The sequence below is a fragment of the Antennarius striatus genome, chromosome 2, assembly GCF_040054535.1.
Source record: "Antennarius striatus isolate MH-2024 chromosome 2, ASM4005453v1, whole genome shotgun sequence".
Classification (NCBI taxonomy): Eukaryota; Metazoa; Chordata; class Actinopteri; order Lophiiformes; family Antennariidae; genus Antennarius; species Antennarius striatus.
Genome location: NC_090777.1, coordinates 14,386,503 through 14,530,681, shown reverse-complemented (window position 1 = coordinate 14,530,681; position 144,179 = coordinate 14,386,503). Strand labels below are relative to the sequence as shown.

The 144,179-nt window shown below is 40.3% G+C and overlaps 1 protein-coding gene across 1 annotated transcript; it reads left to right on the top strand.

Moving 5' to 3' along the window:
• The first annotated feature begins 53,853 nt into the window (after positions 1–53,853).
• bsna (bassoon presynaptic cytomatrix protein a) lies at positions 53,854–142,198 on the top strand. Its single transcript, XM_068342533.1, has 18 exons — positions 53,854–54,516; positions 78,227–79,115; positions 79,521–79,861; positions 109,770–110,222; positions 114,039–119,384; positions 120,116–120,157; positions 120,708–120,872; positions 123,235–123,491; positions 123,638–124,553; positions 126,638–129,140; positions 130,024–130,521; positions 131,360–131,679; positions 133,732–133,825; positions 135,404–135,535; positions 136,005–136,059; positions 136,498–136,634; positions 140,930–141,069; positions 142,098–142,198. Exons 1-15 carry the CDS (start codon positions 53,854–53,856, stop codon positions 136,043–136,045), a joined length of 12,660 nt encoding a protein of 4,219 aa, XP_068198634.1. The 3' UTR covers positions 136,046–136,059; positions 136,498–136,634; positions 140,930–141,069; positions 142,098–142,198.
• Positions 142,199–144,179: the final 1,981 nt, after the last annotated feature.

Genomic DNA, 144,179 nt, shown 5'->3' with positions numbered 1-144,179 from the left:
AAAATAAATCAATACTAGCCCCATTTGTTTGGGTTTGGTTTTTTTTTTAACAAATGAGTGAGTGTGTGTGTGAGTGGTCGTTCGTTTCTATCTGGCTCCGCGGTACACTGGCGTCGTGCCCGGAGTGTCCCCCGCCTCACGCCCTGAGACTGCCAGGATAGGCACTGGCTACCCCGCGACATGCATTAGCGGATTAAGCGGGTTGGAAGATGAATGAATGAATGAATGAAAAATTAGGCCCTGGTGATACATTCTGGCCTTGCTTGGCCCCGCGAGTTCATCAGGCGCTTTCAGTGTGTGAATATTACTAGATTTCCCTTGTGTTCACTTGATTTTAGACGTGATTTTGTACCTTTTGACCCTGCTTTTGGCTTATGCCTGAGGATCCTGTTGTTTGTGTTTTTAGACTGCCGTTTTGTGCGCTGAACTTTCCTCTGTAATAAATACCTTGTGTTTTAGGAGTCCTTCTTATGAGTCCTCCTTTATTGGCTGCCATATGTCAGCAGTGTAGAAGCTAGCTCAAGACTCAAGGACACCTAAAATGAAAAAGGGCTGTATCATTAGCATTCTATGTTTCTTTTCTGCTTGAAATCAGATTAGATTCCTTGTTTTCTCAGGTGTCTCTGGGAACAAGAAAGTATTATTGTCCATGTTTATCACTACTATTATCAATGAGTGAGAAATCTGTCTTTAAGTTAAGTTCAAGCAAATAATATGTTTATGGCCTGAAACTGTATGAAAATAATTTGGGTAAACATCAAATAAATGGTATAAATAGTAGTAGTAACCATACAGTATACATTACAATGATCCAGTTAAAATTTACTTGATTCTACATTAATCAGTTATTCTTTTAAAATATTTTGTATGGTTATTAGTGGAGATATATGACTTTTCTCTTTCTTTTACTAAACGGTTAGCTATCTTTTATAATGCTACATTTGTTTCAAAAGGTTTATGGGACCACAATTTTCACTTTACGTCTACATGTAAAAAAATTCAGATCATCATTTGGATGTGTAGAGAACCCCTACCCCTCGTTATCCCCTAAAACTGGACATAAAACCCTACAGTGAAGCATAGCAAATGGATGATCGTAGGATTGTATTGATATAACAAAAACATAAAATTGAGGGTGGTGATGTAGTATTTGATGGTAGTCAGTGACGCTGTTAAATAGTGTGTACAGGCAGGATGGAACGGGTGGAGAAAAGTGTCAGGTGTGATGTGTGATAGAAGAGTTTCAGCTAAAATGAAAAGAAAGGTGCACAAAACTGTGGTGAGACCAGCGATGTTGTTTGGTCTAGAGCAGTGGTTCTTAACCGTGTTGGAGGTTTCGAACCCTGCCGGTTTCATATGCTCACTCACCGAACCCTTCTTTAGTAAAAAAACAAACAAAAAAACATTTAATTTCAGACATAAGTACAGTATGTTTTACTGGTGTATTTAATAAATTGTGCATTAGTGTCACCTTTTTCAAAGAACAAAACCAGGACAGTGCATGAACTCACATGAAATTACCTACTTGCAAATCAGTGTGACTTCTGCTGTTATTGAGAGACCTGTTCAGATATGCGTGGCTTCAGCTTGGCAAGTGCTACTCTTATGTCATTTTCACAGCAAAGTCTGTTTCTTTTGTTTTCCATGCAGTTTAAGGAAGTGTTCCTTTATTTTTTCCAGAGCGAATTGCTCAACTTGACATTGCAAATCATGCAAGAATGAGTACGTCAGAGGGACAGCACATGTTGGACGTTTTGGAGATAAAGTCAGAGAGGCCAGACTGAGATGGTTTGGATATGTTCAGAGTACAGATAGTGAATATATTGGTAGAAGGATGCTGAGTTTTGAACTGCCAGGCAGGAGACCTAGAGGAAGACCAAAGAGGAGGTTTATGGATGTAGTGAAAGAGGACCAAAGGTAGTTGGTGTGAGAGAAGAGGATGCAAGACAGGGTTAGATGGAGGCCACTGATTCGCTGTTGCGACCCCTGAAGGGAAAAGCCGAAAAGAGAAAATGACGCTGTTAAATACAATGAAATGTGGAACTTTCCTATGTCAGAATGTCATTTCCACCAGTGAAACTTAAATCACCTCCAGTCAGAACCACTGATTAAATGTTAAAATGAGTTGAAAACCATACTTCAAGTAGAATAAATAAAACCCATCTAATCAAATCTGTCACTCACAGCTTCATTTTAAGACATTGCACAGTCAGAAAAATATAAAAAGGCTCTTCCTGTCACTGACTTAAATTGCTTAGTGTCCAATTGTGGAGGAACAAGCCTATCTTGAGTGTGATTTCATTTAGTTTCAAATAGATCATTATCCTTTTTTTTGTTTTTTTCAAGTCTGCTTACATGTTGCATCTCAATGAATGAACTGGATGTGTGTAAAATCCCCGAGGGGTATATTTTGTGTTTTCTCATGTTTGCTTTGGTCCAGTAATTGGAAAACACCAACAATTATTTTCGTAAACAGAGCAAAAGAGTGTGAATATTTTACCAAATTTCATGCAGCTTTTGGTTTCCATTAATTTCAATATACAGTAGCGAAGGTAACATTGTTCTTATAGGGAATATTGTATTGCTACCTCTTAAGAGGTGAAGTTGTACAGTCTAGACCTCTGGGCATGGGCAGTGAAAATGCTGATTGAAGTCTTGCCTATCAGTCATTTAATTAACCAATCACTGGTGACCAATAGGCTTTCCATTGTCTTTGCTTGCTGCTTGGATTAAAGTGCAGTGCTGGCACATTGCTCATTTTAATCTCTTTAAGTATTCACCCCCACAGTATCGGCAATGAGTCAGTCTATCGGGGGGATTGATTCTGGTCTTGCAGGTTTCCTGAACAGCCTTCTAAAGCTGGAATTCGTGCACTGGATGAGAAACCTACTGCTGGATTCCACAATTCATCAACCATGTCATAATACCAGACTGAGAACACACAGCTTAGACTTCTGCCTTTTCAAGCTGGTATACTGTAGAAATGACAACATATTGGTATTTACTTCATAGCCTCCAAAGCCAATTTTTTTATTTTCTTTTATTTAGAGTGGTCAGCCAAGACTCAATTGGCTTTCAACTTCAAAATTTATTTTAACTGTTTTTGAACATTCACAGGGAAGCAATGAATTCTCGCCTTTCATCTTTCTCATTCCTTTGTTAAATCTTCAATAGATTTCTATCTACATTCCTCAGTTATTTTTCCCTTCATGGAGATTTACGTTTTTCAATGGCACTTGAGGCTGTCAATTTTATGCAATGCAATTAACCTTGTAATATTTTTATAATTTTGGGACACGTCTCTCCAATCCTTTCTCTCTCTTTCTTTCTCTCTCTCTCTGTTCTCTCTCTCTCTCTCTCTCCTGTGTGTGTGCGTGTGTGTGTGTGTGTGTGTGTGTGTGTGTGTGTGTGTGTGTGTGTGTGTGTGTGTGTGTGTGTGTGTGTGTGTGTGTGTGTGTGTCACCCTTGTGGGGTGAGAGGGACCTCCATAGCCAGTCTTTGTGATGATGTGACTGAGGGGGTTCAGGCCTATGCAGAACAGCAGTGGTGATAGTGCACTGATCATGGCAGCACAAGAACAGGCCCTAAGTACAAGAGCAATAGATAGATAGATAGATAGATAGATAGATAGATAGATAGATAGATAGATAGATAGATAGATAGATAGATAGATAGATAGATACTTTATTAATCCCGGAGGAAATAGAGGCCAATATCTACCACAGTAGATCTGACCCAAGGTGCAGGCTATGTAAAAAAGCCCCAAAGTCAGTCCAGCATGTGGTAGCAGGGTGGAAGATGCTCGCCAGCTCAGCATACATGGAAAGGCACAACCAAGTAGCTGTGATAGTGTACAGGAACATATGTACCCAGTATGGACTAGAGGTACCCAAATCCCAATGGGACATACCACCGAAGGTGGTTGAGAACGACAAGGCTAACATCCTGTGGGACTTCAGCTTCCAGACCGACAAACAGCTGCTGGCTAACAAACTGGACATAGTGGTGATGGACAAAGAGCAGAAGAGAGCAGTGGTGATAGATGTGGCGATTCCAGCTGACGCCAACATCAGGAAGAAGGAACACAAAAAGATTGAGAAGTACCAAAGGTTGAAAGAACAGCTGGAACAGATGTGGAAGGTCAAGGTTAATGTGGTCCCCGTGGTAATAGGAGCACTTGAGGCAGTGACCCCCGAACTGGAAGAGTGGCTCCAGCAGATTCCTGGAACAACATCTGAAGCCTCAGTCCAGAAGAGCGCAGTCCTAGGAACAGCTAAGATACTGCGCAGAACCCTCAGACTCCCAGGCCTCTGGTAGAGGACCCGAGCTTGAGGATGACACACAAATACCACCCCACAAGGGTGAGAGGGACATATTTTTTTATACAGGCAAACCTCGGTTTCCGACCACAATTTTTTCCGGAAGGCTGTTCAAATAGCGATTTGTTGAAATTCCAAATACAATTTTCCCATTTCAAATTATGTAAATGGTCTTAATCCGTTCCAAGACGCTAGAAAATTACCTTCTTTCAACATGTTATGTCATTTATATATCAAATTGTATAGTAATGAAACATATCAAAGAAATGTAAAAGAAAGAAGCAAACATGAGAAAGAAATCTGGTTAGCCCAATATGCAAGTTTTTGTCATCTTTGTGACAGAAGTTTATGGTAACGGAACTCGTGCCATAGGCAATGGAATGCAAATTAAGTGAAAAATTATTGAGTACAGTAAACTAAAAGAAAAAGCACATTACCGTCACGTTTTTTCTAGACTTTTCGCACGCCTGGCGGCGAGAAAAAGGTGATTGTTTTGCGTTCAACTTCCAAATGTTGTTCGACTTCTAAGACAAAAAAGTTCAACATTTTTTGGTCAAATTCAGATTTTTTCGATGTCTACAGTGTTCCCAAAACAACGTTTGCTTGTTTGTATTACACACACATACCAGCACTATGGAAAGTGATTATTTTCTTTTTCCTCATGTCCAAATAAACATGTACAGTGAGGGGAGGGTGGTTGGGGTTGGGACAATGATTGTGCTTCTGTAACATTGAGGTACAGCCAGTGATTATGCTTGGTGACATCATTGGTTTTTATCTAGAAACAACAATTTCTCCACTGTGGCAGATTTGATTTCCTGAATCTCGACACTACCGTTACCTCGCTCCAGAATATATCTAACGCTATCTAAATTCCTAACTGTCTCCACACTATCTAACCACAACTCTCCACCATATAACCAAATTCTGAATGGAGTGTGATCGCTTTATGTCGGTGTTGGAGCGCGTGTCGCTTGCCGAATTAGTCACGTGGTATTGGCCACGTAGCGGGGCATTCCCGTGATGGGAGTGTCGATATGGAAGACACGTCCGAAGCCTCGCTGGCAGCGAGACTTCAGACATCATCATTTACAGCTCCTACCATCGATGAAGCAAGCCTTGATACGTGCTTCGCAGGAACGCCCCTCTCCTGTTCGGCACATGCTTCGGAGCTTCGATTCCCAGCGTCACATAACTAGTTGCAAGTAGAGAAATAAAAGAAAAAGTTTTGCCTGCAATTTTTTTGGTTGGCTCTTTTCTGTACACCTGGTACTCATCAAACGAACTCAATTACACAGCACTCCATCTTCAAGAAGCTAAATGTGCTGCCTCACAACCAAAGAAAAATAGTAAAAATATGGTACAGAACCCTCAACCATTGCAGGTGAATTCAGCCGCAACGATGTATCAGGAAGTTATTCCCTATATGCCGCAGCCTTTTTGGCCTCCTATTGAGCAAAATTATAATTTCCCGCAGTTTATGGTTCGTGGGGTGCAGGTTGGAGTCGTGGTGGTCATCGGAGTGGATTTACTGCCTCCAGGGGCTATAGTTGTTGGCTGTTTGGGAAGGAAGTTCATTTTGCTCGTGATTGTCCTAATCAACAAGGACTATGGAGAAGTATGCCACAGAGAGGAGGATATCATGGTCGTGGGAATTTTCTACCCCAAATGCCCTATCAGCCTCCAAACCAACATTTTGCTCCTGTGCCTCAGAATCCAAGGCTGGCTTGTCTGTACCTTCAATGATGGAACCCAAGGGAAGACACATCACCAGGGTTGGTGGATCCCTGTGTGACAATTACTGTGGATACATCTGACATGTCTTTTATGGTGGATACTGGTGCTCGCTATTCTTCTATTTCACGGTTGCCACCCAATGTCCAGTTATCCACAGAGACTGTTTCACTCACTGGCTTATCTGGGACTCCTGAATTCCACCATCTGACATAGCATATACGTATCCAGATTGCAAGTTTTTCTACATCGATTCATCAACGCTCCAAACTGTACTTTGAATCTTCTCGGAAGAGATTTGCTGAATCGAGCTGCTGCAATATCAAGTGTTCTTTTGATGGACTATTGTTGACCTTTCCTAATGGTCTTGCATATTTTTGCTCTGCTACTCAGGATGACTGTTTTCAGACACCACTTTTGGAAAAAGACTCTGATGATGTTTTGGTTCCTAGAGCTCCCACTGCTGACATCTACTGGGCTAGAATTGACACTAACTCTTCTGCATGGTTGGTGCTGTGGTCGCTGGTTGGTGTGTGGCTGTGTCCCTGCGTCCCTATTTGACACCTGTTGACCCATATCACTGCACTTTGTTTTATGATCGAGACCTTGATCTATGTTATCAGGAAGAATTTGGTTTAATTTGGTGCAGAGAATGGCTTCTTGATACTCCTTATTTGTTGATAGGACCACAAGGAGTGGTACTGTCTGTATCACTGACCCCGGAGCAGGCTGAATGGTATCACATGAAAAGCCCTCCAGATCCCACAATGTCATTATGTGCACCACACATTTCTCTATTCATAGCCAGAGGACATCAAGCTAAGGATTTAGGACCCATGACCAAGTCTGCTTTGTCTGCCACGGATTGGATACTAACCATGCTAGGGCAATTGGAATTTTCTACCTCTACCAATACATATAGGTTACTGTCGGTTTGTGACAACATTCCATCCACACTCGATCATCAGCTGCTGTCTAGATTTCATGGGAGGGAGACCACTGATTTTGAATTGGCACAGTCAAGGTTTGATTCGCTCCCACATACTTTGTGGGCCTAGGGTCCGATGAATGTAGGTCTATGTGATTCTACTCCTCCAGTGACTTTCTCTCTCACGCCTAGTGTTGTTTATAAACAACAATATCCCATATCAGTTGAAGGTCGCGAAGGCATCAGAGAAATAATTGATGGTTTGTTAAAAGCAGGCGTTCTTCATACCATCACATCTTCTCAGTGGAACACCCCTATCTTGCCCGTAAGAAAGAAGGAAAAGGGTGTCTATAGGATGGTTCATGATTTACGTGCTATTAATTCAAAGGTCTCAGACCAATTACTGCCAGTTCCCAACCCTCATGCTGCATTGGCTATGATTCACCCCGAACATAAATATTTTTCTTGCATCGATCTGGCGATCTTTTGCCTCCTCCTAAATCTGGATTTACAAGAAGCCTTTGCATTTTCTTTTGAAGGACAAAAGTACACCTATACTACAGTAGATAACCCCAAGGTTTCGTTCTTTCTCCAGGCATTTTTAACGCTATTATGAAAGGTCTTTTGTTCACCTTACACCTCCCTCTATGAGAGTTGGTTGTTCAGTATGTACAGTAGATGATATTTTATTGGCAGCTCCAACTGAAGAGCTTTGTGTGCATTGTCTTTAGCTCTCATGACAGTTAGAATGATGAGATTGACAATCCCGTCCGGGATTCACGCCTTTCGAACCGGAAACTGGAAGATGTTTTCCTGGGCCCTCAGCACCATTACTGCCTCCATTGGATGAGGGTAAGAATCCACACACCTTGCACTATGAAATTGTTAAGTTCTGTGGTTCCAGGTTCTCCAGACTGAGTGTGGTGCTAATTCCGAGTCCAGCTTCATCGACTTGACTCCCAAGGTGTGGCTGAAGGTGCAAAAGAAGTGGACTGAGCCTTGCTGGACTGGTCCATACAAGTGTGCACCTCACAGGAATACCTCAGCAGAGGGTTCCGCGCCCCAGGTGATCAGCTGGCACCCATGTCACTGAAGCAGCTGACTATGACCATAGTCGCTAACCAGAGCAGGAAACAACAACAGTGACTGGTGAAGTCAAACGCATCACTGCAATGAGACCAATATCTAGACATCTGATCTTTTATGTGTTGACCATTTTCATGGTCAAAAGGGGGACATGAAGGAATATTAGTTTCATTGTCCAGGTCTTTACAAGGGAATAGCATTTAAACCCTTTGATCATTTTCTCACCTTTAGGTTTGTTCTCAAGGGTTGTTGCTCAGGTTTATTGCTCAGGTTTATTACACAGGGTACTGGAAGTAAACATTATCAAGACCTTTTAACCTTTAGCGTTAGAAGAACTTTTGGTGAACCCCTTCCACAGGATTTACCCCCCCCCCTACACACACACACACTGTCCTTTTGTTGAACTGTAAGTGAGGTCCTCTCACAGGATACAATCAACACCTGCTAAATAACCTCAGTTTCCTAGCCTTTGAAAATGTAGTTTATGGACCTTGAAGTTATTATGCATTCACCATTCGTTTCTAAGACTGTCCCTTTGAATTTACTAGTAATTACATCCCTGTAAAGGAGTCATGTGACGTCATGCCTGTCTTTAATAGTATATAAACCCCTGTCTTGAAATAAGAACTTGTCCTTATCATACCACATGTACGGATATTTGTTGTATTGGACAACGACCCAGAGCTCTGTTAAGTACCATGAACTTCAACCATCGTCTCAAGAGTCATCTGTCTGCCCTGATCATCAAACGAACGTGCTGCGAAACAAGTAGGTAGAAATCTGCTTCATACTCCGTCCATCCATCCATCCATTTTCTTCCGCGTTATCCACCGCAGCGGGTCACACGGAGCTGGAGCCCATCCCAGCTGACAAAGGATATGAGGCGGGGGACACTCTGGGCATGATGCCAGTGTGCCACGGAGCCACACACAAAGACTGACAACCATGCACACACACACTCACTCATATGGGCAATTTGGGACCAGACAATTAACCTGAAGCACATGTTTTTGGAGGTGGGAGGAAGCCGGAGAACCCGGAGAGTACCCACGCAGACACGGGGAGAACATACAGCGCTACCCATTGCGTCACCGTGCCACCCCTTATTGCTACTCATTTTGTTTTTTAAATGTTTTAAATGTATCAAGAGCACACCACCACATATACTGAAATAGACCTCTCTGCCATTGTTAAAAACTGTAATTATTTCACCCAAGAACATTATGAAAACAGTGTAAACTCAGCAGATAACCTGTCAATAATACATTTTAATAGTCAAAGCATGTGCACGAATTTTGAGCCAATCAAAGACTACTTGCAACATTTCACTCGTCCATTTAGCTTCATTGCAATAACTGAAACATGGTTCAATGATGATAAAGGTATTGATTTTTGTCTTGATGACTATGAATTAAGATGTATAAACAGAGTATGTAAAACAGGAGGGGGGGTTGCCTTATACATTCATAAATCTGTTAAATTCAAAGTTTTAACTAATATGACAACAGCTGTGAAGGGATTATTTGGATGCTTAACAATAGAAATTCTAAATGACACAAAGACAAATATCATCATGAGTTGTGTATACTGGGCACCTGGTTCAAATATAGAAACGTTCACAGACTGGATTGGTAGACTGTTTTCAACTGTCAATTAAAAAACCATATTTATCTGAGGTGGTTTTGACATTGATTTGTTAAATCCAACCAAGCACAAAACTGTCCATGACTTCACTGACACAATGTACAGCTTGTCTCTGTATCCAACTATAACAAAACCGAGCAGAATATAGTGCCAAAATCATTGATAACATCTTTACTAATATTATGGGAAATCAAATCACTAGTGGCCTATTTTTATGTGACATATCTGATCACTTACCTGTTTTTACTTTGTATGATGGTAATTTCAAGAAAACTAAAGACAATATGGCAAAAATCTCTAAACGAATATTAACTGATGAAACGATCCAAGCCCTGAACAATAGTTTAGCGCTCCAGGATTGGACTTCAGTGTGCAGTGACCCTAATGCGGACAGTGCTTATTGTACTTTTTTAGACATCTTCACTACCATGTATAATAATCACCGTCCTGTGAAAGAATATGATATGAAGGAAAAGCATCACAAAAGCCCTTGGATCACCAACTGAATAATGAATGCCTGTAAAAAGAAAAACAATCTCTACAAATCTTTTATCAAAGTAAAAACAAAAGAAGTGGAACAAATATATAAGAAGTACAAAAATAAATTAACCGATATCATAAAAACAAGCAAACGATTATACTATCAAAAAAAGCTGTATGAAAATAAAAACAATATTAATCCATTTTAACCCACCGTCCTCATTTCAGGACAGCATAAAAAACTATGAAAATAATGACAAGGATTGGTCATAGAACAACATTATGAAGTGAGGGTAATAACAACATATTGATTCATCAATATATGATGCAAAATTCTCATTTATATAATATAAAGCACAAGAAAGACTCCATGGGAATTTGACAAAAATCCACTTCTGGAGATCGATGAAGATGATTACCAATATGTTCTTTAATTTTGATCTGCGTATACTGCTATTCAGTCACTAGTGTCCAGAAGGGTTTATTTATAGGCTTTCTTTCTTATGTTTGAAATAGGCTTGTAATTATAGGCTATAGAACAGCTTTAACTTTGCTTTCCTCAAATGAGGACACTGGGCATTACATAAGCGATACGCATCGGAAGAAGTGCTGCCTCAATTGGAAGAAACAAGCTCAAACCATAACGAGTTTCATACTTCTAATATGAAATAATGTTTATATATCGTTCTAAACAAGTTTTGCACTGCAAGGCAGGAAAAAGCTTGAACGTAACATGTTTGAAACTTTTTAAGTGACTAACATACGTGAGAGCTGTACGTGCTGCCCTGCATTCATTGACTGGAGTTTTTTTTTATTTACAGAAGAGATTGCAAGGTAAGATCAAAGTGTACCACAGTTAGGAATTACTGTATGAATATCCAAGTCACTCCATGAATTACTGAAGATATGTGTTTACATGTTTTATTACCATAGTTGGTATATCCATTTTTTGTCATTTAGTTTACTCTGACAGAAATATATTTTAAATTATGAATAAATATAATAAATAATATTATACATAAAATAAGGCCAATGATTACTATGCTTCAATTTTGAGTGTTTGAGGAGAATTTGTCACTTGACGAAATGATTGTGTGCTATTATGGACATAACACTGTCAAGCAATTCATGCGGGGCAAACCAATTCGATTTGGGTATAAATTTTGGGCATTGTGTGTGGTGTCAGGATACTGCTACAATTTTGATCTGCATTGGCAAAGGGTCTGCTGATGAAGAAAACAGCGATTTGTTGCTCGGTTCTAAGGTGGTGCTGAATATGCTCTTGGTTGTAGATAACCCATTCTCTTATAATGTATTGTAGGAGCCAAAATGAATGTTTGTTTGCATTAACTCATATATGTTCTGTTTGAGCCATACCCAGATTCACCCCCATCTAGTGGCTGGACTGGAGCATAAAGGTCCAGTCATCCTACCTGGAGGGCGTGGCCGGAGCAGGAAGGCACAGTCTTTGACACTCAATGCATAACCTCCACGTTTTAGATTAGACTGCTCCTCCTTTGTAAAATCTAACTTTATCAGTGCAATCCTTATTTGAATTTAACATTTGATCTTCTGGGCTTTTGTATTAATTTTAGTTTGTAAAAAATCTTGTTTCATTTTTTGCTACAAACCTTTCTGGAACTTGGATCATTTTGGAATGCTAGAGAGTCAGACATTTTTGCTCAGCCACCAATGGTTATCAATAGGCCCAAGAAATAACCATTACATGTACACTTAGATAATTTCTTCACTGACTATGTGTTGCTGGTGCATTTGAGGTCTTTGGGATTCAATGCCACGGGAACGATTAGGGAAAACAGGATCAGCAAGTGCCCATTGAAGGAATCAAATACAATGAAAAAAGAACCAAGAGGAACAAGTGATTACAGGTTTGATCACAATGAAGAAATTCCCATTGTGAAATGGGTGGACAACAAATGTGTTACAATTGGTACAAATCATGACACAGTACAAATAATAAAGTACAGTGTTGACGGCGAGAATCTAAGTCAATAGGAAATGTCCCTCAACCAAAGAACATATTGTAAAAATTGTAATGTAGCCTTAGGTGTTGAATGTTTTATTCCATATCATTCTAAGGAATGAGCTGCTTCTGAACATGTTAAAATATGTGGTTTTTGTTCATTTGTCAGTTTTTATTAAGTAGAAACCGTTTATATTTGTCTTTTGAAAATGGAAATATTCTTTTATTTGGCCGAAATGTATACATATCAACCCAGTGTCCTCATTTGAGGTCACCCTGTATTTCTTTTCTTACTTGATATAAATTAGTTTTTGAAGTTCCAACATGTTTGTATTCCCATTTTATCCAAATGTTCTGAAAATCATTACAAAAATCTAAAAATTATTAACTTGGGTTAAAATGGGTTAAAGGAACTTGGAATGCTTTGAATAGCCTAATCAAACACAAATCCTCAAAGTTGACATACCCTGATTACTTAATTGATGAAAATGGTGAAGATTATAATATGAATAATGTAGTAAATAAGTTCAATTTTTTTTTGTGAATGTTGGCCCTAAATTGGCTGCTGATATTCTAGATGGTGGAATTGCAAAGTCAACTACTGGAAATAATTCCTTTTCATTCTTCCTCTCAGCTATAAATGAGCAGGAAGTGACAAACATTGCGCGGAAATGTAAAAGTAAGTCCTCCACCGACTGTCATGACATTAGCAGGTCATTGGTTAAAAAAGTTATACTAAATACAGTATTGTCAAACCTTTAACTTATATCTGTAACTTGTCATTCCAGACTGGCTGTTTTCCAAGCAAAATGAAAATTGCAAAAGTAATTCCACTCTTCAAAAATGAAAACAAACATGCTAATTATAGACCAATCTCACTTTTGCCTCAGTTTTCTAAAATTTTAGAGAAACATTTCAACTCTCAACTTGAAAAGTTTCTTGAGAAACATCATACAATTAACAAAGGTCAGTATGGTTTTCAAACCAAAAGAACTACATCAATGGTACTAACTGAAGCTATTGAAAAAAATTACTAATGCACCGGAGCGTAAAAAGTATGCAGTTGGTCTCTTTATTGATATGAAAAAAGCAGTTGATGCTATTAATCAAGCAATATTGCTAAATAAAATGGAAAGATATGGATTTAGGGGGTTGGCTGGGGACTGGTTAAAAAGTTATTTAACAGGGTGGGTACAGTTTGTAAAAATAGGTCAACATTCATCAGACGTACTTGCCATTGCTTGTGGTGTCCCCCAGGCGTCAGTGTTGGGGCCAAAACTGTTTAATCTGTACATAAATGATATATTTAACACAACCAAAGTACTGAAACTCATACTACTTGCTGATGACACAAATATATTTTACAGTAGTGATGATTATTTTCATCTTGTAAATACAGTAAACATGGAACTAAACACAATAAAAGAAGGGACGGACACAAATAAGTTATCTTTGAACATAAATAAAACCAAGATAATGATGTTGGAAATCACAACATCATGTCTGAACAGATAATAAGTATTGATGGCACCCAAATTGAAATTGTATGTGAAAATATATTTTTAGGAGTTATAATTGATAGTAAATTGTCATGGAAACCCCACGTCAGACACATAAAAACAAAAATCTCCAAAACCCTCTCAATTGTAAATAAAGCAAAACTATACCTTGATGGAAATGCACTCCGTACTTTATACTGCACCTTGGTCCTCCCATACCTTACATATTGTGTTGAAGTTTGGGGAAATACTTACCAGGACACAATTATTCCTCTGATCATATTACAGAAAAGAGCAGTGCGGATCATTCACAAGGTTGATTTTCTTGAACATACTTATAGCCTGGATACGCAGTCAAAGTTGCTAAAATTTTATGATTTTGTACAATATAATATATCAATAGTTTTATATAAAACATTCAACAAATTATTACCACCAAACTTCCAACGATTCTTTATAACTCCAGTCAGGGCTCATAACTTTGAGAGGTTTGGGATATTTTTCATTGCCGAAAGCTCAAACCACTCATAAACTTTTTTGTGTGTCTGTGTGCGGAGTGAAACTCTGGAAAAACTGGACTTACAACACAAGAAATGCCAAAGTACTCATCAATTCAAACTTATATAAACATTGTGTCTGGTCAAAATATAGAGATGAGGGTCTTTAACTCAAACTGCTGCTTTTCTGTTTCCTAGTGTTAACGTGTGCTCAATGTTTCGCTTACCATCGCATTTTGTTAATTACTGTTGGTATTTTGACTATTACCATTGTTGGTATATCGTGCCTTCCTTACACTGTTGTATAAATTGCTATTACAATGTATTAATTGTTGTTGCCTATTGTGATGCCATCATGATGCAATTATTGTATAATTGTCCTTGAATGAAGTAGCAGTGAAGTTCAATTTGTTAATCTCTGAATGAGGAACTGGGGTGGGATTAAATAAATTTTCTTCTTCCCACTCCTTTTCAGGCAGAATGTATTATTGAGTTATGTGCTTTGCTTATTTATTTGCTTATTTAATTATTTTGTTTATTTTTATTTTTTGTTTTGTCCTTGCCTTGCCTAAAATAAATGAATATAAAAAATATAAATAAAATAAAATGTTAAAGGCTCTTAACATTTTTTAATGATGGACAATGAACCGTTATGTCCTGAACTAAACATGAGAATAAAAAACAAAACAAAACAAAAACAAATGGAGAATGGAAATTAGCCACAATTGCTGCCAAAAGCTAAAAGAGGCTTCGAAAAGATTCGTTTTTACTGTGATCAGTCTTACGTAGCTGCAGCACTACTTTGTGACTTTCTGCCTGGAGACAGAATGCGATTTGTAAAGAAAAAAAAAGAAAAACAGAATGTGGGGAGTGGGAATAAGCAATCAAGAGGGCATGCATGTAACTTTTTTGGCTTTTCTGTTTGAATATTATCTGCACAACCTGCCTGTTATTTTATAGTTATGTAAGTATTGGCATGGTTGTCCCTTGTCAAAGCCAAATGATGTATTGGGTCTACTGGGGATAATTGGCGCTCAGGTATAAGTAGAAACCAATGGTGGCCGGGTTACGTTTCTGCTGGGGAACATTTACAGTTTTTCATTTATAGCTGAACTCTGATTGTTTTTGTATTTTATGTTAATTATTGGTTGAGATAAATGAGAAATATACCCCCTCCCAACAAATCGCACCCTGCTTGGAGACGTTCTAATATAAACAGTGTTGAAGTTAGCTGGCACATGTATTCATCTCTGAACATTCTTACTTCAGAGAGAGAGACACTTGGCATTAGAATGGAGAGAATGGCTCAGGGTGGGGACACACTTCTTGGAGGCCGTTATCTAACTGACTTTGTTGTTTTTTGTTGCATAAAATGGATTTAACGCCACCAGTTTCATGTTACTTCTCTCAAACATTTCCTTTCTCTTATTATTTTTCTGCTGTTGAATGATGTTGTTGCTAGTGCCCTTGAAGCAGTCAAATAAACCATGACCAACAGTATTTGTGAAATTTATTCTAGGTCAGTCATACCTTATTTACAGCTGGCATTTCCCTCACTATCAGCAAGCAAAAATGAAGAAACATCAGCTACAAATTGAAATTGCTTCATCATCAAAAGAATGGTGCTGACTGTTGACATTTACCTTTCTATCAATTTCTTCTTATTTTTTTACTGTTCACCCCAGCTGATTTAAGTATAGGGCAGCACTGAGGCGCAGTGGGTTGTGGTCTTGTCTTACAGGTGTTCACTGAGTTCAAATCCCATCGGGTGGAGTTTGCATATTCCCCCTGTGTCTGCATAGGTTCTCTATGTTCTCCGGCTTCTTTGCACCATCAAAAAACATGCGAGGTAGGATACAATGTACGTAGATTACCTGGTGACTCCCATTGCCCAGAGGCAGACAAATGTCTTTCATGTGGCCCTGTGATAAACTGGCAACTTGTCCTGGTTGTACCCTGCATCCTGCCCAATGTCAGCTGGGATAGGTTTTATTTGAAATTCATTTCAGTTCATGTGAAGTTGTAGACTGAGTAAATGTTGAATGTATTAATGCATATTAAAACATTGCATATTTGTTCCCTGCTCAAAAGTTTCCTGCGATGTGGATAAAAGAAAGATGAAATGCTGCAGATGATGCACCAACAGGAAAGCAAAAAGAAACTTAATGGAAACAAAACAGAGTAACCAAGCATAAGTGGTATGTTGAACGGGTCATTCATGTGTGGTGGAACACCTCAATGACTTAAACCTGGGCTTAGCCTCTAAAACCCCAAGGATAAAATTCATTCAGTAGAGGCAGAGATGTAAAAACCAGAGAGAGGATGATCACCTCCAGAAACCTGAATAAATATATCAAAACACATTCTTAGGTTTTTGTTCACGTTTTTAATTACCTTCATACTCCTTCGTACTATGTGGATCCCCTTGGAGTACAAATTTCTTTTATAAAGTAAATTTTCAATGAGATATGATTCTCAATGGAAAGCGAGTATGCAGCAGCTGCGCAATAAACACACAGAGTAGTATTTCTGGCCACGTGATGCACCGATGCAGTCCAGTCCAAGGCCCGTGCGCGTCAGAGTCTTTATTCAAATCAGAACCTGTCACGTGATGCGCGCACCCGTATCGCGCCCTCCCTTCATTCTCTCCGTATTTCGGCTTTAATCATTGGTTGCAGTTAATGCAGGCTGAGGTTGTATAACCGCGCTCATCAAGTATTTGTAAATTGAACTTCATTAAATATCGGATTTTTTTTTTTATCAAATGGACTCTATAACTGGTTAAAAAAGACCATTACATACAGTATTGACTATTCATTTCCATATTTTAATAAATAAACTTTGGCAAACTGCAAGACAAGCGTACATATTTTGACGCCACTTAAAAAAATGAAACTTCAGAATCATCAGTGATATTTATTTTCTCCGCTTGTTTTCTACCTAACTGGTATGTGAGTGCCACCCTTTTACCTGGAGTTTTATGATGTTGACTGCCAAAATTAGGTGAGTCCAAATCTTGCTTCTCAATTCAACCCACGTGATTTTAGTTCTTTTTTTTTTTTCTAATTTAGCATTTTCTCACGCTTTTATTTTTCCCTCATCATCATCGTGCCCGCGCTGCGCACTCCCGCCACTACGTCAGGAGGCAGCCCACTGGTGCTGAAGCTGAAGAGGATGATGATGGCGGTGATGGAGGAGCAACGTTGAGTTTGTGCTCCCACTTTCGTCCCCCCTTCTTCCATTCAAAATTTTTGATTTTCAAAAAAAAAACATATATAACAACAACACCACCGATTTGAGCTAAGAGCGTACATTTCTCCACCTCCCGTCTCCTGAGCCGAGACCGAGATGGGGAACGAAGCGAGCATGGAGGGCGGCGGACAGCCCGGTGAGCTGGGATCCACCGGGATGATGGGGTCGGTGATGTCCGGAGGACCCTCAACAGGACCGGTCACAGGACAGCACATGAAGCCGGTTAACGGAACCGCTGCCGGAGGAGGGATGGGGGTCGGAGGCCCCGGGATGGGAGTGACGAGGTAGGAGCTGCGGCGTAAAACCAGGCAGTGGGTTCATCCGGTGTGAGCTTTAACATGAAAACGGCAAATAACTAGAATGCGTGTCGTTTGTTGAGTCCACACGGGTGAGCTTCTCAGATCGTCGCGACGTGCCTCCATGTGTGGAGCACATGATCCGATGGAGGCTGGCCGTGTGTCAGTAAGAGCCGAAACATCCCGGTGACAATCTAAACGCAAAACCCCGTGAGCTGTCCACGGTGCTGATGCACAACACTGCAGTGATAAACTGAACTTCCCCTCCTGGACGGCCAACATGTGACCTACATGTTAACGTGGTGTACGGGAGCCATGCCACCGTGCTCCGTGTCACGGCTGCTGCTGTGGTTCTTTTCAGAGTCATGTGCTGTAGTAGTATTTCCTCCCTCCTGCAGCTCGGGCTGTGATCTGGCGTGTTTTCCACGGGAAGTGATTCGTACAACGGGCCTCCTCGATCGCGCTGTCGTTTCTTCTCGATTCACATCTGAATGTAGTTGTGTTACAAGGGATCTTACAAACGTGTCCGTTTTCGGTGTGTCATGTGATGGAGTCCAAGCTTAGATATGCACTGGTTTATTTCCGCATGGGCTGTGTGTGTGTGTGTGTGTGTGTGTGTGTGTGTGTGTGTGTGTGTGTGTGTGTGTGTGTGTGTGTGTGTGTGTGTGTGAGTGTGAGTGTGTGCGCGCGCGCTCCCGCGCAAACCTGTGTGTGCTTAGGTAAAGGTACATGCCTGGCTGTGCAGACCAAAATACAATACCAATATTTCACGATGGCCTCACCTGCCATCATGAAAGAAAAACATGAAAAATGGAAGAGATTTAACACAAACCGGAAATTTAAATTTCCATTTAACGTCAACAATTTTACATTATTTTTACTCAAAATCGCTGAATTTTCATTTATCGCTGAAATACCAAGAAGAGATCTGCAGTGAGGCACCAGCCAGCCGAGCCTCACCATGGATTGCACAATGATTCAGAGCTGTGCTGGCATGCTATACAGTGAGACCGTAATGCTATCTCTCTATATTTTGCTATTAAAATGTTCAAACACGTTTACTATATGAACTAAATTTCCATAATTTAGCTAATGTATATAATGTAAAGAATTTTTTTTGTCAACAACCTTATGTGTGTAACGTCCTTCTTGAGCGATCCTGAAACGGCTGGGAAAAGGCACAAAGTGAGGCATGCAATTCTCCTGGCTCATGATAGGGGGCGCTGATAACCCCAGCGATTCAGCCGAGGATTCCTCTTCCTCGGCCACAGAAGAAAGGACAGCAAACTGCAATCTACAGTCAGCAAGTCAAATGCAGCCATTCATTTGTTTTCCGCTTGCCTTGCCTCACTTTAAAAATGGAAGATTACATATCTCAACTCAAATTTTTTCCGATGCTTTTGTTCAGAAGGAGCTGCGCATGGACTTGATTTATAAGTAAATTTACCGTATAAACAAACAGATAGGTAACAACATCACGGGGTTTTTTTTAAATCAAATGTGCTTATTTGTGTGTTACAGTTTGTATATGTAAATAATTCTGCTCTAAGACTTTAACAATAACCCACTCACTGTTGCTTATTAAATGGTGAATAAGCTAAACTGTAAATCAGTGAAATCAGTGCCTCACCAGCTATGAACCTCATCATACTGAACCTCACTGATAAACACCATATTGCCAGGGGTGTCAAACCCATTTTCACCTCGGACCACATCAGCATAACAGCTGTCCTCAAAGGGCCAGATGGAAATAATAAATGTTACTAAATGTAACTCAGTGTAATTTAACATAAATGTAACTATCCCTTAATAGTAAATAACTGAATTTATTAGTTATTCAAGTTACAAACAGTACAGTTACACAGAAAAAAATATGTTTGCTTGTTGCTCAGTTATAACATAAATTATTTTAATCCATCACATTATGACACTCACATAACTCCATCTATCAAGGATCAAACTATGTAACTGAATGAAAACAAATAACATCAAACACAAGTTAGGACATTAACTTTGTCAAAGCTAAAATGGGCTTCATTACTGCATTGTGGGAAATGTAGTTTTTGGTCAAAGCACACTTTTGACCAATATAAAAGCAGGCTAAAACCATCAGTTTGGTAGGCAGAGCATACAAACCTCCACCATAGCGGCTGAGTCCTCATAAAACCATTGCAGCTAAAAAAAATTCCATTGATAGCTTTGCCATCATGATATGACTCCTCGACCTTAAAAACTTGTCCCTAGGTTTAAGTATCCCATTTATGTAATAATTTGATAGTTACAAAATCCTCCTCCCACATAGCTTCATGCTAATCAGTCACGTGGTTTATGTATGAGTGACAAAATTGATCTCAAAAATCATCAAGCAATGTTAACAAAATAATGTGTGACACTGTCGCCAGTGTATATTCAAATACAGCCCATCATTGGTCTGTCCTACATGCACAACCCATCTTCCAAGTTTCATCAAAATCTGACGGGCAGGTTTGGTGTCATCCTGCAAAGCAACAGAAAGACAAATTAAATTTATGACTTAACCTTCTTGGTTGATAATAATTTGTACTCATTAATTAAATATATTTACAGCTTATGTTCATTGTAAACCATTTTTAAAGGGTCACCTTAATGTGGACAACAGATTGAAACCAAAATGCTAATCCTCTGCAAGATGTAGCCAAAAGGTGAAGAAATCATGTGTTGTCAAAACCTGAACTGCACTCTCAGCTGGACCGTGATGCCACTCATCATTTTTTTTACTCAAAGATGTAATCAAAATGTATTTATGTATGAAAAAGTTTGCACTAATTAAAATATGCACAGCTCTGTGTCACTGTAGTAACTGCCAAGGCTTTTCAAGGACGATTCAGTGAAATGTTGTAGTCTGCCAAGCAGATGCCACACACAAAGTACACTCAATACACTGTAATGTACAGTGAGATGATTCCAATAACATGACCCAAATACAACTGCTTTACATCCTAAGATCCCAAGATTTTATCATGACCTAACATGAACGCAGTGAACTTCCTACCGTACTAGGTTTGTCCCAAACAGAGCCACACCTGCACCTGCACAGCGATGGATTAGGCAGATGTTTCATGAGAATGACTATAGAGTAGTATTAAGTAGGGCTACAGTCGGCATACACATTCCACAATTAGTGTGTGGTGGTTATATTTAGAACATATCCCAGGTTTGATTCATGCCTCTGCAGAAGAGAAGATTGGAGGAACACAGACCCATCCTGCATTATGTAACACAGGCACTCAAAGAGCAAGTGACAGCTTCAGTTTGTGTCTGATGAATGATAGAACATGGTCTGATAGTTTTTGGCTCAGTTTCACGATTCATGGTCTGTAATTGTCTTTTGAGTCTTTCATTTAAATGTAGAATTTTTCTACACTCTGGCTTTTAGACCCCAGTTCCAATAGTTTAAATTCATTTTGAATGAAAGATATTTTGTTTGCAGAATGCACCACCTCATATTAAGTATTCATAATGGTGTAATACAAGGCCATGTGAACAGATTCAATCACGTGCAGAGTGTGTTTGCTCACCCCCCACCCTTCTGTAACACACACACTCCCTCACTCTCCTGCGCTGCTCCGCCTGACTGCCTGCTCCGATCACTCTCTCTGCAGCTTTCTCACCCCGTCTCCAAGACACACTCATTGCTTTGCTGCTTTTTTCCCCCCGTCTCTCTCCCCCATTCCTCACTGTGTCTCTTTTCATCCCTTGCACACTTGCATTCTTAATATAGGAAAGAGGATGTTGTTTTCTGTCATCTCCTTTTGTCCTGCCTCTTTTTCTTCCTATCCCTCTCATTCTTTTCTTTTTGCCTCCCTCTTACTGCCTGCACATTCTCATGCTTACATAGAACTCCCCCTGTCTCTTATTTAGTCCTTTAATTTAACAGCCAATATATTGTGCTATGTACAGTAATAATGAAAGCAATATGACACAAGTAAACATTTCCTTTTCTTTCCAAGATAATGATATCATGATAAAATTATCCTCATTGACAAAAAGAAAAAAAAATATTGGCTACAAGCAAGATCATCGATCTTTGTCTCCCAGTGCTCGCTGGTTGCTTTACCTTGTGAATTGTGTTTTCTTTGAGACTATTTTGAGTTGTGGACAGATATAAAATCTTTACTCATTTAAAACAGTTGCTATTGAAGCTGTATGACAGACACGTAAGTTACATAGCTAATACTTAGATTCAATTTGCTATTACTTTTCATTTGTTGACAATATTGGAAACATGTTAATGATAATGTGTGCAAGTCAAAAAAAGCCCCGAATTGACAAAATACATTTCTTAACACAATATTTTTTTATCATAAGCAGAATTACATTGTGTGCCTTTCATGTAGATAAATGTTTGTTTGTCTTACACAAAAAATCAACCTGGTTAGATTAAAGCAGAGGTCATGGTTTGGGTTCAGGTTGCCACTATGCTCAGGTTTGAGGAACCTTAACTATCTACAGGAAACAATGGTTAGTCATTCATTCACCCTGGTGCCATCCAATCTTCTTGTCATAACTAAATAACTAAAGAGGTTTAATCATTTTGTTGTGTTATTTTAGGACATTTCTGAAACAACTAATGATGACACTCTTACTGAGAGGATATGCTTCACAAATATACTGAGATGTAGATTTTGCTCTTTTGAAGAACCCCCCCCTCTTTATTTCTGTCTCTCAATCCCTGCCCTCTTCTCGACCAATAATAATCAGTCTATAAATGGTTCTGCCTTTACAGTGAAGTACAGCCTCAGTGCTTTATAGGTTATGGTAATACAAATAAGGAGAAAGAGAGATAGAGAGAGTGAGAGAGCAAGAGAATGGAAGGACAGTAGATGAGAAAAAAGGAGAAGGAGAGACGAAGGAGGTAAACAGAAGGGAGAATGGGGCCTGCTGGAAGTAGATCAAGTGTAGCTGGATATACAACGTGATAAAACCTAACGGCATACAGGAAGGGGGAAGGGAAGTGAAAGGATTGTTATACATCAAAATGAGTATAAAACTGTTACCTCCAGGCAGGGATCATGCTGGAACAACTAGCAATACAAACAAAACACATAAGGAAAAAAGTTCAGTCGGATTTTAAACCTGTTTAAATAGAACTACTCTATAATGTATAATGAAAAAACATAGACGGCATCAGATTTAATTTGAAGGGAGCATGAATTTTGAATTTATAGCTCTATATAAACTAAATGAGGTTAGCTGTGGCTCACTTGTACTCTCAGTCTAGCCACACATTACTGCTACATCACATTTAATTTAGTAATGCATTGTTACTTTTGCAGACCTTATCTATGCAGGGAGTAGTGAATCATGCAAGGTTCACAAAGCCAGGCCATGTTCAGACAAGCTTCAGAGAGGTTTGTGTATTTCACAAAGACACAATTGTTTCTCAGATTTAAAAAGAATCAAATAGTGCAGTAGAGAGTGGAAGTTTGAAAAGCTACAATGTGTATAGAGAGTGAGAGAGGAGGGAGCAGTGTGGTTAAACAGGAAACATGAAAAATTCACTTTTTGACAGGCTTGCATGTCAGATGATGTTGATGATGAAGTTTGACTCTTTGCTTCTGATACCTGGATGTTTCAGGCTTCGTCATTGTGCTTTGATGAAAGTCATATTTTTACATCCCGCTTCAAAGTGGTGATGTATTGTAGTTTTCAGTGTTCGTGTATCCGTCTGTTAGTCCACCAAATATCTTCGCAACCGTTGCAGATGGAATGATGAAAAGAAAAGTACATTACTCAGGTGGCAAAGGGGATGAAAATGAGATGATGACCTTGACCTTGAGAAAACTGGGTCATGCTAAAATTGAAACCTTTGTGCAGTCAGTAACCGGATAGGCTAGAAAGACGAGGGAGAAGGCCAGTGTAAGACCATAGATTAAAGCTAGTGCTTTGATCAATGAATGTAGGTCAGAGCACTAGCATTGATCTTTGACCTATGCAAGTAGGTCAGGGTAAAATTTTGAATTCAGGGGTGTCGCGGGATGTTGCCATCTGTGACTGCCTTGTTACATCCCGCTTCAAAGTGGTGATGTATTGTAATTATCAGCGTTTGTGTTTTGATATGTTAGTTAGTTAGTCCAACAAATATCCTCGCAACCATTGCAGATAGACAGATGAAACAAAAAGCACCTTACTCGAGCGGCAAATGGGACAAAAGTTAGATGATGACCTTGACCTTAAGAAAACTAGGTCAAGGTTCTTGTTACACAATGATTTGATTCATTATAAGAATATCGTGGAGTTTTCATTTTCTAACATTGTTTAATGTATTAATAAAAATTATTTTTAATTACCTCATTTGATAAACTCGTCATTGTTCATTATAAATAAGACTGCCTCTTATACCCTTCAAATATTGAATTCAATTAAACTGAACTCCATTTTATCCACAGCCTGGGCAAGTGAATTGAGGCTATGAGATGCAAAATGACATGAAAGACATGAAACGGCAGTTATAATATTAGCACAGTACAATAACAAAATGCAAATTAGGCCTGAATATATTTTGGTACGAGTCTTTGAGCCTTTCTGACAGCTTTAAAACATGTTTGAACTCTCCCTCTTCTGGGAATATCTGCAGAAAGCAGTGAATTCCATACATTCTGTTCTTGAAATAACTTCTTGTTGAACCGATGTCCTGTCAGGTGAACTCTTGGGACATTTTTTTATCTTTTAACGTGGAGATTCTGTAGGTAGTTCTTTCAAAAAGTTCATTCCTCTCAACTTCTTACGTTTTGTTGGTTATTTGAATCACAGTTCTGAAAATGATTTGTAGAAGAAAACTACTTGGACAACTACTTTGAATTTGGTTATTTGCTAAATTATTTATTTTTTAAATTATTATTATTATTGGCAGTCACCTGTGTGCAACAGCACACTCCTTCACTATTCACTCAATCATGCTGTGAATAGATGACCAATGTATGCAGGACTCTACTGTATGTCCATTCTCAGCCTACAAACGTGTGACCTGTCAAAATTTGTGATGTAAATACAATGATGAGACTTATTTTATGAGAGGCTGTTCATTTTTCATATGGTGATCAAAATGTACAGACTGGGAAAAAACCCCAGCAGACAACAGAAACATCTCATATTCAGTATGAGAATAATAAAAGAAATAACAGCTCCGCTCTCATGTTCTAATGTCTCATCACTGTGAATTCTCTTTATCTTGGGGAATTTATACCCTTACAGTTACATCACTGCTTGGGGAGTACGCTGACTCTCTGACTATTGCCGGAAAACCAGTGAGCAGATTCTTCATCACCATTTTTACTCAGCTGAAGGGTCACAGAACTCATCCTCATAATGACCTCTGAAACTTGATGAGAACTTATCAGAAGAGAGATTGCGAACAACTAAGGGGAACTGTGTTTCTCTGTGTGGGCGTGCTGATGTTTGAACATGAAATGTGAGATATTCACAAACTGTATGACTGTGAATTACAACGTAGTGGGTGGGAGACAGGCTCTTTATATATCAGCTTGTCGTGTTATCAGCCGTGTTTGCTGGAGCCGCCAAATACTATATGTGTTTGGGTGGCTGCATCAAGAGATAAGATGGCAATGAGCACAATATCACAGCTCAAGACAGTATTAGTTTTCAGCAAATAGATGCTGGTTCCAGAATGGATGAGTGAAACACAAATAGATTAAAAAGAAAAAATAAGGTTATCAGAGCAGGATGAGACAAAATCTGTAAAATCAAATGACAGACAGAAAGGAAAATAGATAATCTGCCAGATTCTTTAAAATAATGTTGAAACAGACAGAAACAAAACTGCACTTACAAGGTAAATGTGTAAAACTCAATCCTTCCTGACAATGGACATGACAGCTGAGACTTAAGTGGATGTGTGAATCACAGATCACATCTGAAATTCACTCAGTGATCCATGCAAGTTCCACATGTGTCTGCTGATTGGGCAAGAAATCAACTAATCACAGCTTTGTAGGTTAAAAGTATCACTAGCTCTGACTATTGCTTTGATTTTAATTCACTATTTTGTCTTCTTTTTAAAAAATGCTGGCTACCCCTAGCGTTGGCTAGCTATCACGGACTCTCAAACCAATGCCAACGAGATGAATGCATGATATATTGGTAGTTAAGATTAAAAGAAATGTTTTTACAGTGACTGCTTTCTTTTATTTTATACCTGAAAGTTTTTGGATGGCGTACAATCTATTTGATCATGCGTAGTGTTAATGAATTAGAGTAAAATACTGTCCATTATACTGTTAGTTATTAACACTGCATATTCAGGAAAGGAAAATTTTACTGCATTTCAGTCAAGAATTAGTTGTAAGATTACTGCCAGAAAAAATTAAGGAGGCTTTAATTTCACTCATTGTTGGGAAAGATGATTTGAGCTGTAAGATTTTTTAATTCAATGTAGATATAGTCAGAGAGCAATAAAAGTTGTTTTGTTATTTTAAAGGAGAGATCTCTCCTTTATAAAGCGGTTCGGAAGATGAATGAATGAATATTTCATTTAAATGGAGAAAATTGAGAGACCACCTTTTTGTACTGTATTTTGTAAAATGTTTATTTCCTGACAAAATGACCATAGTTAGAGTAGCATACATTTATTAAATATCAAAAGAAAACAGTCTTTGGCACCACCATAAGACAGAGGGGCAGCTGAAGCAGAGGCATTATCCACTCAAATGAAACAACTCCAACCATGACTTAAAATACCGTTATTTTTTGGGTATACTAAACAAAATTTCTTCTACCAAATAAAATACCAAGTCCATCATTGTTACTTACCTCAGTCGCATTAGGATTGTGTCTATATTAAACGGCCCAGTGTTTCATGTAGATAGCTTCATTGTCATGTGATCTGACAGTGAATTTAGAGATCCTCTCACACTGCCAAGAAAGCCATTGTGGGTGAAGCTCTGATGTTCACAAATTGATTTGCTCTGAGAAGAGCTGCGTCCCAGAGCTCTGTGAACATCTGCAGGGTCAACAATCCCAACAATCCAACTGCACAGCCTCTCTGTCTCTGCCAGAAACCAGTACGCCAGCAGCTGATTAATAAGCCAGCTCTCTCCAGAGGCCGAGGCAAACACTGACGTACAGGGTCTGACTTGACATGCACCTGGACACAGGTGGTCACTGGCTTGTACGTACCAGTTGAGCATTAGTGGCTTGGACTGAAGAGGCTTCATGCATATCAACTCGTCACTAAACTTTTGTTTTAACATCAGTTATTGTTCAGAGTCACATCAGTCCAATAGCACAGCAACACATTTACATAGCTTAACATTTTGCTGCTTCCTTTTTATGTATGATTTTCTTTATTGTTCTGCATCATTCATTATGCTGTTATCCCCCCCCCCCATCAGCCTTATCTGTCTCAACAGATTCATTAGCCACCCACACCATGTGTCTGGACTCCCCTGGGTTTATCTTGCTGCAGCTATGAGCAGATGACATTCAATCACCACCAGCAGATCTAGTGACTGTCTAATTATCGCGTCATCTAATGCGATAAACAATTGTATTTACTTCATTCAGGCACCTCTCCTGACTGAAATGTTTTTGTTGATAGGAAAAGGAAAAAATTAATGGTTTCATCGGGCTCACACAAACAAGCTTAAACAGCAGAGCTAATTATCATTTATTTTATGCTGTTCTATTCTTGTTCTATTATGCTGTTCTATTCTTGCTTTATATAGTTATTTTTCTCACTGTAACAAACAGTTTGCCACTACTTAATGATGTTGAAGTGTATATTTCTGTACCGCGATGGCATCTGTGGGCAAGTAGCACTTGCTGCTTGTGTAATTGAGTTGAGGATACATTTTGTCTGACTTTCATTTGTTTGGTAGAGAATATTATGCTGCACTTTGCCATTTTCTGCCACTCTATAGTAAAGGTAACACCTTGCTTTCTCATTATGTTGTCACCACCTGACAGTAAATGTTACCTGTACTAATGCTGCAGCAGGATATGGTTTGTCTGCATGTCTGGTTTCTGTGTGTTTCTGAAAAACTAAGATGTACAGACATAGCACCTGCAGGATATTGCAATGGAATGCTCTTTGTGTGCTGCATGTGAGTATGTATTTTGTGTATCAACTTAATGGCGAGGCCAGACGGTGGCGCAGTGGATAGTGCTGTTGCCTCACAGCAAGAAAGTCTTCGCCTCAATTTCCTATGTGGAATTGCATGTTCTCTCTATGTCTATATGGGTTCTCTGCAGTTTCTCCGGCTCAAATCTATAAACATATAAATTAGATGAACTGTACACTGCAAGTTGTCTATAGGTGTAGTGTATGTGTGTGTGTGTGTGTGTGTTTGTATGTACATAGTTGTTTTGGCCTTGTTATTAACTGTTGTCTTGTCCGGGGTGTAGCCCGCCTCTTATAAGATGTCAGCTGGGATAGGATCTAGAGTAAAACCACTCAGATAAGTAGTTGAAGACAAGATGATTTTTGATGGTGTCATCTTTAAGAAGAGGAATTGATGAATGAACTCTAAATTAATCCACTTGACTTTAAGAAAGTTTCTTGAAGACGTTTTGCCTCTCATCCAAGAGGCTTCTTCAGTTCTGGTGGTGGCTGGTCAGGGTTAATAAGCTGGGACAAGACCAGGCACCATCAGAACTGAAGAAACCTCTTAGTTGAGAGGCAAAACGCCTTCAAGAAACTTTCTTAAAGTCCAGTGGATTGATTTAAACAGCTTTAGATAGAGAACAAAGGACAACAGAAAAAAAAGAAAGAATACAAGCTATTGGGAGACACCTGCATCACTCTGACATCATTTTGAAGTCCTAGTCAGCAAAAACAAATTTATGTTGGTATAACAAAACTATATGTAGGTAAAATCAAATATACTGTACTTCAAAACATACATGTGGAACAAGCATGTTAGTGATAGTTGGTTGGAGACTGTCTCAAATTGAAACCTAATTGGAAAATTGAAACAGATGAAGTGTATTTGATTTTACCTACTAAATGTAGTTAAAAGCAAATATACTTCAAAATATACATGTGGAACAGGCAGTGATAGTTGGTGGTAGACTGTCTCAAATTAAAACCTAATTGGAGAATAAAAATAGATGAAGGCTGGTTTGGGGTTCATAGTTTTCAAAAAGTAAAATAACTTTTAGGGAGTAGTCTGTCAGTATATTGTAAAACCCAAGTCACAGCGCCACAATAATAAATGCTCGTAAGAAAAGGAGAGGAAAAAGACATTATTTAGACAGTAAAACTTAATGAAGTGACAAATGTATCTGTCTTGGTGCAACACCTCCGTCTTTCTGGCGGCCCTGTTGAGCAGTTTGCCCACTTATCTCTAATTCTGTTTGACAGTCCTGTGTGACAGCAGATTTAAGGCAAGAGAGAGAGAGAGAAAGAGGGAGAGAGAGACAGAGAGAGAGATGGTTGGAGAGGAGGACACAGACAGACGGGGGTTAATGTAGCAGGACATATTGTGGCTCAGCAGTTCTGTTGGTTTGTGACTGCCAAGGACAGGCTGCGCATCCTTGCCGTCACATAGAAACCTCATAACTCTAGTCTCATCTTAAATGATTTTATTCTATATTGACAAGTTTCAAAGTCTTCTGTGTCGCCTCTGGATTTATTGACCTTGTAACCCTTTAGCCCAATTAAAATCCAAGATCCTGTTTCACACATGGATGATGAATTAAACCTATGACGGTCCATTTCTCACCACTTCCTTTAATTAACTAGCTAGATTTCAACAGAAATTAGCTCAGTGCTAATTTATACTTTGCCAGATGAAAGCTTCTTGGCTAGTAATACGATTAAATCAAACCAGCAGTAAATACTTCACGACTACAGCTCAAAGCCCGATGGCACCATTTTCAACCTGGCACCAGTTCCTTCCATCTGTTTTCCTACTTATTCCACTTGCCTGTCAGAACTCTGCAGCCATTCGAGCAGCAACACCTAGAAAAATACTTCATTAGAATCACCGGCAAAGAAAATTATAGAAAAACTGTGCCATGGCTGAAAATGGCCTCTATTAATACGTAATGATATCCAGCCAACCAGTTAAGCTGCAAATGGAGTATAATCAAATGGGGGATGGGGGGCAAATCACCTCATAATACACTTTGCTTTGTAAGATAATTGATGTCTAAATTTCTGAATATTCTCCAATTGCAACTCATCAAGATGCAAAAAATGTAAATGTAAATATGAATAGGTAAAACCAGAAAATCTACCAATGTCCATCCATCCATCCATTCATTTTCCAACGCTCATCCGTAGTCGGGTCGCGGGGGCAGCAGCTTCAACATAGAGTCTCCTCCCAGCTGGACGTGTCAGAAACACCTCCCTAGGGAGGCGTCCCGGAGGCATCCGCACCAGATGCCCACCTCAACTGACTCCTTTCCACACGAAGGAGCAGCGACTCTACTGAACGGTAGATGAGAGAGCTTTGCCTCTCGTTTAACTCCCTCTTTGTGACAACAGTGCGGTAAAGCGACTGCAATACCGCCCCCTCTAGGATCTCTGTGAGAGTAAAAAGCTGGTCCGTTGTTCCACAGCCAGGACGGAACCCACATTGTTCCTCCTCAATCTGAGGCTCGACAATCGGCCGGACCCTCCTTTCCAGCACCTTGGAGTAAACTTTCCCAGGGAGGCTGAGGAGTGTGATGCCCCTGTAGTTGGCACACACCCTCTGGTCCCCCTTTTTAAAAAGAGGAACCACCACCCCAGTCTGCCACTCTTTCGGCACTGTCCCAGACTTCCACGCAATGTTAAAGAGGCGTGTCATCCACGACAGCCCCTCAACACCCAGAGCCTTCAGCATTTCCAGGCGAATCTCATCAACACCCGAGGCTTTGCCACCATGAAGGTGGCACGGTGACCTCGCCTCGAGAGATTGACTCTGATCCCCCATCATCCTCCAGCTCTGCCTCTGCAACAGAGGACAGGTCAGTTGGGGTAGTTGGATTCAGGAGTTCCTCAAAGAGTTCCTTCCACCGACCGACAACCTCCTCAGTTGAAGTCAACAGTGACCCATCTTTGCTGTATACAGCTTGGATGGTCCCCCGTTTCCCCCTCCTGAGGTGTTGGACAGTCCTCCAGAACAAGTTTGGTGCCGTGCGATAGTCCTTCTCCATGGCCTCTCCGAACTCCTCCCACACCCTCTGTTTTGCCTCCATCACAGCCGAGGCTGCAGTCCTTTTGGCCTGTCGGTACCTGCAACTGCTTCAGGAGTCTCCAGGGACAACATGCCTCTGAAGGCCTCCTTCTTCAGTTGGACGGCTTCCCTGACCACCGGGGTCCACCACGGTGTTCGAGAGTTACCGCCCCTTGACGCACCCAAGACCTTGAGACCACAGCTCTTAGCTGCAGCTTCAGCAATGGAAGCTTTGAACATCGACCATTCAGGTTCAATGCCCCCAGCCTCCACAGGGATGCACGAGAAGCTCCTTCGGAGGTGTGAATTGAAGGCCACATGGACAGAGTCCTCCTCCAGACGTTTCCAGTTCACCCGCACTACTCGTTTGGGCTTACCAGGTCTATCCAAAGGTTTCCTCCGCCAACGAACCCAACTCACCACCAGGTGGTGATCAGTTGACAGCTCTGCCCCTCTCTTCACCCGAGTGTCCAAAACACACGGTCGAAAGTCAGATGATACGATCACAAGATAAATCATTGACCTCTGACCCAGGATGCTCTGGTACCAGGTACACTTATGAGCATCCTTGTGTTCAAACATGGTGTTAGTTATGAACAAACCGTGACTAGCACAGAAGTCCAACAACATAACACCGCTCGGGTTCAGATCAGGGAGGCCATTCCTCCCAATCACGCCCCTCCAAGTGTCTCCATCATTGTCAACTTGTGCATTAAAGTCCCCCAGGAGAACAATGGAGTCCCCTGCAGGGATCCCTTCAAGGACCCCATTTAGGGACCCCAAGAAGGCCGAATACTCTGAACTGATATTTGGTGCATATGCACAAATAACAGTCAGAGCCACCCCCCCCCCCCACAGCCTTAAGCCGTAGGCAAGCGACCCTCTCATCCACCGGGGTAAACTCCAACACAGCGGCGCTCAGCCAGGGGCTTGTGAGTATCCCCACACCCGCCCTGGAGTCCAACTCCGGAGTAAAACAAGGTCCAACCCCTATCCAGGAGTTTGGATCCAGAACCGAGGCTATGCGTGGATGTAAGCCCAACCAGATCCAACTGGTAACGCTCTACCTCCAACACAAGCTCCGTCTCCTTCCCCGCCAGTGAGGTGACATTCCACGTCCCCAAAGCCAACTTCTGCCGCCCTGGTCTGGTTCGTCGTGACCCCCTGTTCTCACTGCCATCCATATGGCAGCGCACCCGACCCCATCGGTCTGCACTGCAGGTGGTGAGTCCACAGGGGTGGGAAGAATCCACGTTGCCTTTTCGGGCTGAGCCTGGCTGGGGCCTGTGGCTGACCCGGCCAGCAGGTGCTCGCTGGCAGGCCCTCCGTCCAGGCCTGGCTCCAGACGTGGGCCCCAGGGTTCCTCCGGGCAGGGTCACATTTTTCCCTTTCCGATTTGTCATGGGATTTTCTGAACCATTCTTTGTCTGGCACTTCACCTGAGACCTGTTTGCCTTGGGTGACCCTACGAGGAGTACAAGACTCCCGACAACATAGCTCCCAGGATCCTTAGGGCACACAAACCTCTCCACCACGATAAGGTGATGGTACCAATGTGCCAACATCAAAAACAAGTCAGATCAAGCAGTATTTTGCTTAGCTGGTGGTGTTTAGCTCGGCTGTAGGGAGAAAGGAAACTTGTCTTATACTTCCCAGCTGACTTGACCTTTTTCTAATCTCAACTAAATGTTTACATTTTCTTTAAAAAACATAAAATAATAATAATAATTTTTGGGGGTGTGGCTGTAAGCATGAGAGACACGTCTGCAGGTGTTCCTAAGGAATGTGACTATTTTAACGTATTTTTCGCACCATTTACTACTTTACGTTTTGAACCACAAATTATTAACAACAGTCGAACGGCGTCCGCATCTGACGTAGTGTGGTGACATCTCGAAATCAAGGCAAATCGAGGAATGCCCGACACAACCAGAGCGATTCCGAGCAGGGCTCACTTCTCACCTGAACCCGGGCTGGATCCTGAGCCTGATGCTAATGAGAGACTGCTAACCTGAATGGAGACGATAATGGAGGATATGTGCTCAGATATTGTGAGTAGATTTGAGCAGATAATATCAGTTAAGAGGTAGCGCTCAGCTGCTCTTGGCCCGCTTGAAACTAAAGTAACATCACACGACAAGACTATACTGGACCTGGAACGCGCTGCTAGTGATTGTGGTGACAAGCTAATTAACCTGGAGGCAGCGGTGGCTAAGCTAACTACTCTGGCTGAGTCGCGTCCAAGAAGTGTGAGGACGTGGAGGGACGGTATAGGATGAATAATGTGCGTCTGGTCGGGGTCCCGGAGGGGATAGAGGGAACCCGACCGACTGACTCTGGCAAACTTACTGCGGGACTTGCTTTCCCCAGACAACAAACCCGTGCTGGACCATGTTCACTGGAGCCCACGTTGCAGACCCGGAGGAGGGGAATCCCCCCGCGAGCTCTCGTCATTCGGGCCAATACGTTCCAACAACACAACGAAATCCTGGGTAAAGCTGGAGCAGCTGCCCCTCTCTACTACAAAGGCAAACGTATGTCGGTTTTTCCTGATTATACCCCTTCAGTGGCAACAAAACAAGCTGCCTTTATTAAAGTTAAGAACGATCTACATTCTTTTACAGGTGTCAAATTCGGGCTTTTCTATCCAGCTACACTGCGGATCACTCTTCCTGGAGGGCAGGTCCATAGGTTTGAAGATCCTTCAGCTGCTATGAACTTTGTTGGAAAAAACATTAAAAAGGCTGTGGCTCTGAACTCTGCTTGAAGATACCAGCCCAAGACAAACACTAAAATGGAACATGTGATACTACCAGCACTTTTATTTAGAAAGATAGATGATAGATTATTTTTTCCTTTTTGATAGTTATTAATTATTATTATTTCATAGTTTTTGATTTTGGTAATACTATGGTGCAGTTAGATTTGTACTTGTCACATTCCATATATATATATATATATATATATATATATATATATATATGTCCCATTGGGATTTGGGTACTTCTAGTCCATACCAGGTACAGATGTTCCTGTACACTATCACAGCTACTTGGTTGTGCCTTTCCATGTATGCTGAGCTGGCGAGCATCTTACACCCTGCTACCACATGCTGGACTGACTCTGGGGCTTCTTTACATAGCCTGCACCTTGGGTCAGATCTACTGTGGTAGATATTGGCCTCTATTGCCCTTGTACTTAGGGCCTGTTCTTGTGCTGCCATGATCAGTGCCTCTGTGCTGTCTGTCAGTCCAGCTTTATTCAGCCATTGGTAGGTCTTCTTGATATCAGCCACTTCCTCTATCTGACGGTGGTACATGCCGTGTAGGGGCTTGTCCCTCCATGTTGTCTCCTCCTCCTCGTCCTCTTCCTCCTCAGGTTTCTGCTGTCTCAGGCATTCACTGAGCAGTTCATCTGTTGGGGCCATCTTCCTGATGTACTCTTGGATTTTTGATGTCTCATCCTGGACAGTGGCCCTGATGCTCACTAGTCCTCGGCCTCCCTCTTTCCGCTTAGTGTACAGCCTCAGGATGCTGGACTTGGGGTGAAACCCTCCATGCATGGTGAGGAGCTTTCTAGTCTTGATATCTGTGGCTTCTATCTCCTCCTTTGGCCAGCTTATGATCCCAGCGGGGTATCTGATGACCGGCAGTGCATACATGTTGATGGCTCGGACCTTGTTCTTGCCATTCAGCTGACTTCTTAGGACTTGCCTTACTCTCTGGAGGTATTTGGCTGTGGATGACTTCCTTGCGGCCTCCTCATGGTTGCCATTAGCCTGTGGGATTCCAAGGTATTTGTAGCTGTCCTTGATGTCTTCTATCCTGCCCCCTGGTAGGTTGACCCCTTCAGTTCTGATCATCTTGCCTCTTCTTGATACCATCCGGCCACATTTGTCTAATCCGAATGACATCCCTATGTCGTCGCTGTAGATCCTGGTGGTGTGGATCAGTGAGTCAATTTCTCGCTCATTCCTGGCATACAGCTTGATGTCATCCATGTAGAGGAGATGGCTGATTGTTGTCCCGCTTCGGAATCGGTATCCGTAGCCACTCTTTGTGATGATGTGACTGAGGGGGTTCAGGCCTATGCAGAACAGCAGTGGTGATAGTGCATCCCCTTGGTATATGCCGCACTTGATGTTAACTTGGGCAATTGGCTTGGAGTTAGTCTCCAGGGTTGTCTTCCACTTCCCCATTGAGTTCTTGATGAAGGCTCTTAGTGTCCTGTTGATCTTATACAGTTCCAGACATTCCAGTATCCACGTGTGTGGCATTGAGTCGTAGGCTTTCTGGTAGTCAATCCAGGCGGTGCACAAGTTGGTCTGTCTATTCTTACAGTCTCTGTGTACTGCTCTGTCCATCAGTAGCTGGTGCTTGGCTCCCCTGGTGTTACTACCAACTCCTTTCTGTGTCCCGCTCATATATTGATCCATGTGCCTACTCATCTTAGCTGCCATGATGCCTGAAAGGAGCTTCCATGTTGTACTGAGACAGGTTATTGGCCGGTAGTTGGATGGGGTAGATTCCTTCTGTGGGTCTTTCATGATCAGGACTGTCCTGCCTTCAGTCAACCATTCTGGGTGCGTCCCATCCCTTAGCAGCTGGTTCATATGTGCTGCTAGACGCTCGTGGAGTGCTGTCAGCTTCTTTAGCCAGTATGTATGGATCATATCGGGGCCCGGTGCTGACCAACTCTTCATCTTTGACACTCTTTCTTGGATGTCTGCCATTGAGATGGTTACTGGTTCTTGTTCTGGGAGGCAGCTGTGGTCAGTCCTTAGGTCCACTAGCCACTGGGCATCGGTGTTGTGTGATGCTACTCTTTCCCATATGCCCTTCCAGTATTTCTCCACCTCATCTCCTTGGTGTATCGCTTCAGTCGGGTAGCCAGAGCTGTTAGTCTCTGTTTGGCAGTTTCGAGTGCTTCAGGTATGGAGAGCTTGCTGTATTTCCTGGGTGCCCCTTTATTCACCATGTTCCCCTTCTGTAGCTCGGCTAGCTGGCTGACTTCTCTCCGTGTCGCCTTTATCTTGGCCTCTAACCGTCTCTTCCATGGAGGGTATTGTTTGTTATGCCCTGTGTTGATCTTGTATCCCAGCATCTCGAGGATTACTGTTGCTGTACTGTGGATCAGCTTGTTGGTCTCAGTTATGTTCCCTGTGGGGATGGTTCTTATTGCAGCATTCACATCTTCTAGCAGATCTTCTGAAGGTACTTGACAACTTAGCTTCGGTATTTGTCGGAGGCTCCAGGTTTCCATTTGGGTCACGATCTTCCTTCGCAGGTCAGCAGCTCTTGTATTGAGGCTGTCTATGTCTCTTGGGGCTTGGTACCCAATCACGGATTGTGGGGGGGGTGATATCCCCCCGCTGACCTGGCGGCCTGGCTCCCCCTTGCCGTAGCATTGTTGTTGTATTTCATCGATCTCTAGTTGTGACAGCAGTTTTCGGTTACGGATGTTGGAACACTGGGCTAACAGCTGTTTCTTTGTTAGCCTTGATTGTGGGTTTCGAAGCATCCATTGGTCCCACAACCGCCCCATATATCCCCTCTCTGGGATTACTTGTGTAGTAGCATTCCAACAACTCCGTATTCTCCGCCCTTGTCCATGTGTGTCTTGTTCCAGTAGCCCATTTGTCATCAGATTGCCCTGGTTCCCTAGCATCTGACGCGGACCTTGTTAACCCGGGCGACGTCCGAGCCGGTATGACTCTGTCATTATTGTGTTCACTCATGTTTGAGGTAGGCTCGTATAGCATTAAGGGTCTTGCCTAAGGACCCTCACTGGATAGTGCCCGCCATGTCTGGGGTTCGAAGCCACGCCCACGCCCTCCTGCATTCCAGACCACGCCCTCCTGCATTCCAGACCACGCCCCTTTCTGCATTTCACGTTGACTGGATAGTGTTTGTCCCGACCGGGATTCGAACCCACAACCTCCTGCATTCAAGTCAGTTGACTTAACCACTGTACTATCCAGCTGCTACTGCGCAGAACCCTCAGACTCCCAGGCCTCTGGTAGAGGACCTGAGCTTGAGGATGACACACAGATACCACCCCACAAGGGTGAGAGGGACTTTTTTTTTTTTTATATATATATATAATCACTAAACTACACATGTTTTGCGTACTTCTTTATTTTGCTGACAGTTTTATTAACAGGCTTTCTGCAAAATGCCCCCCACTTCAAACTCATGCCACCTGATATTTCACCATCCAGTAGATGTCATACTAGAGCAAAGGAAGCCTAATGAAGCTCAGAACCACCGGAATTCAGATTTGTTCGACGTCTACAGTGTTCTCAAGCCAAGGTTTGCTTGTTTGTATTACACAAACCAGTACTATGGAAAGTGATTATTTTCTCTTTTCCTCATGTCCAAATAAACATATAGTGAGGGGAGGGTGGTTGGGTTGGGACAATGATTGTGCTTCTGTAACATTGAGGTATAGCCAATGATTATGCTTGGTGACATCATTGTTTTTTTATTTAGAAACAACATTTTCTCCACTGTGGCAGGTTCCATTTCCTGATTCTCTCCTAAACTGACTCTCTCCACACTATCATTACCTCGCTCCAGAATATATCTAACGCTATTTAAATTCCTAACTGTCTCCACACTAGATAACCACAACTCTCCACCATACAACCACATTCTGAATGGAGTGTGATCGCTTTATATCGGTGTTGGAGCGCGTGTCGCTTGTCGAATCAGTCACGTGGTATCGGCTGCGTAGCAGGGCGTTCCCGTGATGGGAGCGTTGATACGGAAGGCACGCCCGAAGCCTAGCTGCCGGTGATGCTTCGGACATCATCATTTACAGCTCCTCCCATCAATGAAGCAATCCTCGATTCCCTTATGTAGATATCTGAGCATTCCTCACTGCATTTGACAGCATATACCAGATTGCTCTTCTGAGCAGAGGAAAAGTGTGGGGACAGAGACGACAGATGAAACAAAAAACTGTACAGCCAGAGTTGCAGCTGCAACAAAAAGAAAAACAAAATGTACATTAAAACATTAATTTATTATCACTACATGATCAATAAGCAAAAGTAGCATTATTCATATTTTTTTATTCTCACAACTCCCTGCTGTATTTCAGTCTGTTTCCAGAGCCACAGTCACATTCAGCCTTCAGTGCTCACAGACATACATCAGAGTTTTAAAATATCACATTTGGGCATTATGAGTCCAATTTATTTGAACACAGATGAACGCGACTTCTCATTTGCTGGTCTGATGTCTCAACAATTTGATGCCTTGGAAATCCAAGATAAAAAAGTAGAGTATAGGGACATAATCTTTCCTTTGTTTTACACTAAAGTACAAAACTAAAATGTTAAATGTGATCGACAGAAATATAACATAGCTGGATCATAGATATAACGTGATCTTAAAATACAGTATTTTCCACACTATAAGGTGCATCTAAAATCCTTTAATCTTTTCAAAAACCGACAATGCACCTTATAATCCAGTGTGCCTTGTATCTGAAAAAGGTTTAAAATAAGCCATTCATTGAAGGTGCACCTTATAGTCCAGTGCGCCTTATAGTGCAGAAAATATTGTATACGTTCATTAGAAATACACAACATATTTTATCATATTTGATTCAAGGGGTGTTTCAGGTAAGAAAAAAAGGAATTTGCTTTAAGATCAAGTCTGAATGGATGTCCCGCTTATCACATTGTCATAATTCTGCGTTAGAGAATATTTTCAAGGTGGATTGAGTCCTTGAAAGCTACCTTTTTTGTATTTGCTAATGATAAGTAGCTTTAAGACCCACCCTTCTAATAACTTTAGCTGGAATTTGGAAATCATACTAATTTTAAAAAAATGGTTATTGATTTCAAACAGCTCATCATGACAACTATATGCATCTGTCAGTGTTAATTTTACAAATTAAATCACAAAAGTGGAGTAATTTTACTCACAATCATCTTTGGCATGCTGCTGTGAAGCTTTAAGGGATGTTTGTGAAAGCTTTGTTTCAACGTGGCTAAAGTTAGGGTACCTAGGGTATCTAATTCTGGTCTTAATGTCAATAAGGCTTGTTTAGATTTTATGCGGTGCTTCTGCCTTTGTGTGCATTGTTAATATATGAATTTGTCATTTCAATCAAACCTTTACTGATCTCCCATGTCAGCGAAAATTTATTCCTCTTTGCTCAATTTACCCTAACACAATGCTGCCTTTGTCTTTGTTGATGTCCTTGTGGGCCTGTGTACTTAATGAGAGTCATTATGAAATGATACTTTTTAAGGGTAAAAAAGCCGTTCTCTAAACAAAGACCTTAGAGGGAGAGAGAGCGTAAAATAGATTGGCCAAACTAAAGTGAAGACAGCGACTGTAAAAGGAGTTAAAAAGGGAGGGGAGAGATAAAGAAATTAGAGCTATTGTTCTGTACACCTTTCCATCTGCAACACTGCAAATATGTGTCTCTCTCTTGTTTTCTAATCAATAAAAATTTGTCAGACTTAGCTGAAGTTCATTTGGTTATCTACAAGTCAGTATTACGTCCTTTGTGTCTTTCCAGAAGACATGACGAACAGATTGAGACAAACAGATTTGCTCATAATCTTCATCACACAGTCATATGTGTGTAATGTATTTCTGAGGATAGCTGAAAACATATACAGATATTTGTAGAAATTTTAGCAGATGCTATCTTCTGATTAATAATTTGCTTTCTGTATTTTTTTTTCAACAGAACTTATGTATTTGTTGGGAATAGTTTTATTTCACACGTGCTGCTGTAGAAAGTCTGACAATGCACAGTTTTTTTGAAGATTCGGATTGAACTCATGGGGTAAAAGAAAAATGTAAACTGCAAAACCGGCTATTTGATAAAACTGTGATAGACAACAAAGGTAATATATCAGTGTCCATGTTCTACAATTAACTATTTGTTTTTTTTCTGTATGTTACAAGGATTACTCATAAAGTTATGAACAGATTTTGATTTAATAAAAAATGTAGGTTATGGCCCTAGAAACAGTGCTACAGTGCACAGTGCTGTGGGTAATTACAGGCCCACACCACACTGTTCACGATTCACTTTCTGCTCAAGGTGTGAATCAGGGAGGTGATTGAAAAAGAGCAACACCAGAGGTTCTCATAACAGGAAAACCAACATGGCTAATATGGAACTGAGCTTGATTGCAGATATATTTAGTCAATTCAGTGATTATATAACACCCAGTTCACGGGTAAGTACAAGCTCCTGAACATCAAGGACTTGAGGAGGCAATGAAGTAGAATTGCTCTTAGTGCTGCACTTTCAACAGATGCTGATCAAAATCAACTTTTGTCTTACAGATATTTCCTGTCTTTAAGTGTTGCCTTGTAATTTCTTGTTTTCACATGTTAAAAAATGTTCCAGCTCTGTTATATTTTCTGCAAATCTGATTTGTGAAGGTGTGGGTTGGGTCCAACAGTCCTTTATAGCTTGAAAGTTCATTGATTTATTCAAATTCTTGGAGACGAGATAATTGTAATCCTCTCTGAAATATGGGTTATGGTTCACTAGGTCTTCTCCTACCTGGCTATGAGGTAAGTGGTGGGGTACACTTTGGACACCCTGGCCAGTTCATCACAAGACCTGATGGATAAACAAACACCCACTAACGTTGATATTCATACATATGGACAGTTTAGACCAGTTCACCCAAGTTACAGTACATGTTTTTGAAGGTGGGAAGAAGAGCTCGAAGACGAACTGCGAAGACATGGGGAGAGCATGCAAATTCTGCACAGAATGATCCCAGGCAGAATTGAACCATGGCCCTTCTTGCTGTGAGGAAACAGCAGTAGCCACTGCACCCCTATGCTGCCCAAGCTTGAGAATTATGAAAGGGAATTCGGGATCTTGCTAACCACACATTTAGAACCCTAACCTAATGCCACCCCCCCCACACACACACACACCACCCTCCACAAATAAAACGAGTGTATTCTGTTTGATGCGCACTGTTTTCATGCATAAAACAGCGATAAATGGCTGCTGATGAGGGTTCGGATGGAGCTCAGAGAGCTGGTATACCATGAGGAGAAACACCTTGAAATGGATTTTCATTTGTGTTTGCGCAGAAACAAATATTGATGAATGTGGATGTTTGAGAGGGAGAGCAGAGGAGGGTGAGGAATATTCTTCTGAGTACACAGCACCAACAAGGGTAAATCCCCTCTGAGACCTTCACTTCCAAAAAAAGAAAGGCCCTAATTTTATTATTTTTTATCCCCTTTTTTATCAGAAAATTAATTAACACTCACAAAGCAATAATACAGCCTGTTCTGGAAACCATCAGTGTTTTTTGGCAAGCCAATCAGCCAGAAAGCTGACCAACCACAGACTGAATGGTTTGCTAGCATATAACTGTGCATCTAGTTTTCAATAGTGTAATCAGCTGGTGCTTTAGTTTATCAGCTTGCATCAAATTCTCTTTGTCATTTGACAGTTAATTAGCTTTTCAGTCAACATTTCATCGTGGAAATATTGCTTGAATCCAGATTGTTTTATTATCACTTGAGGCCGGTAGTTAAATCCATGCATTCATGTCTTCCAGCTGTGATTATTGTAATGTACGTCTCTCTAGTCTGCCAGAACATTCTACTAAGAAGTCTGCAGCTTGTCCAGAATGCTGCTGCCAGAATCCTGACAAAACCAGAAAATATGAACATATACCAAATCTGGCCTGGCCTCTGTATTGGCTGGCAGTACAAGCAAAAGCTGATTTTAAGATTCTTCTTTTAAGTTATAAAGCCTTGCATGGACTTGCACCAAGTAACTTGAGATACTTAAACCATACTTACCAGCTTGTCCCCTCTGTTTTATTGATGCTGCTATTCTGGTCACTCTTTCAATTAATAAAAGATCTCTTTACTTCCAAGTGTCTATTTACGGTGCACCATACTTCTGGAATACAGTCTTACAACTTGTTAAAGAAACAAGTTCTGTTGAGATGCTTATCAATGAATGCACAACTTGACATTTTAAAACATTCTATTTGGAATGGAATATGAGTGTGTGTAATAGAACCCAAAAAAGTATCACTTATGCTTAGGAGAAAAAAAAAGCCAGAGTTAACTTGAGTGGAGGTCCTGTCACCTTTATCTGCTAAAGATAAAGGTGACTGAGTTTGTGCTGCCCCAAGATGTTTGGGGCACCAGGCATCTTGGAGCAGCACAAACTCAGTCAGTTAAGGCTTGGGCTTGAGACCGGAGGGTTGATGGTTCAAGACCCGGTGGGGTAAAACATTTAGAGCATGAACTGACAGTGAGAGGTGCCAATTCACCTCTTGAGCACTGCCGAGGTGCCCCTGAGCAAGACACAATCCCGTTACAAGTTGTTCATGTTCAATCGTCTGAGTTCATGGACACATTGAGGGCCTGGTTACATTCCTTAAACTGACATAATCAGACCATACTTTCTTTGAAGAGGCATTCTTAGTAATTCAGGTTAGTGAGTCATGGATTAAAAGCCAAGAATTCTGTCAGACACAGAGACACAGACAGAAAGACAGGCAACTTCCATGTTTCTTAGACGTGCAATTTTCTAAATCATTTTGTAGCCTTCTCATGGGAACTTGATTTGACTGGGAGAGTTGATGAGGCATTACATATCTCAATAAGTACCTGCTGTGTGAAAGAGAGATAATTTTTGTGTGAGAACAAAGGGGAGATAGAAAGAAAGAGGGAGCATGTTTGTATACATTTATATACGGTATAGGCTTTCTCCACATCACTGCAAGCTCCAGGCGAAAGCAGCTGTGCATTCACATGCTTCAAAATGACAACACATTTCATATGTGACTGTTCGAAACACTGAGTCTGTTATCACACAGAGAGATGAACGAGAGAGAGAGAGAGAGAGAGAGAGAGAGAGAGAGAGAGAGAGGGAGAGTGAGAGAGAGAGAGAGAGAGAGAGAGAGAGAGAGAGAGAGGGTATTTGCACATCTGCCAGAGATGCATTTAGTACAAAGAGGAACATATGTGTACACACACACACACACACACACACACACACACACACATACACACACACACACACACACACACACACACACACACACACACACACACACACACACACACACACACACACACACACACACACACACACAAACAAACTTTTATGATTTACAGTACTTGCACACTGCATGCACAAAAATGTACATATAATGTATTTATTTCAAATTTTATCCCAAACACCTCCAGGGTGTACCCCGTCCTTCATTCTCCAACATAACTCGTGACTCGCAAGGCGGAAAGGCAGGTAAAGATGAGACCATTATGGTCAGCAATTCTTCAGGAAAATGGATTGACAGATAAAATTTACTGTATCAATTGTTTTATGTATATGTGTAATTATATGCTTGCTTACATTCAAACACAGTCAAACATATGACTTAAATCATTTACAGGAAACATCAAGAGTAAATAGATGGAAAACTTTCAAGCTCCTGACAGGGAATAATGTTGCTGCAAATGTCCATGTGTGTTTGTGTACACCTGCCTGAGCATAGATAGGTGCCATTACAGTTACTGCTCTGATCGTTGGTCTCCACGCTGCCTGGCAATAAATCAAACAAAAAGTATCAAGCACCTGGTGTGATGGACCCACACTGCATCACTCTGAATGTGCTTTAAATTTGAATTGTCACTGTGATTGCGCTAAAGAAATTTTTCCGCCTTGCCAACTTACTGTTATATTTTACTTAAAGTTATGAATAGAGAGTAGATGGCCACATTATGAAGAGGGGCATGTGACTTTCACATGTGGGAACAGAATTCATTCTTTTGCCTTTGGCAGTTGCTCGTTTGAAATCAGGATTGATGTTTGTGGCCTTCGTGGAACCACAATCATTAAAATGTCATTTGTATCAAAGCCTCTTACACATACTTACGCCATCAACTAACTGCCGTCAGGACACAAGCTCTTGCAGTACGTGTGTGGATGTGTGTGTTGTGTTCCACATGTGTACTTGTGTGTGTGTAAATGTCTATACCATACACGGAGGTATTAAGATTCATGCCTGTAAGTCTGTGCGCATGTGTGCACAATTGCTACAGCTCACACATTATATAACAAAGCTTTACATCCACCAAGTGCCTGAATACTTTAATAATGCCCTGCCCAATACTCCAGCAGATCGATATTTATTCCATTTTACCCCATGACAGCTACTGCAAATGATGAATCATCTGCAATGTCTGTCATATATGTTGAATTAATTAAATAAAGTAATTAGAATTTTTGATCATAAACATATCCCAGAGGAAAATTGTATTGCTCAAAGCTTGCTCTTCTACAGTATAGCTCAGGAGACAAATTTGAGAGTCTCACCTCGGTCTCATTTTAGTTTCCATACCTAAAATGTTTTTTCATTTTTTTCTCCTAAAAGTCAGTAGGAGAAATAGGTAAGACTATGACAAACTATGAGAATTAAAAATAGACCTTGTTGAGATATCTTCTGAAACTTAAAAGTTTCAGAAACTAAACTGAGATTTAGTGCATCTTTTTGCTCCTGACAAAAACTAAGACACAGGAGAAATAAGCCTTAGTGTCAGTTTGGCATCCTACAGATCTTTTAGCTGTCTAGGAGAAGTAAATTAAACATTTTTGAGATCTCTTTTCAAATGTTATTTTCCTTATACATGTAGGGTTGTTGTGCATACAAAAAGAGTACAATTACACACCAGTTACATCTTTGTTTCTCTAACTGCCTTTTTCTTTTTTTACTTTTCTTTTGGACTCTGTGGTTTATTTTTGGACAGCTTGCTAATTCCAAGGCTTAATGACCACATATAATAAAGATTTAAGGTACTTCAAATGTGCCAAACCTTGCATTTAATGAAGAGACAATACAGGTTTTCCGTCTAACATGAGCTGGATTTAATTAAGTGAATCTGATATCATCAGAGAAAGTCTTTGATTTGACTATGAAAACACGTTCTGTACTTTTAAAGCATTAAAGCATCCATTTATTCATTCTGTGTTGAAGCTGAGTAAAAAAGCTTCACACTGTCCCTAGTCTTCCTTCCTCTTCGGAATCTATGGCAAGACAATGGCAGCAGGTGGTGTGATGCATGGAGAAAACAGCCTGCTGGGTTTACCACTAACACCTTAAAACAAGAGAAACTAGAAACAAAACAAGAAACTGTCAAAGAAGCAAACGGCTGAACTGTCCGCTCATAAACCACCACTCTTTCCTATGAAACAACCAAATATCATGGAAAAAATATTTAACTTCTCTTCAAAGTCAAAAGTCAAAGTCAGCTTTATTGTCAAATGTACCATATATGCATGACTTACAGCACAGATGAAATTGCAGTCCTCTCTGACCCACGGTAGACAGTACAACAGGCAGTACAACACAGACAGTACAACAAGCAGCACAACACAGACAGTACATCAGACAGTACAGCACGGAGTATAAGACGAAACACAAGGGATGGTAAACATCTCTATACACTCTTTAATCCCGTAGGGGAAGTGACGTGTGCGCAGTCCCTGAGTTGACGGGGGGAGGAAGAGATAGGTAGTCAGGTGCTGGGGGGAGGGCAGGGCAGTGTGAGTGTGAGGATAGAGTTCAATTGTTGAGTCATACCCCATACAAAAAATGTTAATAGACATATGGACAGTGTGATAAATATAACAGTCCCCTCGACACACCATTGTTTTCTGTACCATGTGGATTGTGAGCAGTTATTAGACACAGGTAAAGTTTGAAATGCAAAAAAAATTACATTGCTTACAATTTTACTGTTTTTTTGTCATTAATTATGAATGAATCAAGAATTTGCAGGATGCAACCTGATCCACAACCTTTCCAACTGTTTTGTGGTTCAGCTTTGGAGAGTGTTCTTCAAGTGGCTGCAGATGAATCTTTGTGTGAACAGAGTCAACGTCACTCTCCTTCTTCCCTAATTCCATGTATCTAGCTCTATACTTACAATTTGCTGCGTGTGATGCCATGTATCTGCAGCATCTATCAAGATCACCATGGTTTGTTCATGCGTTCAATGCATGCTTGATCTCAACGGACCTTGTGCTCATGGTGACAACTACTAGTAGGGTGTGTTTGTGTTCGATCTGAGTCCTCTGTTTGCAGAGTGAGGAGGAGGAATACATCACTAACATTTGACACAGACAACAAAAAGAAATATATGAACCTGGACGTGTTGACATGTCCACAGAGTGAAGAACTAACAATAAAGGTAAGAATAGTTACGGTGAGCAGGGATATGAGTCAGAGGGCTCTTAATATAGTTGTTCAGAAGGCATTTTTCCTATGAAGAAGAGATGTATTTATTAGATTAGCCAAAATATTAAATCCAAATTCAAGGACTGGGTGCTAATTGTACAATATTGCAATCCGTTGAACTAACAGCATGCTGCCTATACAGTCAAAGTTGCCTCACATGTTCAACCTAGCATGTATCTGCTGTATGTTGACAGTAAGCTAACAAGAAGGCTGAGTGAAACCTTAATTTTAGACAGACGGACTGACTGACTGACTGACTTTATTTATCCATCCCAAACTGGGAAATGTGAGTTAAGACAATAGGGAAAGAGAATAATAATAGTAACATTAAAAATATTAACAATATTTACAACAATAATAATAATATTAACAGTACCCAAGCATGGCAGGTGCTTCATTATAAATAAGTGTGAATTAAATTTACGCATTCCATTTAGTTGAACTCTTGTTAGTTGAGAATGATAAAGGGAGGACACTTGGAGAGAGGCAAGCTATTCCTGTGATTAGATTGTTTTTGGTGAAATCTTCCGCCGAAGTGTTTACCTGACAAAAACTGAAGAGATTTTCCTCTCTGGTCTAGACTCTCATGCAGCTCTTGAGAACCTAGAGAGGGGAATGAAGAGTGGGTAACTAAAACAGAGGGAATAGGAGAGGGAAAGAGAGGATAATGGGATGAGAGATGGAGATAGGAACCAGATAGAAATAAATAACTGTACAAAACCAATTCTATCAATAGGCAGGAGTGATGGACTGGAGGTAGAGGAAGAATAGACTCATTTTGCTCATGTTCTAGAGGTGAGATTAATTAATCTGGGTCTATTATATCATCTGAAGGAGGTTTCTAAAGCTTGAATGATAAAACACCTCATGTGTTGTTGTTTTTTTGTGGATCACAGACAAAACGTGACAGATAGTTCAACTGTAGTCCAAGCATCTCTTCTCTTTTATATAAATTGACCTAAAAGTTTGAGCTGAGCCAAGCAGCAGATTTAATTAACTAATGGTGATTTTCATTTTAATAACCACATAAATAAACAACAGTGGTGAATGTCACAATCAAATGAACACAAGCAAAATAGCCGTCTCTGTTAAAGCCCAGTTTAGAAAGAATATCCCGCCTGGCACTTACTTCTCACTGTTGCGCTAGCATTAGATTAGCAGCAGAATAACAGCCTGTCGCTGCCACAGTGCTTACTTTCCAGTGCAGGCTTAGTTGTTTTACATCTGTGGGTGTGCGCTTGTGCATCAAAATTCTTTCTGGCTCAGTGAAGTTTGTTTTGCGTTAGACATTCAATAAACATGGTTGTTCGTGCTTATTCTTATTAATTAACATATAAAAGAACATATCAGAGGTGGCACGGTGGCTCAGTGGGTAGCGCTATCTCCGCAAGACAAGAAGGGTCCCGGTTCAAGTCCCACTCTGTGCAGAGTTTGCATGTTCTCCCCATGTCTGCGTGGGTTCTCTCTGGGTTCTCCGGCTTCCTCCCACCTCCAAAAAACATGCGGTTAATTGGCCGGTTCCAAATAGAAGTGAGTGTGTGCGTGTTTGTGTGTCTATGTGTAGCTCGAACTTCAGATCAGGAAATAATCCGCTCTGTTCGCACTGACTGCACTCGTAATGAATTTAACCAGTTTTTAATGTCATGTTTTTTAATATGCGTGTTGACTTCTTTCTAAGATGGCAAAGTGGTCAAGTGATCAGGTTTCCTTGATCAGGCTCAGAATGGCTTATTGACATAACAATAGGGGCCATTCAAAGGTAGTCAGGAAGTCATGAATGCATACATGACTGCCTGAGTAGCGCGGCTCTATCTAGTGGACGGATTGCGCAACTACAGCCGCTGCAGTTTATCAAATAAATTTTATTTATTTTTATTGTGTGCGCCTTACAACCCGATGCGCCTTATATATGAAATAAATTATAAAACAAACAAATTATTGAGGGTGCGCCTTATAGTGTGGAAAATACTGTACATAATCTTCCTGTATTTTAATATTCAGCGTTATTTGGCCTTAAATCTGAGAATTCCAAACATCAAAACCAATGGCAATCCTATTCTAGACTTTAATTTTAGAGACTGTGAAAATTAGGAGAGTTTTTGAGACCTTTTTATATTCTACCTTTTTACACAGCCTGTTCAAGGTGACACTGTTATAATGCTGTGCCTTGCGTCTGGTAGCAGAAAAACAACAACCAAACCTACTGTATGTCTCTATAAACTGGTGATTGGTTTTTGGTTAACAGCATATTTAAAAAGCAGCCAGTACCAATTAGCAGTTTAAACAAAGAAGTTAATCTAATAAATATTCCACACTGGTGAGGTAGTGTGATCTGCAGGAACTCCCTATCCTCCATGATCAAGGGAAGTTAAATGAATGTAGCTGTCATAGTATCATGTTATATTCATTGTTGATTAGGCACTGCCAGACACATATTCAAGACATCACACGAGACTCCAGCGTTGCTATACAGTACATCACACCTTTTAAGCTTGCCAAAGCTGACGTGGTATTTTATATCATGTACTTGAAAAGCATTTTCCATTCATTGGATCTTTCAATGTAAACAAACAAAGGCGGTGTGGAAAGCATCATATGGTGTGATGTCAGTGCATATGAAGGGCCAACATGATATCTTCAACCCATTTTCCATCTTCTGTTTCCACCTTTCTGTCTGTCCTTGTCTTTGTCATCTACATATGATCAGCAGACAAGCTAAATCCTGTTCTTGCACAATCAGGCTGTAAATTGAGGGGCATAATGGAAGTGGGTGAAATTGCTTTGACCGAACAAACATGTGTATTGGGACTTTAAAAGCCTGGTATGACAGTGATAAATGTCCCTAGTGCCACAGCGTGGCACTAGGTGTAAACACACCAAGAGAAAGACTGTTCCTATTATTTGGCTTGTCATCCGGCCTCAGTTTCTTAAAATTAATGATGGTGTCTCCCTAAAAATTAATATATGGCTCTTAGGCTTCTGGTAGATTATGTGCCTCTCTTCTGGCTTTTAACAAAATATACAATAAGTACAGTAACTAGATAATTACAAAAAAGTGCAATAAATGGTGATAATTGACTATAAACAATTATTGATGGGTGAGAACAGTGTGATTGTAGTGAGCTTTAGTTTTTAGTTCATTCACTTGGAACAGCAAAAGAGATGACCAAGGAAGGCGCCAGCTAATCTAAGACCAATTAATGTAATCACTGAAATGTAAATGACAGTTAGAAATATTGTTAGAAACATATAACAATTAAATGTGATATAGGGACTTTCTCCAGTGAGAATTTCATAGATGAACTGGTATCTGTCTGTCAATTTTTAAGATGAGGGAATGGCCAGATGGCAAGAGAATGCAGTAATGGAACTTGAAAGAAATACCAGTGACAAAGAGGATGGTGGTATGGTAAATTATTATTATTATTATTATTATTATTTATTTTAATATTGGTGTTTTTAGAAGAGTTTTTGAAAACAGCCTAGTAGGTTATATCCTCGTAATCTAAAAGGGGAAGTATTGTCATTTTATCCAGGTTATGTGTGATGCTTTTTTTTTTATATGACAGAAAAACAATTCTTGATTTTAAGACTAGTGCATTAAACTGTGTCTATCGAGTCAGATGCCTAATACTTGTCTCAATTGACATATATGCATGGATATGAGGTTTAAATTCAGGATTTTCTACGAGGCTTATTGTAAAAGTTGTTTTACAACTGCATGTATTTAATAAAATCAATTATGCAGTTTAAACAAGTTCAGTGACAGCTTTAGAATCATCAGCTTTAGAAAGAAGCACTTCATATTATCATAATAATTTGCCAAATTGTCCTAAAGTTGTCCTAAAGCAGTTGTAAAGATGGCACCCACCAGGAGAACTGTGTAAGAACAACACCCAAATGAAATATTATGTGTTTGACGGAATAAAAGCACGTATTTTGGCAAAATATCAAACCAGTTTTCTATGTGTATTGTAGCCTACTTTTCTTTTGCGTGTTTCTTTTTCTTCCCGTCATCAGTTCTTCTGTCAGATTTAAGCCACTCATGTTGCTTCTGCTGGTTGAACTAGTGAAGGTTTGAGGTTTTTCTTGACTTACTCCATTCCTCTTCAAACTCAAATACATTCAAATGTGACTACTGTCACAAGTGTGTGCGCACGTTAGTTTTTTGATTTGCCTGCCTGTTTATGCTGGTCTGAAAATGTGTAAAGTACTTTTTTTATCTCTTGGAAGTGTTGTCTTCTAGACATTATATACTAACTTTGTAATGTGCTCTTAATGAAATCACTACTTCATGTTTGTTTCATTGATACCCATGATGGCCTTCATCCTTGAATTGATCCACCTCAAATGGTTCATAAACAAGCATCTGTTCCAGTGCCATCAAACACAAAAACATTTGTGATTTTCTTGGTGATCATTAACTAGAATGAATCTAGAATGTATGAGTTACAAGTATTTGTATTTGCAATTTTACTGGGGGCATAATATATATATATATATATATATATATATGAGAGAGAGAGAGAGAGAGAGAGAGAGAGAGAGAGAGAGAGAGAGAGAGAGAGAGAGAGAGAGAGAGAGAGAGAGAGAGAGAGAGAGAGAGAGAGAGAGAGAGAGAGAGAGAGAGAGAGAGAGAGAGAGAGAGAGAGAGAGAGAGAGAGAGAGAGAGAGAGAGAGAGAGAGAGAGAGATGTCTGTTAAGGGTAGTTCAAGTCTGGACCCCAAGGAGCAGAGACTGACACAAACATAAAAATAAACCGTTTTATTGCTCAGGCAAAAACACAAGTGAGCAATGAAACTGAAACAACAGAGCAGAAATTAACAAAAATCCACAACACTGAAAAGAGCATGTAGCAGCGAGAAGACTAGGAACACTAGCATCACGAACACAGGACAAAATAATCTGGCACCCTCCCAGGGAAAAGCCAGGCCTTTTAAGATGTGGCTATTGAGCAGAGTGGGAACTGGTGTGGCTCATCAGCTGTTAAGATCCAGCCACACCCTCTGCCACAGCTTGACCTGTCAAGAGATAATGAGCTTCACATAATAACAGAACAGGAGCATATCAAATAAACAGAATAATGACAGTGTCCCTCTCACCCTTGTGGGGTGGTATCTGTGTGTCATCCTCAAGCTCGGCCCCTCTACCAGAGGCCTGGGAGTCTGAGGGTTCTGTGCAGTATCTTAGCTGTTCCTAGGACTGCCCTCTTCTGGACTGAGGCTTCAGATGTTGTTCCAGGAATCTGCTGGAGCCACTCTTCCAGTTTGGGGGTCACTGCCCCAAGTGCTCCTACTACCACGGGGACCACATTAACCTTGATCTTCCACATATTTTCCAGCTGTTCTTTCAACCCTTGATACTTGTCAATTTTTTCGTGTTCCTGATGTTGGTGTCAGCTGGAATCGCCACATCTATCACAACTGCTCTCTTCTGCTCTTTGTCCACCACCACTATGTCCTCTTTGTTACATTTGTCAGTCTGGAAGCTGAAGTCCCACAGAATCGTAGCCTTGTTCTCAAACCACCTTCGGTGGTATGTCCCATTGGGATTTGGGTACTTCTAGTCCATACTGGGTACACATTTTCCTGTACACTATCACAGCTACTTGGTTGTGCCTTTCCATGTATGTTGAGTTGGCGAGCATCTTACACCCTGCTACCACATGCTGGACTGACTCTGGGCTTCTTTACATAGCCTGCACCTGTTCTTGTGCTGCCATGATCAGTGCCTCTGTGCTGTCTGTCAGCACAGAGGCACTATATATATATATATATATATATATATATATATGTGTGTGTGTGTGTGTATGTTATATACAGTATATATATATATATATATATATATATATATATATATATATATATATATATATATATATATATATATATATATATATACTGTATATAACATACACACACACACACACACGTAAGAATGTGCATGATGGTTCTGTCCTGTCCCTTTTAGTGATTAAAACTGCATTCATAGGAGCATTGTTGTCCTCTGTTGTCTGATGACTGTCATCAGATGTCATTGAATGCTTAGGTGCTGGTGACTAAAGTGGTTCTTGTTTACACTCTGTCTCTATAAAATGTGGAAATGTGCATTTGTCGCATTTATTTGAATCTTAACTTGTTTGAGCTCAATGTTAGGTCTTTATCAGCCACTGATAGAGTTTACTCACCTCTGAAATGTATTGCTATGTTGGGGACGTAATGAGTTAAAGAGTGAATGCAATAGTATACACATTCTTGTTTTAAACATGCACATTTTTGCCACAATGACACTACATAATGAAGAGTAACTCGTGCTTTGTCTTTACACCATGTAGAACATAAAATCAGTTTTTATTCATAATTGCTAACATGAAATACCTATAATAGGCAAAATTTGCACCTGTGGTATGTGTTTGTCACTTGTCTGCATTTTACATTGTTGTCTAGGTATGTACACATAGTTTGTTCTGACAGTTTAAGATTGCGTGTTTCCTTTGGAGCAGTAGAGATGTATATGTATGCATGTGTTGTCTATCTTAATAGCCTGTTATGATCCACTTTAATTAGTTGGTACCCGTCACTCCGGCCTCCTTCAGCAACTACCATTGAAAAAAATCAGTAATTATTTTGCAAGAGTCTGGTCTTGTTTCTGCAGCTCTTTGTCAAGAAATAATTGAATTTGCTAGAATTGACTATTACAATGACTGAGTTCTCCTGTTATGTTCATTTATTTAAAAATGCATTCAATTAAAAATGTGTTGTTGTTTTTTCCATTAAATAGCTCACCAAGGAAGTATCAGCACTACACAGACTTGTTAGACGTACTCCTTCCCATCAGCATAAAAGGCAATACAGTAATTGCATTCAGAAATTAATTTCTGATTTAAACTTACATTGACACAAACTCATTTGAAGATAGTTTTCAGGTAACCTCTAAGAGCCACTGCTCTTAGCATTCATCTTCATTCATTCATCTTCTGCCACTTCATCCGCCATAGCAGGTCACAGGGAGCTGGAGCCTAACTCAGCTGGCATAGGGCATGAGGCGGGGGACACTCCGGGCACAATGCCAGTGCCCCGCGGAGCCAGACACAAAGGCGGACAACCATGCACACACACACTCACTCCTATGGGAAATTTGGGACCAGCCAATCAAACTGAAGCAAAATGCTTTTTGGAGGTGGGAGGAAGCCGGAGAACCCGGAGAGAGCCCACGCAGACACAGGGAGAGCATGCGAACTCTGCGATGAGCGGGACTTGAAACCGGCTCCGCCGTGTTGCAGTGAAGAGTAAATTAGCTTACACTCTGATCTGATAGCATAAAAACACATTTCAAGTGTGTTTTCACAGTAAAACACACACACTGTCTCATCATCCATCATTATCCATTCTTTGTATCAGATTTACTTTTATATTAATGCAAATAATTCCAGAGCATTAATCTGTTTATTGCAACGGGCACAACAACAGTTATGAAATGCTTGAAAGGTTAGAGTTCATTACATACATTGTAGAACCTTTTTTCTGTAATGTCTAAACTAGTCTTATAAAACTAAGTTCTAACTGGATGCTAATCAGTTTGGTTTTTTTTGCTTTATCTCTTTCAGGGGTTCTATGGGTCCAATGGGAAGCCCCAAGACAGGCATGCAACAGGGAGCAATGGGAGGAATGGGAGGAGCAGGAATGGGCGGAATAGGTGGAGGAGGAATGGGAGGAATAGGTGGAGGAGGAATGGGAGGAATAGGAGGAGGAATGGGTGGGATAGGCGGAGGAGGAAGTGGAGGAATAGGAGGAAGAGGTATGGGTGGGATGGGGGGAGCTGGTAGTACGGGAGGAATTGGAGGAGGAGGTATGGGTGGAATGGGAGGAGCTGGTGTAGGAGGTGGTACCATGGGAGGAATGGGAGGAGGAATGGGTGGAGGTGGAATAGGGTCCAGAGCTGGTGAGCCATACCGCCTAGCCACTCATGACAGTCCAGTTTCACCAAGACACATGCAGCCAAGCCAGGGACCAGGCATGGGCCATGGTCAAGGCATGGGTCACGGTCCAGCTGGGTCCAGCATGGGTGGCCATGGAGGTCAAAGTCCTGGTCAACATGCCTCCCGTCGAAACCTCCAAGTCGACTTCAGTGGTTCAGGGGGTTCCAGAATTGGTCTATCTCCTTCGGTGTCCCCTGACCGTGGAGTGACACCCACCTCACCTTACTCAGTGCCACAGATCGCACCGATGCCGAGCAGCAAACTGTGTCCAGTGTGCACCACCACAGAGCTGTCCAACCCACCGGCTGTACCTAACTACAACACCTGCACCCAGTGCAAGGCCACAGTCTGTAACCAATGTGGATTCAACCCAAACCCACATCTTACTGAGGTAGGTTGGTTGTGACCATGAGATGTATGCGTGATTCTTTATGCTTTTTTTGTTTGTTGTACATCATTTTTTGTTTTTTTTGGATTGGTTTTGTTTTTTATTTTTGCTGCATAAACAGAATCAATGCTGATGTTTAGTAAGGGACTAAGTACTGTATTTGGGAATGAATACAACGTAATCCTGTAGGCAGACAGAAAACACCTTAAATTAATGTTTAACATTTAAACGGCAGTGGCTAAGTGGTAGACCGGGTCGTCCAACTTTCCAAGATTGGCAGTTCGATTCCTGCTCCTGCCCAAAAGCACCCATAGTGTGAGCTGACAGTGGGAGGTGTCAGCTCAACTCTAGAACACTACTGAGGCGCCCTTGAGAAAGGCGCTTTACACGTTGCTCATTTGGGAGCTCCACAAAGAGGCTGTCTGCCACTGTAATCCCATTGCAGTTTACAGACCGCCTTGTGTGCAGTTGAGTTTATTACAGGGGCCTGTTCACATTAATATGCATGTGTGTGATTGATTGATTGATGCATTCTTTATTTCCCTTTGGGTATCACAACATTATATAAAATTTAAAAAAATAAAATAAAAATAAAATTAGACAACAAGACACAACTAATGTCCTAATCAGATCCAGCAGAGACAGACATTATAAACATGTTGTCTTGTCTGTTCCAAGGGTCAGCAGATAAGAAGAGAGATGGATCTCGAATTCTTTTGTGCTTTGCTGTTTTGTGACATAAAATTTTTTTAAAATGCACATTTGACCCGAACGGGATTTGATTGAAGTGAATGAATGAAGAAAATGAATCAGTGCAGAGAAAATGATGGAAGGAGTGAGCGAGATGGTTTCAGGCAAGAGAGACAAATGAGGTCATAAAAAGATGGGGAGAGACAGCGAGCATAGGGGGCTGTATGAAAAGGTAAAGTAAAAACCTGTAGCCTCTATTTCTATTAAAAAATAACAGAAATGTGAGACCATGTGTGTTTTTTGTATTTAATTCAAACAGTAAACTGCGTGTGTTATGTGTGTACAACATTAAACTGTGTATTATTTTTGTGTGTCTTTTTGCTGATCAGCGAGTGTAAAGACTCAGTAAGTGGCAGTAATTCTTTCCTGAGGCAACGCACTGAAAGAATCTCCCTTAATTTGCTGAAGCAAGGCGTTTGGATCACATTGCATGTGTGTGCGTGTGTGTGTGTGTGTGTGTGTGTGTGTGTGTGTGTGTGTGTGTGTGTGTGTGTGTGTGTGTGTGTGTGTGTGTGTGTGTGTGTGTGTGTGTGTGTGTGTGTGTGTGTGTGTGTGTGTGTCTTTGATTGACAAGAGGTTGACGGTTGTCTTTAGTGATGAGTTCAAACTATCTTGCCGGTGTCAAATAACTGATGACACATATCAAAATCTTGGTCTCCCTGGGCAAACTGGAAAGACAGAGAATCAAGAAAGCGTATATACAAACAGCCGGAGAACGAGGATGTGTCTGGTACACTCGTGTTGGCTTGCACTGATTCCCCATGATATCAGGTTCAGGGATATATCACCGCCAGACAAGGGCCTTGTTCAGACTGGTCGCCTGTGTCCGTTTTTTAGCCAGTCCCGATTGATCTCACATGTCTCGTGTGTAGTCCTAATCGGATTTTTGCGGGACGGATTTAAACCACATCTGGAGGTAGTTTCGTGTCAGATAGGGACAGAGGCGTCTGAACAGCTCCACACACTCCGATCAGATATGGTGGACCGTGATGTCATATTCGCGACGCGAGAGGAAGGCGCCAGAAGGAAGAGCGTCAAGCATTAGGGAGCGGTTAAAAACAGAGTCTGGTGTGTGTGTTTTCTCCACCTCTACCAGACGGTGATATCGCCAATACTCTAAGGTAACAAAACTTCCCGTTCGTCGTTGTTATTGTTGCCGCCATCGCAATTATATGACCTCACACATTACGCGCACTGAACCACGACTCCGCCCCAACCTCATTACTACAGCAACCTGTCAGATCAGCAGATAATGTGGGCCAGTCTGAACTGAGCCACATCACATTTGCACACTTGTAGAAACCAGTGTGAACAGTCATCCCCAAAAATCAGATATGGAATGAAATCGGGTATGCCAGCAGTCTGAACGGGGCCAAGATGATATGCTCTGATGGATTAAATGACTCAGATTTTGTTGTTGTGCTCCTGGGAGAGACCATAATCCTGATCTTTCATGTGTACCAGTGACATGATTTACTCCAAAGTACAGTACTATATCTTGATCACCAGCATTCTCTGCTAAACAATAGTACACAACCATTAATAACAATAATACTGATATACTATTTTGGTAACTGTGAAAATAAACCCATCTTTCATGACTTTTATGACTGTTTTGCACCAAAAATGAACAAATTAATATGACGTTCGGATAGTCTTGATGTGGTGCAGCTATAAAATCATATAAGGAGTCCCAACAGTCAGTCATCTTCTAAACCGCTTAATCAGCTAACGCAGGTCGTGGGGGAGCCGGTGCCTATCCCAGCAGTCTCAGGGCGTGAGGCGGGGGACACTCCGGGCACGACACCAGCGTACCGCGGAGCTACATAGAAACAATCATTCACACACACACTCACTCCTACGGGAAATTTGGGACCGGCCAATCAACCTGAAGCAAAATGCTTTTTGGAGGTGGGAGGAAGTCGGAGAACCCGGAGAGAGCCCACGCAGACACGGGGAGAGCATGCGAACTCTGCGATGAGCGGGACTCGAAACCGGCTCCGCCGTGTTGCAGTGAAGAGTAAATTAGCTTACACTCTGATCTGATAGCATAAAAACACAGTTCAAGTGTGTTTTCACAGTAAAACACACACACTGTCACACAGAGAGAGTATGCGAACTCTGCACAGAGCGGGACTCAAACCCGGGTCCGCTGTGTTGTGAGGCGGCAGCGCTAACCACTGCGCTTTCTAGAGTCCCAACATTTTACTGTAATTAGGAATCAAAATCAGAATTATAATTGTCAATGTCATAGATTTTTTTTTAATGTTCATGTGTTCTCATCAGTAAGGTTATAGTTCAACAGTGAGCAGTGAATTTTTATGGAAACTTCAACCTCAGTTCTGGTGGACATGCCAACACAAATGTGTCTGCATGTGCGTTTGTGTGTGCGTATGTGTGTGTGTGTGTGTGTGTGTGTGTGTGTGTGTGTGTGTGTGTGTGTGTGTGTGTGTGTGTGTGTGTGTGTGTGTGTGTGTGTGTGTGTGTGTGTGTGTGACAGAGAAAGAGACAGAAAGACAAAGGTCAAATCAGGACACTGCAGGTTATCAATGGTAAGTAATGCTCATCAGGTGGCAGGAATGAAAAGTTAATATGTGTCTGATCAGGTCTTGGACCACCGTTTATGTTAACACACAAAAAAATTACCAACAAGCGCTATCTTAAACACCCTCACGTAGCACACACACCGTACAGTTACCCCACTTGGCTCGAAGTAATCCAAGCAACAACCCTATCTAATAAATTAGGATGTTAATTAACTGAGAGAACCCAAGGGAGTTCTCTGTAGAACAAAATGGAAAACATTACGCAGGATGCAAAACAAAGCATCAACTCTAATCAACACTTTTAATTAACAAAGACAATCTGTATAAGAAAAAAACTAATTTCAAACAGACTTGACTGTGTGATATTTCCCACTCATGTACAAGTTTTTGATATTGCATCCTGATCAGTGTTAAAAAATCAAACACTGTCAGGTATGATGGTCTGCTAATCTGATTTTAAGAATTACATCATTTTCACTCAGAACATTTGTGAAAAACACTGACTTTTTTAGTATCATAGAGATGTGGATACAAATGTTTGTTGTTTGTGATGTTTTAAATAAAGAAAAATATTTAAAGTAAAAATATATAATGCATTAACAAATAAAGCAAAGACAAGAATCTCTTGTCAGCATGGGTATCCAGCATCGTTGTGTCTCAGTTAGGGATTAATACTTAAACTGTGTGTTATCATGTATTATCGCAGCTAATCAATGGACTGAGTGTCCTGGTAATTGAATAAGCAGCTCTTTAGCTGTTGCATCACTGTTTCCATTTGCATCAGACAGCATTTTGAAGACAGGCCTTTGCAAGCTTAAGCAATTTTGATGCTGTTCAATCTTGAATTACAGATTTATACTTTCACTCAGTTCCTTCATCCTTATTAAACTTTATCAATCAACAACAAAGCCCAAAGTTTGAGTTAATATTTTAAACTCCAAAATACCCAAAGGTAGCACAAATGAAATTTATAAACTTGTAAACTAATTAATCCCAGCTTCAGCCCTTTTATTTCATCCAAGAAAACCAACATGTAAACGTTATGGGGTGGTTGCCTCCGTGAGAGTGTGAAAGCAAACTTTGTGTACAATCACATGCTGAACAAACAGAAAAAAAATTCTCAGACAATGCACATCAGAACACAAAAGCAGCTGTAAGCAATGGAAAGCCAGACTATGTGATCCCTAAGCACCATCATAGAGTCAAACATAGGTCTAAATCTAGTCTGCACTTTATTGACTTGAACATGTCTCTTCCAGTAACCAATATGATGACACCAACAATTTTTATTATTCTTATTAATATTATCATTAACAAGAATATCTAGAGGATCTCAGGAAATTGGTAATCATGTGACACCATAAGCCAAACACATGGTATTTCCTCCATATGATCACACAAACTCTATTTTCTTCCATGTTCTGATGAAGGCCGCTATGTTTTTGTGTGTTTGTTGACTAGGGTGGAATAAAAGTCAGGAAGTTGAGAATAGTTGTTTCTGTTGACTATGTACATTTTGGTACTTGAAATTGGAGTTGTGGGCGGCACGGTGGCGCAGTGGTTAGCGCTGCCGCCTCACAACATGGTGGACCCGGGTTCGGGTCCCGCTCTGTGCAGAGTTCGCATGTTCTCCCCGTGGGCTCTCCAGCTTCCTCCCACCTCCAAAAGCATGCGCTTCAGGTTGATTGGCCATGCTTGTAGGAATGATGTGTGTGTGCATGGTTGTATGTCTTTGGGTGTGCACTGGCGTCGTGCCCAGATGTCCCCCGCCGCGATAGGCTCCAGCTCCCAGTGACCAGATACAGCAGTGGTACTCTGAGAAATGGGGTTGTTTCTTTTTAGTTTAGCACCATGGACCAAGCAGTGCATCTTCACTAAGAACTACTGGACCCAATATACTGCAAATTCCAGACTATTGAGTCCACCTGAATATAAACCACACCAACTACATTTTAAAAGAAAAAAACTTTGTACATACATAGGTAGCAACTTTCTATAAGCAGCAGATGTCGAGGTGTTGTAACATGAGATATTTACACTGAAAGATGCCACACAAGGAGATTTCTAAAAATTTTTAGTGACCACTTTTTATTGAGCAGTGCCTACAACACGCAATAAAACAACTCTGCAATCTCCAAAGTCCCACCATCAATTCATTGATGCCAAGCTTACGTGCAGCAGCTCTGTTTACTACTTTGACAGTAAGGTCAATTTCCTTTAACTTAAAATTAAGCGTCTTCCTTGGGGCAGTATGTCTTCCACCTGTCTCTCTCTGTGTCTTTTGCTTCCTGCTAGAGCACCCCCAGAGGCCGTTAGCCATTCATTATCTATTGATTAGCCACATCATTGTTTAAGCCACAAAGTTCAAAGCGTGTCAAAAAATTAGTTGCTTAGATGCCTGAATTTACGGTAATATTTCTGCCTTAGAGGGGAAATTAAGAAAATGGTTAGCATGACATTAAATGACCATTGTGACCTATTGATGAATAGTTTGATTAATATGATGTGTCGTTTTAACAAGTCTCCAGACTTTAAAAAAGAGCATATACCTACAGTATAAATGGAACAACTCCCATACACTGAATCCAAACCAAATTTTGAATCCAAACAGAATCTATTTAGCCACTGACATTTTTTCTAGTACAACCAGCTGGCATCCAGATCCTGGTTACTGTACACTGTGTGTGGTTTGTCTTGAGGTCTCAGTCATTATATCATTAAGTGTTTAGCAAACGATAATACTGTCCAATAAGATTGTCAAAGCACATTTGCAGTTAAAATATTGAGTCACTTTCCTTTTTTATCTGTATTCAAAAGTCAACTGTAAAATCCAGGAAGCATCTTTCCAAGACTGATAGACTACATCTTGGAATGAACAAATGTTTTTTTTCATTTCATGTTATTATAGATGATGTGCACTCAGTTTGTCTTCTTTAAAAAATAAACCCTGAATGTTGCAGGTCTTATTAATATGGATGAGGGAGATTCAAACGCCCACTCATCATGCACTTGCAGCTCATTTATATGAGCTGTTTCCTGAAAAAGCATATTTGGCAAAGATGTGGGCACAATAGTTAATGCTCATCACTGAATGCTGGCAATTGGAAGGGTTGTAGACTGTCACCTCTTCCAAATATTCTAGAATTCAGCAAAACCTTTTGATCATCAGCTCCGTCTCAAAAATATTTTGTCCACCCCAGCTGTTCAGTCACACCAAGCACTACATTTACATACAGCACCAATAACTGTAAATCTGGATACTTAAATAATCTCACTGGTTTCATTTCTTTTGTCTCAGCATCAACAAACAGATGCACAGTTCCAAAATGATTTAGGGAATATTTATCTTCCTTCAGGGCAGCACGGTGGTGCGGTGTGTATCGCTGTTGCCGCTCAACAGGGCGGGTCTGGGTACAAGTCCCGCTCTGTGCGGAGTTTGCATGTTTTTCCCTGTGTCTGCTTGGATTCTCTCCAGGTTCTCCGGCTTCCTCGCACCTTCAAAAACATGCACTTCAAGCCATTTAATTTCTCCCTTTTATGTGTTACTATGCTTTTGGGGCTTTTTGTAAAAACAGAACTTGTGTTCCAGCCAGAGCATATAAATTCCAAATCTGTTTTAAGCCACTGAAATTGGACGGACATGTCTGCATTCAGGAACTCAGAAATAATCATAATAAAATTTGAACATCTTAAGTGAATTTGGCTTGAAATTGAGTCAAACCAAATTTGAATCTGGACCCCAAGGAGCAGAGACTGATTAAAGTGGAAAAATCAACAGTTTATTAGCCAGGCTGAAAACGCAAGTGAGAAAAGAGAACCAAAAGCAGCAGAGCAAAAAAAAAAAAAAGAAAAAATCCATAAACTAGAAAAAAGGACAAGCAGCTGAGAGACAACCACGAACACTAAGATTACTGAACAGGACAGAACTATCTGGCACCGTCTTACAGAAAAAGCCAGGCCTTTTGAGATGAGGCTGATGAGCAGAGTGAGAACTGGTGTACCTTGTCAGGAGCCAGTCACACCCTCTGTCACAACCTGACCTGTCAAGAGAAAACGAGCTAAACACAAAAACAGACCTGCCGAGCATCGAAAAAGAACAGAACCATGATATAACTATTTTTTATACCAAAAACGTAGTGTGGAGTATGGAGTGGATGTGAAAATGCATCAGCCCTTGTTCAAGTTTTCCGTAAACCAGTGTGCTGGTGTGTACATCAGAAACAGACATAATGGTGAGGGATAATGTTGATGTTTCATGTTAACCTCATATGCTGAAGTAACATTCATTATTTCATTTAACATACTTTTTCATTTTATGTGCAGTTAAACTTCTTTTCATCAGTGACACAAATGCTTCGAGGCTCTCATCTAAAATGCCTGGGTGGTTAAGTAGAAATAGAATTATTTAACTATTGTGTCAACAAACCAACAATATTGTCACTGATATAAATGTAATTTAATTTAAAGTAAAATATACAGAACAGTAAATCGTTAGCTTTAAATTTGACAAAAACTCATTTATTTATACGAGCTCTTCTAAAACTTCCATGAGTTTTTAATAGCAGTGAAAGGATCTTTGTGAGGTGTTGTCAGTGCTATTCGTATTCCAACGACCATTGTCAAGACCAGTCAGGGATTAGATTTACTGTATATAGCACCATTCTGGACACTCAAAGCCGCTTTACCATGGATCCATTATTCATTCACTCCTTATTCGTACATGGTGATGGTGAGCTACATCAATAGCCACAGCTGCCCTGTGGCAGACTGAGGGAGGCGTGGCCGCAAATCCGCACCACCGGAACAATCACACACATTCACACACCAGTGGGTCCCTCACTGAGGGCAAGGAGGGTGAAGTGTCTTGCCCAAGGACACAATTACAAATGATTAGGCGGGAGTGGGAATCAAACCGCCGATCCTTGAATCATGGATCGACCTGTTCTACCACTGAACCACTGCTGCTACTTCTGTGAAGGAAAGGCTGTTCTTGTTGATGGCTGATCTTGTGGCCGCAATGAGGTCCAGAACCTCATCACGTGACGTTTTGGAATAAAATAGACATTTTGACATTTTCAAATTTCATTTTAATTGTCTGTTTTTGACAAATGATACGTTTTAACTCCCAGGAAGAACTTTTTTGTTTTCTCTCAGAGTGATTCTTTGCCGATGAAGGCAGATGACCCACGGAACATTTATTGAATTCCATCAAATTAAACAAACTAGCCACTGTTGTTAACACGGACTTGGTCCTGATTACCTGCAGCCATCTCATCATTGCCTCTCAGTCATTTGTCATCTAAGCTTTTTGGCAGCACATCTTCCTCCCTGTAGTCTGTTTGTTGTTCAACAGACTGCATACTAATTTTAGGCTCAGCGGGCTCATTGTGCGTGTATGTGTGTGTGTGTGTGTGTGTGTGTGTGTGTGTGTGTGTGTGTGTGTGTGCGTGTGCGTGTGTGTGTGTGTGTGTGTGTGTGTGTGTGTGCGTGTGTGAAAGAGAGAGGAGACAGCAAGAGTGCAAATCTGCACGCTTGATTAATTAGTTTACAGGTAAATCTGCAGATTATGCTCGTCTGTTCTCTCCCCTCAAATCTTGACACCTGCTCATCACACAGTATTTATATGAGTGCCTGCAACTTCAGTGTTCAGCAGCCAGTAACACACACAGAGTCTTTTTATAGAAATATTACAGATTACACTAAACAATTTTTTGGCTATACATTTTGTTTCGCATTATTTTCATGATGACTCATTTAATATTGTACATTTCTGCATATACAGAATATACGGGATTTATATTCTGTAAATACAGGATCAATCTATCTACCATCCGTCTTCTGACTGCTTCTGGTGCTGATGAAATTAAGATTAGGAACACATTGTAATTATGCACATATTATTTTTAAGTCCGACTTATTAATAAGCGAGTTGATTGAGACACAGTGAGATGAGATGAGACAAGATGTAGATTTGTCAAAGATTTGAGAGACAGATAGTGGAGGTGAGCACGTACAAGATAAGTGTATGTTATCACGCCCACTGATGTCTGCTTTGGAGAATATTCCAGTCCATTTCACATTTTAGTTCTTGCTCATCATGGCTAATTAAACCTTTAAGTGCTCCCACACCCGCAACCACAAAAAAACAGAATTATCATCATTGGTAGACTTTGCCTCTTTTGTGCTGGTGTCTTCAGGTCACACTTGAGACCGACGTTTATATTTATCACCGTAATGGTTATTTCCAATCTGAAGGACTAAGCTGACCTAAACGAGAGGGTATATCTTCATCATCACCGGCAGAGAAAAATGATTACAATTCAGTGTAAATCTCAACAATAATGTGAAATGCACTTTCCAAGCTGTGCTTGAGTTCTGTTCTTCTTTGAACTAAATGGAGCAAAGGCTTTTTCTTCCAGTATGTCATCCTTCTCTTTCATTTTGTCTCATTTTCAGAATGTTATTGTCGTATTTCTTCCTTCCTTCTTCTTTCCCTTCACTACCAACACCCTCAGCCTTTTATTGACCTTTCCGTCTGCTTCCCACTTTCTCCATCTGCAGATCTTCAGTTTGTCTCTTCCCTCCTTTCCGCAGCCTTCTGCCATGGATGGCTCTCCATGAGTGAGCGGTGAATCTAAAGCCCCAATGTCGGCATAAACTTCTGCCAAGCAGCACAAATCTTATTTGAAAGCCTCCAGTTGCTCTGACAGCTCAGTGGAAATGGGCTCCCACACCAACTCACATGTGGAGGCATTGACAGTACACCCAGGCACAAATTTAGATAGAACGAGAATGGTGGCCATGTTTTATATAATTACTACTTGTGTACACTGGCACCAATTCTCACATGAATAATGAATGCACCAGAAAAATAGAATACTTATGGTATGGATTCATATCTTTTAAAAACCACTGGTGGGCTTTTATCTAAAGATTCCTTACTCCACATCTGATATGTCAGTTTTTTGTATTGACAGATGATGGCTCCATAAACACATTCATTTGGAAAATTTGTTAAAAGTGATTGATTTGGTTAAGCACTATTCCATCATCTTGAAACGGCCTCACTAACACTCAGCTGCTCGCTGCCATGCATGTCTTTATCTGTTTGTCCTCCCTCATTTCAAACAGCCTTTTTATGTTGACTGTTAAAGTTTCATTATAGCTCAATGAGTGTAGATAACTAACTGGTGATGAAAGAAACATTTTTATCACCAGTACAGTCTCTGACTTACAAATATTTAAAATGTTGAGTGTGTTAAATACAGGATGTGGGTCTTGTGTCTGTCACTTCTAAGCGAAGGCCAGACCTTCCAGCAGTAACGTCACCGTCACTTGTATCATTGGATTAATTAAGATGCAATAGGAACACAATGAAAAAACTGCAGGGAGAGAAGTGTGTATGAATCATTCCTTACATCAAAGCAATGATGTTAAAGATACATTAAAAGTAACATTCAATACATGCTGTGTTCCCTACTTGTTAAGGCTAGTGTGTGTTATAGAACTATTAGTCTGTGAAAGTAACAGCGTCATGGCTACCTAGCCGTTATTTCCCTAAATTAGGTATGTCTTGGCAGTGGCTCAGTGGTAAAGCGGGCGGTAGAGCGGGTCGTTCTATGATTTAAGATCGGCAGTTCAATTCCCGCTCCCACCCCCCAAAAAAATACCCGGAGGTGAGCTGACAGTGGGAGGTGTCAGCTCACCTCCCGAGGCACCCTTGAGCAAGGTGATGTCCCCTTTACAAATTGCTCATTTGAGGCGCACCAAGAAGGAGCTGCCTGCCACTCTACCTCCCCTGCATACCTACAGGCCCCCTTGTGTGTGTGTGTGATACAGGGGCCTGTACTCACAAATATATATGTATGCATGCGTTTGAATCAGTAGCTAGAGTGTGCGTTCTTAATTTCCCTTTGGGGATCAAACCAGTATATAAAATTTAAAAAAAGAAAAAAAAATGTTCAAGAAAACTATAACCCACAGAAAATAAAATGCTTTTGCTATTGTCACTGAATGAGTTTTCAAATTGAACTGAAACCCAATAAATGCAGTACACAAAAATCAGTCCAAACACACAAGCAATGATTATCTGAAAACACAATTCAAAAGCTTATGTAAAAAATCAGGTACAAATTAAAGTACAAAATTAAGTCTAAATCCAAGAGAAACCAAAATGGAAATCCAGTAACATTCACATGCTAAAAATCTCTGATGAACTGGGGCAGACCAAGGACAGCACACCGTCTAAACACACAAGGGAGGAAAGGTAATGACAGACAGGTGAAGCCAGTCAGGGCAAGGCAGATAATCATACAAGAGGTGATGACACAGGGACAGGAAGTAGAGCATCTGAAATGAGAGACAAGTGGGTGTGTCAAAACAGGAAGCACTGACGACAAGAAAACAGAAACCAAATGTGATCATAATGACATATCAAGGCGTATTGACTATATGATGGTCCTATTCAAACTTCTGAATATTCACCATTGGTGCCTGTGCAGCAGATTTTATTTCGAGATAAGAAAAGGGTTGCTGTTGTTTGAAAACTATTGGCACCATGGGTTGAATCTGTCACATGGTCTATGATATCCCTCTTGTGTGCAAAGCTTGGTATGCAATGCCTTGCTTCAAACTGATAAATATAATATTGTAACCCAGTTGTAACTGGGTATTGTATTAGCCTGGCTAGAGTTATTGTGATATAGAACCAAATGCACACTAAGGATAGCTAGATAAAATTGGATGATGTAGAGTTTCACAAAAAAAAAAAAAAAACTAACGGCATGGGGAGGTGGGATTGAGAAAACCAAGAGAGGGGACAGCTTTGATGTGGTAAACTGTACAGGTTTAGATTACCAATACATAAAACAGCATGTGTTGTAAGTCACTTTGATTAAATTAATAACGTTGAAGGTCCAGCTCCTACCTGATCTGAAGTCAGGTATGGTACTGATGTATTTTAGAGTCTCTGTTCCTCTGGCTGAACAAATAAACTTTACTTTTGATGTGGTGGACAAAATGCACATTCTGGTGGACTACTGCTGCCAGACTCAATTTAACATATTTTATGACTAAGTTTTCATTCAAACTGGCTGCACAGTGAAGTGAATACTGAGAAGAGAGTCTCAAATGCAGAACATGAAAATGTCATTTGAAGAACGATAGTTTAATACTGAAGGTTGTACACTGGTGTGATAACATCGGCAGATCAACATGACAGATTAATTATGAACGGTCAGTTTACATACAAGAAATAGGACCTGAGTGAGCATTCCTCCAGCTCATAATGGTCATTAATCAAACAATTAAAATAGTCATTATATCCATCTGTAGTCTGCAGTCTGTGAAAGAGCTGCCTCTCCCTCATAATTTTTTTTTCTCTCACTTTTCTTCTTCAACTGTACCTCCAAGTGTGTCACCATCATCAGAACACATGGCTGAAACAGTTAATGTTATACAGTGAGTGTCAGCTGTACTTATAGCCTCCTAAAAGTTCTGCTCCTCTGCAGTCCACCTATTTACCTCACTTTGTAATATAATGGCTACAAACCAGCATGTGAAGGGCCAGGGAAAACCAAAAACCAGGAGAAGCTAGAAGAAAGTAGTTCTGTTCATTATGCATGCTTAGACATTTTTAACATGGGTAAGAAAACTAAAAGCATCGTAAAAATTCACATCAAATTACATTACATTAACAGGATATTTCTGGAATACAAGCATGAAGTACGATTTATAAGTTCTGCTGGCCAATTCATATTGCAGGCAAAAGAAGACAGTTTTCTTCTGCTTCTCACACTTGTGTGGAGATGATCAGGATGCAGTACACACCCCTCTGGATATAGCAGGATGGTGCAATCCAATCAACCAGCCCGATCTATTTATGAGTGAGGGATGCAGCTGCTCTTTTTCCCTGACTTTTTCCCTAGTTGCCTGGAGGATGGTGAGCTCTAAGGGACACAGACAAGGAAGTTATTAAAATTTCGGATTTAACACATAACAAGAGTTCACTTAACAGCATGCACTCAATCATGAAAAATAAAGTAAGTCTTTAAAAAATGCTTGTCTTGTATCCCTGTTAAATAAATTAAATTCATGGTGTGGCAGGTAGTTGCAGCCTTCACAAATGTTTAAACTTATCTCATGAGAAAATAAATAGATCGAGTTTGTTGAGAATAAAAAGGAGACAAGAAATTTTAAATTGCTGCCAAACTTCTTGCTGAACTAAGAAATTACTTGTGCATCGAAGTAATGTGTGACACATTTAAAATAGTAAATAAGTCAAATTCAATGACCTGTCGATCAGTTCAGTGTTTTCCATCATAGCAGCTTTACCACAATCTCTCATGACACGTTGATCTTTAATATACTCTCACTGCAGAACTAGCAACACCACTATCCTTGACTGTGGTCCTGCTTTAATCTGTACTAATTAGGCACACTTTCTTCTTCTTTTGTAGTTTTTGCTGCAATGGATATTTTTCTATTCCCCTTTTTCATTCATAGAGCTCGGAACTTTCTGTCGCTTTCTGTTATTTGCAACTTCCAGGCACCTTTACCCTGGTAATCTATTTGTGACACTCTTGGATGTTAATTGTTTTTAAACCTTAGCAGTGGGACATGGCTTTCGCCATGGAAACCAGGTCATCCACTTTAAATGTCATGCAAGCTATTAGTCCGTATTTTAATAGGTGCATGTTTTGATAGTGGCCTGATAGTTTGCCTGATGTGTTTCCGTGAGCAAGGTTCAGTGAAAATATTGTAGCATTAAGGTGGCAAAGACTGCTGGGAGTCACTGTGATAGCAACATAATTGTGTGGGTCACTGGGGTCCACTTACTCTATTTGCTAACAAAGAAATAAACACGCATGTACTGCCATGAAAAATGGGTGCAAAAGACATAGACAAGCAAGAATTTATAACTTCTGTTTTTTTGTTACTTCATTTTTGTCCTTGCAGATCTCCGTCCTTGCTCTGTGTCGTTTACTCCATCTTGAAATCCCCCAAAAATATTTCTGTTGAACAAGAAAGCTCCTAAAGAATTGTATACCAGACTGCCATCACTCACATATTGATTGTGTGTTTCATTTAAATGTAAGATGCACATGAATCCAGGAATTTCTTTTTGTGAAGGAGCCACTTTGCGACCAAATTTTCAAAGTATGATAACAAAGCTTGAAAGTCGCAATTGTTTTTTTGTACCTCATTGTCATGTGTACAAATGTTTTGGTATCGGCGTCTGGTCCTGGTACGACCACACTAGCCCAGTTGGGTCTGTGTCTAATAGCAGACCCAACTGAACATGCTGAGTTTGTGACCTCTGGTGAAGCAAAGGTGGTTTCTGTAGCCCAAAAGGTTCATTCACATTCTGTCATTCTCACCAAATAAGAAAAGGGTACTCAATCCACAGTTGAACATGGAGGACCACTCAAAGGTGGACTCAACCTTCACCCTGACCCGGATGACTGATTATCTGCAAAAGCACATGCAGCATGTTCAAACAGGAATGGATGATGGATGATTTTATTACTTCCTCTCGCCTTACCTTTCAAACATGTCTTCTTTTACCCTCTCCCCCTCCATATTTCAATTTCTTGTCCCCAGCTCTTATCTATACCCCTCTTTTCCTCTGTGCTTTTTATGCGTTTTTCACATTCAACTTCCAATGTGTGCACCATACCTTCTTCAAGTATGGTTGGTATCAGTTGAAGTGGGTTAGTACGGGAGAGAAACTGGAAAGACCTGGATTCTTTTTGCACATGAATTAACTATGTGGAGAGAAGGATGCAGAATTTTGAACAGCCAGGCAGGAGGCCCAGAGGAAGACCAAAGAGGATGAGGTTTATGGATGTAGTGAAAGAGGACATGAAGGTAGTTGGTGTGAGACAAGAGGATGCAGAAGACAGGGTTAGATGGAGGCAACTGATTTGCTGTGGCGACCCCTGAAGGGAAAAGCCGAAAGGAGAAGAAGAAGATGATTAACCATGCGGAGAAAGCAGCAGAGGGGCTGCAGCTGGGTTGGATTGGAAGAGAGAAGTCACATACACAGGATGGCATTGACACATACTTGCACACACACAACTGCAAACCCAGGAGCTGAAGCATTGGAATTTATAATGAGCTGTCTTAAATGATGAATGCCTATCTCTGGTGGTGACTGAGCCCTGATGAGGGATAGAGAGACAGCACCTGTGCTGAAAAAAGACCCAGTTTATACACAGTGATGAGTCCAGTTAAAGTAATCGCTTCATAGGCATGTCGACGTTACCCTCTTTTTGTAATTGGTTAAATTATGTGTCAGTGAGTCAGCCCCTGTCATCTGTCATCACATTCTATAACCCAAATTTTGGAAAGTTCAAAAGAAATTCATCTAAAGAAAATAAATAACTAACTGTGGCAGTGCAATTGTTCAAGTTTGGTTAAGTTTAGACTCCAAAAGAAGTTACATAATATTTAATGTTGCTGAGACAAGTCATAATTTGTAGAGAAGATAGGGTTGTTTAGGGACAGTGACTGAAATGACTAATGCTGCAGGTCACTTCAATCATACAACCCCCTAACAACTGAGACAAGCCAACGACACCTTCTCTTCACATCTCTGACACATTCATGTCCACACACTTTTGATAATCTGCCCATCATGAAACACTTGAAGAGGGACCCTATGTTAGCTTCTGTCACACATGCTCAGACCAAAAGGATATGAAGAACATGGAGATAAAAGGACAGAGAGCATTGACTGATAAAGGGCTAGCCAACTGACAGGGTTTTGTCCATGCATGATAAGACTATTTGAGGTGGAAGTGATACGAACCCTCATACCCCTGCAAACAGGTTGGCTCTATCTGAATGTCTAATTGCTTTATTTTTCTCTGTGGAAGAATACACACACTTTTTGTGTGTCCTCGACATTATGTCTCTGTTGGGGTTGCCAAAGTCATCAAAGGAGTCTAATCAAAGTAGAAAATTAAAATGTTAAATCAATTGATCATATACTGTGAGAAAGTCACTCTTTGCCTCTGAGATAAGTCTAAGAATGTCCAGTGTGCTTAACTGTTCATATTTATTTTAGTCTTTACCACAAACACACAAAAATGTGTGCGTATGTGTGTGTATCTTCTCCTTCTTTTCCTTTCGGCTTTTCCCTTCAGGGGTCGCCACAGTGAATCAGTTGCCTCCATCTAACCCTGTCTTCTACATCCTCTTCTCTCACACCAACTACCTTCATGTCCTCTTTCACTACATCCATAAACCTCCTCTTTGGTCTTCCTCTAGGCCTCCTGCCTGGCAGTTCAAAACTCAGCATCCTTCTACCAATATATTCACTATCTCTCCTCTGGACATGTCCAAACCATCTCAGTCTGGCCTCTCTGACTTTATCTCCAAAACTCTAACATGTGCTGTCCCTCTGATGTACTCATTCCCGATCCTATCCATCCCGGTCACTCCCAAAGAGTACCTCAGCATCACCTTATATTTCACACAAATATGAGCACACATTTGTACCTTAACCTGTGTAAAAAGTGACCAATAAACATTCAGTAGGAAAAAGCAGAGTGAACTGTTGAAACTGTAAACAATAGGAGATGAAAATATGAATTTATCTATAATCTCATTTGCATATGGAAACAAAATGAACCCATGAAAAGTTTAAATATACTATTTAAAACCTAGTTGCATTAACCAGATCATACAAACAGCCCAGTGCAAGTATTCTTTCCAAATACAACACAAAGTGCTATTTTTCAATATTCACTACAGTCGCTAAATGATTTAACCTAGAGCACAATGTTACTGCTTTGACCCACTGCAAACAAGATGCTTAGTCATGAAAAAATTAATCATAGTAAATTATTAGACCCAGACTTTAATCACAAGTTAGTTACACTCACACAAATCTATACACTGTATATATGTATATAAACACACTTCCTGTGGGAGATTCAAAGTGTACTTGACAGATGCAGGTTCCAAACACCTGCAAATCAATAGCCTCATTTGATTGAAGCGCATGAACATGCTGTAATGGTCAATGCACTTTAATGAGCAAAGCCCTGTTCTATAAATCTTCAGTAACTGAATGATTAAGTATGATAATACTCTAAATTTTCAAAATGCCATGTATGAATTTAGAAGGTTTATTGGGTATTTACATTTATTAAAGCTTGACTCCACATTATTAAATCCTTGAGTAGCTAATCTTTCACTGTGTTCTAATTATGTCAGAACAAGACTAGCATATCCTTACTTTTGAAACTGTGGTGTTTGTTTTTATATTGACACATCCATCTTTTTGATGGAAAGCAGCAGAAAGTTTACCTACCTTCTAATGACAGTATACATCTATAAAATTACAGCGTAACTGCAGTATTTGTATGCTGAGATTCTCAAAAATGATATTCATCTTATTTTGATGGCAAATATCCACACCTATATGTGGCAATGTTGTGATTTCAACTTCTTTTCACTGGAAAACAAAAATGTTTCTAAAATAAATCTTTGTATATCACAATAATTCAGGACAGAGCAATTCAGAACAATTCTTAGTTAAAAATTTAATGTAATGTTCTTTCTCTTTACTACTCAACCAAAACAATTCAACATATTTAATGTATTTCAGAGTTTGACTAAGATGTATTTTTTTATGTTCTTATTTGACACTCAATTTGTCTGTTAACAATATTACACAAAAACAACCAGGTGGATTGGTTGAAGAGTTCATTATACTGATCAACGTCAGACAGTATTTTCACAGTGACTCTTAAGACAGATGTGGTGGAGAGAATCTGGTAATGTGTCACAAAACAAAACATCGTTCAGAATCAGATAACATTATAAAACTGAAATATTGTAAATTATGTATTCTTTCCTCGCGGCCAAGTACCAATGGTACAAATGCTTTGTTGGATTATGGAGTAGGGTTATAATTTAATTAAATGGGCCCTACAGATGCTAAGTTTGTAATTATTGTCTTTTGAACAAGTTGAGAGACATTATCCCCTACCACTCTTTTTCTTAGTTGCCATGACAGTTGAGTGCATTACTTAAAAATAAGGAAATGTTACTATTTGATAAGCTAATGTACTGAATAAATGTTAGGGAAGAAAAATTATCAAGATGGTCAAGGTTATTCTAAAGGGCTGGAGAATGAATTAAGTAAATGGATGTTTTGGAAATGAAATCGGGGTGTGTGTGTGTGTGTGTGTGTGTGTGTGTGTGTGTGTGTGTGTGTGTGTGTGTGTGTGTGTGTGTGTGTGTGTGTGTGTGTGTGTGTGTGTGTGTGTGTGTGTGTGTGTGTGTGTGTGTGTGTGTGAGAGAGAGAGAGAATATGTGTGCATTTCTACAATTGGCTGTTGTGCTCAGTGAAATACTTCCAGGAAGGTTCTCGATCGATCTTAATCGGCCATAAGAACCTCTCAGTCACTGAGTGATGGTATTAGAACCTTAATGTCAGCATACATGTCATACAGGGACCCCACTGCTGAACTTGTCTATGTAGGAGGCATACTAAGAATGGGAAGATCATCTTCTGTCTTATGATAAAAACGTTTTGTTTTTTTAAAAAGAGGCAACAATATTGTTCCAGCATTTCAGGTTATTCTCAGTAAATTTACCAAAACAGTATATAAACATATTTCTTCAGTGTTTGTGAAATAATCTTGACCTTGAAGCACAAACCGCAGCAGAAGCTGACAATGGAATTGAAGAGAAAACCCCATGTCTCAATGTCTCACTATTGACCTTTTAAATAATTTACCCTTTACTGCCTCCTAGTGTTACGGATATATGATTTTTCTTATTTGTGCCAACAGCTTTGCACTGCTCCACAATGGAGAATAACCTGTGAAAAAGTGGACAATGCTAATCTGAGTCAAGTAAAGTCTGTGCTAAGTAGTGGAAATGCAGATTTTGTGCTGTTTTTTTTTTTTTTGCTGTCTAACTTGGAGCCATTCCCTGCCCTTCCCATCTTACTAATGACAGTTTGTAAATTTGTAATTTGTCACACCTCCACTTCCTAATATCTTATACTGAATTTATTTCCATCGGGATCAATAAAGTATCTCTGTCTCTCTTTGTGGCCTTCAACAAAACATCTCTTAATTAAGGACAGTATCTCTGATGATAAAGGAAATAGGAAACCACTTGTACTAAAAGCATCTGTACTCCTCTCTTCTCATGTTGACTCGACATAAAACTTTTATCCTAATCTTCATGATTGCAAAGAATCCTACTGTTGTATGTTTGTTGTCTTTCTGTGCCTCCTCTGTCTTGAGAGGCTTTGCATCAGGTTGATAGACAGTTCTATTAAGAGCTGGGCACCACGTCACGGTGTGGAGGTGTCTAAGGATTCTGTTATATATCTGTAAAGGAGTACCACTGCATGGGTGTGTATAGGAGTGTGTGTATGGAGTATATAGATATTTGAGAGCATCTCAAGCTAGACCACAGCATCAAACCACAGGCAGCCTGAATCACCTGCAGTGGCCTTCATTTTCTCATCGTTATGTTTGACATTTGTAGACAATGGCGGCTTAATTTAAGTTCACTTGGACGTGACACTCGTGAGCATGTTGTACTTGCATTTCTCTATTAGACCTTCGACCGTTGTTCCCCTCATTGAGGTGGACAGTAACAAATGTCAGTTATTATAGATTTTAGAAGCAGCTTTTATAGCCTAATTCTGTGCCTGCTGTTTCATCCCACTAGTAAATAGTGGGGGACTGTAGACAGCTCCAACTGTCATCATATAAAGTCTGAGAGAGTTTTTTTCTTTTTAACTATCTGAGGTCTTATTTTACATTAACAAAGGCATTAAACTTGTGTGCTTTTGCTCCCTTGAATTCACAATAGAAAAGAAAATGCCCAGGCAATTATAGGTTAAAAACAATGTGTTTCGTAGGAAGTTGGTATTGGTATATAGTTATGTTATTATTGTATAATCCTATCCCTGATGTTAGACAGATTTACTGTATCATCTTATGGTTAAGTGCTTAATATTGAAGCTGATAATTTGTTTTAGACTATAATGTATCATTGTACTAAAAAGATGGCTAAATTAAAGGAAAAACCACCATATGATGATTCAGAGTGGCGATGACACCTCCTTATGTGGAGGAGTCGATTAAATCTGTCGAGGTGCCCTTGAACAAGGTATTTATCTTTCAAATGGTCCGTGGAGTGCTGGCAGTTCAGGACGGTGGCTTCTTGCATGGGATAGTTTCCAACTTGTATGTGATGGTGGAGTAGTATGGTTGACAGCTGCCTGGAAATAAAGGCATTTTCAAAATTAAATATAAATGAGAGTGCTATTGGAGTATAGTTTCAAGTCATTATTGTGATCGGGAAAAGAAGAAATATATGCAGACAATATGAATCACACCTTGGGTTTTCTTTGTGTTCAGTTCTTGTAGAGTTTGAAGATTTGTGGTGTGAATATTTTACATTGACAGCTAGTAGCCATGTCTGTGAATAAGTGTGTACACTGTATGTTTGTCTGTGTGGGAGGAAAGCCCATCGTGTGTCTCTTTCTCCATGTTCTGATGACAACGCTCTATCCAAAGGTCTGTGTGTTTGCATCGGGTTTACAGGGAAGACATTGTGAGTGTGTGACTGAGATAAAGCCAAACCGTCAAAAGAGAAGGTGTAGAGTAGTAGTAATCCAGCCCACCTGTCAATTTTTAGAACTGTGTGTGGCCCACCAGTGAAATTTTTTTCCCACCTTCGTTCTAGACAAAGGTGAAGAAGGAATCTAATATCCCCTTTTTTAGATCATGGCCCTCCCACGTTCTCCATTCTCCTTTTTCTGTTTTCTCAATTGTAATAAAACATCACAGTCACGTTAAAGTTATAGTTACTATGAGTTCAAATATTGAGCTGCATTGTATGAGCTGTTATTTGACAACACTCAAACATGCTCAGTCTTTTTTTTAGTTGCTATCAATGTCTAGGGCTGTTAATTGTGTTATCTTTTCTCATTGTTAGCTATATCTATTTAGATTTTAGTGCTTCAAAGCAAAGCTGAAGTTGAGATTTCGTCAGAGCTTTGACATGTAAAACCAAATATACCTGCATCATGAACACCTCTGGAGGTGCATGTGTATAGGAAGACTGTTGAAGCAATCCCCAAGCAGCGTGATTCGTCCTCACCTGTTGACAGCAGGACTCAAGTATATAAAGGATTTGCTGCTCTGCTAATGATTAAGCTTGACATGGTGAACGCTGAAGAGCTGCTGGGAATAGAAAGCTGCTGATTCCTCACCCTCCTTCTTCAGGTCTCTCTGCTCTTTCTTGTTTCTTCATTCCTCTTTCTTTCTCTCTTTCCTCTTCAGTTTCTTGTGTGATTTAGCTTGTATAAGGCAGGGGGCTAGACAGGGGCTCATTAACATCAGCACTCCCCTCCTTTTCCTCCCTATCTACTTCTCTTCATCTCCCTCTCGCCATCTTCATCAGTTGTAATTATAGCGGCACAATGCAGTGGGAGGAGAATCCTGCACAGCAAAATTACACTTTCAAATCTCCTTTAGCTAATATAAAAGTGAGACCTGCATTTTTAACTTCATCAGACGGAGATCAGAAAAATGGGATTGAAGATGGAGCGAGGAAAATTTAGACAGTGTTTGGGAAAAAGGGGATGTGAAAAAGAGTCAAACAGAGGGAAGAGAAGCATAAGGGAGTAGAAAGGTAGCTGAAAAGGGAATATGCTATAGAGGAAAGGAGGATGTCAGGCTGTAACAGGGGCTCTAGCTGCTCTAGCTGCTGAGTTAACAAAACATGGGATCAGTAACGCTGTCAAGCCATAAAATGCCAGACAGCAAAGCAGGCTGGGAAAGCAAAATGGGAGGAATTGCTCAGTTAGTGTACATGACTGATGCAGCGTGTTTTTCCCTCCATGGGTTTTCTACATCCACCATCAAATTCATGGTGCCAATTTGTCCTGTGACACCACATAAAAAAAGGATGGATAGATGTTTCAGTTGTCAGCAGGTTGAATTATACAGTAACATTTGCGCACTGCATTATGGGAAGGAAAGGGGATGGGAGAAACACTGGCTGTACTTACTGACTGTGGTTGAGCCAAAATAGCATCATTTACGGAGGAAGGGTTGTTTTGGTTGTATGCAAGGCTACTATAAGAGTAAAATTACAAGAGCAGGGTGACACACTTTATAGCGTCAGGAGAAATTAGAGAGCCAAGCGAGGTCCGGAGACGAACCGCTGTCAGCTCTCATCTGGAAGAAGAAGAGGACAAGGAAGGGAGGAAGGACAAGAAGAGAAGGAGGACGGGTGATGTCTTTTTTGTTTCATATTCATTTCATGTGACTGTATGTGGCTCTTGTTGTATATGTTCATGTCATGCTTGTGTCCACTCTTGATTTCTGTGTGTGCGTGTGTGTGTGTGTGTGTGTGTGTGTGTGTGTGTGTGTGTGTGTGTGTGTGTGTGTGTGTGTGTGTGTGTCCATGAGCGTGTTATGCTTGTGGTTTTGGCTTTACAATCACTGCAACCAATTTGTGGTTGATTTACCTCTCTCTCCCCCTGTTTCTGGTTGATTACAATTATTCTCTCTGCAATTCTGTTTTTTACTGGAAGAAAAATGAACTGTATTTTTCATACAGCTATCTAAATACACTCTCCGTCACATGCAGCTCTGAAGTTGCCAGCACAAATGAAGGGTCGATGTAGTTGGAAGAAGGATGTTTATATATCGTCTGAGTCATTATAGGATTTAAACTGATCAGAACTACAGACAAATCAGAGCAATTGTTTTTTTTTTAAATCTTTTTTGTCCTGTTTGTTCAATTTTATTTGGTTCCAAGTTGCTGTGCTCATGCTGCTCTTTTCTTCTCACAGGGTGGTGATGTATTCATTGCTGTCTATCACTTATTTTTGTTGTACTGTGAATTTGATTATTTTGTAATTTGTTTTTTGCGAATAAATGTACCTTTAAAAATGAAAAAAATGAAATACTGAGCAGATTTTCATGAAACCTGATGGAATGATGATTTTTGTCCAGACAATCCCCATTAAATTTTGGAGTGGCACTGAACAAAGGGGCAGATCCAGCCTTTGAGCAGAATGTTCCGATCCAAACAAAAATCTGGACCCACAATATTTAAATGTTTAAATCCTATAATCATGAATCACGAGAAAGTGGTTTGATTTCAGATAAGGGTAATAGATTTTTTGAGAATGTTTTGGTCTTGGTTGAATTTGTGCTCTCCTGAATTCCATTCTCATTCCTCTTTAAAGCTACAAAAGACCTTTCTTTACAGACAGTATCATTCCAAACAAACATTCTTCAAATTTGCAGGATTTTATATTAACTCCAGGGGAGCTTCAAAGATGCAAAATCCATTGCAACATCGCATTTGATTGATGTTTATTGTTAAATAATAATAAACTTTTTTTTTGCCACTTGCAGGTCCAGGAATGGTTGTGTCTGAATTGTCAGATGCAGAGAGCTCTTGGCATTGACATGACTACTCCTCGCTCCAAGAGCCAACAACAGATTCACTCTCCATCCCACCAAGCCAAACCCATTGTCCAGCCTCAGCAGCCCACTACTCAGCCAGCCCACACACAGCAAGCAGCAGCTGCAGCACAACCCAAACCTTTGGCACAGAGTCAACCCATCCAGCAGCAGCAGCAGACTCAGCCCTACAGTCAGACTCAACCATACTCACAGTCCCAGCCATACTCCCAATTCCAGCAATACCCCCAGTCTCAGCCGCAGTCCCTTCCGACATCCCAGCCAGGAGCACAGACTCCTCATCATACCTCCCCAGGCCTACAGAGACACCAAGGCCCTGGTGGCCCACAGACTCAGACAAGGTCATCTCAACAAGGCATGCAGTATGACTCATACTCCAAGAGAGGTCCCGGAGCACCAGAAGCTGTTGGAAGTACCATGGGAGGCCACAGCCAGCTTGGAGGTCCACGGATTCCCCACCCTGGTGCTGTGCCCCTCCCTGGCCTTACCAAAGCTCCCTCTCAGCCTGATTTGGGTCGTGCTTCTCCAATGCACCAATCTATGACACGGCATCATGATCAGACAAGGAGCGCTGGCTCCTCCCCAGCCCACAGACCTCAGAGTCAGGCCCCTCCTCCCGCTCAGGATGGCCTGACCAAACTGTTTGGCTTTGGGGCATCACTTCTTAATCAGGCTAGCACTCTGATAAATGTTGACCCTCTACCCACTGCCTCCACACAGCCAGGCCCTGCTCGAGGCAAAGTGGTATTCAGTAATGCAACTCAAGACAACAAACAGCAACAACAAGGGACCCCTGTAGCCAAACAATTTGGTATGGGGGGCTCCTATCCACCAACTCAAATGGGTGTACCTTATGCTTCTAGTCAGGTGTTGGGTGCTCACGTACCCAACCAAATGGGTGGCCCTCGTGCACCAAGCCAAATAGGGGGTCCTCATGCGCCAAGCCAGATGGGTGGCCCTCATGCCCCCAGCCAAATGCGGGGTCCACAGGTACCTGGTCCAGTGGGGAGTCCCCATATAACCAGCCAAATGGGGGGTCCTCATGCACCCAGCCAAATGGGGGGTCATCATACACCCAGCCAAATGGGAGGTCCTCACCCACCCAGCCAAATGGGGGGTCATCATGCAATCAGCCAAATGGGGGGTCCTCATGCACCCAGCCAAATGGGGGGTCACCAGACATTAAGCGAAAAGGAAAACCCTTACCCACCTGTTCAAATGGGAGGCCCCCAAATGGATGGATCACATGCACCAACCCCAAAAGACCAGAACATGCAAGGTCAGCAAGGAATGTCACAAAAGCAGTCTCCTGCACATCGAAAAGAACAGCATGGACACCAAAATCAACAAGCCCCTGCTCATCTACAGAAAGCACCACTGAAGCAGGAGCAAAAAGAAGCTCCTGTTCCTCCCCCAGAGCCTCAGAAACCAAAAGAAAACTGTCCTCTTTGTAAAACAGAGCTGAACATTGGCAGCTCTGATCCACCCAACTACAACAGCTGTACGCAGTGTCAAAGTCAAGTGTGCAACCTGTGCGGCTTCAATCCAACGCCACATCTGGTGGAGGTAGGAGTGTTGTACACACATGCAGTTCAGTGCAAAGAAATTTGCATGGTGACAGATGCCTATGTATATTATGATGTGAATAAAATGTATTTCATTACATTTAATATTGAAGACATACACTCACATTCCAATCCATCTCTTCCTAGACAATCAATACTGTTCAGCACAATTAGAAAACAATATTCACTCCACAAGTGGTCCTTATATTGGCATTTATAGACCTATATATTATCACTTTCTACTACTTTTAAACTGTCTGTCGTGTTCTCTCTTTTATCCTATTTATTCTTCTATTTTACTCTTTACTTAACCTAGATGTGGATTCAGAAAGGCATCACTGTTATTATTTTTCAACACTTTTATTTGTAGAACGACTGATCCAGTATTGTATTACACCAAGCTCATAAATGGTCTTGAAGAGAGAAAAAAGTCACTACCTCATGCTATCTGCAAACTAACTGGTTTTTCTACAAAGCTGCTAATAAAAAGCCATAACAACTCTAATTCAAAATACCGTACCTTTGCTGCAAGGTATGAAGGTATAGTCTTCACGATTATTTTTAATCAAAGCATTTCAAGCCACTTTGTCTTTTTAAAATCACTCAAACTCCAAAAGTCTGTCATATGAGGTAAACTTCTAATTTTTTGTAGGGGGCTCATTTCACAGCAAAAAGACGAAGTAAGAGCATGAAGCATGAGTAAGAGCATGATGGGTAGAAATAAAAAAAAAGAACATGATGAGTAAGAAATGGGGGTAAAAGAGGGCAAAAACCATGACAAAGTGAAGGGTTGTGAAAAGGCAACAGACAGATAAAAGAGATTGAAAAAAAATAATATAGTAAAAAGCCAGAGGGTGATAAATGATGAACGAGATTTTCCAGGGGAAATGGAATCACAAAACACATTATTTTCAGTTATGTCTTCTGTCTTTGCCTCAAAGTAATTTTCCTGAAGATACAATGAAATACTGTAAAAGGCCAATAATTCACTCACCACCCTTTTATCAATGCTGAAAAAATGCAGAAAAAGTAGGGCAGACATTAAATATGGAAATGGAATTAAGGAAGCTGTAAAAAGAAAATAATATTGAACATTTCCGGAAGATTGTCACAAGGAAATTTATGAAATGCAAGGAGGAGCAATAAGGATGGAATATCTAGTTTGGAGGAGGAAATTCAAAGGACTGAGTACCTCAAATGCAACAACAATGAAACATGATTATGTGCAGAGTCAAGAGAAATAACATGAAAAAAAGAGAGGTTAGAATAAGGAAAGAAAACTAGTGTGTGAAATAAAATAAAATAAAATCAGAAATAAGAATGTTGAGAAGAAAGATTAAAAGTGCAGAAAGTGGGTTTCATGGAATTTAATGAATTGAGATTTACTTTGAGCCAACATGATGCCTTTAGGGAGTGCAGTTATTCACAGCACTATACTGATGAGATAGAACTACCGATAGTCAGATCTTCAGATTACCACCGCTGTATCCGCCGCAGCGGGTCACGGCGAGGCCGGAGCCTATCTCGGCGGCATAGGGCGTGAGGCGGGGGACACTCCGGGCACGACACCAGTGCACCGCAGAGCCACACACAAAGACATACAACCATGCACACACACATTCATTCCTACGGGCAATTTGGAACGGCCAATCAACCTGAAACGCATGCTTTTGGAGGTGGGAGGAAGCCGGAGAACCCTGAGAGAACCCACACAGACATGGGGAGAGCATGCGAACTCCGCACAGAGGTGGACTCGAACCCAGCGCTAACCACTGCGCCACCGTGCCACCCAACTACAGATAGTGCAGTATATAAATATTTCTTATGTTTACAGGACAGTGATAAATACACACACATAAGCACACAAACACACACGCACGCACACACACACACACACACACACACACACACACACACACACACACACACAAACACACACACACATACACGCACAGAGAGAGAGAGATACAGGGAGGGTGAGAGAAAGTGAGAGAGAGAGACTGAGACTGGGTCAAAATACTCTCTGGACCATGAAGAATCGATGCCATTAAAACCATCACATGCAAGTAAATCAAAAGATGACATACAATGTAAAGAGAGTGTGTGTGTGTGTGTGTGTGTGTGTGTGTGTGTGTGTGTGTGTGTGTGTGTGTGTGTGTGTGTGTGTGTGTGTGTGTGTGTGTGTGTTATATAATAATATATTATCAAACACATGTCTTTCAGACCATTACCTACGTAGTTTGTATGGGAAACCATGTATTGAATGTAGGATAAGGCTGGTGGTCCTCCGGAGAAAGTGAGTAAATGGTAAAGAAAATATAAACATATAAATAGAGGGGATGAAGAAAGAAATGTCAGAGGGATTAATACGGTCCACCAACATAATTCTTTAATTCTGTAAAATGCCGTAAACATGTAGCGGACACAAACATAACTGCATTTGCAAAGTAGGATAAAATTCAAGGTCTTTTCAAGTTAGAACCTTTTTTAAAAGATTACAAAAAATGGATACCATAAATGGAGGATAATTTATTAGGATGGAGAGAAGAAAAAGTGGCAGTGAAATCAAGATCAAATTAAGATGGATTAATAGACACTCTTAGAATCAGATGGTGAGAAAAAAAATGAAGGAATGGGTAGGTGGCTTAAAATAGAAAACAGATTTGGATGAAGGCTGAGAGAAAAACCATTAGCTGCAGGCTCACTCAAACATACACACACACACACACACACACACACACACACACACACACACACACACAAACACACACAACAATTTAGTGATGTGATATCGCGCTATACAAATGCAGTGGGTAGCGCTGTCGCCACACAAGGCGGGTCAGGGTTGGAGTCTTGCTCTGTGCGGAGTTTGCATGTTCTCCCCATGTCTACGTGGGTTCTCTCCGGGTTCTCCAGCTTCCTCCCACCTCCAAAAAATGTTACAATGACTTCTAACATTTAGAATGGTGCCTCTGACATTTCTGGTTTTAACCACAAGCACCAGGTTTTCCATTATGTAGCTTGAGAACAGTAGCTTACAGTAATATGTCACACTACCAATTGTCAAAAACTACTTTTCCATCTGATTCCATGCAACTGCTGTGGATCAACTTTCTATCATTTACACACATATCTGACAGATACAACGCTGGACTGATGGCTAAGTCACTGCTAGCTGTAGCTACCAAGCAACTAAGCTCATTCTGCTGCACTGCCAGCATGGTTAGACCAGATAAGACGAGGAGCTGTGAGCAGCAGTGATGGTTGGTGTTGATAGTTCAGGCACTGGCCAGGGCTGGAACATGAACTGAGCCCAAATGTTGTTAGAACTCATTAGAGAAATAGAGAACAAAGATTTTGTTTGTGGAGGAGGCTAAAAACACTTCAAGAGGCAAACAAATTCACTGAGAATGAAAAAGAATATCATCATTACGCTGATGACTGATTATAAATAAATGGCTGAGCTGGGGGCAGCACACAGGAACAGTAGGTAGCGCCGTCGTAGGTGTGAGTGTGTACAGGAGTTGTTTGTCTTTAATGTGAAGAAGCTGTTGTACACAAGATTACAATTACAGCCGTCTTGTCTACAAGGAAAGGATGGCTGAGCTGGTCTTTGTGTCTCAGTACTTTGGATAGCAAGAGGTTTTAATCGTGATTTAGAGCAAGTAGTAGTAATCTAGAAAACAAATTTTCTAAAATAAAATTTCTTTGTCAGAGGGTAGTTCTTGACAAAATTCCATTAACAGGCCACTTCTCTCTTCAGCTGTACACCGTGGCAAAACACATCTTTGGGTTTACTTAAAGAATGTGTCCGACAAGGCAGTGAGGAGGAGTTCATTTTTAAAGCAGGAACACTGTGTGATAAAGGAATATGGATAGTAGGCTCACTTAGTCATCAATAATTCAACAAAGTGTTTAAAAAATAAAAATAGCAGGAGAGTGAGCAGTGTTATGAAACAGAAAACTGTTCTCTGTTCCTTCTCCTTTTTGTGAATGTTTTTTCCTTTTTTTATCTGCTCTGCCTTTCATCCTTTCTTTCTGACCTTTAGCTATTTGCCTTTCGGTTGAAAATGAAGCAATATCTGTTTAACCAAATCAAACGGAGCCTGAAAGGATGTGAAAAAACAGTTTTTTGAGCGTAGATTATTTTTAAAACATGGACTTTTTATACACGCATTGTAACGCACTGTACACACACACACACACACACACACACACACACACACACACACACACACACACACACACACACACACACACACACACACACACACACACACACATACTGTAAATAGATGCTCGTGAATGAGGGAATGAGGCCACTTCTCTGTCCAGTCTGTCATTGGAGTGTTCGCAGTTGTCATCACAGCTGTCAGAACAATTATTCCAGTTACTACGTCCAGTTCACCTGCAGACGTTATCAAAATCCAAGGAGTCATTGTCTGTGTGTCTGTGCGTTCACTTTTTAATCAAATTTCAGTGCCGTTGTGAACTCCAGGAAACTTGAATGGAGATTTTTTTTTTTTTGGTTTTTAGCAACAAAGATGCAGCAATTGGACTGCAGGGTAAATAAATTAAAGAAGGGATGCCACAGCAGCTTTAATGACCTGTGTTTTTAAAGCTTTAAAACTTAAAAAAAGAAGACTTTGAGAAATGATCAAAATATGCCAACTAACAGACTTACTGTAGAGTGAAAGCACACAGTTTATTGTTATGGAACCTCTAGTAATACATATATTGTCACATACAGTATAGATTATCAGGGCTACTTAAACAGAATCATTCACCAACATTTTAATTAACTGCAGTAATACACTAGATTAGGGCTGTCACTGTAACACGTTAATTAGATTAATTAATTACGCTGCAAATTAACGCGCTATAAAAATTAACGCAATTAATCGCGAGTGGCAAGTCAATGCGCAAGCATTTTAAATTTGGCCCATTGAGAGACCCGTAGGCTGCAGTGACTTTACTTCCTACCTGCGCCACTAGTCAAAAGCAGAGTGACGACAACAGAGATGGACGCGACACAGGAGAGCGAGGCAAGCCCACTCGGACCTTTGGGCGGAAAGTTTATTTATAAAAAGAACAAAGACGGGACCATCAACAAAAACGCAGTGATTCTGCGCTGTAGACGCCTCCGTCAGTCTGCCCCAGGGCAGCTGTGGCTGCACATGTAGTTACCATCACCAAGTATGAATGAGGAGTGAATGAATAATGGATCTGATGTAAAGCGTCTTTTAGTGTCCAGAAAAGCACTAGATAAATCTAATTCATCATTATTATTATAATTAATAATAATAATAAAAATATCATTATTATTATAGTTTATACCTTTTGTTAAAGAGAATTTTCATATCACCGAAGCAGCTCCAGCCTAACTTTTAAATGCAAAACATGTCAAGGACACAGAGCTGAACGTTAGCTTACCTTAAATGAAAAGCCTGTTGGCATCTTGCTATTTAGTTGCCTTATTTAGAGGCGTGTTATAGTATTCATTTTGAATTGCTGTATTGAGTCAGCTTTAGTATTCATTTTGATTGAGAGTGCTTATGTGCCTATTTGAGACAGCCTTATTTTATTTCTGAATTTTATTTATTTTATTTAACTGTAATTGTATTGCATTTTTGAGAAATCCACCTGGCCTAATGGGTTTTCTGATGTGCTTGGACTTTTTTCTTTTGAATTTCATTTATAAAGCACACTTAACCAATAAAAATGTGGATTTCAAATATTCTCTTCTTGGTCAATCTATTTATTAGTCATGCACTACAATTTCGTAATGTCCTAGAATTCAAATTCTTCATTTGGGGACCTTTAGTAGGTATGAGATTAAAATGCGATTAATTTGATTAATTAATTACAAATCCTGTAATTAATTTAAAAAAATTTAATCGCCTGACAGCACTAATACTAATATAATCTAGCGTAATGATTATAATTATATTTTTTTGTATTGAATCATATTACACCATAAGATGTAACTAGTGTAACTAGTGACACTGGTTGTATTATAATGTCTTCTCACTGAGACTCAATGCTCAATCAGGGAAAATACCACAGTAGCCTAAAGGTTAAAAGAAGTAACATCTTTTCTATGTGTATGATTTATGTGTATGTGTGTGATTGTTTACCTCAGGTTGCTCTCAGCTCTGCGGAGGTCATTAGCCTTGATGAAAATTGTACATAAGTGATGGTAAATTTTTAAAGGCACCCCTTCACTCCTTTTCTCATTCCATTCATCTAAGCATGCACTCACCTTGTTCATTGATTTTCCCCTCCCTTCTATTTCACTGGGAAAATAAAATAAAAGAATAACTGTGTAAATTAATGAATAGAGGACAGAACACCCAGAGAGGGATATGTTAATGGAGTGAGAAAAAATGAGTTAAATTTAACAAAAAATAAACCCTAACCCTGATGTTCCATAAACAGTGTGACCTTTACATCAAACAAATTAATGCTATAAACTGAAATGCGTACATGCAGACACACACACACACACACACACACACACACACACACACACACACACACACACACAGCGCACTCATGCACACACAGACACACGCATGCATACATTCACTCATATGCGCACACAGACGCACAGACATGCACATGCACACATACACACACACACACACACACACACACACACACACACACACACACACACACGAGTTGATAAACTGACTGCCACAGTACAGTGATTATTGTGAGTTAGAGGGAAATTGCTAGAATCAATTGAGTTACACTTGTGTGTGTGTGTGTGTGTGTGTGTGTGTGTGTGTGTGTGTGTGTGTGTGTGTGTGTGTGTGTGTGTGTGTGTGTGTGTGTGTGTGTGTGTGTGTGTGTTAAAATGTGCAACACTGACATTTCGCACTATGAAAATTGGCCAATAATATAACATTAAAGGAATCAGCATTGGTCCTGCAAATATTCATATCTGCACAAAACAGCTGCCATGCTCTGAAAACTCTGAGATGTACCAACGGGCAATGAGTGAGATCAGTGGAAGGAGAAGTCAAAGGTAGAAATCAAGGACAGAGTGAGTCATGCTTCTGTATTTAGAAAGAAATCAGAATGAAAATAGAGAAGGAGACCAGCAGCAGGGACTACAGGGATGCTAATGGACAAGCAGTTCGTTTCTGCACTTCAGGCCGTCTTACTACAATTAATAATGAAACAACTCGCCATCCTCTCAGCCTCCTCCCCTACTCTTCTGCCTTTTGCAGCTTCTTTCAGCTCCTGTTGCTTTCATCTCCCTCTTTCTCTCCAACTCCTTTTTCATCCTCTGTATACCATCCATATTTTCTTAAATGTCAGTCAAGCTCCTTATCTTTTTCAGCCTTTCATATCCTACATCTATTTTGTCTTCCTGCCTTTAATTTTGTTTTGTGTCATGTTTTTGGAAAAAACTAAACCTTGCCTTTCTGCCTCTCGATCTTTCTCTCTCTCTCTCTGACTCAGCGCTCTTGACTTATTTAACACATTTTACTCCTTTTACTTATTTAAGAATTTATAAAGTATGCAATGAAGTGAAGAAAGTGCACATAAGTCACTTTTTCTCTGCTTTTATTTACTTTTTCTTTATATTTCTCAGCCAGTTGCCACTCAAATTAGTCATAAAAATCACAGCACGGTTGTGGAAAAAATGGCCCTCTAGAACTTACCTTCAAAATAAACACCACTATGAAATGTGTTTTACTATCTAATAGCCACTGAAAGTTGGTAGTTTAATGCATTCAAAATGCAGACATTTTTGCACTTGATGTTGATGAGGGGCAGCACGGTGGCGCTGTTGCCTTACAGCAAGAAGGTTCTGGGTTTGATTCTTTGCAGAGTTTGTATGTTCTCCCCATATCTGTGTGGGTTCTCCGTGGTTCTCCGAATTCTTCCCATCTCCAAACACAAGTAGCTTAGGTGAATTGAACACTTCAAATTGTTCGTTAGTGTGAGTGTGAATGCGAGTGGTTATATGTTTACTGTATGTATGGCCCCATAATGTAGCGGTGACACGTCCAAGGTGTACTCCAACTCACCAATAGGTGGCTGGAATAGGCTCCAGCACACCTGTGACCTGCAAGGTGTATAAGCAGCCTTCAACATAGATGAATGTTGAGATTTCATTTCATATCAATATAATTTCAATCAGGAAGAGCAAACATAGATATAATTGGTTATGGCAATGGGTAATACGTGATTTTAATTCTATCAGAAAGGTTTTAGCCTTTTCAGCGAATTTGTAATTGTTCAAATGAACTTTGACCTTGGCTTCTACAATCATTGATTGGCTGACCAATGTATTACATTGCCCTGGCAATGAATTTAAAAGTCTTACCTAAACCTAATTTTTTCCGTGGAATCTCAGCTTAAAATCTTGAGCAATATGTTTTAATTTTCCACATAAAATGGATTAAAACCTCTCTCAAACTTTGGAAAATAACTGGATGGTGTGAGAAATAAACGACGACCTTTCGGCAATGTAACCCTTTTACATTACTTTTACATTTTAGTGGGAACTTGTTGGTAATTCTCCGCAATGATATGAGACCCTACAGTATGAATCAATCCTTGTTGATAGTACGTTGAAGTATCCATACTGGGCACCAGGAAATATAGAATCACCTAAATGCACAAATTATAAATGGCTAATGCATCTGGATCAATCCACATTTAAAAAAATCAATGCCTATATGTTCTCTTTGAACCCCTTTAACTGTCAAACTGCAAATTTGTCGACAACTTCAGATTACGATCGTCTTATCTTCAAGAAGGTGAATGAAATATCTATAGATGACTGAAGAAAAGTGTGATTTTAAAATGATGATGAAGACATTTATATTATTTTTTTCACAATAACTTAAGCTAAGAAAAATCAAAGGTTAAAGTTCCCAAAATAACTGGAAAGAGTTTAAAAATACTCCGACATGACTCACTTGTATTCCCAATGACTCACTTTTCAATTTCTTCCTCTTTCTAAGTTGTCTACTCATCTCTGCGTTTTTTTGTTTGTTTGTTGTTGTTTTTTTGTTTTCTTGTTTGTTAGTTTGGTCTGTGTGAACCATAAAGCAGGGCAGCAGAGGAGAGAAACATCTCCTGAACAAGACTCCATCAGGAGGCCTTTTTTTTTCTATGAAAGGTTCATGTACGTTGCCGTTACTATCAATAACAGTGTTAGTGTTATCCTGCAATCAGGGTACAAGGGTGGCAAATAACACTTTTATGCTCAAGGATTTTATATAGGTTTTTATTTTATCAAGCATAAGGGCGCACACAAGTTTAAAAAAGATGGACATTAAGGTACATCATGTGGACATGTTTTAAAAATAGAGACAAAACAATATGATCACCATTGAGGAGCCTTGTGTGTCTTAGCTTCCTGGGGATAACAGAGGCAACAGCACAAGTTTTAAGTTTTGTGTTTTTCTGCCCTACTTTCAACTCCTCTCTCCACAGCCTTGGTTTTAACTGGGTCAGAGCTGTTCCCTCCCCTAAGCTACACAGCTGATTAACTGCACCCCTCAAACACACCAGAGACACTCCCACAGAAACACATTGTGGGATTCTGAACAATCTGAAACCCAAAGGTGCAGGAAAGATACTGCAAAGAAGAAAATTGGAATTTCTTCACTTTAAGGTGAATAGTGGGAGAACATAAAAATATAAAGCTCCAGGAAGACACAATGGAGGATTTTCATTGCAGTACCTTTTGATGTGGAGGTGTGAGGAATAATTACACAGGGGATTTTTGGCAGATAGAAATCTAGGATTAAATTTACTTACTTATTAGTGTCAGCTCAGAATTAGAACATAGTATCACAGCAATGCTTTCTGAAAAAAAATATTGACTGTATAGAAAATTTACCCGACTAAGTTCATCTGCTACTAAAGGTTATGACAGAGTCTAGAAGAAATGGCTTTCTAAAATGGCTTCTGGAGTACAATATATTACAGATTATATGTCCAGAAATATGCAAATAATATTATGATGATTATTATAGTCCAGAACTGACATGAATAACAGAAAGTTACTTCAGATGGACTTTTTTGTGTTATTAGTAGAACATTTCTAATCATTCTGGCAGTATTAAATGAATTAAATAAACCATAAACAAAGAAGTTGATATCCTGCATGACTACCTACTTATGGATGCACTCTGACCATGCCTCAATTTCTCATGACTTTTTGACAGGGCTTGACAGTTAGATTTCTAAACCTATTAGTGAAGTACTCATGTAACAATGGCAGAGAAAGTGCACACAAAGTAATTTGACGGCTGTGAGTGCTAACAATTGATAGCTTGTGACAGTGAAACAACACTTCACTTCACTGTAATTGTAAACCACTGCTAACATCCTGCATGTTCAGTGTGTGGATGCTGCTCAAGATAAGGTTACCATTTCTATGTTAAACCCATTACATTCTTGTGTTTTCAATTATTTATTCTGTTTATTCAGTTAGAATGAATCTTCTCAATGATTGAAGAGATGATAAAATGATTTTCATATTGCATGGGAACAGATTGAAACCAAAGACCCTCAGGAAGAGAGTATTATAAGAAGGGCCTTGTTCATAATCCAAAAATAAAGTGGTACAAAATCAGCACATATTGTTTCCTGGGATAAATTGAGATAAAAATTCATCCACATCTACTCCAAGACTCCACACACGTCACAACCATTAAAGACAGGGCTTAATGGTGGATGAGAGTGGTGTTAAGATGCCAAAGCTCAGTAAGTGCTTGAGCAATTGTCAGTGATGGAAAACAAGATGAGCACTCACCAAGACAAAGCCTGACAGAGCAGCTGAGAGAAAAAAACTGGCATTAATGCAGCTGAGTCTGCTGCAGAGCTGTAAAGAAAGGGTTCTCTTTGAGCTGCATGCAGCATAGCCCTTTGATCTTCTGGAATCGTTCTGGTTGACTAATGTCTTAAAGTAACATGGAACTTGTTATCCAGAGATGCTGCAGCAGAGTCATAATGCAGGTGGTATAATATCATTATAAGTCGACTTTCAACCAGATCTGGGGCTGTGATGGCAGAGCAGAGGAAACGTGTAATGCTTGTTTGACATAGGAAGTTGTACTATTACTAAGTAGGCTTTTTGTGTATGTGAAGTATGCTTATTGTATATTGTACAGTCAAAATATTGTATTTTGAATTTTTGAGTATAAATGAGTTTTTATGAGGGGCTCTAAAACAAGACCGAAATACATGTAACACTTTGGGAAGGAGCACAGTCCCTGGAAAAGTACCAAGAATGAGTGAAATAGAGGAAATCACAAGAATTCAAACCCTGAATGAGAACAAGAGAAGAACATAAAGAGGTCTACAATACTAGAAAACAAGAAAACACAAAGATGATAACTGGGAATGCACAGATATACACAGGAAAATATTCAGAAACAGGTGGAAACAAAGAGTGTGGAGCAAATACAGGAGGTGCAGCGAAATGGTGAGGATGGATCACAGATAAATGGTTAGGGACAACACAAAACAAGACAGCAAAGCAAAGGGGAAAGTAATCTCCCAAAATGTAGTACTTTTTATATAGTCCTCAGTGTTTGATTAATGTGTTTCTACATAAGACTAGTCTATCCATGACCAGATGAATGATTTGCTTAGGTGCAAAGGCTACTGGTAGGGTGAGGCAGCTGGATATAGCCCAACCTTCCTCGAAAAGAATGATAAAAACTATAAACAAATGTATACACTGACAGTTTGGCAGCCACCATAAGTCCGAGCAATGTGCTGTAAATACATCTGGTGTTTTAGTCCCTCTGCCCCCACAAGTATTACTGGTTCTGTCCAGTATTATGATGTTTTCATATCAAAGGCAAACACATTGATCTGCCTTTCTTCTCCATGTAATCTATGTCTTTCATGCCAGTTCATGTCAGCTGAATGAGTGAGTCATAAGTGTATATCTGCGGGTGTCACGTCTGCTTCTGTTTTTGTCTTTGGAAATGAAGGATCACGTAAGAACACACACAGTGCTTATGAAAAGGTCTTTAAAGGATGACACACACACGCACACACACATACACACAGCCATGACTCACATGATTGTTGAAGAAAATGGGGAATGACTCAGATTCCCTTTTTTTAACAGTATACCAACCCTCATTTGTTCTGTCAGCCCACCTTTTATCTGTACTTCTAGTCCCTGTATGTACATAATGATGTGGAGTGGAAGTGTGCACTTTGGCGTTGTGAAAACCTGAAGGAACATTAATTCACAGATTTCTTATTCTTTTGTCCTCCCATTTTCTATCTGTGGGGAAGCAGAGAGGATTAATGGGTCAGATTCTATCTATCACTATCTACACTCTGCTATCCAACAAGGTCCATTCACATTTTTGAAAAGGTCTGACAAGAAGTGACATGAGAGTAGAATGCCAAAAGAGACTCAATGAATGCACTGAGCAAAAGCTACAAGTGACGAATGAATCATCCATGTTACTTAGGGAAGCAATGCCTCTAATGCCAGATTGTTCATGTATTTGGCCTGCAGTCATTGTGCCATGCAGGGATTTTCAATACAGTGTAAAGTAAAGGCATGTTTTTATGTGGGCCAGTAGTTGCAAGCTGGAAGGGAGTCATTGTCATGACAGATGCTTGATGTCCTGAACAGTGACATACAAAACTACAGTCTCTCTTATTTTTACTTATTCATTACACAGTCTACTGTAGGCCTCATCAGCCTCGAATTAAATAGTCCAAACTCTAATCATCTGATATTCTGCATGAATTAATTCAACACCCTGACAATGTCCTTTATGGTTGCTGAGACAAATGTTGGTGGTCCGTCTGCCAGTCATCTGTCATAACCAGTGTGCATGGCTGCCCATCCCTTAAAAGCTGTAACAACATGTATGCACACAGAGATGATTGCATGCAAAGATACACATCCCATCACTATGTTTAGGTAAAAATACATGTATATGCTTGTTTTAATTCGGATATGCATGCAAAGGCTCAGATTTACTGTATTTCCAAGATCCACATTCAAATGGGAATACATGCAGGAAAGTACAATGGCAACCATGTTAATAGATCCACAATAGGCAAACATATGTAGACAAACACATAGATGTGTGGTTTAAATTACCAGGTTTTTATCTTTGTAAAAAAAAAGTTTAGCAATTTAACTGCATTTAAGAATGAAATCAGAAAGTGTGATAAAGAAGAAAAAGAGCAACATAGGAGAAAGTGAGCAATGAATAAAAAGAGCTTAAGGAAGATGGAAAGCAAAGGACAGCTATCAAAGGAGATGAGAAGAGAGGGAAGAGTGATGGATTGAGACAAAATATAAATTAAGGGAATGTACTGGATGATGACTCGGCTGTGAAACACAAAACTAGTCTGACAAGGTTACAATGAGAGCAAACCAGAGAGACAAAAATGATCAGATGTGGTGTTATTGAATGAGGGATAGATGGGATCTCATGAGAGAAACAGATATGAAGTAGAGGACATATACCAGCCAAATATTTGTATTGTGTGCTCCTTCAGTTTTCCAGGTGGACTGCACCGTTCAGTCGGAGTTTATGGAGTTGGGTTTTTTTTGGTTTTTTTGTTTGTTTGGTTTTTTACCTAATGGCTGTTCTGCTACAAGACTCAAGCTTGATGTGTGTCTGCTCCATTACCTCCTCTGTTCATGCCTCCCGCTGTCCACCCCCCTCTTCAGCTGCTCTCCTCTTTCCACTCAGACTTTCTTGTCTTCTGTCTCCTATTTCCCCCTCTTTGTTTTCTCTCACTTCTTTGGCTTTAAGAATTACACATGATGATATGAATACTCATAAAGACATCAAACACAATTGAAACATTAAATTATATTTTAAAGTACTTGGTCAAATTTCATCAAATTAAATGTCTTTAAGTGAGGGAAGCCAAATAGATTGTGTAAACTTCTACATTGAAGGTGAATCACTTTGAGTGCTAAATGGCTGTTGAAATGCACAGTGTTTTAAATTTGCCAAAAAGGTGTTTTAGGGTTGGGGTTGGGGTTAGACATTGTCATGAAGACTGAAACAGAATAAGGGGAGATATATTGTTTCATATTATTTTTTAGGGTCATGAAAATCTGACGCCCAAGGAATATTGGTTGGGGTTACATTAGAAAACCTCTAGAGATCATCCATTACTCAAAGTAGCAGAAAGCCATTAAAGAAATGAGAATGTCATGGAACTTTAAAATATTTGAAATCCAGAATAAAGAAAGAATTAAGGAAGAAGTCTACAAAACAGTTCTTCACTGTTCTACAAACACCAATGAAACTGTAACACCAAACCTTCCTAACATAACACTGCAGTTTGTCCAGCTCTCCAGTCACACAAAACAATTTTCTACATATTGATTTTTCTGCGTCTGATCAATTTGAAGGTCTACTGTAAGAAATACGTTGACAACTTCAAGATGTATTCTGGTTGAATTATGGGAGTAGTATTTTTCCACCTCCAGGAAAAACGACTTGCACAGTCTAGATTTCAAGTAAAGATACAGAGGGGAAAATTAAACCACACCACATTAAACCACAAGCTTATTTCACCATAAAGTGGATGTTGAAACTGGAAATTAAAGTGATAATAGAAAGTGAATAGTTTTGATACAAGTGCTCTAGTGGCACGTTGTCCCATGTTTGGCACATTTGCCTGCATCTTTTTAGCCCTGCCCAGGTGTTCTTTGTATTGATTTGTGCACCATGCCTGAGACAAGTGCTTAAAAACTCCAGCAGTAGAAGGTAAAGGCCGTCTGGAGCTGGACCTCTGGTCCCCGTGGTCATTCAGGTGTTTTTTATGGTTGGCTTTGTTGTTATTTTATCAATTGTTTTGTGATCTTTGATTCATAATCCCATTGTCAGTCGGAAAAGGTCTTGGTTTCGGTTGAATTTGGTGAATTATATTGTTTATTGTGTCTTTTTCATCTCATTGTCCGAATAGTTGTTCCCATTGGATCTCCAACACATTGAAATGAGTTCTGACATAAAGTTCTGGAACCATCTCCACTTTATTACATTGAGTGTGAATAACAGCTCAGCTCCCTGACCTGACGATCACTTACGGATAAGCAGCCTTACAAAATGTCAATACAAGTGATACATTACTGTATTTAATGTGAAAACACGTAATAGATTCCTGCATAAAAATCAGTTTGGTGCCTAAACCCATGACAGAGAACAGCATTTCTAGTCGAGCAAAAGGCTTACTTAGCAGATCTCACAGTCCTGTTAAGATCTTATAGCATTGCATTTCAACCAACACACACATACCCATATATGGATATGTTCAAATTAATTCTTTCCCTGTGTCTTTTGGGCGTGGGAGGATGAAATAGCTCTGTCACTAGCATGTTGTTTATCAGCTCAGTTCAGTGGGAGACGTGATGACTAATTGGGAGTGTAGAAAAAAGTGCATGTTTGTTTTTGTGAGCATGTATGTGTGCGTATGCATGCAAACATCTAAAAATGGTTCAGAGCCACATATCAGTACAAATACCCAAAGTGCACACATGCACACACACATTTCTCTATCATGGTGTGAACATGGTGACAAATCTCAGCGATGATCCTTTGCAAAAACCGAGCGTTGTAGAGACAACAAGACAGAGAGAGAGAGGGATAAACCAATTAGCCCACTTGTAAAGCACAACACAACTTAATATATCTCCATGCACACACCTACACTTACACAAACTTACACATTACAGTTTTATTGCATTTAAGGTAACAAATGTGAGATGTAATGATCCATACAAACACTACGAGAGACTGAGCAAGAAACACATAAAGAGTGATGAATGGCCCACGGAGAATGAGATGGAAATAAGAAAAAAAAAAAGGGCTGGGAGTGGACTGTACCATGCTGTAGAGTGGGGTGTATACACAAAACACAGAAAAGCAGGGGGCACAGGCAGTAAATATTACCTGATGATGGAGCTGACTCAAGTTGTACTGAATAGTCATTTCTTTGTAATTACGATGTTCCAAAAATGTCTGTGTTGGTTTGGATTAGATGGTAATGAACCAGGCTCAACCTAAAAATGACTGAATGAATTTCACATTTTTATTATAAATAACAGGATGGCAGCAAATACTGACTGAAACTGAGTGAAAATCACTGGCTGGGATGTGTGACATAGACATGCAAATTCCAGTTGCAAACTCATCTGCTTGGCGCTTCTCAGCCCTCGATTTCCATAGTGTGTGTGTATGTGTGTGTGTGTATGTGTGTGTGTGTGTGTGTGTGTGTGTGCGTGAGTGCGTGCGTGTGAAAGTGCATACAACTAGATGGATCCAGTTGCAACCAGGAGCTCAATGGTTTGTATTTTCCTGATGCTCTCTCTCCCTCTCGCTCCGTTTCTCTCTGCTCTTCCTCTCACTCTGTCTCTCACTGCCTTGCTCCCATTCTTCCAGACCTTATCAGTTCTGTTTCTTTATTTTCTATGATTTAAAATGCTAAAATATTTACTATTCAGGCAGCATCACATCTATATGTGCAGTATACTCCTTGGCAGCAGATACTGACTGAAACTGTCACAGTAAGCGTGAAACGTGTGTGATGTTAACAGTAGCTGAGTGTCCCCCTACTGGTGGGTAAGGCTCACTGCATGTTGGAGGATGCCTCTGTGGTGCTGATGTTAGCTCTGTCTCACACACACACACACACACACACACACACACACACACACACACACACACACACACACACACACACACACACACACACACACACACACACACACACATATATATAAAATCTCCCCAACTATATATATTTGAATAAGCTCACTTGAAAACCTCACATTGTCACGCTTCCGGCGTCCACCCGGAAGTTTGGGCCGCTGTAAGTTCACGTTGCACATATTTTTCCGACCACTTTCTATTTTTGCTCAACATAGTTACTATGAATTAAAATATTAAGAAAGCAATCAGATGACATACCATCATGACAGGCATAAATCGACTACTGAGTGCGATTCTGCACACTTGCCAAGGTGAAGCCAGGCATATCTGAACTGGTCTCTCAATAACAACAGCAAAAGTCACACTGATTTGCAGGTACCGTAGGTAATTTAATGTGAGTTCATGGAGTTCATGCACTGTCTTGGTTTTGCTCTTTGAAAAAGGTGACATTAATGCGCAATTCATTAAATACACCAGTAAAACTTTTGTCTTAAATTTGAATTTTTTTTTTTTTTTAACTAAAGAAGGGTTCGGTGAGTGAGCATATGAAACCGGCAGGGTTCAGTACCTCCAACAACGTTAAGAACCATTGCTGTAGATGAATGTTAGCAGGCTAACTGGAGGAAGAACGCTTACTAATCGTGAAATTGGGAAAGGAGCTAACGTTAAAGGAAAAGGCACCTGTCAAAAAAGCAAGTGGAAAATAAATTTTAGAGAAGTGATAGTTCTGTTAGCTGACTACATGAACAGAACTGTATGTAGTTACTTAAAGAGCGTTCTTGTTAGATGCCCGAGGAGCATTTTGGATACTACATAATTGTCCCATTTCAAACAGAAATGATAGTTGGACAAAATGTTCGTGCTAGCCAGTTAGTTTCACTCAGAATTTGTTGCCGTTTTCTGTGTCGTTCCTGCTGTTTGGACTCTGCTCAAAAACATGAAAATTGTTGGAACAGTTATGACACTCTAAAATTATGTTAATTGGGAAGTCCATGTATGGTTATTTCTTCTTCTAACAAAGCAGATGCCTTACACCATATTGTTCACGTGATTCTTTCTGGTAGATGAACCGTGACTGGTTGGGCGCCATGATTGGTTGGGCATTTGATTGACAGGCTGTGGGTGGAGTTGGTGACAGCATGACAGCGTTACACTTTCAAGTGAGCTTACACAAATATATAGGTGTAGAGGTGTTTATTGTTTCTGTTTACACTGTTTACATTTATGCTATGTTTTACACCTATTCTGCTTTATGTGCTCTGTGAGACAGAGAAGGAGAATGAAAGACAACAGCTGAATGGGTGGGTAATGCCAATTAACCACCCATTTGGGTGAACATCACTGATATACTGTATGACATAATCAGACACCTGGAGGTACAAACAAACACACAAACAAGCACAAACAAGCTCCCAAAGCAGAGACTGTGTTCCTCAGATCAAATCAGATGTCTGTGTGAGTGTGTTCAAATGGTGTTGTGGAATCATCCTCCTGCTCTGAGAGAAGGGGTTCACTCTGCCATTTGTCTCTTTTCCCAGCATTTTTTTTTCTTTTGAATTGTTTACATGTGTTCCCTTTGTAATGCTCTAAATTTCCCAGCTCCACTTTTGCTTCCCCTGTCACTCTTCTGTTCCCATCTACCTGTGTACATTGTTATGTATTATAAATTAGTTGCTGGAGGGAATGAGAGACTGAATGTGGGTTGATAAAGAACTTTATGGAGTAGAAGCTTCAGGCACAAACAGCAGAGAATACATGTTTGCTGGCTGATTACAGTGAGATTTCATTGAGTTTATTTAACAAAAATATTGAAGAATATTTGTAAAGAGGATGATCTGCTTCCTTCTCATTCATTTGATTTGATTGGTTTGTGTTTATTCAGTTCTTACTTACTGGAGAATCTGAAAGCTTGATCATTACATGGTGATTATTTGTCATCTTTGTGCAACAATGACATGTTTGTGTGTCCCTGCAGCTCAGACAGGCGTTGATTAGATGTCAGTGTCAATGCTCTGCCTCATTCATTTGGAACAGACCAGACGCCTTAACAGAAACCACTGTTATGATTGCAGAAATCAGAGAAAGACTGTCAACTTGAATGCTCTTTAAAGGGTGACTGTGATTAATAGCAACTGTTGTCTTATTTTGCAATCAACCATATTATAAGAAAATATCAAAATCCATTAGTTAAGGTGATAAAAACTGATTGAATGAAACTTTCCAGAACATGTGGCAATATTTTTTGTGTTACAGTTATATATTTTTTAATCCAAAGGGCTGAAGTATAGAGGAAGCAGCTGCTAACAAATCAATAACCAATAGCCATTAATTTACACATGCAGGAAGGAAAACCCTTACAATCAATAGAAAGACAATGGAAAGGGTTGCTTGAGAGAATGCAGCAGATCACACAGATCTCACAGTAAGGAGAAATAAACTACCAGACTTATTACTGTTTTCTTCCTGCATTCATATAGACAGTTACACAAATGCTGTTCTTCGTATGTATATTCAGCTTACCATAATTTAAACATTGGTTAATACATCAATAAAGAGATAAGTACAGGATGTGTATAACCATTCAAAAAAACATAATTTGCTACTGTCTGTGATAGCTTCAAAGCAGTTGGTTAAACCAGGCTTAAGACTTAACATTTTTTAGTTTTCTAACACAGAGACAAGCAAATGTAGCTTAGAAGGCTAATGTGAAAATTATACAAAATGATTTGGTACTGCGGGCGGATCAAGTACTGAAGATTTATGTATGTGTGTACGATTTGGTAATTCTTTATCATCCAGACATTTAGCTGATCCAGCAAATACTCTGGGAAGTCACCCTGCAGTCTCAACAGTGAGAGACCAGCCGTAAAACGTAGAAAGGAGTTAGGTGGGATGAAGTTATCAAAGATGGGTGGTTGTAGGTGAGGTGGGAGGAGATAGATATTTCTCATTAAGAAATTAGAAATGAAGAGTGTTTGGATTCAGGCTTCAGCTCAACATCAGTTTTTGTTTTCAAAAATATTAAAGCACAACAAGAGCAGACTTAATAGAAGAAAAGGAAAGGAAGCTGGAGGTGATGACGGCACAATGCATCTCATGTAACAATGCATGAAAGCCAAACTTAAAAAACAGCAGATATTATTCTCCTCAGCACTGAAAAACTATTAAGGAATTGACTATATGCACTCACCAGCCAATTCATTAGGCAAACCTTTCCAACTGCTCCTTAATGAAAATTTCTATCACATGCAGGCAACTTTGCATGGAATGCATTTAGGCAACAGGCCAAGATGATCCCCATCAGGATGGGGAAGAACTGTCCTTTAAGTGACTTTGAACGTGGTATGGTTGTAGGTGGACTGAGTTTATAAGAAACTGCTGGGATTTATCAGAAACTGCTGGGATTCTCTGCTGGGATATTCACGCACAACCATCAGTAGAGTTTACAGAGAACGTCCTGAAAAAGAGAAAATATCCAGTGAGCAGCAGTTTTGTGGGTGAAAATGTCGTGTTGATGCCAGATGTCAGAGAAATATGGCCAGACTGGTTTGAGCTGATAGAAAGACAACATGAACTAAAATAAACATTAGTTACATCCGAGGTATACAAAAGAGCATCTCTGAAACATGTCGAACCTGGAGGCAGATGGGCTACAGCAGCAGAAGACCACACCTGGTGACATTCCTGCCGGCTAAGAACATGAAATTGAGGCTATAATTCTCACGTTCTCCCAAAAAATTGGACAATAGAAGACTGGAAAAACATTGATCTTAATCTTAATTGATCTTTTTGCGCCATGGACCGGTTTCATCTAAGATAGTGGTTCTTAACCTTGTTGGAGGTACCGAACCCTGCTGGTTTCATATGCTCACTCACTGAACCCTTCTTTAGTAAAAACAAAAAAAAATTTTTCAAATTTAAGACAAAGTATATGTTTTACTGGTGTATTTAATGAATTGTGTATTAATGTCACTTTTTTCAAAAAACAAAACCAAGACAGTGCATGAACTTACATTAAATGACCTACCTGCAAATCAGTGTGACTTCTGCTGTTGTTATTGAGAGACCAGTTGAGATATGTGTGGCTTCACCTTGGCAAGTTCTACTCTTATGTCATTTTCACGGCAAAGTCTGTTTCTTTTGTTTTCCATGCAACTTAAGGAAGTGTTCCTTTATTTTTTCCAGTGTGAGACTAGAGTTGCTCAACTTCACACTGCAGATCATGCAGAACGCTGACTCCCATCACGTTCCGTTATACACTACATGTAAATTCACGTTGCACAAATTTGTCCGACCACTTTCTATTTTTCCTCAACATAGTTACTATGAATTATAATACTAAGAAAACAATCAGATGACGTACCATCATGACAGGCATAAATCGACTACTGAGTGCGCAAAATCCCATGTAGCACAGGTAGGCTAATCGATGTAGCGTGATCACCTGCAGCCAGTGATGGATAAGGGGGCGTGTCATCACAAATTGACACGATGTGTCAAACGTACACAATGATTCGTGTCTGTTTGGCTTGACCTCCGTCTCCGCCGAACCCCTGAGACCAACTCACCAGACCCCTAGGGTTCGATCGAACCCAGGTTAATAACCACTGATCTAAGACAATATTTTCACGGACTGGCTTTCATTTGCTCGGTAATCATTAATGACACAGGACAGCTGAAGTCTTAGTAATAAATCCTCTGCAGTGGTTTTATGTAAAATGCAGATATCAACCTTTTTTTTCCGTAAATTGCATTCGTCTGTGCGTCATTCCTCACAGACGTCACTTTTCAAATAAGACATCTTTCAGACCCCGAAATACATAATACTGATGTTATGTTAAAAAAAAAATGTCTTCTGTGCGGCCTGGTACCAAATGACCTGGCGGTTGGGGACCACTGCAATAGAGCAATTTTGGAATGAGTTGGAACAGGAGATTTGTATCATGGATGTGCAGTCAACAAATCTGCCGGTAAAGGGGGTCCAACTCTGAACTAACAATGTGTGCCTAATAAAGTTACTGGTGAGTGTTTATCCAGACACATGAGGACACATCATTTCAGATCTGCAGCACTGGCTGTCTTTTCAGTGAAGAGTTTTAAGTCTTCTTCTTCAAACTGGCCTGCATTATAAGGACTTTATGGAAAAACAACAATAAATCCACACTAAAAGTATTTAAAAGAAAGTAAGGCTAGTTTTTACACCTTTTTTTAGCTTCAAAGATGAGTCATGAGTTGTGTTTTGATATCACAGATCAGCTGTCTGCGTATTTTTAACCTTGTGTTTTGTAAGAGCAGCATCGATCACACCTGACCCATCAGCTCTCTGCCAGCTTCACCCTCTCTCACTGCTCTTTCAGAGTTACTTCCCCCTAAATGTCAGCAAGTGTCATCGGCTTCTGTTCTGAGGAGGCTGCGAAGCTCTCTTTGCAAAAATGACATTTATAAATTACATACATGGAAGACAGTAATGCACACAACACATACAGAACATATACGGGGGGGAGGGGGTATAGAGAGTGGGACACAGGATATAAATCCTTTCCCCAGAGCATTTCTTGGCCAGAGCTTCCAGTTACACGAAGCAGGACTAATGCACTGTACTGTACATTTTCTGGAATACACCTGTCTTCTATTCTCATCTTTTCCTCTTTTTCTCTCTCATCTCATCCTCCTCCAATCTCTGTAATTCCCATATATCTTCATATTCTCCCTATTTCTCCCTTCTTTGCCCTAACATTCTTCCTGCATCTCTTTCCAAGCCTCAGTTCTTATATTTATATTAGTCTCATCTTCACTTCTTCCATTTACCAACCATCTTTATACCATGTCTCTCTTTAATCTGGGCAACACTCATTTTAGCATCTATTAAATTACTTTACTTCCTGCAAGCATTTAATGTGTTTACAGGCACGGAAACTGTTCTGTTTTGAAAGAAACCATTTTATTGATTTAACCAAACTTCATTTGGATTTTAATTAAGGTACTTTCATTATTGATTGATTAGTGTGATTACTGGTCACTCTCTTTAGTGGAATGTGTATTAAACCACTACATCTTCCCTGTTACTATACAGTAGGATCATTGGTGCTTCCCTGCTTCTTCAACAAAGACTTTAAAAATGAAAAAACAAACTGGCTGTGAAGTTAAAGAGAGGTGAACAGGCGTATCATCTGTGGTCTGCTCCTAAAGCCTTGCCTTAGCATCATGAGGTTACATTTGTTGCTACTAGCATCTACAGTAAATCACCAACCTATCTGTCAGTCAAGTCATATTGTGCATTTTCTCTGGTTATGCTGCTCTATTTCTTTTTAATGTCTAGCAATACTATTTCAGTTTCATGAATACAAAACTGGTAGAGGTCCCGTCAAAGTTTCCTCCTTGTTTTCTCACAAGTTCATTTGTTTAGTGCATTCATAGGATTGTACGCCAGTATCTATACTTACAAGACCGTACTTTCCTATCTTCTCGACCGGTTACAATTATTATTATTATTATTAATAAACATCTCCATTTTGTAGCCTTTGCAACATTCAGAATAAAACCATTTCATGGAACACACTGACATTTCATTAATTATGTTCCTTTAAAACTACATTTTCAAGTACATTTAATTACTTCAATGAAACATTCTGCTGTTGTGCTGTTTAAGCTCTAATTCTGTAATCATTGTTAGATTTGTGCCTGCATTGATTCATTTTTAGTGTTCAGTAAACAGGACGTTTACAGAGGACTACTTTTTTTCCTGTCATTTCACCCTAAACACTCTCCAATTTATTGCTCACAAATCACACCCTCACTTTTTCCCATGCTTTTTTTGTCACTGTAACACACTGTCTTCTCTCAGGTCCTCCCCTACCACTACTTATTTTCTATTTCTCATCCCTTTGAGTCTTCCCCTATCACCTCATTCACACGTTTCATGCTGCAATAGTTTTCCTTCTCTCCTCAAGCAACCGACTAAATTTTCTGTGAAAATTATACATACAGTATATATATATATATATATATATATATATATATATATATATATATATATATATATATATATATATATATATATATATATATATATATATATATATATATATATATAACATATAATATATTGCACAGTTGTATTCACTGTTAATGCAGAAAATAATGATTTGAGAAACCTCTGTTCTGTCTACTCAGTTAATTTTTTCAATGACAAGCCTGTGACATAAAATAAAATAGTTGTAGAAGTTAATTGACTGTTTTGCCCATGCATTCCCTGCTGACCTACAGTTGCGATAGCCAGTCGCTGCTGCTGGCGAGTTGCCATCTTATTACTGCAGCAGTCAAAATCCTGAGATCCCTGAGGCCCATAGGCAAACACAAGCATCACACAAAAACACAGGCATATACAGACATGCACTGCAAAGATTGTACTGTAGCCACTTTTGCACCAGTACGGTTTGTGCGCTTCTGCTTTTATCTGCATGTCAGTCAGTCCAATTGAGTAAGCATTTTCAAATTAGATCTCATGAAAGAATCATGGATCAGCTCCTCAACACCCTATGGTCAACATTCAGTCTTTTGTTGTCTCTCAAACATATGTGCTTCAGTATCTGCAGTTTGTTTTTTGATTCAAATCGATCAAATGCATCAACGAATTGTGAATTGTGCCAAGAAACGCTCATTCAACGGCCAGTTTTATTAAAATAACGGGGGTGGCATATTAAACTATCAACGTGTAAATCACATCCATTACTTTTCAAAATGTATCTGAAAAAGTCATGTGTGTGTGTGTGTGTGTGTGTGTGTGTGTGTGTGTGTGTGTGTGTGTGTGTGTGTGTGTGTGTGTGTGTGTGTGTGTGTGTGTGTGTGTGTGTGTGTGTGTGTGTGTCTGTCTGTCTGTCTGTCTGTCTGTCTGTCTGTCTGTCTGTCTGTCTGCATTAGTGACACAGGGTTTTCTTGGTTCATGTTGCCTTCCAATTCATCCTTTTTGTGATTTAAAAGACCATTTAAGAGACATGATGGAACTTGAAATCCCCCCCAAATTAGATAAAATAGATGCAGACTGGAAATGCCTCTTGGGTGGATAATCTTGCATCAGATTTAAAGGCTCACAGCCAATGCTTTCACCGTTGTCAAAACTCATTAGCATGGCATTTATAAATTGACAATATATGCTAATGAAAGCTTAGTTTCAGAGGGAGAAAGAGGTGGGGGATCACCCTCCTCTGGAATTTGTCTGACATCTTTGAGGTGTGGCTACTAGATGCAGCACTTAGGTATAAAGTAAAGCAAGCAGCAGTGTAATGTAGCTGGTGAAAAATTATGTTTAATCATCACTGCAACCTCCTTCCATGGCAGGGTTAGTATTTATTTACTTTTCTATAGGAGTAGCTGCCCTACATGGTGGGACTGACTTCGAGAGCATGTAAGTAAATTAGGAACCACTAAAAACACAGGTGACTATTTTCATATCTCATATGTTTATAGAAGCTCCTATGAAATGCAATTTCAAACTCCTTTTTCTATGTATTGTGCCCATCTTCCAGAACCTCTTGCTACTCAATTCTTTCTTTGCTATCCTTTTGTAATTTACCATTTCTTTCTGCAAGTTGTTTATTTCTTATACCTTCTTTTCACTCCACCTCCAATTTATCTGCAGCTTATCCAAGCTATAGGCTTTATACTACTGCAAGTCAGACCTTTTATCACTCCTATATGTCTTCAATTTCTTTAATATATTTCTCTATTCCCTTCCTTTCCTCAAATGCCTCAATGTGTGTGCGTGCGTGCGTGCGTGCGTGCGTGCGTGCGTGCGTGTGTGTGTGTGTGTGTGTGTGTGTGTGTGTGTGTGTGTGTGCACATCTATATCTTTAAGTATGTGCATGTTTTTATTTAGCACACATTCAGTTTCATCAGACCAAATGTCACATGGACATCATCTATTAATGGTCTAGATATCCATTATTAAGCTCTGTGCCTGACCCTGCTTAACTTGGCTTATTGAAAAGTGGCCAAAGACTTGAAGGAAAGACTTTTTCAGTGTTGAGCATTGCATTTTTTGCAAATAATATATTCATCCAGTAACTGCAACTGAAATACCTGAAATGTACCAACAGTAACAATCCAGCAAGTTTTTGAACTCAAATGACTTTGCAGTGGATACTCCAACGACACCTCTAAACTTTTGTATGCTGTCTTACAAAAAAACTGGTTTAAGATCTGATGGAGCCATCAGTTAACAGTAGCCCAATTCTTATGAAAAAAAAAAAAAAATGAAGAAAGCATTAGTGTGTGTGTGTGTGTGTGTGTGTGTGTGTGTGTGTGTGTGTGTGTGTGTGTGTGTGTGTGTGCACGTGCGGGGGCTTCTGTGAAATCTGTCATTGTGTCATGACAAATGACACATGATATGATATGATAATCAGATGCATCTTTCACACCAAGTTGTCTCTGCAACTCGCTCCACAATAAATTTCTGTGTAGGTTCTCAGTTATCTAGGTCATGGTTATCCAAAGCTATTTGAGAAAGTCCAGTGGATCCACAATAAATGTGGTAAATCAGAAGAAATTATCTTTGAAGTGGGATTTAGAGGTATAAATCATAACTACTAAAACTATATCCTGGTAATTATTTTATTGTATAAAAAAGTAACTTCTTACTCCACGAGATTTCCATTTTCTCTATTGGGATTATTATTGAAATGTTTGTGCTACACTAACATACATCATCATAATTTAATTCTCTCTGCTGTAAGAGAGCAGTACATTATATTTTCAGAGGAGGTGCACAGGTCAGCAGATACTGTGGCTGCGTTCTGAACGAATTGATAGGTCCATACAACCATCAATCATTATCCAAGAGGTATTGCTGCACTAAGGAACATTATTAGACTGAATGACTCGAAGACGATGCACGGCTTCGAGTCATTCAGTGATACAGATTGTGTAACCATGTCCTTGTTAGCAAAGCTAATGGTGAATTCCCATACTATCGTGACTTGCAAAATATTTTAGAACAATGTGTTGCAATATTTAAAGGTTTCACTTCAATCAACCATTAGTTCATTACTTTATTTTCATATATTGAGTGATACATATGCACTCACAAATACACCTGCATTTTTCTCCACTGAGTGGCAACAAATTTTTTGACACGTATCAATAAAATAAATGTTTACATGACCAGATAGGTCTACAACGGAGGTGGTCTGATTTGACAATGCATTTGAAGTAGCCATTAATTTCATTCAATGATGAGCAAAATAAATACACCTTGTGACCAAAAATATAGGGGATGTGGGGGATTTATCATAACTTAATTTTCTGAAAGTCTTTCATGAGTGATCTGTGTTATTTAAACATGAGACAAGGATTGAGGCTGTTTATCTTCCTTGTATCACACTCTCTCTGTCGTTGCTCTTTCTTCTTGTCTCTACTCCAACTTCAAGCAATTACACTCAGCAGGGAGCCACATTGCTAGAGGCAGAGCTGTGCGTGTGTCCACTCATGTCCATGTGTGGTGTTACTCACTTTCTCTATTGTGCCTTGCTTTACTCCCTCTACTCTGTCTCCTCATCCTCAATCTGCTTGTCATCTTTCATTCTGGCCTTCAGCTGCATAGGCCACCTCCATCTTGCATTGAAGTGAACCATCTGACTGCCCATGCTTCTGCGGATATGACTGTACTTGCGGTGCAGTAGAGTGCAGCCTGAAGCAACATCCAGCCAGTGAAAGGAAAGTGTGCACTCAGGCAGTACAGTGGAGTTCTGGGTAAAAATAAACCTGGTTCTGTTGGAGGATGGGAAAGAGACAGAGGGTGACAGGGGAGAGTGGGAGAGGAAGAGAGGTGAGAGGAGAAAGTTAAAATTGAGCAATTATACAGTGAAGAGAGATAAGAAAATCACTGAAGGTGAAAAACTTGTGAAATGTGGAATGAGAAGAAGAATGATTGGTTGGGAAGTGAAACTAATAAAAGTTTTTTTTTTGTTTTTTTAAAGGTGAAATATTGTGTGAATCTGTATATCATAGATTATGAAATGTGAAATTGTCCATTATCAATAAACATCGTATATGATAATAAAACAGATAAGAATCCACATTGATCACTCTTTTGTTATACATCAGATAGGAGTTTTTAAACATGTGACACATAGACCTACCTCTGTGAAGTGTTTTTGAGCATGACAATGTCAGTAACTTGTCAGTACATTTCTAAAATATGGAGTGGCATTTATAAAGGAATGGCAAAGTGAATTCTGATGAGTCCCACCAGTATGTTTTACTCACGTAGTGATGAATTTCTTCTACCAAACGGTCCACATTTCATTGAGACTGAGAGGGAATATACCTGCAGATAGGTATGTCTCCTTCACTGATGATTAATTATGAGGCTTCCATTTGTTTTGGGGGTAAAATGTCAAGACTGTCAAGTTCAGAGGCCAACAATGTGAGTCAAACACAAAATCATACATAATAAAATGTAAAATTGAATGGAAGACTTGGAGAGAAAAGTAATAAGAAAAAAAAATGAAATGCTGGATGTAAGAAATTGTCTAATGAACGTGACAAAAGCTAAAAGGGTGGGTAAAAATGCAACATTAGCATATTTAAAGATAAAGTGAAAAAGCACCACTCAGTTTCTGTTAGGTAGGGTAAGGGGTGCAGCGATGGGCTGCACACACACACATACACATACACACACACACACACACACACACACACACACACACACACACACACACACACAAAGTCATCTATAAGACTGAATGTGCTCACTCTGGTCAAAGGAGAGAATGAGTTCACTTTAGCGTATAGAATGAGCTTTAGAAACTGTTGCACATGCCGCTGATTGAAGGAATGCAGACCCACAAAGCCAAAGACAGTGAAAAGGAGAGTTTCTGACTAACATCGCTTCAGTGAATAAGGAGGCGTCATTGCTTTTACCACGTAGAAGCTTACACGGACAATGAAGTTAAACATGCTGCATGCAACCTTTAGAAAAAGTCACATAAATAGACACTGAAGCAGCGTGTAACTACACCGTCTGTTATATAAGGGAATGCTATCATCTCCTTTGACTGCAGGTCAAGTGAAAAATGGTTACGGTGTGTACTAGTTTGTAATCTCAGTTGATAACAGGTATTTCAGAGTTGAAGCTACTTTAGCAAAGTTTTTCACATATTTAGCATTATCAGCTCAACAAACTGTGACATGCATCACAAATATATGTACAGTATCTACCAAAACACATCATACAGCTGATAAAAGGAATTTAGCATAACACTATTATACAAAACACTGAGCAAAACTACACTAATGGGAGGTGCAGTCAGTGTGGACTTTATCTTTTTTTGAAAGTACTTCACCAGTGTCTCACCATATTTTTTCTTTAATTTTTATTTGTCTGTTTTTCACACAGCAGGCTGCTGCTCTGACAGCTCTGTCTGGAAATAAGATTTGTAGAGTGCTTAAGTACTTGCATGTGTGTCTATGTGAGTGTTTCTGAGTGCACTCGTATTTTGTTGTTTTGGCTCAATCAACAAAGTGATGGCAGGACTGTTAATCCTTGTCAACAATTCATTTCATTTAAACCAATAAGTGGACATGTGGTTTAGTGTGCTCCTTGGAGGAATTGTCAGAGAAGTGAGGACAAAACAAATTGAGGCACAAAACACACAATGACACACACAAATCCAAAGTGATACCCAGCCCCTGCATTCTACTTTGAAGATGATACTGACCTCCATTTGACAAATCATAGTTACTACATTTGAGTGTGAATGGCTAGCGCTCCTGATTTGCAGGTGTCACCTTGTATTGTAGCATCTGCTTCCAGCTAGTTTGGTAGAATAAGGGAATTCTTGCTTGTAAAGCATCTTGAGTAGTCATTAGTAATGCAAGTACAGTCTATTCACCATTTGTACACACTTACTCAATAGCAGTCTAGTGTTCTAGTCTTCAGCCCACTGTTGAGTTGTTGATGTGTCCAAATATTCAAGCCATTACAATTCAAGATAAATCTGTCCCACTTGTAATTTTATTTTCCTGATTGAGTCATTTATCCCAGGTTAATGCTGATGCATTTGAAATCTTAAAACAGCAACTAAACTTCAGACTTCTGGAACTAACTAAATCATGGATTGTCTTTAAGTATGTTTTACTGATCATGATAAAGCAACAGTATGTCCTGCCTTAGAAAACATCCTGGTTGTGTCTCATCATCTATGTTGCTCTCACTTTCAGAAAAAAGAGTGGTTATGTCTCAACTGCCAGACCCAAAGGCTGATGTCTGGGGGTGGTCTTGATGAACCACCACTTCCTGTTCCTCATCCATCTCCTAAACACCAACCAATTGGCTCCCCTCATCACCAGGCAGCAAGCAGTCAGCAAAGCCCTCTCCACAAACCCACCAGTCATCAGAGTTCTAAACCTGTGGATTCCCAGAAATCACATGCAGGAAGTGGGAGTACCGGAACATTTGCAACCCCTTCTGCCAAGCAGCCAGCTGACAACAAGACTATAACGCCAACTACAGCACCTGTATCAAACACAGAGACCCAGAAACAGCCAAAACCCACAGAAGAGAAGCCCAAGACCGACCATGACAGCAAAATTACTAATGAGACCAAACCCTCCCATAAGAAAGGGGAGCAAATAACCTCAATCAAGGATATTAAGAGGTCCAGACACTATGATGTGAGTAATGTATTTATATATTTATTTATTTATTTTTGTACCATTGCTTTAGTCCTGCATCCTCGTCAGTATGTTAATCTATGGAAAAGCACAAAAAGTTAACCTGGTTAGTCATGTGTTGACAGATGTGAGGGTAACACAATAAAAACAAATAAGGCAGATTGCAGTATTCCTGTGTAAACCATAGAGTAACATACATGCATTAAAAGAAAAAAAAAAAGTTCTTGTGGGCCAAATTTGTCTGGCTGCTTCACCATGACCCTGTTTCATATTCATACTTTTTTTTTTTCATCAAGCTTAATGGACAGTCCTGCTTTTGTTTAGAGCCATATATGGATAGTCTAGACTTTTTGCTCAATTGGACTGCCATGATTTCTGAGACTGGAGGCTGATGGAACAATGATTGGAAGATAATAGACTGATAATAGTATGAATAGTTTGGATTATTATGTTATTAACATTCTCCATTGTTAGTTTAAAAGAGAATGTTAATAGTGTTGTTTGAGAGATTACATTTTATATGGAGTTAGTGTTGAGGCTGATATGGCTGTTTTGTGAATTTGGAGCGGACCACAGGTTTTCATCTTACTGTGCCAAGTGTATTTCCCAATGGTGGCAATTCGGCAATGTTGACATAATATAAATGCACTGGAATGTATGCAGAGACTCCCATACTGCTAATTATAGTACCCTTGTTCAGCAACTCATCATAGCTGTATTTCTATAGACAAGATGCCTTCCTCTATATCACAGACAGAATTGCATCCCTGTGGCAACAAAGCAGGTATAAAGCACTAAGTGGTCACAGCCTTGCTTTTTTTCCTCTACTATTTTACAAAATGAAAATACAGTATTTTCTGCACTATAAGGCGCACCGGATTATAAGGCGCACTTTTAATGAATAGTTAATTTTATAGTTTATTTAATATATAAGGCGCACCGTATTATAAGGCGCATATAATAAAAAAATATTAAAATAGATTTAAAAAACTACTGGCTGTAGTTGCGCTATCTGTCCACTAGCTATAGCATTCATGACTGTGAGTACCTTTAGTCAGCTGTGAAAGGCTATCGTTATTTCAATGAAGCCATTCTGAGCCTCATCAAGGAAACCTGATCACTTGATCACGTTGCCATTTTAGAAAGAAGTCAACACGCATATTAAAAAACCTGCCATTAAAACTGGTTGAATTCATTACGAGTGGACCACTCAGTTCGAACAGGGCGTATTATTTCCTGATCTGAACTTTGAAGCAGCGACATTCGTCTTCGTTTATTAAATATTGTTTCGATCAATCGGTAGTCCAGTCGGTGGTGAGGTGCAGCTATTTGCTGTCAACAATTTTTAACCAGTTTTTAATGTCAGGCTGCTAATTTACTGGCAAATGCGATGCTGTTTTACACCTAGAACTGACTTTAATGTCGGTGTCTCACCGCCCTGAATCTGACAGCACGTTGCTGCCAGACAGAATACACAAACCTAAATGTGCCCCTCTGCCACCCCCCAGAGCTATTAACCACATTTGCAAATCAGTGCAGCACACCAGGTACCGTTGTCTAGCAGTGATATTTCAGAAAAGGCTGGAAGTTCAGCTTTGAGGGTCTTTCATTCACCTTTATGCCAGTTTCTCCGTGTGTTTCCACAGACTAATAGAATTGACTGTCACTAGAGTCCAGTACTGACACTCGACAATAGCATTTTTTAGACCAATTAACCTTAAAGTGGGTTATTTCCGGTGCCACAGTAGTTGGGAAATACTGAGATCAGTCATTCAGTCAAACTTTATAAATAGAGTTGTTGAAAATTCCCAATGTTTTGCTACGTTGACGTAGCCAGTCACCGGTGTTCTTCTCAGCAGGCTGCTCTGCCATCAAACAGCAGGAGTGAGAGTCAGCACTTCGGCGACGCCCCTTGACTACCGTTCTTAGGGGGCGTAGTACGGCCTGAATACTGTCTGAGGGTGCCCCTGGTGACATAGTGCAGCATGATTGCCGGCTTTTTTTCAGCGATCTTGTTTTAAACCAATACTAATATTAATATTAATCCATATACAAGGTGCATCGGGTTATAAGGCGCACTACGGGGTTATGAGAAAATTATAGGCTTTTAGGTGCACTTTATAGTGGGGAAAATACTGTATTAACTTTTTCACAAAAATCATGTTAATTTGTTTGATGGAATAAATGCCTCAAAGAGTTGTGACATGGTGCAAGATTGACATATGACACTTGACACTTATGACCGTGAATTAAATCCATTACTTGCTTGGGTATCCAGAGCCATTCCATGCATTGACTCCCTCCTCACATATTCCTGCAAGGGACAGCAAAGCAGTCTATCTCTGGACTAGCCTGAGGAGTTAAAGTCAGTAAAAAGAACTGCAAAGGGAAAGGCACAATAGCTTTTCTTACTCAGTTTCACCGATCACTCCTGAAGTATTTATGAAGATTGGCTGCATTGGGACTTTTCAAAGGTAAAGCAGATCTTCTCATTTGCGGAACTACTTAGAATTTTAAGTCCAAGAGCAGAAAGTAAAACCTTGTTTAAATTCCAGACATTTATCAAAGGTTTTCTACAGAATAACATTTATGTTTTTTAAAATGTATTTTGTATAATATCCTCAGACCTGACCAGGTTAGTCCCTTTGACGTTATCTTTTAGCATGCTAATGACAAACATTGACCATTATTGAATGCGTTTTTGTGTTGATACTATATATTTTCCAGCCAGATCAATAAATATATGAGTTTATGGTTTGTTTTAATATCATACTTTTTAATGCTGCTTTTTAATTCAGTCCAAAATCTTAAGGTTTTACGTTATATACTTCATTTTAATAAATATTTGAATTGTTAATAAATTGCAAAGTAATTTAAGAATATTCAGGATTGGTCTTACACCTAAGATAAGATAAAATGAGATGAGATGAGAAGATAAGGTAAGATTTTAATTTTCTTCACCCAAAATTGGAAAATTAGATATAGCTGATTCAATACATAAGGCTGGATCTAATATGCTATTTAATTTATTATTCATTCTAATAGAATGGTCACATCTGTTTGTTTGTTTTTAAACTGAATGAAATCTAAGTTCATACTGATAATGATCCTGTAGGATTCTACAAAGTCTAAAGAATCTCAAGCCTGGTCTCATATGTTCTCTGTTTAATCAGTTTTTTTTACATCATCAATATCCTTTGCACAGTTACACAACTTATTTATACCATATATACAGTATATATATATATATATATATATATACACACACACACACACACACACACACATATATATATATATATATATATATATATATATATATATATATATATACACACACACACACACACACACACATATATATATATATATATATATATATATATGTGTGTGTATATATATATATATCAGTTTTGGCCCTCATACCTCATGTGACATGTATGTATTCTTGTAAGACATGCTAAAGTATTTACACTAAAACTCAAAGGCACGTTTAGTGTTGCTGTTCAATGACTCTAATATCATACTTAAAAAATGTACAGTAATCCCTTGGAATTATTATTTTGTCTGGAAATTTTCTTATTCAATACATTCAACTCTCTTATAGCTTTTTCATTAGTAAAAATTTATTTAAATCAGAAAAATATAGTTCATTATTTGTCCAAACATCAGAATCTAAATGTAAACAAGATTAAATTGTGTGGGTGCACATGTGATTGTTATCAGCCTTCTAGAAGCCTTCTAATACTTTGATTAATTTTTTAAAAAAAACATAGCTTACCAAAACATTGTTAATTTTTCTTTCTTTTTCTACAGGATGCAAAAAACAACAGCACTCATGACTTGTCACGGAGCCCTCAGAGTCTCAGCGACACCGGCTATTCCTCTGACGGCATATCCAGTTCCCATAGTGAAATCACAGGTCTCATCCAAGAAGAAGAGATGAAACTGAGTGAGAGGGGGATCTGTGGGCGAAGTTCGCCCCCAAGCCCATCCGAAATCACTAAGTTAGAAAGCTCCATGAGACCTTTGTTGGAGAAAAGTCTTTCTGAAGAGAAGGCTGACAGACGGGGGAGGAAGCACAGAGACAGAGACTTAGATGACAGAGGGAAGCAACGCCCACGCTCTTTGTCAATTCCACCAGATGCATATGACTCTGATGAGGAACTAGAAGATATACTTGAGGAAGAAGGGAGTGGAGGAGACTGGGAGGGTAAAAGAAAAGAAGGCAAGGAGGAGAAGAAGGAGAAGAAGAAAAAAGAAAAAGATGCTGAACCAACAGAGATGACAGATGAGGAGTTTATGAGGAGACAGATAATGGAAATGAGTGCTGATGAAGAAAATGAAGAGGAAGATGAGGAGATGGAAGAAGAAGATGAAGAAGATGAAGGCTACGGTTACCCAAAACCCAAGAAAACCCACCATAAGCATATTCTCTCTGACTCAGGGAAGGAGAAGAGACGTCTTCAGCACCACTCTAGCAGCTTTGAGGAGGAAACTAAGAGCTCTACCGATGTATATAAAGGGTCAGTAGAAGAGGGTGAGGAAGATATCATGGCATCACAAGGAGGCCTTAGGCGCTTTAAAACTATTGAGCTCAATAACACCAACAGCTATAACAGAGACATGGAGCTGAGCGGTGAAAATGACTTGAGCCTTGATCGAGAACCAGAGTTAGAGATGGAGAGTCTGACAGGATCTCCTGAGGAGCGTTCTCGGGGTGACTATTCTTCTACTTTGCCAGCCACTTCTTCTTCATATGGCTCAGGCCAGTCTCCTACTTCCATCTCATCAATGGAGGAGGACAGTGACAGTAGTCCCAGCAGAAGGCAACGGCTGGAAGAGGCCAAACAGCAGAGGAAAGCACGCCACCGTTCCCATGGTCCTCTCCTTCCCACCATTGAAGACTCTTCAGAGGAGGATGAGCTGAGAGAGGAAGAGGAACTTCTAAGAGAACAGGAAAAGATGAGAGAAGTGGAACAACAGAGAATAAGAAGCACAGCGCGAAAAACTAAGAGGGATAAAGAGGAGCTGAGGGCACAGAGACGCAGAGAGAGGTCCAAAACACCACCTAGCAATCTGTCACCCATTGAAGATGCCTCTCCAACAGAAGAGCTGAGACAAGCTGCTGAAATGGAAGAGCTCCATCGTTCCTCTGCGTCTGAATATTCCCCCCAGAGTCTGGACTCAGAGGCTGAGGGATATGAGTCTAAAATTTACAAATCAGGCAGTGAGTACAACTTACCTACCTTTATGTCTCTCTACTCGCCAGTAGAGAAATCATCTACTACGACAACTACTGTGGCCCCATCTTCAACTTCCAAGCCACTAAAGAGTGCTGAGGAGGTTTATGAGGAAATGATGAGGAAAGCAGAGATGCTTCAAAAGCAACAGAAACAACAGCAGCAACAGCAGCCACACATAAGACATGGGCAGTACTACGAGGAGGACATCAATGGACAAGGTTACGATGATGAGTATGAATATGAACAAGATCGAACAGGATACGACAATGAAGCATTAGATACAGAAACAGACATTTATGAAGAGATTCGACAAACATCTCAAAACATTACCAAAATGCAACAAGCCACAGATGAGCAGGTGGAAATTGAGATTGAGAGCTCTTACCCTGACAAACAGTTCTTAGACACAGGCTCAGCCTTTGCTAAGTTGCTGGAGCAAAGCAATGCTCTCCTAACTCCAGGCACTAGTCCCACACAGGTATCAGCTCCTGTCTCCTTTGTTGAGACAGGAGGACGGATTCCTGATGTCCACATAACACAGCACTTCTCTGCAAAAGATGGACACAAAGACAGGATCAAAGCAGGAAAAAATGGAATAACTCCAACTGTGGCAGCCACCACTATTGCAGCTTATGGAGTTTATGCCAGAGATGCAGTGACAATCACTCAAACTAGTTCAAGCCACAGTGTGACATCTACTCAATCTGGTATGTATGGCCGACACACTGGAAGTCCTGCCACATCTTCGGCTACAGTCTCAAGTGTATGCAGTAAGATCGCAGAAATTACTCAGGCATACAGTCAAAGAGAAGTGCTGACCAGAAGGATAGGGGAGACCAGGGCTGTCCAAGGGCGAGGCAGTTCAACAGCTTCCACTGAGAGAATTATTGAGCCACGGTCTCCCAAGTATACTACGTATTACAGAAGCACCAGTCCTCCTCTTTCTCCTTCACCACCACCTCAGAGTCCCACCCGCTCACCCTCTAGGAGGACTACTGCTGAATTCTCGACACAGACGTTCAATTCAGCATTACGCATGGAGTCAGTTGGCTCTGGGCCCACATCTCCTGTTATGGCTCAAAGCACCCAAACTTCACAGCGATCGGTTTCCCCGCGGATCTATCGACAGCAGTCTTCCCAGGATGCCTCTTACTCTCCACCAGCAAGCCCAGCTCGGCCAATGACAGTAAACACTGCTACTTCTCCACTGTCTTCGCCTACCCGATTTAGTCGCCAATCAACATTTGACACTTACTCCCCATGTGGCAGCCCTCCAGACACACCACCTTACCAACAGTCTCCTACACACAGCTTCTACCGAACACATAGAGTGGAAAAGGTAAATGTGGGAACAAGTATGGTTACTGCAGGCAGTGCGTACACCAGAGGATCTGTATCAATGGATAACATCTCCCTCTGTAGAATTTCTACTGTACCGGGAACCTCTAGGGTAGAGCAGGGCCATATGATTCAAGGTGGAAGTGTTGTGGACCTCAGAACGTGCAGCAAACCAGCTCCTATTATCATCACAGACCAGGGAATGGATCTTACCTCACTGGCAACAGAAAGTAGGAAATACCATGTTGGATCAGAGAGTAGTAGACATTCGACAGTCGTACAACCACTCATTATGAACCTAAACACACAGGAGTCTACCACACCTACCACTGTAAGTGTAACTGTGGCTGCCTCCATGTTCATGACTCAGGTAAAACAGCCAACAATATACAGTGATCCCCATCAACACCGAATGGATTTGGGCGAGGGCATGGGTTCAGCCATGTGTCTGTCTCAAAACAAAGTACCGTTATCACCTCCAATTGACCCATCCATACCAAAAATTGATGCCAAGCTAGAAGACCTTAGTGTCCAACAGAAAGAGCTGCAAAAACAGCAAGAGAAGCTCCAGAAGCAGCAAGAGCTCCTTGAACAGCAGTTACAACAGCACCATCATATGCAACACCATCAGCAGCAGGCATCTACTTTTGCCAGGTACAATCTTACAGGCCAGATTTCACCTTTACTGAAAAAAGACTTGCTAGTCAGTCAGACTAGCACAGCTTCAGTGGTGGTCAGTGCAGTATCACCCATTGTTAACCCCGAGATGTATAGCACTGGTCCCATTGAGCTGAAAGGGAAGCCTAGTCCCCCTTGTTTGATGTCAGGAAGTAAATCAGCACATACAATGGTAATTCAGATGGATGGAGGGCCAGAAGAGGCCAGAGCAGTAACTCAGTTGGTTAAGGTAGAAGAAGGACAGGATGCTATGGATCTGACAGAAGGCCAAATTACATCTGACAACCAACCAGCCTGCTGTGATGTTTACAGACTTCCTTTTGGTGGTAGCTGTGTTGGTAGTTCTGAGAAAGAGGGGATAAGGCCTCCATCTGCCCCTCCCCTTACTTATGAAACTGACCATGAAAGACAGCTTCAAGGTTACCGTGAATATCCAGTGGATGGGCGTAAAGCCTACACATTGCCTTTCTCTGGTAGGCTTCAGCCTTCCATGTCTGATACAAACCTAGCGGAGGTTGGGCTGCATTCCTACCATTCTAAACTAGAACCACACAGCCAAATCTCGGGAGAACTTGGCATGGATGCGGCCACAATGAAACAGGGCTACGGAGGATATATGGGAATGCAGTATGGCTCTTACACAGATTTGCGCCATGGAGGGGACATCACAGCCCAAACACTGCCTATAAGGAGATATAATTCTTTGTCTAACATCAGCTCAGACTATGGTTACACTGCCCGTGACATTGCTAGCTTCCATGAAGCTAACCTGGCTCAGTACAGTGCTACTACTGCCAGAGAGATCAGCAGAATGTGTGCTGCACTCAATTCAATGGATCGGTATGGAAGTAACCCAGATTTGATGCAGTATGGTAGTTTGGGTAGAGGAACGGGGACAGGGACCGCCAGAATTGCAGCAGGTCTCAGCATGAGACAAAACCTTCTCTTTGGACTTGATGGGAAACCAATATCCCACACTCAAGCACTAACTAACCTTATCAACGCCAGGCAGGCCAGTCTAAGAGCCATGTACCCTACTGCTATTAGGTCCTCTGATGGGATGATCTATTCCACAATTCAGACCCCCATTGCTTCTACACTGCCCATCACAACCCAACCTGCCTCTGTGCTTCGTCCACTACTAAGGGGAGTCTACAGGCCATACCCCTCTGCAAGCATGACACCTGTGCCCCTATCTAGTCTGACCAGACTACCAGTGAGCCCTAGAATGCCGCTGTCTGGACAAACTCCAGTTCGTTACACAACACTGGGTCTTCTTCAAACAGCAGCTACTGCTTCCACAACAACTTCAGCACCAGTCAGTACCACAGTGTCTGTTTCCATGACAACTACTAGTTCTGCTGTCCAGGAGGAACCAGTTTACCTTGGTAAAGGTGCCACAGTGACATCATCAGCAGAAGTCACATCAGCGCAAGGAATAGTTGTCATACCGACGGAGCCACAGCAGCAGCCAATAAACCTGTCCCAGGCACACCTGAATAGTCAGCAGCAACAAGTGACAGATGTTCAGCAGCCACAACAACCTCCTCCAGCAGCCCATGACTATTCTCCTTCAGCTTCTTCATATGCCCATGGCTATAACAAACCTCTAGTGGGCCCCTCTACCTCCACCAGTGTTTTACCTGTTGCTGGGGGTCTCCCGCCCGTCCCTCCACCGAGAGCTGTACAAAAGGAGGGGGAAACTGAGGCAGAGAGACTGCACTGGCAACAGGAGCAGCTCCTGCAAATGGAGAGGGAACGTGTAGAGCTGGAAAAGCTCCGACAACTGCGCCTGCAGGAGGAGCTTGACCGGGAAAGAATGGAGCTGAAGCTACACAGGGAAAATGAGCAGATGTTGGTGCACAGAGAGTTGCAGGAGCTGCAGAACATCAAGGAACAGGTAGAAGCAAAAACAGGGGGGGGGGATTAATTATGGTACATTTGTGGTTGTTGGTTTGCATGGAATATTTATTTTGTTTGTTTGCTTATATGGGGTGATGTATCTACTAAGTTAACACTCTTGTATTTGTTTGATATGCTTTTGTTCTTTCAATATCACATTTGTTGGACAATCATTAATGGGCATGAAGATGTACAGTAGACAAGAAGTACACAATGATTCAACAAATTCGATGTCCGTTGCACATAATATACTTGCCTTTCAAAGCCTGTCTGCTGTGAATGCCTTCAAAAAATACATAAAATAGGTTGTAATTATACCGACCCGAACCTCAAATATTCTTTCTGAAGTTGGTGTACACGTATTGTCTTTGTAAGGGAACATTTGAACATATTTTTAAATCTAACGTTTTGCTCAATGGATTGTTTGCAACCATCCTGCATTGCAAGAATATAGCAGCATGCTGTGTCAAATTTATTCTACATGAAATGTGAATGAATGTGCTTGTAAAGTTTGTGTGTTCAATAGAATAGAATTTTATTTTAAATGTGATCTTATGTTCCATTTGTTGATTCGTTTGACATGACAAAGAAACCATTAGCAGATTTTGATGAAAAAATTTCATAATCCATAGCAGCGTACTGTATGTGGTACCATCTGTTGTTGCCATTGGGGGATGTTTTATGAATTGACAACAGGGCTAACATGACAATTTTCTTCTTTTTTGATAGAGCAAGCAGTTGAAAATCATTCAAGTTAACTCTGTTAAACAGGTGTGGAAGTCTTCCTTAATGAGAATGAACAAGAGTTGGAATGTTTAATATGCATCTCGTAACCTACAGCATAAGCAAAAAGCAGATTATTTGCACTGCCCTGCCATATATGCAACATAGAAAATGCATTAAATATGTTTCTTTCAGTATTGTGTAACTAGCAACGGTTATTACCAGTAAATCCTGCTCTTCATTTATGTTGCACTTTCATTCCTGCTTTTCTGCAGTGTTTAAAGGTTGACTGATTTAAAAGCATTTTAAAACCAATTCATCATCAATAGAATAACTTCATGTTACATGCATTTTAATGAGTCAGATGATTTGATTTGCAATTTTGATCATCAATTGTATAACCAGATGCCTCACTCTGTCTGTTTCTGTCTTTTCTAACCTTGTCTGTTTTTCATCATTTATTGCTTCTCTTGATACTTTCTTAACTCTTAACCATCCCATCAACCATTTTCTGGTCTCCATGCTTTCTTGTCCTGTGCTCTCTGATTTTGGTGACGTGCCTTTCTATCTTTTCTTTTCTCCATCAACATTTTTTCAGGTTCTTCATCAGCAGCAACAGGAACGTGAGAAACAACTTGTGCTTCAAAGAGAGCAGCTTGCTCAGCAGAAGTCTCAGCTAGACCAAATCCAGTCTTTGCAGAATCAACTCCAGCAGCAGCTTGAAGAGCAGAAGAGGCAGAAAACAGCAGCGCAGATTATGCAGGTCAGGGGAATGAGAAACACTGGCAGACGTTCAAATTTTTTTTTATATATATATGTACTGATTTGATCCCCGAAGGGAAATTAAGAAAGTAAAAAGATATGACATATTCCAGCATTAATGTACGTATTGTTGACCTCTTAAGGTGTTGGTCAGCAGTGACTAATATGAAATTTGAAAAATCCAGAGGAAAGGTCCGTAATAGTCTCTCACGAATACAAATTCAGTCCCATGCTCACCTGCATAGCATTTTCTGCATGGCAGATTTTCAATGCAAAAATTGCAAAGACATGCATTGATTAATTGACTGACTCATTAGTTGATTGATTGATTGATTGATTGATTGATTGATTGATTAAGTGATTCATTATTTCACTCCATTCATTCATTCATTCATTCATTCATTCTTTCTTCCAGATTTTTTTTCAAATATTTTAAAAATTATTTCATTGTCTTCCATTCATCTGGGTGCAGACTCAGCAGAGTAGCCCAAACATTCTTCCTAATCGACTCCACCATGTGTTTTGAGGGTACATCAAGGTATTTCCAAGCCACCTGACTCAGAATCTAATCAGTGGGTCCGGGGTCTACCCCAAGGTCTCAGGATGGGATATGCATGTATCCTCACTGCAACCAGGGACAACGTAACTAAGTTCCTGAACCATCTCAGCTGATTTTCTGAGTCACAGTCTTATCAAGGTGAAGTGGTTTGAGTGCGAGAATAGTCCTGCAAGGTATGTTGTTGACGGACCCTGTTATGGTCTCTAAATGCAAAGTTGTTGTGGGTGACTGGCCAGACTAAATAATGTTCATGATACCCCATGAAGAACAATAGCTGAACTTTTGTATGCATGACTGTAATTCTCGTACCTCTAGATTCTTATGTCCTACAGCAGCAGTTCCCAAACTTTTCAGTCCGCGCACCCCTTCTACCTCCCGACTTAGCTGACGCACCCCAATGCCCGAAACATTAAAAAAAAGAAAGAAAAGGCGTAGTCTTGATAGCCATGTAGGTATTACGTTTAATAATATAGGCTCCTGTTAACACAGAATAGATTGTGCAATAATCGGCATAATGGGGGCGGCAGTGGCTCAGTGGTAAAGCGGGCGGTAGAGCGGGTCGTCCTATGATTTAAGATCGGCGGTTCGATTCCCGCTCCCGCCCCCCCAAAAATACCCGGAGGTGAGCTGACAGTGGGAGGTGTCAGCTCACCTCCGGAGCACTGCCGAGGGACCCTTGAGCAAGGTGCCGTCCCCTTTACAAATTTCTCATTTGAGGCGCACCAAGAAGGAGCTGCCTGCCACTCTACCTCCCCTGCATGCCTACAGGCCCCCTTGTGTGTGTGTGTGATACAGGGGCCTGTACTCACAAATATGTATGCATGCGTTTGTAATCAGTAGCTAGAGTGTGCGTTCTTAATTTCCCTTCGGGGATCAAACCAGTATATAAAATAAAAAAAAAATTAAAAAAAATAATGATCTCTCACTTTAGAAACGGTGGGGAGAATAATGGTAACAATATAAAAATGACAATAATAATATTTTAAGTCAAAATGGTCGCTGAGCGAGCCGACTACAGATGAGTGATGAACAGCAGTTATTACTATGTAACAAATAGACCTATTTAACAAACTGTAACAGCTATTAAATGGTAACAAATATGCTACTCCGCCACAAAGAATCAAAATAACATAGGCCGTAGTTCAACATCATATTTTCTCTTTCGAGTACGAGTCTCATTGTGTTCTTTACCCCCTTCTCACAATGAAGTGTCCGGGTGAGTTTTCTGTGTTCTGTGCTCCTCATTTTCAGTTTCCCCTGTCTCGTCATCATCACTCTTTTTCCTGCTGGATTTCTTCAGCCTGGTAGACTGCACAGCTCTCAGTTGTGGCCAATGTATCCTGTCCTCTTTCATATCTCCTAGATTTAATACTGGACAGACTGCCCGTTTTCAACCAGTTATGCATTTCGGCATATTGTTGCTATCACAACAAGCTAGCACGTAGCTAGGAGAAAGCCAAGTGCATTTTGGGTATTTTTTATTTATTTAAAATTTTCCCAAAATGTTTTTTAATTGAAAATTACAAATGATTTACATGAATGAATTTAAATATTTAAACTTTTAATCCTCCATTAAAAAGTGTTTAAATTAAATTATTAAATTATTTATGTATTTCAAGGTGCTCAGCTGCCATTACACTCGCGCACCCCCTAGCGGCAGCTCGCGCACCACAGGGGTTGCACGCACCACACTTTGGGAATCCCTGTCTACAGCAAAGCCTTTCCAGTGTCAGTTTAAAGTTGGTCAACAACAGCCCAACATCACCTTACCTAACGACTTTGAAGCCATTCTTTTTTTCTTCAGATGGATGTGAATGGACAACCACTGCACCCCTATATTGACTCTCAGATAAGCTCACGATCTCTCCCCAACTCTTCATCTGAGCTATGCCTGAGGAGCCAAGAAGAGCACATGGAGGCCAGGAGCAACATCAGAAAACATAGCTCCATGACCAGGCTGAGCAGGGACAGCTTGGATGGGGATGGTGTGATGTTTTACGGCTCCCCCCGCAGGAGCATGGATAGCTATGTGCAGACAGATGATGAAGACAGGGAGGAGAGGTAGAGATGTTTATGTATAATGTCATAAATCACTGAATTTCAGAATGAAGGTGTGAACTCCAACTTACAATGTAATAATTACATTTTTAACACATGTTATCCAGCCTGAAGACTGATTTTTAATAGTCTTTTCTCTTCATCACCAGGTTCATGATGCGACATCGCACCAGGAGACGTGGCCGCAGTGTTGACTGCTCAGTGCAGACAGATGACGATGAAGACAAGGCTGAGACAGAGCATCCGGTCCGTAGAAGGCGTTCCCGTTTCTCCCGGCACTCTGAGTCAAATATTGCCGGAACCACTGCAACGGCTGATAACAAAACTGATAAATCTAAGATGGTGTCTTCCAGTATTGCCATCCAGACCATCAGGGAAATGTCTTGCCAGACAGAGGTGGAGCACCTAGGAAGAGTCTCCCCAGCCATTCATGTGACAGTACCAGACCCAAATAAAGTTGAGATTGTGCACTACATCTCTGGACCTGAGCGGACCCAAAAAGGCCAGTCTCTAGCATGTCAGACTGACCCAGAAGCCCAGTCACATGGGGTTGTTGCTCCCCAGCTCAGTGTACCTACTACAGTCAACCCATATTCTACCTCAACTATTACTGGAACTCAACAGTCCAGTTCTATTGACCTCCTCAATCAGCAGCGCCAGCAGCATATTGCAGCAAATGCTGCAAAGTTTGAACGCCGACGCCCAGACCCACTTGACATCAGCTACCAGCCACATAACCATTTACACAATGAGTCCATTTCCAGCATCATCCGGCAGCAGCAAGCAAACCCCAAATCCCCTCAAGTCCTCTACTCACCTGTTTCCCCAGTGTCCCCTCATCGCCTGCTGGAGACATCCCTGTCTAGTGAGAGGCTAAACAAGGCCCATGTAACACCTCAGCAGAAATCCTACACAGCAGAGTCGCCCCAGCGACACCCTTCTATGCCCAGACCAATCAAGAGCACCCAGAGGTCTATGTCAGATCCCAAGTCACTCAGCCCCACCACAGATGAGCACACCAAGGCCAGGCTGTCTCTCTATCAACAACAAGCACTCCAGAGCCAGGTAGAGTAACTCACACTATGTTGGCAAAAGAATTATACATAATGCCTTAGCTCAAACTGAACTATAGTAGATGACATTACCAAATAATGAAGATTAGTGCTTCTGAAAAGAGAAAAAAAAAAGTAAGGTAACATAAAATCTGTTGTTAGCTTGATAACAAAAAAAACAAACATTTGTTTTTGTAATTTGTTTCTTTTAAATAGGTACCACAGAAAATTGGGTAAATCTGATGAAAAACTTTTGGTCATACAGTGTGCCCTTTTGCATTTGCGCATCAAAGCTTGCGACTTCACCTCATCGCGGATTTTTGGTAGGCAGTCACGTGATACCGTATGTGCATTCCATTGGCTGACGGCATCCAGAAGTGTGCTAGGTTCCGTGAGTCTCTGACTTACATGAGACACAAAAGTGCTTTAAATAGTTGATAAGAGTGTGGTAAAAGGTAATACAGATAGAAGGTGGTTTAATATAAGTATGAGGTTGGTCATAAATGTTTAAATTACCGTTAATAATAAGATAAATAGTTTGTCGCTCTATCGCAGAATTAATTAATCGCGTATGGTTCCTGGAACGCATTAACCGCAAAGAACAAGGGCCCATTGTATACATTTATTGAGCCTTGTGTAGAACCTAGCTCTAAAACTTTTAAAGAAGAGGAAAAAAAGAAGAGAAATAATAACATTTATACTAACATAGTAGTAGAAATAGTAATTAAACCCCATTCAGTTATTTCAAGTCACATGAAGTAAAACCAATCAAATATCTGAAAAAAGCACATACATTTTAAGAAAAGATTTAAAATTGGGGTAGATCCTTCCAGAGCCTCACCTTACTGACTGCAATGGGGAGTAGTGCTGCAAATGGGACTCTAAAGAAACATTCTTGTCTGTTACATTATCACTGTGAAATACAGGGGTTTTAAATGCCATCTCCATATTACAGTGTAGTTACTTAGTTCCAAATATACAGTACAACTGTTTTGTCATTAAAGCTTTGGTCAGCCTCCAACGTGACTCCAACAAATTCCACCATTGGTCCAAATATCATTGTTGGTTGGTGCACATGGTAAAACATGTTTTTATTCTGTTTAGAATGGCCCATCTCCCTTCATAATATTGTACATTAACACTCATTTCATGAGTGTTGTAAAGAGTAACTTGTTTAATGTATGTAGATTTTTAAAAGTATTTGACATTATTTTCTCTCCCTGGTCTTTTGAAATGTTACTGTTATGCTTTCATTACCCACTAGCTTTTTTAGGTTGAAATCCAAACCTATACATGAACTGATGCGCCTTGTATATATAATCCATATACAAGGCGCATCGGGTTATAAGGCGCACTACGGGATTATGAGAAATTATGGGCTTTTAGGTGCGCCTTATAGTGCGGAAAATACTGTACTTTAATTGTTCCCATGCATCCCTCTTTTTCTCAGTGTTTTACTCAAAATACTTTAAATGTCAATTGTTTCAGCAACTACAGCACTATAATTAGAAATATTTTTAATGTGTTTGTATGTCCTCTAACATAAGCTCCTTGTTTCCTGTTGTCCTTGTGTCTGTGTCTATATATGTCTCCTTTGTCACCCTTATGTGTCCTTGTCATTGTGTCCTCCCTTGTTTCTGTTTTTTTTGAGTTATCCCTCCCATTTTTCTCTTCATTCATCTGTATGTCCTCCCACCTATCTCAATTTTCTCCTCCACTGCCATCCATCTCACAATTATCCCTGCTCTTTCTTTTTATACTTTTCTTTTCTGATTGTATTATCCGTTCATTACACCTCACCTTACCCTGCTAATGCCACTTTATTCAACCTCTTTCTACTCCTTCACTTTCCTTCACTTCAACTTATTCTGGCTCTATCATTCACTTTTGCATCTTTCCATCTCTCATGCTCCTTCTTCACCTGTATCTTCTCCACAATTCCACTTCCATTCCATGATTTCCATCCCTCTCTAATTAACTTTATCATCATATCCCTCTCTCAACCCCCCTGTTCTTCTGTTGTTTCCATTTTGTTTTTGTCTATCTATATTCTCTTGCCTCCCATGCCCTCTTCCCTGCCTCTCTCTCCCTCCTCAGCTTGCAGCCCTACAGCAAAGCTCTCTGCTTCGTAAAGTCAAGCGTACCCTGCCCAGCCCCCCTCCAGATGAAACTACCACATCAGCTCACCTGCCCATGATGACACCCACCCTCCAACAGGTTTACTTACCATCAGTGCCCAGTCTGAAGCCCAGCTCTAGGTCTGGTCTTGCAGCCAAAGCCAGCCTCCTCAAAGACCTCACCCACGAGCTGAAGGCCGTGGAACAAGAATCTACCAAGCTGAGAAAGCAGCAAGCTGAACTGGAGGAAGAGGAGAAAGAAATTGATGCTAAACTAAGATATTTGGAATTGGGGATCCATCAAAGGAAAGAGACTTTGGTCAAAGAAAGAGAAAGGAGGGATATTGCTTACTTGAGGTGCATGGGGGACACAAGGGACTATATGTCTGACAGTGAGTTGAATAACCTGCGTTTAGCAGCTGCAGCTGCATCACATGAGACAAATGGTCTACTGTCGACAAGGCCAAGCACTGCCCCTCTCAGCCAGTTCACCAATGATCTTCATACAACAGCTCAGTATCCCCCAACCCCATCCCTCCACTCCTCTCAGTACCCCCAGAGCCAACCGGTAGCACCAACTCAGCAATCAAGCCTGACATACCAATCTTCAACGTTCAGCCAACCTCCCTATCCAACAGTTTCTCAGTCCCAGGCACTTCCACAACCCACCCCTCTCCAGAGCCATGTCACCCCTTCTGGACCTTCTTACCAGTCTCAATCCTCCTACTCTTCTCATTCCTACCCCCAAACTCAGCCCCCATACCCCCAGACAGACATTGGGTTGCCAGCTGCACCTCATCCCCAGGCAGGGCCTACAGGATTTGGGCCTGCACCACCTGGTCAACCCCCATACCCCACCCACAGCTCACCATATCCCAGTGCTGTGTCCTATCCTAGCCAGACTACCCCATATCCTGGGCACTCCCAAGTGGATATTCTGACTGTCCACCCAGGAAGACCAAGACAGACTTCAATTGCTGATCTGGAGCACAAGATGCCAACCAATTATGAGACAATTAGCAACCCCACAGTCATTGTCACCACCACTGCTCAAGATGCTACATACTCCAGCGCAGCTCCCTCTTATGGTCAGTACACTGCATCAACAACTATGGCCAGCTCCTATGGGCCTTATGGTTCAGCTCCAGTATCTAGCAGCTATGGCGGGTACTCTACCATGCCACCCAGTACTTATGGCCAGTATACTTCAACCTCAGCTAGTTCATATGGCCCATACACTACAACCACAGCTAATGCATATGGCTACACCACAACCACAGCCAGCTCTTATGGACAATACACCTTAACAGTATCTAATGCCTATGGACACTCTGTAGACAGCCCTTCAATCTACAGCACTGCAGATGGGATGTATGGGGCTCCTGGCTTGGAGCAAAACATCCCAAGGAACTACATGATGATTGATGATGTAAGTGAGCTGACGGCAAAAGACGGGCTGGGCACAACAGCAGGAGACATGATGCATCACGGAGGCAGTGGGCGTTACCCTGGTGATATCCATGGCCACAGCAGCACCATTGGCAGCACCACGCGTGGGGGAACTGGCAGTTCTTCATACGGCAGGACACCTGAGGAGGAAGCAGCGATGCAGGAAGAGCTGTACGACCACCATGGCAGGGGTAAGAGCAGCTACAGGCACGGACCACTAGGGGGCAGCAGCAGCAGCGTGAGCGCTAGCATGGGTGGGGGATCCCCCTATCACTATGACTATGACTACAAACATGGCATCATCCGTTCCGGGGTACAGAAACCCTTGTCTTCCTCCAGAAGCCTTCTGGCTCCAGCAGTCATGTCCTCCAAGCGCAACAAGCACAGAAAACTGGGGAGTATGGAGCAAAAAATCTCCAAGTTCTCCCCAATTGAGGAGGCTCGGGATGTGGAAGCAGACCTGGCCACTTATTCTTCAGCAACAGGTGGGGCTTACTCATCCTCTAATATTCGAGGGCGCCAGCTAATTGAAGATTATGGCTTTAAGAGGAGTGCTTACGAAGCCGGAAGTGGCATTACAACTCATGGTAGTCGATACTACGGTTCCACGGCAGAAGAGGACGATCGGATATATTATACCTCTACTGGCCGCTCCCGTTCTACTGGTTATGGCATGGACAAGATCTCTGCCAGGGACTACTCTGGGTATCGCAGTCGATCCTATGAGAGGGATGATCGCTCCTATCGATCTGGCTCTAACCGTGGGCGCCATCCAACTCGGCAGTACTCTGAAGAGGAGAGCCCACTCAGCCCGCTGGGGAGGTTCATGGGTTCTGGGCGCTCATCAAGTTTAGGTCCCAACCCATATGAGAGTCGCAGCAGTAGATATCATTATTATTATGGCCAGTATGGTTCCAGCCACTCATTGCCAGATGTACAAGACCATATACAGGATCTCCCCCGGACCCATGTCTACAAATCGGATGATACATACATTATAGACGATTATCATTGCGCTGTGTCAGACAGTGAAGGTAATTGTGGGAGCTGAATGCCCTCAGAGTCTCACTACCTTCTATTACTCCCACGTTGATCTAAACGTCCCCCACCCACCCAAAGACTAGATTTAGCAAAGGAGAGAGAAAAGAAAGAGATAGCCATTGCATGCAAGTGTTTTCTTCTTCCTGAGAGTCACTTGGAGCTCTCTTACCAGTGGACTGCTGTCTGTCTGTCTGCCTGCCTGTCCGTCCTTCCGCCTGTTCGTCCAGTTGTCTGTCCAATACTCGCATGGTTCTTCGACGTGGTCTTTTTCTACATTTGCTACACTCTGAATGACTTGAAAGGTCTACCTTGCACGACACAGATACATTGCTTTTCCTATACATATTTTTATTGTTATTATGTCTTTATTACATATTGGTATTGATGTTTTACGTACCTGTGTTGTACTGTATGAATTTTTTCTACACTGCAAAACAGTTCCTCCCAATTAGCTATACAGTATATTTAAATTCTCTCTGTCAAAATTGGCCAATTATAATTTCCTCATTATAAGAAAGGATCCATGCAAGGCAGTTGCATTTAGGTAGGCTTAGGTTTGTGCAGTGTAAATATTCTTGCTATATATGAAACTGACCCATTTGAGAACAAACACAACTGTCAAGTAGAACATTTTGCAGTGTATTCTTTTACCTGTTTAAACTCTCTTGTAATGTGTGGAGGCGATGCAAAGTGTATTCTGCATGGATGTAAATCTTTTATTTTTATTTTCTGCCTCTCTTTCTGTATCTTCTCCCTTCTATTCTTTTCTTTTGCATGCTGTTGGTCTTCTTCCTGCCTCCTTCCTTCTCTCAGCCTGCATGCCGCTGTCTCCAAACGACATGGAGATTGACTGTGATCTGCTCTCGGTTTCCAAAGCCTACCATCTGGGCCAAGAAGAAACTGACTGGTTTGAGAAGCCACGTTCCAGTTCTCGACACTACGGTAGCAGCCACTCATCTGGAAGGAGCCGTCATGCTTTCAAACACACTTATCATGATTACGATGAACCTCCTGAGGAGGACTTGTGGCCCCAAGATGAGTATGGCCATGGAGGGCGACATTCTTCTTCCCGTGACCACCGGCACCATGGCAGCTCTGGCCGACACTCATCCTCATCACGTCATTCAGATGAGGCCAGGTCCTCTAGGTCATCTAAGGGGCACCCCAAAGACCCATCAATGCGCCAGGACCCTTCAGGACGATCCTCGTCTTCAGGAAGACGTGGCGACTCAAGGTCGGCAGGGTACCACTCTTCGGACTACCCCCGGGATCCATCAGGACACCATCACAGCCAGCGCTCATCCAGACAAGGGGATCCACACCGTTCCTCACGCAGCAAGTCCCAGCAGCCAGTGGACATGCAGGGACAACCAGGTACAATCGGGGTCTCTTTACATTTGAAATAAAATACAATTTTATCCAAATAGTATTAACATTAGAGTTTCACTGTCAGTGCACATCTTCGGTAATATTTTTTAGTTATTATAATTTTATTATTCTGTAAAACCCTCATTTTAAAATATAAAATAGAAGCAAAATGAGTCAAATGGCTTTACATTGGCATACCTAGATTCCCCCAGAATAAACTAGTTGCTCTCAAAATTAAATGTCCCCTCAGGGATCAACAATGTTTAATTAACTACATCAACCATAAAATTTCCAAGAAAATGTTTTCTCCCAGGGTGGCAGAATAGCAATATGTTCATAAAGTGCTAGTTTGATCTTTTTTCCATTACCATGTTTGATGGCATCCTGTTTTCTTTCTGCGTCACCTGACAGTGTTGGACAGAATGTAAATTGTGGTTATAACAATATTTTGCTTTTCAAATAAAAGCGACAGTCCATATAATCTCAAAGCGTGGGTTTGAGTCTTTGAAATGTTGAACATTCGTAGAAACAGACAACTGAATTGATTACACTGGATGAGTTAGACTCACTGAAGCTTGCCACATTTGTCAAGGAGCAGCTGATGCAAAGATAGATTTCTGACTGAGGCCAGTCACATGATTTCTGTGGGCAGACAATCGTTCCATCTGTTTTTGCAATAAGTAGAAGATTTTAGAATACTGCAGATATTCAATTTTTTTTTGTAGTTATGGTGACAATTGACTTGTCCTTTCTTTTTTTATTGTCCTTGTGGGAGTATGGAATTATAGAACAAGTACCGATTGTTCACAAAAAATCCAATCCAATCCCTTGCTCTTTTATCTAGGCTCCTCTAGGTCTGTCAGTGGTTCTTCCCGTGCACAAAGCACCCCTGGTGGGCCTGCAGGATCTGGGCGACAAAGTGGTCCAGGTTCCCAAGCAGATGGAGCTCTAGGGCAGAGGACCCAACTCCAGCAAGCCCAGACATCAGCATCTAGAGCAGGACAGCCAGGTTCTACAGCAATCCCTGGGTCTCAGCAACAGACCCTGGGGCAAGGTCAAGGCATGGGTCAGGGCCAGGCCAAGCCGGGGCAAATAGGACCAGTGGGTGGACCAATGGGGCATGCCAGACAGACAAGTCTGATAGGAAACACACCACCCACTATGGTGAGTACAGATAAGGAAGATTAGTCTTAGAATAATACCCATTTACTTGCTACTTCGTCTTTCTGCATCTTTTAGTTCCTTAGATTACATTCACCCTTATTTTGCTTTCATTCAACCTTTTTATTGAGTACCTTTTGCATCGACTCTTCTTTCCTTCCTTCCCTCCTCTTTCACTTTTCCCATGTCCTAGCTCCCAGCTATTGCTTAACCTCCATATTACCATGTCCATCCATGCTCCCAGAGATAAGGGCTGGTGCATCTCCTACAAGTTCAGTTTATTTATATTCTGCCTTGCCTCTGCAGGCCGATTTTATCAAGTACTGCGATTAACACAGACGGTGCTGATAACTGAATGCAGCTGATTCGCTGTCTGCTAGACACTCAAGAATCTGTCACACAAAACGTCTCCAAGTGAAATATATTCTGCCCCACGTCCCCTCCATATTCTTAAATCCATGCAAATTGAATTGTTATTGGAGTCAAAAAAAACTGACATTTTATTTATCTCAAAATTCATAAAGTTTGGTGATTTCCTTTTTTGAATTCACTATGTCTCTCATAAATATGTGAATTGGTTGCCAAGGAAGTTCATTAAGACAATTATTAGGAAATATCTAAAAATTACCCATACTGTGCTTTTACTCTTCAAAGCACACTACAAAATGGTTTTCTTATCACTGCATTGCTGTGCTGGCAGCAGGAAACCAAAGTAAAATAATTCATATAGTCTGACATCAAATGTGCAGGAACTGCATTGAAATTGTTCTGAATAGTCTGCTGTGGATTAGCTCTCACAGGAAGGTATTGATGGTAAATAAAATATATCAAGCTGTACCATTCAAGCTTCAATCTTTTTCACTTACACTTATGCTAGTTCCATTCTTTAATTAAAAGCATTGATTAAGTGGCTGTAAATATTGAAGTACCGTGTGATGGAAGTTATGAAATGGGATTCAGTGGGGTCAAAAGTACAGAATATTTATCCGTTGTTCCTGAGCAGGATTTACAAATACAGTTTTAATGTTTACATGATATAATGCCTTACAATATATTCTAATTAAATTTCCCATGTTCAGATACTACCTCTTTCGAGAATATCAAAAAGGATCTGCTCTATCTTTTCTGAAGCTATTTTTTTAGCAGAAACTGTTGTAGACATCAACCCAGATCTAAATCTGGATCAGGAAACACAGAAAGTATAGGAATAGAGAGTTTTAAGGTTGTTCACAATGTAGCAGCACTTAAAAATTTTCAAACAATAATCCCAAACAATTCCACTCAGAAAAAGCAATGTGATGAAGAGAGCGTAGATATCTCCTGAGGCAAAATTTCTCAATATGTACCATCTTTTGTTCAGGTTTGTGCTTGATTGCAAACTTGACTGACAGAAGAATGAAATAAAAAATAAAAAAACAGACTAACCACAAAAACAAAAATCATGAAGGATCCATTTTCTACATTTCTTTCGCTCAAGCCTTGAACCAGTTTGCTTAGCAGACTTTGTTAAGTGGCCATGTAGAAGAGCAGTGCCAAAAGAGAAATCTTAAAAACAATTTAAAAAATCAACTTAAATAACAGAACAGATATAAAGAACAGAAACCGTAACAGTAAATTTTAGGCTAAAAAGGTTTCTGAAACCCGTCGGAACAAAAATCCAGTTTTTGTTTTTTATTTTTGTCCAATCATAGATTTTGTGTGGCCTTCCAAACAGACATGTGAAAGTTGAATTTTCAGAATGACATGTGAAAATGTTTGCGATGATGGAACTCATCATTTTTGTCATTTACCAAGCTACCACATCACAGCCAATAGCAGCTGTCTCTACTGTCCGTCACTCCAACTTTTTCTTCTCTTCCTTGTCTTACTGTCCTCCTTTATCCCTCTATGTCTCACAGTCATTCAGGCTTTGTTAGAGTAGCTGAATATTGAGTAGCCTTTATTATTCTAATTCTTGTCTTTTGTAGGTTTATTATGGAACACGTTTTTGTCACTTAACGATGAGTTTATTACCATTCCTTCCAATGCTTCATGTTCTCCCACCTCTATCCACAGGCCAAGATTGACACGCCTCCAGTGACGGCTATAGGAGCTAAGGCAGCCCCTGTCATGGCCACAAAAGCTGCACAGCCCCCACTCACAGGCATAGGTACAATACAGCCACCACATAAACACACACGCAATGACTCTCATCACTCCCACATCTTGCCAGCTGCTCCCAGCTGTGTCTGTATATTATGTAACCAGTGCATGCAGTTACATCTAGCCTAGGATTAATCTGCATACACTTCCACAGCAGGAGATGTTTCACTTCAAGGAAGCACATCAGTCTGAATGTGCCAAGTCACTCTGTGGTGTGTCAATTAGGCAGCTCATTTGAAATCAAACAAATTTGCTATATGTTTAGTAGTAGGCATGTCATCTCTTGGTAGGTAGGTGTTTACCCTCCACCAACCCCCCAAAAATGGGTTATGTTTGGAAAATTAACTGCTATTACAGGAAGTAGAATGGATTAATATATTAGCAAATTTTACCTCCAGCTAATTTAATTTTTATTATGTATTACTCATTTCGGAATGGAGCAGCAGTCGCTCAGTCCACTGGGTCTTGGGCTGGGGACCAGAGGGTGGCTGGTTCAAGACCCTTGTAGACCAAAAAGATTAGGTTGTGAGCTGCCTGCCGCTTTACCTCTCACTATTTTCCTGCATGTATGCAGGCCCCTTGTGTGTGCATGTCACAGGGTCTGTACGTGTGTGTGTGTGTGTGTGTGTGTGTGTGTGTGTGTGTGTGTGTGTGTGTGTGTGTGTGTGTGTGTGTGTGTGTGTGTGTGTGTGTGTGTGTGTGTGTGTGTGTGAAAATAGGCTGGAGTGGAAAAATAGTTTCTCCAAGGGGATGATAAAAGTAAACTTCTTCTTTCTTCTAATTCAAACAGATTAACATCAAGTTGCCAGACAACTGGTTGGTCATGTAAATGAGTTTTAAACAAATTATTGTAATATTAGTTGAATAGATGAAACAGTTTGACTATGCTAGTTTAGGAAATAGTTGTGGTTTTTATTCATCTTGGGTGTTATGGTGGCACAGTGTGTAGCACTGTTGTCTCACAGCAAGAAGGTCCTTCCTCTCTGTGTGGAGTTTGCATGTTCTCCCCGTGTCTGTCTGGGTTCTCCAACTTCCTTTTACCACCAAAACATGCAACTTAGGTGAGATAATTTACAGAAAATGACTATTTCCAGTTTAATGAGCTGTGGACTTGTCCAGGATGTACCCCTCCTCTCCAGTGTAACCCATATTTCCCATAATTTAGATAAGAGGCCGAAGGAAAAATGATTACAGTCGTCGTGTCTTTAAAAAATAATTGAACAAAGGAACGAGATGTGACTCATTGGTGAAGATCAAATACCTGATGAAAACTGAATACACTGAGCTGAATCTTGGGACATGGTTAGAGTAATAACTGAGTCTGATGTATTTTTGATACATGTTTGAGTTCATGTTTCATTTACTAGTGATTTTTGGAGTGCTGTAAACAATGACAAAGCAAATGTCTGTGTAGGTTCTCAGTTATCCAGGTCATGGTTATCCAAAACCATGGAAAGACAAAGCAGCAAAGTTAAAAAGACAAACGTGTTCACTTGTTCTCGCTCTCTGCATCTTTTTTGTCTTCCTCCTTTGTCTCTCCTCTTTCCCGTTCTTTTCTCTCTCTTATTCTCATTTTTTCTTCCAGGCTCCAAAGCAGCTCCAAGGCCAGGAGGTATTGGCAGTGCAGCAGCAGGGCAACCTGGCATGGAAGGCGACAGCATGCTGTCAAAGATTCTACCTGGAGGAGCGGCTGAGCAGGCTGGCAAACTAGGAGAAGGTAGAAAGGAATCCCTCGAGGTTACAATTTAAATAAGTGATGAAAATATTCAAATTGATCATCACCATGGTTGTAGGACAAAGAATATATAACTGCTTTTCTTTTTTACTATCATCATTATCTACTTGTAACATCCCTGTTGCTCAAGTGACCCCCAAGACTCATTTTGAAGACACAAGAAACTAACTAGCTCCACAAAAAGACCAGAACTAGGGCCTTCACAATAATAGTCACACAGAATAACATCCAAGTAATAAACAAAACATTGCAAAGTTGTTGTATTAGTGTACCAACTTAGAGTGTATTCAGCCAATAGAAACCTGATGTATCACACGTACTGCCAAGTAAAAATGCAGCATCATCATTTGAATGGAAACAGCATTTATCGTGATGAGAACCTTTACTGGCAAGTCTTTCAGTTCCCTTACTTAATGTTCTTAATCTCTTTTGCTTGTCCACTTCCCTTCAGCCATCTCCGGATTTGGCAAAAAGTTCACCTCTTTCTTCTGAGGTGCCAGGATTTGGTATGTCTTATCTTTCCCACCATTTCTCCTCTGCATTTTGCAAAGGCATAAATCACAGATCAGTGATGAAGCAAAAACTGGGAACAGAAAAAGTAATGGGGGATGGGGTATCAGATTTAAAGTTTGCATTCCACTCAAGATTTATTTTAGAAATAATTCTGCACATTCTAGAATGTTTTTCAAAGTCCCAAAGAAGCATGCTTTTCCAGTAAGTACCTATAGTGGATACCCCAATTAGCAGCGGTCTGCCCAGTGACCTGCATTACCTGTGGTAATAATAACTTCGAAACCAAGTAATTCTAATATTAGAATTATGGGGATTTATTTATAGCTACTTGACACCCATGTCTTCAATTTTATTAACTTAATATATTTGTTTATTCTATAAGGAAACATTTTTTCTAAATAATCTGCCTCAATGTGTCTGTGTATTTGCAGAACCATGTAAATGTTGATGAACTCACAAGACCTTGTACCAGAAAAACCTGTGCAATTCCCCCTACTTTTCTTTTACTAAAAAAGAGTGAGAAAGAGGAGAGAGATGGAGTGACAAGAAAGAGGCGCTAAGCATACTGGTGAGTTTTTACTTCTCACTGGATAACACCAAACATCTCAGTAGTTCATTTTGTCTCCTCACACGGACAGACAACAGCCGATATCCATTTCAGCTCATGAAATGTAATCATCTAAAATACTAATCCTTTATCTTGGAGCCAACAAGGACTAGAATCCTGTAGATACTTCATGTCTCAGGCTTGAGACATGAAGGTGGAGACATAATGGTGGAGAGAATTCAATACTCTCCTGGCAGGCCAGACAATAAAAATTCACTTTAATGTCAGAGAACTACGTACTTTTTCGAACCAGACTCTAATTCTAAAATCTAATCATCTACTACATTGTCATGATATAGTCATGGAGTAGATTTGTGTTTATTTTACATTTCTGGGGCATTGCTCTAACACTAGGTGGCGGTGTGGTCAGAAATGTCCTGAGGAATTGCATTTTGGGACATTTCAAAGCTGAGTGAATGAGTGCCAGTTAAATAGGCAAGAGAAACCAAACCAACAACAATTTTCTCTTTTTTAAACCCATTATAAACTTTCAGTGGTGAAAATGAACCAGGATGACCCAGCTCATTTTAAAACTCAGAAAATTGATTCTACATTAATGAAAACAATACAGTAATACAAAACGATATCCACACTTTTTGTAGGTAATATCATAGAAATGTTTCTTGCACAAGTGGTTGATATATATAAATGAAATACCATCATGGCAAATTATCCAGTGAGAAATTTGATTCATTTATGATTATTGTACTGATCAACAGATACCGTAGCTGAAACACATCAAGATAGCCTACAATGTGCTAACACGGGCTCAGCTCAATAAAAATGTGGATTAAGCAATGACTGTAGACTGAAACTGTGCTGGGAAAACTTGTTTTGAGGAAGATAGATAGATAGATAGATAGATAGATAGATAGATAGATAGATAGATAGATAGATAGATAGATAGATAGATAGATAGATAGATAGATAGATAGATAGATAGATAGATAGATAGATAGATAGATAGATAGATAGATAGATAGATAGATAGATAGATAGATAGATACTTTATTAATCCCGGAGGACATTGTATACATGTTTTGTAGATACAAAAAATACTTGCATTTGATGAGCAATACTGCATTTAAACAGAACATTACTTTACTAGGAATGTCCTCAGCATCCCTTGAAAAGACACAGATAGAGAAACATCAATTTCATCTTTAAGAGACAAAACTGACTACTTAGCATAATTTTAATTTAAGTATCATTTTGTCAATAGGGCATTTGTATATCTAAAATTCTCCATATCTGCCTCTCATTCTTTGTCATGCGGTAAAAGCTTCCTCTGCTGTTTGTTCCTGCAGCGTAGCCTGGAGCCAGTTTTATAGCTTCCTCTACTGTTGTAATTTGGCCTGGTCCTAAAAATCACTGCCTTCTGAGATGTACGAGTTTAAATGCCTGCAGTCAGCCCAGCCAAAAACAAATCAGCAAAAGTCTTTTTATTTCCAAGGCTGGTCCAGTGATTCATGAACCACAGTCTGATGTAACCCTATTAGAGTGAAGTGAGACTGAATCATCAAACTCCAAATACAATTACAATCAGTCTTGCAGCTCAGTTTCTCTCTTGATGAAGCAAACAACCAAATGAAAAAGTAGACTCTGACGTCATCACACATTGGCACCTTTTGTTCAAGGGTTATAGTGGGGTTTACACATCTTCAATCTAAAAGCAGCATCACCGCAATCAATTATTATGGACCTAGGTAGCATAACTGAGTCAAAAAGTGATGGTTTTAAAGTGGGGTTGTTATTTTATAATGAAAACAGACAGACAATATGACGTCAGTCATGTGCTCTTTTTAACGTACCAAGTGCAGTCTTTTGCCTTTCTGCACTATTTTGAAGGTTTTGATGCACCACCAGGCACTGATCATGCATATGTACTATTAAAAGCAAAATACTAGGCCTAGATTGTGTGTGTTACCACTGTTATTGCTGCATAGCTGTACCATTTATGTTCTCTGTCTCCTCTCAGCCAGACAAATGGGGAAAAAAAATGTTTCTTTTCTCTGTCACTTTATTTTTACCCCTCATTTTACCCCTCATACTCCATGAGTATTGGTGCACTGTGTAGCCAAACATTCCTCACACCATCTATTTCAAAACAATGTGTATTAAAATGAGAATTTTCACACTTGCCTCCGCAGTAGCGTTAGCAGGTAGCCAGTCATACTGTCCTGCCCCACAGTTAGTTACCAATCCTTTTCCATTTCCAGCCAAATAGTGTTAAATGGATTTATGCAAATGTGTTTCTCCCTGCATGGAAAAACATTCATTTTTGGACCTCAACCTTTGCACGCATTGTGATGACTCAGGAATGGGGCTTCACCAAACTCTTGCTGCAATAAAATGCTGTAGTATTAAAATTTCTTTTTAGTCAAACTAAGCTGCCCGTACCAGTATGTAGATGTAGCCGCAAGTACATGTGTCCATAAAGTTTAGGCCATTTTTTACCCTGCCACCTTCTGTCAATTCACTCAGCATGCGTGTTTGTGTCCATGTGTCTATGCTTGTATACAGTGTGCCTGTCTTTGCATGTAGTGCACCAGCCCTCTGGGGCCCTGTTCTCTGGGACACACTAAGTCAGGTCCTGGGCACATAAATACAGCATATTAGAGTGTTAATCTGGGTCAGGCACAATGGGGACGAAAACCAGAAGGCAGTGATTTTATACATCCATTTGGATTTCGCCAGAATACAGAAGTTCATGGATGATTATAAAGTCTAAAACATTCTGGAATACACAATAAAATACATTTTTATTACATTACTTATAAATGTTAGTTACAAACATCTATTTAACAAATAATCTTCCCTGTCCACACACGCGGACACGTCTTGGACTTGGTCCGCTCCAATGGCCTCTATATTGACACCCTCGATCACACTGACCTCACTGTCTCAGACCGTTACTATTGCAACAATGCATCATCAGTAGGGTAAAACTAACCAGCTCACGTTCCCTATTAGTGGGTGACCAATCCAACGCTTGGTGAATTCTGTTTCACAATGATAGGAAGAGTTTTTACATCAAAAGCTCAAAAAGTGATGATACTATGAACACTTTTTGGGAGAAAGTTTGTAACCCAAAGCACAAATGAAAAATATTTCAGTTTGTAGAAGTAGAAATAAATCACAATTGTGCCACTGCCAAGAGAAAGAAGTCTGTTAGTGTACGCAATGGAAGCTATCTGTGAGAGAGATTTGAAATGCCTGATCATACAAGTGAATTCACCCCTGTGTTATTTCAGGCATAACGTTTTTTGTGACAATGCCATTTAGTTTAAAGGTGTTTGTTGGAATTTTTGGAATACCTCTGTCTTTATTCTCATGGTGCTTATTCCACTCTCTGATAATGGTGTCAGATAAAATATGACCTATAATGGAATATTTTTAAACTGTGGTTTTTGCAGCCACACTCATTTTGGATCAGATGAAGTATTCTCACGCTTTCCTCTTCTTATGCTATAATCATTCTTCTCCGCAGCTAAGTCTGTAGAACGATGTGAAAGCTCATGCACAAAGTCGCATGACATGCCTGATGGAAGATGAATGTAACCTTTCTTTTTTTCTGATGCAAGTGCAGTCCAATGCCTGGACTGACGAATAAATATATCATGAGTTGTGAAGCTTTATGTGCAGGGTAATGTAAATGAGGAGAACATCAACTAGACGAACCCACCATCTAGTGGCCAAAGACATTTTTGCATCAATTCAAATCTTCACAAAAGTCACCTTTGGAAAGATGCAGCTAGAAGATGCAGCTAGTTCATTCTTTCAAGCTTTAAGTCACAGTAGTTATTCTGAAATGAAATTAAATGAAATTAAATCAACCTTATTAATCCCGTAACTACAATCAATGCACTGTAGTGGATTGGTTGTTTGTCACACACGTGTATGTGTGGGTACAGGCCTATAACACACACTCACACAAGGGGCCTGCTGGCATGCAAATAAGGGGAGGTAGAATAATGGGCAGCTCCATTGTGGTTCACCCCAATGAGCAACTTATAAGGGGGACGGTGCCTTGCTCAAGGGCACCTCGGCAGTGCTCAGGAGGTGAACTGACACTTCTCCACTGCCAGTTTGCAAAAATGTTTTGGAACCAGTCACCCTCCGGTCCCCAGCCCAAGACTTGGTGGACTGAAATACTGCTGACCCCATTTTATCCTCACTTAGACTTCATACTGTATACATAGTAATCAGCACTTTTTAAAAAATAACCTTATTTTGTTTTTCACATGTCCGTCCAGGTTGACATCCACTTTCAGAGGGATGTTCTTCAATCCAGTGTATCCAGTCAAAGAGCCACTCAACTCCTCTATTGCAGAGTCCTCAATCCACCACTGGCTGCTCCAAAAATCTGCACTTCTTCCTCACTAAAGAGAAACTGGTAGCTACATGTCAGCAAAATAAAAAATTTGCTGTCAGAACCCTACTGACTAGAAAACTACATCCGCCAGCCGAGATCTACACAGCCTTTGGAGATTAATTAAAGAATAGAAGCTACTTTCATGTCAGCTTCAATATGGATTTAAAACAGCCTCAACAGAATAAATTCATTTTTCCTGGAAATCATAACTTCATCATGTACATGATGGCCTGTTATGATCCTCAGCTTCACAGTCCTGTACTCAAACTACAGTTTACAATATACCCGTCTCTCTCTCTCTCTCCCCCTTCTGTCTCTTTACAAAGTAGAAAAAATCGGGGGAATTGGAAGAAAACATACACAGGATTTTCTGATACTTGAGAACCTTTGTTACGTCACTTATGACATGACTTAATGGAAATGTCTCACTGAATGAATAAGACAACAACAACAAAAAACCCACATAGCCAATGCACAAAGTGTAATGCGAGTGGTTCTTTCTGGGTTTCACTCTGTTTCTGTCTACATTCCGGATGGGAACTGTTAAAACCTTTTGCTCCCTCTTTTATTCACCTGTCTGAATTTCTTGAATCCTGATTCTTTTTTTCAATTTCCTGCCCAACAGCCCTCAACTTACCATGTATTTAGAGAAAAAAAAAAGTCAGAATTCGGAATGCATGGAACTTTATAATCAAGACCTTACACTGTTCATCATGACTGAAAATATGCCATAAAGACAAAGGAAACAAAGCTTAGCTAATAGAAGGCTTTCCAGACCAATCCACTGGAATCAGGCCACAGGAGGAAGAGCAGCCTTGTGTTTCTCTGAGGAAAACAAATCTGATTGGTTTCAGCATGAAGCCTTACATGTTTTGTTGTTCTTCAGCCAAAGCAAAGCCATTAAGATAACATTTACCTGCAGTACTTGCGATGAAAGAGAATCTCTAAAGGCTTAGGCTCTCAGATATTTCATGTTGTCACTGTTATCATGTCTTGTGTTATTTTCTTTTTTTATTTTATGTTGTTACATGCCTATTTTTATGTTGCAGGTTATCAGGATAGCCTTAATCACCTTTCAGGTACAGTACTTTGTTGTGAAGTGAAAGTGGCATATTTTTTAATTAACCCCTGTGAACAAATATTTTCATCCCATTATTTTTTAAGTAATAATATCAACTGGAACACTGGCCACAGTGAGATTAATTTATATTTTTTACATTTATTTTTTAGAAATGTTTGTGATATTCTTTTTTTTTTATTTGTTTGTGCAATATTTTTTTACCTTCATCAAGCCCCCCTTCAGCTTTCAGACATCTGTTTGTTATCAGTACTTATTAAAGCAATAGAGTAAGAGCTAAGAAAGTAAAGAGCACAATCTTGTGTCATTTCAAAAGTTGGAGCAGAAATGCATTGCCTCCATTTGTCTAACTTATCACTAATGTACTGCTGAAGTCCGACTAAAACTAACCACAATGCGTAGGTTAATACTGCATCACTGCTCAACTAATACAACAGAGTGTGAGCTCACCTATAAACAAGAGTTTGGTACCACCACCCAGATCTTCTCCTACAACCAAAAGTGAGACATTGTGTTTTCAATTTAACTAGCCACTGGGCGTGGAGTGATGCGCTGCTTGTATTGGCCAGCAGAGGTCTGATCTGAAAGCACTACAAGGCAGCAGAGAGGCACTGAAAAGCAGACCAGTCACACAACTTGGCAGAACTGGACTTGTCATCCGCAGGGGTTTGGGTTTCAATGCAATTTTTCTGACCCTCTGAGATGGATGTTTATCAGGCTTTTGCTAAGAGCCCCATCAGTCTCCTCACACATCAGTGTGTATCAGCATGTCTTCAGTCTGCACAGCACATGGGGAAGCACATCCAAAAAAATGGAGTCCAAAAGAGAGACAAATCAGCTTTTATGTGACTGAGGAACCAAATACTACACACTTGGTTGCATCACGAAGTTGAGCCTTTTTTAAAAAAAAAAAAAGTTTCATTTTCTATTATGTTGGTGTCCAGACCCATAACCTGTCCCCTAAAAGCCTCTCAGACTGTCAGTTGTCATGGAAACTTCTCAGGTCAGTATTTTCACTGCTGTTGCTACTCCAGTGCATTGTGGGATCTGCGGTTTGGTACTCAAAAACATACTCTGTCGGGCTTTACTTTGCAAGGCCTTCAGCAACACCAACAAACAACCAACTTCTGCTGTATATTGTCTGTGTGAACGCTCGCTGGGAACCTTCGCATGCTGCCCGGCGCAGAAAACCTCAGTCACCTCTATATTGTTCTGTACCTGATGGTTGTATGTATGTATGTGTGGAGGTCTGTATGTGAGTATATACCATCATTCAGTGTGAAAAAACAAGCTCAACCTTGACAAATATGGTGGGCAGAAGAGGCGACCTCTCATCTCCAGTCCTTCTATGCAATGAATCATATTTGAAAAAGCAGAAAAAAGAGGATGAGAAAAATGGAGTAAAAATACACAAATGGGAAATAATCACAGTCATTGTTTATCATTCAAACATAAAGATCACACTATTTTGGCATTCCTCGTAGATATAAGGAAATTATGTGAGCTAGTTTGTGTGTAACATAAGTAAATTAGTATATAAGAGGGTCTTTGTGTTACTTGTGTTAACCTGGCATGTTCAGGGTCCCCTTTCCTCAGCTGGTGACCCCTAATGGTTTTTAAATGTTTGTTTCTCACAGCTGGTGTCAGTTTGAACAGAGAGAAGTTTCTGTTGCTGCATCAGATCCACTGCCATTTTTAGACTGTTTCACGGCAATTCTAGAGGATAGAAATACTGCAATATGTTTGACCTTAAAAAAGCTACACAAATAAGAAAACATGTTTTCAAAGGTCAATCAGTATTTCTTATTTAGATCAGTGTGCTTTAAAAGAAATTTGCATGTTCAGGTGCATTTGCTTTTTTTGTTGAATACGAGAAGAATTTAAAAACAACACTTAAAATAAAATGCATTGTGAATGTGGCCTGCAACATCAGCTTTATAGACCACCAGGGCTGTTGGCATCACAGACACACAGTAAAGAAATGAACTCTGTCTTGTTTCACAAGGTCACGAGTATCTTGAATGGTTAAAAATATTTATGGAAAATTAATATT

Bases quoted from the DNA above. Each gene is read 5' to 3' on its own strand.
- bsna (XM_068342533.1), top strand. From the start codon at position 53,854: ATGGGAGGAATAGGTGGAGGAGGAATGGGAGGAATAGGAGGAGGAATG. The intron at 133,826-135,403 runs GTACAATACAGC...TTTTTCTTCCAG, and splicing joins GCCCCCACTCACAGGCATAG to GCTCCAAAGCAGCTCCAAGG. The intron at 135,536-136,004 runs GTAGAAAGGAAT...ACTTCCCTTCAG, and splicing joins GGCTGGCAAACTAGGAGAAG to CCATCTCCGGATTTGGCAAA.